Source organism: Kogia breviceps, chromosome 8 (genome assembly GCF_026419965.1).
Source record: "Kogia breviceps isolate mKogBre1 chromosome 8, mKogBre1 haplotype 1, whole genome shotgun sequence".
NCBI lineage: Eukaryota > Metazoa > Chordata > Mammalia > Artiodactyla > Physeteridae > Kogia > Kogia breviceps.
In genome coordinates, this window is record NC_081317.1 from 38,384,682 (window position 1) to 38,506,577 (window position 121,896).

The window sequence follows — 121,896 nt, forward strand, 5'->3', positions numbered from 1 at the left end:
GTTATAATGTCTGCAACTTTGCTTTTCAAATGATTCAGCACAAACTGTGTGTGTGTGTGTGTGTGTGTATGTAGATCCAGGGTTGGCAAAATATTTCTGTTAAGGGCCAGACAGTAACAGTTTTAGGCTTTATAGACCAAAAGACAAAATCAAGGATATTTTGTAGATAACTGTATAACTAGTTAAAATGCTGCTTCTTAAAAATGTTAAAAACCCTTCTTTATCAGCATTGTACAAAGACAAGTGATAAGCAAGATTTGGCCTTGGCCTTAGTTTGCCAACTCCAAATGTAGATAGACAGATACATAGATACATATAGATAGATATAGATAGGGTAAATATGAGAAAACTAACAACTGTTGAGTCTAAGTAGAGGGCATGTGGATGTTCATTGTATTAGTCTTTCAAATTTTCTGAATGTTTGAAGAATTTCATAATAAAAAGTTGGGGAAAATACAAATACATAAAAACACAATGAAAATAAATATCATCCACAATACAAGTACCTAGATAGAGATTAACATCTTGGTAAAGTAGATTTTATTTTTAGTTCTTGGAAGGTGTGTTTTTTCCAACTATAATGAGATCCTACTCCGTATAAAGTTTTGTAGCCTGCCATTTTCATTCACCATTTATTCATAAGCATTTTCACATGTCATCATCATATAATGGACATATATATTCCACTGAACAAATGTTTTAACATGTCTTAACTATTTCCCAATCATTGAACATTCAATGTGTTTCCAGTTCTTCACCCACACAAATAAGACTTTTTTAAGCTTTTTTTCCATTTTCTATTTTGAAAAATGTTAAAGCTCTGGAAAAGTTACAAGAGCAATAACCATGAATACCATATACCCTCCACCTAGGTTCACCAATTGCTAACAGTTTAACACATTTGTTTTATCTCCCCCTGTATATTTATTATTTTTATTGTTATTTTTGAGAATCTTGAGTCTATTACTCTTAAATTTCTTACTAAAATATTTTAAAACCACTGAAGAGCTGATTTCCTCAGGGTTTCCAGTTTTCACAGTAAATGTCCTCTGAGACGTAACTGATCTTGAGTGGCAGAAAAAAGACTCAGAAACATACATATATATTAACAAACCTAGTAGCTATTTTTTTTTTTTTTTTTGGCCTCTCCCGTTGCGGAGCACAGGCTCCGGACGCGCAGGCCTAGCGGTCATGGCTCTCGGGCTTAGTTGCTCCGCGGCATGTGGGATCTTCCCGGACCAGGGCACGAACCCGTGTCTCCTGCATCGGCAGGCGGATTCTCAACCACTGCGCCACCAGGGAAGCCCCCCTAGTAGCTATTTTTAAGGACAAACTCAAATTAAAATCTTCACTTTGCCAACAAAAAGTTACAATCATGTATTATTAGGAGTTAGATCTCTAATGCTTTACTTACTCTGTAAAGAGGCACAGCCCCAAACACATTTTTCCAAAATGAAAATGTGACGTGTTAGTGTCATATCACACCTCTGTTGTAATTTAATTTTCTCTTTATACAGATTTTGCTCTGTCTCCATCCTCATCCAGCTTTGTGGGAAAACTCACCAAAGCTGCTTTGAATGTTTTTCTTTGACTCCACTGCCACCTAGTGTGGAGAAAAAAGAATTCTGGGCTCCGTAAAAAAATTTGAATGTGTACTTATCAATATTTGCTTACTTATCTGGATTCAAAGCCTGTTTTATTGCAGAATAAACTCTTGGGAACTACACCCACCATGGTCTTCTTGCTTTGCATTAAGTAACAATTCTACGAAAAACAATCATACTTCAAAAATTAGACTATATTTCACGTTACTGTGAAACAAGGTAGGAGATAAGGCTTGGTTTTCCCAATGTCCCTGTGGCCCATGTGGCCCTTTCACTCCAATCACATACTCAGGTCATTAAGGTGGTATTTTCCTTCTTTCCAGTGTGATAGGTTGGAAAGAGGGTGGATAAAAGAGGAAAAGAAGGAGAAATTCAAAGGAAAGAGGAGGAGAATGAGAGAGGGTCATAGATGATGGGGAAAATAATAATAAAAACACTAAAAAGACTAAAGATGGGGTATAGATACAAGAAAGAAAATGGAGAGGGAAAGCAGTGCAATGTTAGAATAAGAGACACAGGAGCCTAGAAAGACAGGGAAATATAGGGGAAGATGCAAGGAACCAAGGCAGAAAGAGGAAAGAAAAGAAAAGGGGAAGGTGAGGGGTGCCAGGGTTAGGTGGTCGTTCATTAATCAGTCTTGGGAGGGACCACCAGGCCAGGCCCACACACCTTGGGCAGTTTAGACATCTCAGTCCCCCCTGACCCCACATCCCACCCCATTGCACACACACTTCTGCTCCCCAGTCCTGCTTCGTCCTTTCCCTGATGCCCACCGCCTCCTTTCCCACAGAACAACTGGGTCATTTGTTACACAAGCTGTCCACCAGCACAGGAACGTAAGCTCAAGAAGGGCAGAGATCTTGGCCTTTCTTTTCCTCCTGTTTTGTTCTCTGATGTATCCCAAGTGTCTAGAGCAATGTCTGGTACATTATGACATGCATTTAACAAACATTTATTGAATAAACGAAGGCATGGGGGGCACTCTAGAAATGAACAAGATGAATTTGTAACGTTTGTTTTGCTTTATGACAGTGATACCTTTTCTCCTGGGCAGATCACATTTTCATTCGCAGGTTACCAGCTGGTTTTCAACACAACCTGCTACAGACTGAATGTTTGTGTCCCCCTCAGATTTATATATTGAACCTAACGCCCAATGTGATGGATGGTATTAGGTGGGGCCTTTGGGAGGTGCTTAGGTCATAAGGGTAGTGGCCTCATTAATGGGATTAGTGCCCATATAAGAGACCCTACGCAGCTGCCTCGGGCCTTCTACCACGTGAGGACACAGGGAGAAGTCTGCGACCCAGAAGAGAGCCCTCGCCCAACCACACTGGCACCCTGATCTTGGACTTCCAGCTCCAGAACAGTGAGAAATAAACTTCTATTTTTCATAAGCCATGCAGTATTTCATTACAGCAGTCTGAGTGGACTAGGACACTTCCCTTCCGAGGAGACAAGCATTTCTTAGAAATTACTGACACTCAACTCAACAGTGGTTCTGAAAGTCAAATTCTGACATCAGAAACAGAGGTACCGACAGGAAACACATAATAGAACCAAATCACGTTTTAGAAACGACAAAGCAAACTAGAGAAGAGATAGGTCCTCACTTCAGGCTAAATCTTAGAAAGAATGCTCTAGAACAAGAAAAGCAAGTTATAAAAGGTTGTTTTGTTTCTTGCTATTTAATATGTTTAAAATTTCTCCTTTTCCTACATTTTCCTCCTTGTAAATTATACTAGATGTCTTGTATTTCCAATACCAGGCTCAAACAGATAAAATGATAACTGAATTACTGAACCTTATCAGTATAATAAAAGACTCTGAAAAGCTCATTTTAAAAATTACTTAGGAGTTAGAAGATGACATGAAAAGATAGCAAAATCTTTAAGAAGGGCTATAGAAAGGCAAAGCTTACGGAAGATGTTTTCCTATCTGAAATTTGAAAAATGTCTGTGTGACAATGGCACACTTCATTATACTAATTGGAAACATTAGTGGCAGCTGAATTCAGTACTCAAAAATAAATGAAAACGAATGTTTTCAAGTATCTCATGGATGGGTCTTCACTATATGGAGATACAAAGGCTGATTTGAAAATTTGGTGCTTGAAGCATGCGTGTAAAATGATGCTGATTCTACAAGTGCTCATACAAATAGGTCTTGCCAGCCAGACACTAACATTGCTTTCAGATCACACATCAAAATTTTCCAAGCATTGGGCTTCCCTGGTGGCGAAGTGGTTGAGAGTCCGCCTGCCGATGCAGGGAGACACGGGTTCGTGCCCCAGTCCGGGAAGATCCCACCTGCCGCAGAGCGGTTGGGCCTGTGAGCCATGGCCACTGAGCCTGCGCGTCCGGAGCCTGTGCTCTGCAATGCGAGAGGCCACAACAGTGAGAGGCCCGCGTAACGCTAATTAAAAAAAAGAAAAATTTTCCACACATTCACACACGTTATCTAATTTGGTCCTCCCAATATGTCTGTGGTATAGATGGGACCAGGTATTATCTTCAGCTGCACCGTTTTGTGGCTTTAAAGGAGGGAAGCTGGATTTACCCTATTTTCCCATCTCAGCCTCCCATGTCATGGACTTGATAGTCATGGCAGCCCCGGACCAGAGGTCTCTCCCACCTTCCACCAGATCACCGTGTGTCCTGGATCAAATATCATGGTGCTGCGCATCCTAGTGGGTGAATGCACAAGGGGTTCTACATCTCAAATGGGACTTCTAAATAGTTTGGAGGAAAGAGCTGGCACAGCTTGGTCACCGTCTGTAACCATGGGCAAGTTAAGTAAACTCTTCAGGCTTTGGATTCCTCATTTATAAAGTGATCATGTAGCTCTGTGCGGTCTTTAAGGTAGTGGATTCCAGACAATGAGTCCATGGGTGAGTTTGAAAAAAAATTTTTTTTTAATTTTAAGGATTAACATAAACTTGCCAACCCTTTATGTGCAAAATAAAATCAAGATGTCGACAACTACAACCATCTACTCACCCCACCCCTCCTCTCACCCTCACTACAATCAGTGAAGAATTGACACAGAGATCCAAACGAAGACCCAAAACAACTTTATTACAGGCTTGGTCAAGTGCCAAATGCTCCACAGAGTAATAGGGTGCCTCATAAAGCTGAATAAGTGGATGCTAGCTGGCATCTCTGGGGGAGTTGGGTTTAGCAACCACGCCTGATGCCAGTCAGATGCAGCGCAGCCTGTCAGGGAAGGTGACTCCTCTACCTAGATGAGCTGGGCCTGTGCTCCCCACACCTGTCCTGGTGGCTGCTTCTGGGGGTTGAGAAGTGGGCAGCTCAGCTACTGCCCCAGAAGACTCTGAAGCAGGTCAAAACAGAATGTTAAGATAACTTTAAGGTCATATACAGTATAGGCCAAAATTCATTGCTTTTTCTGTTTTCCATTCCAAATGATATTCCATTCAATACTCAACATCACTCACCAGAGATCTTGCAATGAACACCAGACAAAAGTCTAAAATACTCTAAATAACACAAAGCCAGCAACACATAAACGCCCAAATTTTAACCTAAACCTACATCAACGATTACATTTCCAAAGACAGGTTGAATTCCAAACATGAAATCCTTTGACCTGGGTCAATTAAAGTCTGAAGACATTAAGGTTCAACATTTTCTCTCACTCAGATTGCTGTATGGTACGAATATTCTCAAGAACACAGTCCTGACAGCAGAATTGTCTCTTTCATGAGTGTTACAGACAGAAGGTCATGGATCCCAATGGCACAAAAGGCACTTTTAGGAGCAAGCCAGAGGTTAGAGGTACCATCCACATGCAAGCTTCCAATGGGATGGATCCTGAGAGAGGAGCCATGGAAATTGTGGCACTCTCCTTGATTGCCCTATCTGTGATTCTCAGATGAGGTGAAGAATGTATCCCACATCTTCTTCCACTCCCCAGCTCTATGCTCAGGAAGATGCTAGGACTCTCTGTGCAATTTTAGGCCATTCCCAGAACTACTGGTACAACAGATACCAGCTGCCACATTGACATACTGGCTCAAGTTCCCATAGAGAACAATCAGTTATATACATACAGTGGAATTATTAGCCAAGCTTAAAAAAGAAGGAAATTCTGACACATGATACAACATGAATCAGCCTTAAAGACATTATGCTAGTGAAAGAAGCTAGTCACTAAAGGATAAGTATGATTCCTCTTATATGTGGTACTTAGAATAGTCAAATGCATAGAGACAGGAAGTAGAATGATGGTTGTCAGGATCTGGAGAGAGGAGGGAGTTACTGTTTCATTGGTACACAGTTTCAATTTGAGAAGATGAAAAAGTTCTGGAGATGAATGGTGGTCATGGTAACCCAGCAATGTGAAGGTACTTAATATCACTGAACTGTACATTTAAAAATGGTTAAGATTGCAAATTTTATATGTATTTTACTACAATTTTAAAACTTTTAATGACAAAAAATCTCTTAGCCTGCTCGTGGAACTACAAGCACCGTTGTACGATTCTCTTCCACGGTTCTCTCCAGCCCTTAGCTATGCAGTGATGCCAGAAACAATGAGACCGTCAAAGCACCGAGGCTCTTTTAGTAAATTCTATAGCCAACCCAGCCCTTCTGAACTCTCCATTTTGGTTCATAAAGGAAGGCTCTTCTTCCAACATTTCCAAGTCTAGGCCTATGCTGGGAAGAGAGCTTCCACTCCATGCTCTTGCCATCCAAAAGGAAGAGAAGCACCTAATCTGATTAATGAGCCGACTTTCACAGGGTGTAGTTCACTGGTGGGCAAGGTCTAGGTGAGAGTTCACTGCACCTGCATGTCTCTTTGTGCAGTTAAGCAGGCTAAGCCCAGCCCACTCTAGAAATCCATAATTCTATCTCTGCTCCACCTTCTCTGCCTCTGACTGGGCGTGAGTCAGATTAGCCTTGTGGAGTGGACCCGGTTAAATTTGGTTGCAAGGGAGTGAGAAGACTGCCCTTCGGACTGGATTTAGAGTGTTGCTGAGCCCTTGCCCAGCCAGGACCAAAGTGATAGTTTGATCCCCATCTGGGTCTCAGTTTCTTGAGCCTCTTCTCCTCCGACAGGTGCAAGAGAAGCACAACTTTACCTTTACCTATCTTAGGCTTTCAGCTAGGGCTCTTAACAACAAAAAAAAAATTAACAAGAGAAAAACAAAGCATGCAGCTCACATCAGTCAGGAGAAATCTAAATGAAGAATAACTCAAAGCGGTGGCTTAGAACTCTAGCTTATACGGCATCTTCAGCCAAGAACAATAGATCTCTAGAGAAATGATAGGACAAAGGAAAGCAGTTTTAGACTTCCAAGAGTAGCAAACTGTGGGGAGGTAACTATATGGGAGGACACTAGTGGAGTAAGATTTGTTTGCATTCTTCTGGTGTCTTGGGCTGATAAGAGTCTATCTCCAGTAAAAGGAGAATTTATAGGGAGTTCCCTGGTGGCCTAGTGGTTAGGATTCTGGGCTTTTACTGCTGTGGCCCAAGTTCAATCCCTGGTCAGGGAACTAAGATCCTGCATGCTGTGCAAAAAAAGTAAAAAAAATTGAAAATTTTTAAAAAAGAATTTATACCCTGCCTTTAGACAGAAAGCAGGGAGCTTTTCCTACATTTGCTGCTTCTTAATTGCTTTCAGCTCAAAACAACTTTTTCTGTCAAAGAGACATATTTTGGGGTGACATATTCTGGTTTCCTTCACAAAAAAGGGGGCAGCAAAGAAAAGGTAGAGAATGAAGGTTTCATTCCCCCCCAAGTCAGAAAATTAGAACAGATATTCTTTTTTAAAATCTCATTTTAAATTGAATACATTTTGCTTTATGCAAAAATCACTTTCTTGTTTCTTTGTTTTTCATTCTGTTCAAATGCTGAAAGTTTCCTAATTATCATCAGTCCATGAACATACATTTGAGGAACACCTGAGGAGTACTCCTCTGAAGTACACTTTGCTCTAAAATTCTGTGACACTAATACTGTTCTCTGCTTCCACCACGCCTCCCAGAATCCCAGGAAATGAAGGGGTAATAAAGTATGTGTGGAAACCAGGTTTTAATGCCTTACAAAATGCTTTATGCAGATAAATATTTGACAGATTAAAAAATAAGGTCTTTTCTCCTGTACCAGGGCAATACAGGACCTCATCTAAACAAACCATCTGTTTATCTAAATCCAGGGTCTGCTTGGACTGGGACACTCTTATGTAGATGGAAAAAAAAAATACCAGCAGTGACACAGTCCTGGGGCACACTGCATCAAAAATGATTTCAGGGCTTCCCTGGTGGCGCAGTGGTTGAGAGTCCGCCTGCAGATGCAGGGGACGCGGGTTCGTGCCCCGGTCTGGGAGGATCCCACATGCCGCAGAGCGGCTGCGCCCGTGAGCCACAACTACTGAGCCTGCGCGTCCGGAGCCTGTGCTCCGCAACGGGAGAGGCCGGAGCAGTGAGAGGCCCGCGTGCAGCAGAAAAACAAAAAAAAAAAACACACACAAAAATGATTTCAAAATAGGTACTCAGTTTATTTTTACTTCATGAGGCTGCCTGAAAATTCAGGTTTCTCTGGTTCATCTCCTTTGTGTTAGTATTTATTTATTAAAGAGAAATGATGTCTTTGTCATTTTATATACACCAGGAGTAAAGTTAAAAGTTACATTAAACTGCCTTCATTCTATGAAGTTCTCCAGGTATCTGGGTTCGTGAGGACTCATCTATTTCTCTGACAATTATTAGCTCATTCTCTCCAACACGTTCCCAGGTAGAGAGGGAGAAAGAGAACTCTCTGTCCCCACCCCCACAAAAAAAGCCATTCTCTCTTTGCAAGTAATTTTCTTTGCAGCCGATATGTCCTAGATTGTTCTAAAAAGAACAGCGGCATGAGAAAATACAAGAACAGATGATTCAAAGACTCCCTGGGAACTGCCAAGCCAGCTCCTCATTGCAAATGCAAGGGTATAGGCAAAACATCTGTATTCTGAATCACTCCATTTTTCTAGAAGGGAGGATGTCGTTGGCCCTCCCGCTGCATGAACCTCTGTGGTCTGTAAGTGGGTCCCAGAGCTGGTTCACAGTGTGCTAGATCTAACTCTAGAGACCGCAACTAAGCTCCCAACCCCCGACACACACACACAAACTCAACATATTTTGAAGTCATCTTAATTAATTGACCACCTGCCTCTGAGAGTTTTTAAGTCTGTATTTTTAATAATGAGTATGCAAAGCAACATGTGTGTGTCTGTGTGTGTTTGGGGAGGAGAAGGAAGTAAGTAATCTTAAAAACCTACACGGGGGCTTCCCTGGTGGTGCAGTGGTTCAGAATCTGCCTGCCGATGCAGGGGACACGGGTTCGTGCCCTGGTCTGGGAAGATCCCATATGCCGTGGAGCAGATAGGCCCATGAGCCATGGCCGCTGAGCCTGTGCATCCGGAGCCTGTGCTCTGCAACGTGAGAGACCTGCATACCGGGGGAAAAAAAAAAACCTCCACAAAGCTACACAGGTTTCTGACTTTGATTCTCTAATGCCTGGAATGATACAAATTCAGGGATATGGCCTTTTGTGGAAAGAGATCCTAGGAAAAAGTGAAAATGGAAGAATTTTTTCTAGAAAGCTATAGAAACAGTTATTCCAAAAGAGAGCTGGTTAAGGCTTTTTGATTAATGAATAACAAAAAGATGATGGCAAAAGAAAAGTAAGACATTGATGAGTGAAAACAAGAACAGCAGTTAAGGCAGAGTCAAGTTCACCAATGTGTTTTTAGGTGTTACTGTCTCTTCTGATGTGACTCCTATGGGGAAATTTCATTGTTTATACAGAGAGTGTAAACAAATCTGTTGACCTAACAAAACACTGGTTTTCATTCCTCACACCTTCCTCCCCCAGCCATGGTAAATAGCTTGACATTTAGGCTCATGGGCTTCGGTGTGAGTCAGAGGTTCAAATCCTGGCTCTGCTATTCATAGCTGTGTGTCTTAGGACAAGCTTACTACCCCCTCTAAGTCCCAGTTTCCACACTTACATGATGGGGATAATGGTCAGGTCTGTCTTAAAGGGCAGCTGTAAGAATATAAGGAAATAATGCAGGTAACTGCCACAGTGTAGCTCCTGGCACACAAAAAGGGCTCCAGAACTGTTGGGGTGGAGTGGGATGGCAGTTTGTTGTTGATTTATCTAGATAAAGGCTCACACTTATGAACACCTAGAACAGAATAAAACTAAAGTTCTCCAGGGTAGGCACCAAAACCTCAGACCCTAAAGTGACAACATCACGAGACATGCTTGTACAAAATAGCTCTGGGTAAGGAAATGCACCAAAACCTGAAAGAAGAACTGAGGATGGCAGAAATACCCACTTTGAGAACTCTGACAGGCTCAAGTAATTGCAAGAGGAAGATGGCACATTACGATACGGACTTCCTGAATTGGCCACGGGCACTACCTGGTGATTCCAGATATTAAAATGGTCTGTCCTCAATCTGATTTTGCCCAAATGTCCTAAGAGGAACACTTGAGAATGTAATCTTTTCTATCTGATGGAAGAAATGGGGAGATAGATGGTGGCTGGAAGTAATTGTAGGTAGGATCTGAGATAGAACAGAAGTAGGAAGAACACGCCTTAGGAAGTGTGAGAAAGTTATTCATTACCCTCGTTTCCTCTCATCCTCCCTTTCACCAATCTCTCCCCCAATGCCATGGGCTAGAGCACTGGACAGTCTTCAAACTTGACCAGAAATGATACCATTCTAATGTAACATAATGATGTAATTTTGTTATTACTTACTTTTAGTTACTAGTACTAGACTTCATCTTCCACAAGGTCTATCTTTGTTGGGAAAAGGCCTGGGTCAGTCCACTCAGAGAAGGGGAATACCTACAGGGTCACAGATGTTGGCTGGTACCATGGCTTCTGCAAAATTATCCTGCATGGGGTAAGGTGCCTGTGACACTCCTGGAGTGGAAGAGGAAGAAGAGTCAGGAGAGAAGAGGAAATTGGAAGAGAGAAGGAAGAGTCAGTGAAATGATGGGAGGCTGGGTAGCAATGGAGGAGAGAGCTCCTCAAATTCTCAAGAATACCACTAAACCCATGAAAGCTTACTGAGTTCAGAGGTTACAAAACAGAATACACATGCAGAATCAGAAGCTAGAGAAGCAATGTGATTAAAAATACATGCATGTGATTAAACATACATGCATCTACAAAATGTCATGAGCAGATATAGAAAGGTCAAAAAGACCTAGAGGGCTTCCCTGGTGGCGCAGTGGTTGAGAATCCGCCTGACGATGCAGGAGACACGGGTTCGTGCCCTGGTCCGGGAAGATCCCACATGCCGCAGAGCAACTAAGCCCGTGAGCCATGGCCGCTAGGCCTGCGCGTCCGGAGCCTGTGCTCCGCAAGGGGAGACGCCACAACAGTGAGAGGCCCGCATACCGCAAAAAAAAAAAAAAAAAAAAAAAAAAGACCTAGAGAAAATGAAAATGTATGAAAGTGGCATACCAAGCCGAGGGAACTGCCTGGGTTCATGCATACCTTCAACCATGCACACCATCACTCATGCATCAATATCGGTTGAACTCCTATTGTGTGCTGGGCACCACACTAGGCTGTGGAACACCATGGTGACAAAACCAGAGTTCTTGCTCTCCTGGTGTTTGCACACTAGTGGGAGAGACAGACATTGATCAAGTAATTGCACAAGGGACCTCCCTGGTGGTCCAGTGGTTAAGAATCCACCTTCCAATGCAGGGGATGCAGGTTCAATCCCTGGTCAGAGAACTAAGATGTCACATGCCACAGGGCAACTAAGTCCACACGCCACAACTACTAAGCCCATGCACTGCAACTACTGAGCCCATGCACCACAACTAGAGATTCTGCATGCTGAATCCACCTTCCAATGCAGGGGATGCAGGTTCAATCCCTGGTCAGGGAACTAAGATGTCACATGCCACAAGGCAACTAAGTCTGCACGCCACAACTACTAAGCTCGTGCACTGCAACTACTGAGCCCATGCACAACTAGAGATTCTGCATGCTGCAACTACAGAACCCACACGCTCTGGAGCCCGCGTGCCACAACTAGAGAGAAGCCTGTGCACCACCCACGTGCCACAGCTAGAGAGAAGCCCACGTGCCACAACAAAGATCCTGCATGCCACAACTAAGACCTGACACAGCCAAAATAAATAAATATATTTTTAAAAGACTCCTCATAACAAGCTTTTAAAAAAAATTGCACAAACATTGGTAAAATTGTGATTGTGAGGACTGCTATATAGAAGGAGCACATGATACTATGAGAGAATGTTAACAGAGAGATTGGCCCAGCCAGAGAGATCAGAGAAGCTTCCCTGAATAAGTGATCTTATTGATCTTACTGATCTGAGAATTGAGTGATGAGATGTTAACTGGATGAAGAAAGCAGGGAAAAGCAGCCCAGGAAGAAGAATATGTGTACAGGCCCTGGGGTGGCAGGTTTGAAGACTGAGAGAAGGCAAAGTGTGGCTACAGAAAAGAGACCCCGGGGAAATGGGCAGCATGACACTGGAAGGCGGGGAAGGAACAGGCTCCTCGGAGACTGCAGACCACGTGGTGGTATCAGTCTTTATCTTAAGGGCAGTAGGAAGTCATCATAGGGAAACTGACAGGAACCCCCAAGAAAGTCTGAAAATGGCAAATGAGACCCCTGTTTACACTTTACTTCCACTTTCCTCGGCATCTCTACTGACTACCAATCAATGACAGCTTGTGTAATAGCATGCCCCAAATCAGAAAAGTAAACATTTAATTAATTTTGTTAACCTAGTGATTTCATTTAAATAATTAGTATTTTAAAATGAATTTTCCATCAACATATAAGAAAAATTCTCAATTCTAAACCACCATCAAAACACAAATGCCCAATACGTAAATTCACAATTCAGTATTTAGTCTTCCGTTACTTAAAGAATACTGAATTAGGAATCAAACAGCCTGAGTTTTAATTCTGACTCTAGCACTTATTAGTCACATGGCTTTGGGTTAGTCCCCAAACCTCTCTCAGTCTCAACTTTCCTCATCTATAAAATAGGGTAATAACCCTTGCCCAACGTACCTCACAGGTTAAAGTGAGAGCCTTTTGTAACACCAAATAAAGAGATTATTATTAACCTTTCTCCAAATTGCAAAGGCAAATACACGACTTATTCAAATCAGATAACGCTTTTTTTTAACCTCACTTATCAAACTGTTTTGCAATATTGTTACAAAATTATGCTTTATCTTGAAGGTCATTGCCCTCTAATACATTACAAAACTACTTGTGTACATAAAACCACCAAAATTCTTTGAAAAGTTTTTCCCTCATAGGTTATTACAAAACACTGAGTATAGTTCCCAATGCTATATAGTAGGTCCTTGTTCGTTATTTATTTTATATATAGTAGTGTGTATATGTTAATCCCAAACTCTTGATTTATCCCTCTCCCATTTCCCCTTTGGTAACCATAAGTTTGTTTTCCATGTCTGTGAGTCTATTTCCTTTTTTTTTATAGATTTATTTATTTATTTTTGGCTGCATTGGGTCTTCGTCGCTGCGTGTGGGCTTTCTATAGTTGCAGTGAGGCGGGGGTACTCTTCGTAGAGGTGCACGGGCTTCTTGTTGCAGTGGCTACTCTTCTTGCAGAGCATGGGCTCTAGGCGCGCAGGCTTCAGTAGTTCTGGCTCACGGGCTTAGTTGCTCTGTGGCATGTGGGATCTCCCCAGACCACGGCTCAAACCCGTGTCACCTGCACTGGCAGGCAGATTCTTAACCACTGTGCCACCAGGGAAGTCCCTGTGAGTCTATTTCTGATTAATTAGTATGATGATCTCTAGGTCCATCCACATTACTGTAAATGGCATTATTTCATTTTTTTCTTCAGCTGAGTAATATTCCATTATATATATATACCACATATTCTTTTTTTTTGGCTGCATTGGGTCTTTGTTGCTACGTGTGGGCTTTCTCTAGTTGCAGCGAGCAGAGACTGCTCTTTGTTGTGGTGCACGGGCTTCTCACTGCAGTGGCTTCTCTTGTTGAGGAGCATGGGCTCTAGGCGTGCGGGCTTCAGTAGTTGTGGCACGTGGGCTCAGTAGTTGTGGTGCATAGGCTTAGTAGTTTTGGCGCATGGGTTTAGTTGCTCCGTGGCATATGGGATCTTCCCAGACCAGGGCTCAAACCTGTGTCCCCTGCGTTGGCAGGCAGATTCTTAACTACTGCACCACCAGAGAAGTCCCAATGTACCACATATCTTTACCCATTTATCTGTCGGTGGACATTTAGGCTGCTTCCATGTTTGCCTATTGTAAATAGTGCTGTATGTATCATTTATATTTACAAAAAAGCAAAAAAAAGATAAACAAGAAACAAATAAATTTGCTTATCTATGGGGGTTGGGGGAATGAAATGGAAGAGATGGAAAGGGGACAGGACCTGTCTGAATATAACTTTTATATAGTTTTGTATTTTGAACCATGTTGACATTTTACATATAAAAAAAATAAATTAAATCAACAAGAATGGGTGGGTAGGAGGCCCTGAAAGTGAAAGAAATGAATTAACTTGATTATAACCAAGTTAATAAAACAATTACAAAGAAAAAAGAATTAATCCAAAAAACATCTGAACATAATAACAAATTATTCAGACTATACACTTTCAGTGGGATATATTCTAAGGACAAAAAAAATCTTGAATTTTACTTGGTAAGCTTGTTTTGGATAATGTTAGTAAAGTAATTCTGAAACTGTTTTGTGTATGTTGTAGAAATGAGCAAATGAGTAAATATATTGATGTTTTGAGGAAGCAGGGAGTTCACTGTGGGAGAACAAAGAGACAAATATGGAATGGAGGTAGAATTGTGTACTACTGGATTGGATATCCATTAGGGTATCATTATGAACTCATGGATTTTAAAAAGTGTTTCTAGCACTGTCCATTGAGAGGACCTAAAAGCAATTTCACCCCAGAGCAATGAGCACACATGGCACCCAGGGACTGTTTTCTAAACACCATTCCCCAAATCCTTTGGGAAAACGCATAATTTCAAGGTGAGCCTAGAGCATTTTCTAAGGAAGTACTCAATACTGAGGAAGGTATGTCAAAGAGATATAAGAACCCGTTTAAGGGGATGCCACTTGCCAAATTTGGGACAATAAGAGCATCAAAGTGAATAATGACAGGAATGGATTACAACACACTGAATAAAATAGAATCCATGAGTCTACACTGATTTTTTTTTAATTTTAAAGCAATTAGGAGGAGAAAGGAAAGCCTTGCTTTATAGAAGAATAAACTAATAAACATAAAATAGATGATAGAAATAGAAAGTCACTATTTCACAACTACCGTATTAATATTTGATTTCAGTAGAGAATCATCAATGGATACTAAAACCACTGGGAGAAATATGGTGAAACAGGATCTTCACACAGTCCAAAATATCCCATCACATGTCTCTTATTAACTACAAAGGGAAAAAATGAATCTTTATAATAGAGAAATACAGTAGATAACACCTTAATCAAATAATCCAACTGATTATCAGTAAAAGGACATATTCACATCATATATCCTCTGCTGTGACACACTCAGATGTGTGATATATCACCTATTAGTATTCCTGCCAAAAATGTTTAACCTAAGTCTCACCATGAGGAAACAATCAGACATCTGCAAAAGAATGCGCTTGGACTCTTCAAAAATGTCAATATTATGAATGAAAAACAAAAAACAAAACAAAAAAAGACCGTCAACCTGTGCTACATTAAACAACAGAGACATGAAAATAAATACAACGTGATGCATGATCCTTGCTCAAATCTAGAATACCAAAAAAAAAAAAAAAAATGTTAAAGGACATTACTGGGACAATTGCAAAAACTTAAATATGGACTGCATATAAGAAAGTAGTATTATATGAATATTAAATGTCCTGAGTATGATAATTGCACTGTGGTTACAGAGGAAAATATCCTCATTTTTAAAAGATACATGCTGAGAGTTTGGGGGCCTAGGTGTCTAGATATCTGCAACTAACTCTCAAATGGTTCAGCTAAACAATACACATATGCACAAAGGGAGGAAAAGAGGGAGGGACGGAAAGGAAGAAAATGTGACAAAATGTTAAAATTGTTGAATTACGTAAATGGTATATAGATATCCATTGTATATTTCTTGCAAATTTTCTATAGGTTTGCTATTTTTCAAAATACAACGTGGTTGGGGGAGAAAGGGAGCTTTTTATGTGGTCACTGCAAGAAGACAGCACAGTTAGATATACTTAGATAACCTGAGAACCAGTAAGTATTCTTCAGTTGGGTGACTCCTTGCCAAGAATTCAAGCTCTAGCAGAAAGCCTACGGAAGATATTGGAGACAGCCAAAGTTAGCAACAACAAAATTAATTAGTTAATACAGGACACCCAGTTAAATCTGAATTTCAGATAAACGAGCAATTTTTTTTTAGTGTAAGTATGTCCCAAGCATTTTATCTGGCAGCCCCACTCAGAGAAGCACCGTCGTCTCTTCCATGCCCAGGGGATAAAGTACAACAGTTCAAGAATACTAGAACAGTTCAAGATTAGAGCCATTAATATTTTTTACTTACTATTTTTATTTAATCAAACTCTACTCCATTTTCTGTAATGAAGACTACCCTTCAACCTATATTTTCTCCTTACATATGGTTGGTACAGCCCTAATTTAGGCTTCATTTTCTCTGCATTGTGAAGTTTTCCCCCACTTCCACCACCTTTGACTTCTAAATACTACTTTCCCATCCTCTTCACTACCTTTCTCCCTTCTCAATTTCTACCTGTTTGGCTCAGGAGAGAATAGTTTCAAAGCAATAGATGATACTTAGCTGGGAGTGCTTCTGGAAATTTGAGTCACTGTGTTAACCCCACCCAGTGTCATTAGTTAAATGCCTTGACCTAGGCTGGCTGGGGATCCTCCCCTCCCAACGGAACCCCTGGATGTCGTGACATAGCATTTTTGGTACATTTGGCATAAATCAGGCCAGAGCAGCTCAGAGAAAAATTTTATATATTACACTCTCTGAAATTCTCTTTTATCAGAAATACAAATCAAAACCACAATGAGGTATCACCTCACACTGGTCAGAATGGCCATCATCAAAAAATCTACAAACAACAAATGCTGGAGAGGGTGTGGAGAAAAGGGAACCCTCTTGCACTGTTGGTGGGAATGTAAATTCGTACAGCCACTATAGAGAACAGTATGGAGGTTCCTTTAAAAACTAAACATAGAACTACCATACAACCCAGCAATCCCACTACTGGGCATATACCCTGAGAAAACCATAATTCAAAAAGAGTCATGTACCACAATGTTCATTGCAGCTCTATTTACAACAGCCAGGAGAAAGAAGCAACCTAAGTGGCCACTGATAGATGAATGGATAAAGAAGATGTGGTACATATATACAATGGTACATTACTCAGCCATAAAAAGAAACAAAACTGAGTTATTTGTAGTGAGGTGGATGGACCTAGAGTCTGTCATACAGAGTGAAGTAAGTCAGAAAGAAAAACAAATACCGTATGCTAACACATACATATGGAATCTAAAAAAAAATGGTTCTGATAAACCTAGGGGCAGGACAGGAATAAAGATGCAGACATAGAGAATGAACTTGAGGACACAAGGACAGGGAAGGGTAAACTGGGATGAAGTGAGAGAGTGGCACTGACATATATACACTACCAAATGTAAAACAGATAGCTAGTGGGAAGCTAGCGCATCGCACAGGGAGATCAGCTCGGTGCTTATATCCCACCTAGAGGGGTGGGATAGGGAGGGTGGAAGGGAGGTGCAAGAGGGAGGGGATATGGGGATATATGTATATACATATAGCTGATTCACAATGAAACTAACACAACATTGTAAAACAATTATACTCCAATAAAGATGTTAAAAAAAAATTCTCTCATCACTGAAGCTCCTCCTTTTTTGGTCTTTATCAGCTTCTCTTCTCTACAGTGTTTAATTCTGGGCATTATCTCTTCTCTCCCTTGGGTCCAGTGCTTCTCAAAGTTCAATCATATGTATATTGTCTTCATGATTTTTGACATCTCTCAATAATTATTACTAGTTTTCTTTAAACAGATATGTTTTAATTTATATTTTTTAAATTAATTTTTATTGGAGTACAGTTGCTTTACAATGTTGTGTTAGCTTCTACTGCACAGCAAAATGAATCAGCCATACATATACATATATCCCCTCCATTTAGGACAATACAGTGCATTAAGTAGAGTTCCCTGTGTTATCCTAATTTATATATTTTAAAAGAAGATTTTATACCACAACTATAAAGAGGAATTTAATATCATAAATAGAAGATAAATCTAAAAATAAAACCTCACAATACATAAAATGTAATTTTTTACTTAGATTTAAAATAATCAATAAAATAAATTATTAATATACAAATTATTAAAATGCACACTCCAAAATAAATTACTCATGAGAAGAATTGAGCTTTTAAGGATCAGTCAAGAATAGTGACTGGCTGTTTGGCATCATGTTCCTTGTCTTGGGCTTACAGTTAGAAACTGAAGATCAGGAGGGAAGGTAATTTGCTGAAGATCAAAACAAAATAGAGGCAGATCTGGATCTATAGCCTGAGACTAATGAATCGCAGTTGCAGAGAGTGGTCTCAAAAATAGAGAATTCAGAAAGGAACACTAGCTCCTGACGGTGTGAGGGCTCAGTCAGGGGACAGGAGCTTGGTACATGGTAGAGTAAAAAGAATATAAACACTGAAGGCTAAAAGGCTGTGGTCACGTTGTGAATAGGCCGGTAAAGCCATGTTACCATAAGCCTATGACTACTCTTTGAACCTCAGTTTTCTAACTAACTCACAAATTGTAGAACTGGGAGAAGACAATCAGACACAAGTACTGAGTGCTCAGCCCAGTGGTTACACAATCAGTAGAAGTTTCCTTCCTTCCTCTCCCGTCTTTGTATCACCAACACTGCCAGAGACCTACCCACCACTAGCTATATCTCCTTTTGAAGGAGATATGGAATTTTTTTCTTCTGAATAATACAGACCTGATTTCTCTCCATCACTGCCCTGTGTCCAGTGCTGGGAGAAAGGACTTCATCTGTGCTGGGCTGGTTGGCAAGGAGAGAGGCAGCAGCTTCCTGGTGTCTTTTGGAGATTGGGTCTGTGAAGATGAAGATGGCCTAGAGATGACTTCTAAAAGCCTCAGGTAACCCTCAGCTTCCGGTTGCAATGGGAGGGCTGCAGGTTTTAGGGGGTAACACATGAGCCCAGGGATATTCTCAGGTTCCTGATCCAATGAATACTCAAAGGCCTCTTGGGAAGTTCGACCCCAGGAAAGCCATGGGGGGCAGTGCTGTGGGGAACCTAAAAAAGTCTAGAGTGCAGCATTTAATGAATGTGGAGATGAGAAGCAGGCAATGGGACCTAAGAAATAGCTGGGAGTTGGGTATTCAGTTTCCATGGGAAAAGGGGCAGCTGAAACTTGGAAGTACGGAGAGGAAGGAAAGATGGGGCTGCTAGTCTCCATGGCAACAGGGAGGGGAGCAGAACTTTCCATCACTCAGAGGGCGAGATTAGTTAAGGGAAAAATTTGAAACATGTGGCCCATCCCCAGATTGGAACGTGGGGGACATAGACTACCGAAGAGAAACATGGGATGATTTCAGGAGTGTGAAAATAACAGCAGGACAGAGTCAAGCAGAGAACTGAAATTGGCACTTTCAGGCATACTTGAGATTCCTTGTGTTCTTGAACATCTGGATTCTTCTTGATGCCAAGGAAGTCAGACAGCAAAGCAGCCAGGAGATTGCCAACTGGGGGGGAAGTAGTGGACCACCCACAATGAAAACCTCCCGGGAGTTGCAGCTACATCCCAACAGGGATGCATGATGCCATCATGTGTAGGATGGGTCCAAGCTGGCAACAGCAAACCACTGGAGATGGACTAAGTTGACAGAACTAACCAGGAGTCCATGAGTCTCAGACCTCAGCATCAGATATCCAGCAACAAGGCAAAGAACAGAGCTTAGAAAGACCAAAGCAAGAGAACCCCTTCAAAGAGCCTGTGGATGTGTATCTAGGGACACTTCTTTCCAATCATATGACTCCAGATCATCACATCTCCAGATAGCATGCAAAGAAGTGGAGAAAGAAATCTGAACAATAGGGCATATATCCAAAAGAGACCAAACCATCAAAGACATGATTTAAATTAGCAAAGACTTGAGATATGTTAACTGGCAAGTTAAATTTTTTTTCCCATAGTTCCCAGAGGGAAGTAGAGCCCCAGAGTAACATTAGCTCAAATTTAGGAGGAAAAAGAGTACATTCATCTAAGCAAAGTCTTAAATTTTCAATTTCAGGACATTTTTTACCTTTACCATATTTTTCAACACTTTGAAAACAGGGACTGTGACTATTTTTCTCATGTATCAGGCACATATCAGGAATTCAACATTTGTTGAAAAAAAATGAAATGGATGAATGACACTAAATAAATGGCTGACTCTGGAAAAGCACAGTCTAGGTTTTAATTCATAGCATATACTAGCTCACTGATTTTCCTAAGGTTTGAAAACAAGCACTGGAAATAAAATTCTTTTACTTTACACAACTTCTTAGGTCATAAATATAAGGTCCTGAAATAGTTTAAACTAAGAGACTTTGCAGCAGGCAGAAATGGGAGATTCTATTAGCCCTCTGTAATTTGTTAATGACCTCTAAGGCAGACAGCCCCCATATTTCTGCTCCAAATTGTCAGAAATATGTCTGGACCATGACACAATCACCGCAAAGATTTTGAGAAAATCAGTACTCCCTCCAGTGACATCCAAAAAAGAATCAAACCAAACTTTTCAACTGGATTTTATGCACTCCACGACCAATTTAAATCCCCATTACAGTACAATACTGACAGAAAGAAGTTTCTTACCTGTCGATATCTTTTGATTAGTATTGCGTCTTGTTTTAGAGAGCCTCATTTATCCTCAAGATGAATCTTAAAAGTACATTTTGAATAGAAGTTAGGCTTTGGGAAACACATTGAAGAAAATGCAAATAAAAATATTTTAAACTCTTAAAAATATGTGTCCTCTACTGCTCCTCTAGAACTCTAGACAGTCAAGACTGGCTTTTCCTAAACTGGTTGTTCCATACAGTTACTCGGCTGGGTCTTCCATATAATAAATGTAATGATGTATCATCACACTCCCTTTGGACTCCACTGGCTTGTCATGTATTTTCAGAACCAAAGTATCTAGATAAAGCATTGTACAAAAGTTGTACCTACCTGTTTTAAATCATCTTTAGTATAGACAGTGGTTAAGAACAGACTCTGCCTCATTGGGGTTTGGATTCCAGCGGATCCATTTACTTCACCATAAACGCTATTTCGTCCATCTTTAAATGCTGTTTTCCTCGTGGGACTGTTGTGAGGATTAAATGAGTAATTATTTGCAAAGCCCTCAGAACAGTGCCTGGCAACAGCCAGTACTAATGTGTTCATTTTAAGACCATTATCCCCACAGAATTTCATGGAATTAAATTTAAATACCCTTAAAGAGAAGAAAAATCAAAACTGTTGCATTTTCTCAAAGCTCCCTAATTTTATTAGTTGCTCGAGGCTTTCCAAGCTTTTAGAACACGGCAGACAGCAAGGAAGGTAAAGTCAATGGAAAAGAGAGAGAGAAGAAAGGAACCCAGTTGTTTGCTAGTTGCATTAAAACATTCTCCGTTTGAAAATTCGAGTATGAATGCCCTCCTTGGTCATCCTTTGCGTTTACACATATTCTGCGAAACCAGATTTTGTTTTTAAGAGAAACAAATCCGTACACAATCTAAAAAAAAAAGCACAGCATTTCTTTCTCTGAGCCATACTGTGATCTGGATTCACAGCGGAGGCTTAAAAGCTAGGGTCGGCCATTAAGACCTCACTGAGACAATCACTCGAATTATCAGAAAAACAGCACGAGCGCTACGAGGACTCAGACCCAGGCTGAACTTGCCCTGGAGGTAACCAGGAGCATCCAGGGGCAAAGCGAGCCTCCGAGCCGACCCGGGCACGCGGCTACGCCCCGACCGCGGGCTTCGCTTCTCTCGCGGAGAACCAGAAGCTTCCTCCGCACGCCTCCCCGGTGCTTTTAAAGCCCAGGAGGGACAGGACCCCAGGCGAGGACAGTTCCGAGCGAACAAGAGCTGAGAACCTGCACTCCGACCCCAATCCGACGCCCGACTCCCGGAAGACGCACCCGCGCGGCGGAGGCGGCGGCGGAAACGGGAGCGGCGGGGTGGTGAGAATTTCCGGCGTGCTCGGCGGAGCGCTCTGACAGGGGCACGGCCGGCTCCCAATAGCGCACAATGAGACAGCTCTGAGCGCCGGAAGTGGGGCTGGAGGAAAACACGGAGAGGGAGCCCGGCCAGGACAGGAAGAGGCGGGGGGGGCCGCGGCGGAGGTGGTGAGTGCTCACGGGCACCGTTTCCCCCCGTGTCCCTGTCAGACTCGCGTCCGGGGAGGGTCTTAGGTGGGTTCTCCGGTCTGCAGAGTCGAGGGTGGGCCCGGCCCGGGAGATAACGTTGGCTCCATCCGCCGCCGGCCTCCTCTCGCCAGTTGCAAGGTCCAGGGAACCCCCGAGCCAGTGGGGACTGAGCTTTCGGGCTCGAGTCCGCGTCTTCACTTTGTGTCAGACCCTACGGGGGCTGGAGAAGAAGGGATCAGGGTGGACACACTCGGCCCCAGCCCCCTGTCCGGCCGGGGAGACCCCGGAACCCTATCGCGGAGGCAGGTCACTTCCTGCTTCCTGGTCCCCGCGGTGGCTTCTTGGCCAGGACTGCGGAGACGCCTCCTGTTTCTCCGCCTCCTACCCAAAGGGTGGAAACCGAGGCAGATCGCGGGTGGGGCGGTCCCATGGGGATCGAAGAGGGAGAATTGCTGTTCGTGACAAAACCAAACTTGTTTGGGGTGCGAGGATGAGGACTGGGGGGGTAAGCTTGAGTTGTCCCTTGGTCAGAAAGCCAGCCCCACTGACCAGAGCGGAGCCTTGGTCGGGAGCCCTCCGTAGCCCAAGAGATCGAAGCCTGTCGTTCTGAATAGTCGCAAGCGGAGCCGAGGTGCCAGGGTACGTAGAAGGGACTGAAAAGTGGAGTTGAGAGATGTACTGCGTTCACAAAGTTTCGGTTACTTTGTAGTAACACTTAAAAGCAATTGCCAGCTTGTTTCTAAAAGACTGGAGAGTTCTCTAAAGTATAGGCTTGGGGTGAGGTATTTGGGTTTGGGGGGGGGGGTTCTGAAGAAAAGAGCATGTGTTATATCTATATAATATCTATGAAGAATATTATAGAATTAAGCCTCCTAACTTCTAGCATAATGCACTAATTATTGGAACGTGATGGAAATTAGGAAAAGAAGGGTTTCTTACAAGCTTTTGAGCATCTGTGCCATAAATGTGTGGTACTTTGTGAACTTAGTATGATACCTTGTCTCCAAAATGCCTTTTTCCAGGTGAAGAGTAAGAAAATTGAAGTCAAAGACCATGGGAGATGCCGCAAAACCTTATTTTGTGAGGCGTACTAAAGAGCGAGGGACTACAGATGATGAGGATTTCAGAAGGGGTCACCCCCAACAAGATTATTTAATAATGGATGATTATGCTAAAGGCCATAGCAGTAAAATGGAAAAAGGCCTTCCAAAAAAAAAAGGAACACCAGGGAACTATGGGAATACCCCCAGAAAAGGACCATATGCTGTTTCTAGCAATCCATATGCATTTAAGAACCCAATTTACAGTCAACCCGCTTGGATAAATGACAACCACAAAGATCAGAGTAAAAGATGGCTATCTGATGAACTTGCTGGTAAGAGAGAATTGGAGAGAATTGGAGTTGGAGAGAATTGGAGAGAATTCAAACCTGGACCTAGAATTCCTGTTACAAACCGACCAAGAAAAGACTCTTTTCAAGAAAGTGAAGATGGGTATAGGTGGCAAGATGGAAGAGGGTGCAGAACTGTAAGACGACTATTTCATAAAGACCTGACAAGCCTCGAAACTATGTCAGAAATGGAAGCAGGAAGCCCTGGTAATGTTTCCAACTTGTCAAGTTATTTTTCATAGTTTCTGCTTATTTAATGTGATTATTTTAAGGATTGTAATCATGTTATTTGGGCAACTTCAATATGTTGCATGTATTTCCCTTTAAAAGTTCACTTTGCCACAAGGTTTATTTTACTGTAGTAAAATTATATTTCCCATTGGTACTTTTTACAGAAGAGGGTGATGATATCCCCCTGGGGATATATCATAATTTCTGAGGGTTATGTATGTGTTTTCTAAATTATGTATTGTAATTTTGTACTTGAGTAGTCAATGTATCTGTGATATAAATGACAGAATATAAAGCTTAAAAAAAAGTATTCTATGTAAAAACACGATGTAGACTGCATATATCTCCTGCTACAGAGGGATATGTGTCTTTTGTGTGGAGCATCAATCTCTAGAGAAGGATAGTGCAAGATGTTTTTTCTCAAAAGTGAACATGGTAAACAGGTTGAAAAACATTGTTTAGAAAGTCAGAAATTCAGATAAGATAAAAGCTTGTCCTTTTAGTTTCATTAAAACCAAAAGCCTTCTAAGCACCCTATGTGCTTGATAATAATTGCCCCAGAGTTATTATTTATACCTTTTTCTAAAAGGTGAATAGATTTTGTTCATGTAGCAGAAGAACAGAAGAATCAACCAGCCTCGTAAATCTTTAAGCCAAAAAGAACTTGAAGGAGTTGCAGTGCTCTGTTGTGGTGTATCAAATGTAGAATCACAATTTTATTCAATACAAAGCAGGTAGCTGTGTCTCTGGAGAGGTTAAATTTATCCAGACTTGTTTATGCAGAGTGGTAGATGAGGAAGTGGAACTGAAATCAAGTACTGTGCTGCTCTGGCCATGAACTCAGCCTGGAATCTGACAGAGGGAACTGAACACGTATTCATAATTTCTGACCTTTCGATTCTAAAAGTTTTGTGTATATTTAAGTAGTTCTTTATTACTGTGTCCAGGCGAGACATGGACATTCTAATTTAGTTACCAATTGTTGGTCTTTCAGAAAAGAAAATGTTGATCTTAAGCAACATTACCAAAAGAAAGATTTATAGGTCAAAAGTTTGCAACCAGATAGATATTAAAAGAGACTGTTTACAGAGCAAAAACTTCTTATTCTATATTCCTGCCTAATCTTAAAAGCAAAGCTTAAGTGATTTTGAATAGGACCTGCATTTTTACTGTCTTTTTGTTGAAGTCAATCCAAAACTCCTGTGTTTGCTCTATAAGAAATTACATGTGTGTGCTTTCAGTTTCCAAATGAAGGACTGTTCAGTTTCTGTCCCTTGAAAAAACTTCATAAAGAAAATATTAAGCTTTGGCATAACATTGCTTACTGTAGGGAGAAATTCAGTTTAAAGTATAAACTTTACACTATACTCAGAGGATCCTAAAAATGATCTCACTAAAGGGACTGAAATTTTCCTTAAATCAAACTTATATTTTAATAAAGAAGGGTCTTATTAAATGATGCAAGAAGATGTAATGAAAATTATCTTAGAGTTGCTTTGTTTTTTTTAATACTAACTTTCTATTCAGTTCTACTTTACTGCCCCTACTTCATTCCTCATATATCCTAGATTGCCAATTTAATATATTTGGGACAATGCCATTAATGATCTCAGTTGGAAAATATCCGCTCAAATGCACGTGTCCTTTGTGAATGGAGTAATGGACCATATGCAAATAAAATACGATAAACTTGGGAGTACTGTATATAGAGAATTCATATTACTACAAAAAGCCTGGGCTGAGCCAGGTAGTCTTCCTCTAAGTAATTATGGGAATTTTTTTAGCAATACCCAGCTTTGCCTTTCTAGATTCCCTCCAATGAGATTTTAACTTTTTACCATGCAGGCCTATGAAACTCAGTTCAAAAGTTTGTATTGCCTTGTCAGTTCCTGCCTTTTTTTTTTTTTTTTTAACAAAGTAAGGGGTAGGGAGTTCTGGTCTATTTTAGATGTGAATGGGTTTGCTACAAGAAGGGATTTTTCTTATACTGTTAGCTGGAAAGATGAATTTCAGAATTCCATCCATGCTCTAATCTCTGTTTTAAATCCCTTTATTGGATTTAGTCATGTGTCCCTGGACAAGTTACTTATTTTCTTGGACCAGCATGTTCCCTATCTGTATAATGGGGATAATATTAGCATCCATGACAGGATCACTGTAGGGATTAATCTGAGGCAGTGCACATAAAGTGCTTACATTGCACCTGTCGCATGATAAAATACTCAGTATTGGTAGCTGCAGTTATTGTCATCATCAGACGGACTTTGTGCAGCCAGCCACTTTTGTATATAAAATAAGGAGTTAACTGTGCTCTTTGGAGGGAAATTAAAGTCACTCTCTCTCTAGAAAAATGATAGCAAATATAGTGAGAAGCCTTTGTGATCAAGAGAGAGGAGATGAAAAAAGGAATTTGGTTTCATATCAGTTTTTGTTTTGTTAACTAACAATGGACTTCTCTGATGGTGTTGCACATGTTAGTGTAAACCTTTAATGAGTGTTTGCCTAAGAAACTTTGCCCTAAAAACTGAAGTCAGATGCAGTTATTTAGAGTTTGTAATGATAAGCAAATTAAATGAGAATAGACACACCTCTGAGTTAAAAGAATTGCTTATCTCAAAGGTTTGTGTGGACCAGGAGTACTGTCCTTAAAAGATTGTGACAATTTAATTGGGCATAGGGGGAGTGTTAAAAAGCAATAGACCGTTTTTGACTACTTACCTTTTAGTATTCTATTTGCCCCATTTTGATTGCTTTAAAAAAACTGTATTCTAATATTTGTTTAATTTTTTTAAATTGCTGCTGTATTTGCAGAATTTCATTATATTCATCTTAGGGTAGTTTGAGTACAGTGCTTGCTGCTTTTCTTTTAGAGCTGTTGGCAATAGCTATTTTTCAAATTAGAGGTCCTATACGTCCCTTTCCTGACATAATTTCTTTTCAGTCGATTGATTCATCATACTTGCTATACAAGTAGTGAGTTCCACTGAAAACTTGGCTGGCAGTTGCGTCATGCAGAGCATTTCAGTAGGTTTATATTTTCAGAGAGTAATTTTTGGTAAGCCATTTAAAAACTATTCAATCCACTTATCACAATTTTAATTGAGGAAATAAATGAATTTCATTTTACTCTTATGTGGTACTAGTAGCTTCATTTTCAGAACCTGATAGAAATTACCAGAGCTATTAAAAACAATTTTTTGTAGATCAGTCCCACAAGCATCTTCAGTTTTACTGAAGTTGAAAAATTATAAGTTTAAAAAAGGAATAGATTCATTTATTAGTTATAAGGACTGTAGAACTAATAGCAGGGTTTATAAACAAATGAATTAGTCTGTACTTGTAGCAAACTTTTAACTGCTAATTGTTTTTTTCTTTTGAAATGTGCTCAGTGTGCAGGCCGTTCAAAGAAGCTAAAATGAAAGTAAAGATAAAATGGGTGATAGTTATCCTCGGTAAATACAGTTTTGGCTTGGACTTCTTGATATTAATGTGGGGGAGGGCCCAATTATGTGAATGTTAAGTTCACAATTTAGTGATGGATTTTCACTCCAGATAGGAATGTAGTTGATTTCTGAGTTCTTTGGAGATAGACTGTCCGTCTTTGCTCCATTGAGACTGTTCACTTATAAAAAATGAAAACAGATGTGGATAGTTTTCATTAAAATACCAGGTATACTTACAGGTGTACTAGGAATCATTAGATACATGTACATTATATATTTAATTACATTAGAATTACAGGTGTACTTCAAAGGATAATTTTTACTATTGCTTGAGTATGCTCAGCAGTATACCAGGAAGAGATGATAAAATCAAATTTTATGGTTGAAGTAGAATTCTTTTAAGTTTTCCAAAAAGATGGTTTCTGTGGATCGGTGTATCCAAATGTGAGGAGCTTAAGAGTATTTAAGCATTTTGTCCATGGGAGAGGTATACCTTTCCTTTTGCTCTGTGTTCAGATGTCATTCAGATATCACATGATTTCATTAATCAATATGTAAGTTCTGCTTTTTACTCAGAGTGGTGTTATTCAGTATCGCCAATAATATTTTCCCCCTAACTTAAGAAAACAAGAAGCAGAGGTCCAGACCTAGGAAGCCACGGAGGACTAGAAATGAGGAAAATGAACAGGATGGAGACTTGGAAGGCCCTGTGATTGATGAGTCTGTGCTTTCAGCTAAGGAGCTACTGGGCTTACAGCAGGCTGAGGAGCGATTGAAAAGAGACTGCATCGACAGGCTGAAAAGGGTAACAGCCTTTGTTAGTTAAAATCCTTGTTTTGGTTTAATCTATTAGTAGTTGGGAACATGTGCTTTGATGAATTATATATCCTACTTTGGTATTTAAGCACTACAAGTCAAAAGTGATAGTTTGATTTAATAGAATTACTTTTATTTTTTTTATGAATTACTTTTTAAAAATGATTATTAGCATAGGGATAAAGAGTGATAGTACTATATTAACAGTTTTTTAAGTGAAAGAGAAATCATCTTCTGGCCAGTTTTTGTTTACCTGTATTTTGTCTCTGTACATCTTTCTCTCTATATGTCTCTATAAACATGTGCTTATGTGTATGCCTCTATAAATCTCTTCAAATTGTAGCGACCGAGAAACTACCCTACAGCAAAGTACACCTGCAAACTTTGTGATGTTTTAATTGAATCCATTGCATTTGCTCATAAGCATATCAAAGAGAAGAGGCACAAGAAAAACATTAAGGTAAGTTTACTATAACCCAGACAAATATGTTTACTTGTCAGTTATTACTTGTCATCTTTATGACTTTCCTTAAGATTATAGTATTAGTAATTTTGCTACTTATATTGCTGAATTTATTTTGACCAAAATACTTTATACTGGTCAGATATGTTTTCTGGGCAGTCTTGTGAATTTCCTTAGAACAGTATCAGGATGAATGAAGCCAATGGTAGGACCTAGATGTATGTCCTTAGGCCAGTAATAATAAAGTAAATAATTTGCCATTGCTGTTTCTAATGTTCTTTTTTACACTTTTTCCTTATTCCTGTCTTCCCTCTATTATCACTTTATGTGCATAAAGAAGTGTGTGCGTGTTTGATAAGATGAAGACCAAAACAGCTAAAGTGAGAAGGAGGGCTAAGAAAAATATTCCAGAATACTGTACAGGGTGTTGTCTCTGTGAATGGTAGAAGGTAAAAACTGTGTGAGTCATTTTTAATCTCAACATTGATCTCAAAAGGAGAAGCAGGAGGAAGAGTTGCTTACCACATTACCCCCGCCTACACCCTCCCAGATAAATGCGATTGATATTGCCATTGACAGAGTGGTACAGGAGTTTGGCTTACACAATGAGAACTTGGAACAGAGACTAGAAATTAAACGTATCATGGAAAATGTGTTCCAACACAAGTTACCAGGTATTTTCTAGATTTGTTTTTCTTTTTAGCTACCTAAAAGTACCCCATTCATTTTTCCTACCAGTAATAATTTTTGCCTAATAGAAATTGATTTGCCATGTCCTGAAGCTCTCAATTTTATTGTATGTTTTTGTTTCTCCTGGCTTACCCTAAGGTAACACAGACTTTTACATATGTTGTCATTAACCTGTCTTCATTGTGAGTTTCATTGTGTCTCTCCATTTACATGCCCCATATTATTAGAGCTCCATGGGACTCTTGTATATCTGTTTTATTTATTTACTTTCCATCTCTAAGTTCAGTTTCTTTTTTCTAATTGAAGTATAATTGACTTAAAATATATTAGTTTCAGGTGTACACATAGTGATACAGTATTTTTTATACATTACAAAATGATCACCACACCTTTCTACCTATTTACATTGACACAATATTTTGAATTAAAATAAAAGTATCCTGGAGTCATTTTCAGGTTATCTGTGTCCATTAAAGGTTCTATTTAACCACACTTAAAAGAATTGCACCATCTAAAATGAGCTTTCAAAACTAATTTGTAAGAGATTTTGTACCGTGTTGAATTGATTTTTCCAAGTTATGTCTGTGGAGCCATGGAAAACTATTTTTTTGAAAGCTCCACAAGTGATTCTGATCCACAGCCAGGGTTGAAATCACTGTTTGAATTTATCGCCGTACCACCCATAAAACTGTTTGTTCTACTGAAAGATCATTCATATAGTATATGATTCATATTAATATATATCTGTTAAAAAAATAAAGGGCAAGATTCTGCTCATCCCCCTGTATAGGTGTCTCATCCTTTATGTTGTAGACAAGTGCCTGAGAAGTCATTTGTAATTTTAATTTTTGCCATAAATTTTCATTGTAAAATTGAATGTGCTTTGTCATGGAAAACCTGTTAAAACCCAAAGAAGTTGTTTGACTTAACAAACCTGGGGGAAAAAAAAGTCCCCTGGTGAGAAGGGGTAATTTTTTGGCACAACAATAGTAAAACATTGGGGAAAATGCTGTAAAATAAATATAGGTGGTACACATACACACGTCTTCCTCTGAAGTGTGAATTGCTTGCTGCCTAACATTTTAAGTTATATCAGTGATATTATAATTATTTTCTAAACTTTTCCTAAAGGGATTATATTATGTTAAATTAAGCTTTTTGTTCATAATACAATGAGTATTCATATTGAAAAGTAACTTTATGCTGATTTTTGTGATTATTGTTTTACTGAAACATGATCTTTATAGTAAATTATACCTATGTATGCTTTCAAAAAGGTGAAGTGTTTGCATTAACTCTTCAGTATATACATACTATCAGGTTTATAAACATATGACAAAGTTAGGCATCCCTTTTCGACTTCCACATTTTAAAAATCATTTCAAATAGTATTTTCTGCACAAAACATGAAATAGTAAAGTAAGTTTTAACATGTTTTACAACTGATACGAAAAGAGTGGCTATTAAACTAAACTGCAGTCTTCCCTTTTAAATAAAATAAAATGAAGACAAGAGCAAAGAGTCACCCATTCTTGTCCTTTGCTTATGCCAGACTTGAACACTGTTTTTCTTTTGTGTGTAGTTCTAATTGATGGTTACACTTCTGAAATAGCAGTGTCTTGTAATAACTTTTGAGAAATTTTACTTTATTTATGACTTGTATTTATTCAATTTTTTTTGTTTTAGATTGTTCTCTGAGATTATATGGGTCATCCTGTAGCAGATTGGGTTTCAAAAATTCGGATATAAACATTGACATTCAATTTCCACCCATTGTAAGTACAAAGTGAAATGTTAGAATTTTCACAGAGTGGTACAGAAATTCTTTATTTTCCCAAATGTGAGCTATATATGGATATATTTTAAATACTTGGGGACAGTTTAAGTGTGATGTTTTTTTCCTAAAACTGCATTGTTTTTAAAAGTATAATTTTTTTTCCTAAACTTGCTGTTTTTATGTTCTTCTGCATGCCTTCAATTTTAGAGCATTTCTTTTTATTCTACAGATCTTTCATACTTTCTTCAGACACTGGTCTTCTAACCATGTGAATCTGATGGGGGTAGTTTAGGTCTGTTAACTTGAAAGGATTAAATTATCTCGATAAGTCAACTTTCCAATGGCAGGAAAGGATTTCAGATTTCAAATTGTGTATCTATATAAACATTTATGACCTGCAAGCTTAATTTGTTCCTGAGTTTCCTCTTATATACACCCCCCTTGTAAAAATAATTACGCTTTTGAAGAACTACACCTAGCCTAGATTTCTGGTTTAAAACATGGTTCAAAAAGATGTTGATGATTCAGAACTTTAAAACTGGAAGGCACTTTGGTAGATTATCCATTTACTTACTGGTGGTTCCTGCAAGCCAGTTTGCAAATGGTTTATGCCCATTTACTTGGGTTGCTACTTAAAAATATAAATGATTCCTAGTCTCCTCCCCCAGATGTTCTGTTTCACAGCTTCTCATTCCTTGCCATCCCTGACTGCTCTAGCTACCTGGTCAGCTGACCAATAGATTTTACTGTTCTTTTAACCTTAAATTCTGCTTAATAATTTACCAGCATAGCAGTTATTTTGATTTCATGTCATTCATTCATTTAGCAAATATTCAGTGAGTTTGAGTATATGTCAACCACCATACTAGGTTCTAGAGAACAAAGCAGATACATTTCCTCTCTCCTGGAATTCATACGTAGGGAAGGAGATAAGTAATTATGTATGTATAATTAATTATAATGAGAGCTATGCAGGGAAACAAGGTTCTGTGAGAGAAAATAAAAGAGTGTAGATATAGCTGTCCCGAAGGCCCCTTTGAAGGGATTACATTTAAACTGAACTCTAAAAGATGAAAATGGGTGGGGACCGTGAAAGGGTAAAAGAGTGTTTCAGCCTGAGGGCACATCATTTGCAAACAGTGAGTTTGGCCTATTCAGAGCACTAAAGGGAAGGTTGTAAGAGCTGTGGTGAAGGGACCTTGAGAAAGAATAGCTAAAGATTAGGATAGAGGAATAATCTGGGGCCCAACATACAGGGCGCCAGAATTTCATTTTGACCTAAGGGCATTAAGAAGCCAGATTGAGAGTTTTAAGTAGGGTCACAACTAGATCTAATGTATGATTTTAAGTGGTTTTGGTTCCTGTGTGGAGCAAGGATTAATAGAGAAAGGCAAGACTAAAGTGGAGACCCGGGTAAGCAATCTGTTGAAGTAGTCTCACAGTGAGAAGCAATATTGTTAACAGTTTGACAACCTCTAGCCACAACTTTGAGATTTGCTGAGAGGCTAATTACCTCAGGAATTAGTGAATCAGGAGTTAACTGTGTAGTATGTCTGTTTTTGCCCACACTCATCCTCTTTTTGCTCATCTCTCTGTGTCTGACTGATCTGTGCACACAGCACAATGATTAATTCCTTTACTCTGGTAGCAAGGTGCTTTCTAATTTGGAAAGGAATTTGGGTAATTTCAGACGACTGTGTATTATCTCAGTGAAGCAAAAGTACTTATGGATTATTTGATATATTCACTTATTTCCTAGATGTCTCAGCCAGATGTTCTCTTACTTGTCCAAGAATGTTTAAAGAACAGTGGTAAGGCCAAATTCTTTCCACATTTTGCTCTTAAATTTTTCTTTTGTCTATAATTTGAATATATCTTATTTCTCAAACTTTGAAAATAGGAAGTCATGTTTTTTGATTTACTTATATGGGTAATATCCAAACAAAAAACTAAAGCAAATGCCCATGAATTATTAGCAAGTTAATCAGAGTCTTGTTAGTTGTCCTCCTATGCAGAATAATTATTTTGTAAGTAAAGCTTTTAGCTTGGTGATAATGTCACAATTTATAAAGATTATATTAGCCCTAGGCTGAGACTAAAAAGAATCAAAATATGTAAAATTTACTCTTGAGGGTAAAACACTAAAGGATAAACTTTTTTATTCCATGGTTTAAATTAATACCTTACAAATAATAAATAGTGTGGCCCAGCCCAGATGAATGAATCAACAAATAGTTGTTCCCAGTTAGGTTTATCAGTTGTCCAGAGTAATGTCCAACTGGGGCTTGAGGGCTTATATGCTTTCCATAGGCCTCATGAAATTGTCTCATCCCTTGAATTAGTCTTTCCCATCCTTTTTGTTTTGATTGAACGAAACATTTAAACGTTTCTTCTTACTTCAGTCGGTATGTATTTTGACCCCACATATTTTAGTAGCTTTTGCAGCAATTTTTTTAAATGTCCTATTCATATTTCTGATTATGTTACCCACGTAACATTTAAATGTTCTAATTCAATAATGTAGTCATTTCTAGTCAGACATTAGTTTCTCAAAATAAGGGTTTTAAATTAATGTGATTACTTGATTCTTGAATATAATACTTTTTTCCTTTTCAAGTCACTTTTATTTCACAATCATCTCTTGAGAACCTTATTTTGTAATGGTCTTTCAAAAGGCCAAACAGCTAAATCACAACTGGTACTTGTACTTTATCTAGTTGTGCTTTTAAACAAAGGCTTAGTTAACTAACCAATCTGATATTCTTTTCTTTTTCCAGACTCTTTTATTGATGTTGACGCAGATTTCCACGCTAGGGTGCCAGTGGTGGTGTGCAGAGAAAAGCAAAGGTCTCTGCTTCTTTAAGCTGTTTATTAAGTACCAACTTGCCAAAAGCACTTGTGCTTTACCCCATCTTAATGTCCAGTTTCTAGAATTGTAAGCTCCTATGTGGTTAATTTCACAAGCTTCCTGTTAGCATTCTCCCTCTACTGTTGGTGTTTAACCCAAGAGGAAAAAGTGTTTTATTTTTAAAAGAGTAAAATTACTTAAAAAGAAAAAATATAGGAAAGAAGCATTTTGACCCATTTCAGTAAACAACTCTGTCAAATAGTTACTTGCTCTAATCACCTTTATTTGCCATCCTTTTTAGAAGCATTTTAAACAGTGCTGAGTAACAGTTCACCCGGCTCTCTCTCCATCTGGAAGCATTACCATTACCACTGTAAATGGGTAGTTTGTAGGCTGTAATGATTTGCCATTAGGCAGATTCCTCCAACTAGGGAAAACACTCTTGCCCTCATAAAGATGAATTCATACTCCCATTTGAAACATTTTACAGTATTCTCCTTGCTTGCATTTTCCCCCCAAAATAATTTTAATATATGAAAACATGAAGTTTTAGTTCTTGAAAAATAAAGTTTACTCAGAAGACAGCTGCCCTATCTTTTTTAATCCAATATTGAGATAACCCATAAAGGTTTAGTGAGTTAGAAGTATTTATTATCAGTGTAAATTAGTTGGTGGTGGTGTAAAAGACACCTGATAACCTGTATAATACTTTCTCTTTTTCCTTCCTATTCTCACCCTCTACCCCCACCAGTGGTCTTCTTTGTAAAGTGAGTGCAGGAAATGAAAATGCTTATCTGACAACAAATCATTTAACTGCCCTTGGAAAACTAGAATCAAAGCTGGTTCCTTTGGTGATTGCATTTAGGTACTGGGCAAAGGTAGGTTTGAGTTCTTTAAATGAATGCACATTCTATGTGTGCATAAGCAGTATGCTTTGATTTTTACATGGTTCATTTAATCTTAAATGTTTGGATGCATATTTATAGACATCAAGGGAGTTGGCATCTGAGTATTAGAACAGAAATTTTAATGTGTACAGAAAGAAAAACTCAGTTTCTACTTCACTATGACATATTGCTCAAAAGATCAAAATGCTTTATGATGTTTATTAAAAATTAGATTTGAAAGTCAAATCCCAGAGTTACGGCCCAAGTGTTTACATTATTTTTCTTTTCTTTGTAGTTCTGATCCCTCACCAAACAAAAGTAAAATTTTGATGGTTTAAAAAATACCTCGAAAGCTATTTCCATATATTTGTTAATGGAAGCAACCAGCTGGCATTTCAATGATGTGTCCTAAATCTAACATTACTCTCATCAGCTGGAGGCAAATTCAAAAACACATAGTTTGAATAACAACAGAAGAGAATTCCGTCAGTCCCTCTCCCATTTCCCCCTTTCTAGTGGTAGAATGGCACTGCTGTTACCCTCAGAAAAATGCAACTCTCCCAGAATCTTATTTTTTTCTACAAGTCTATCTCAAACCATAATTCTTTCCATGTTAATTGTGTAGCAGGGATTTCTATGGATTTCTCAGCTGACATCCTTGGAAGCAAGTTCACTTTACTGCATGAATTCATAAGGTTGTCTGTGCTTGATCAGCTTCACTAGCTAAAGCCCCCCATCCCTTAGTCTCAGTTTGGGGCTGGATCTTGTTCACATTGCCCTACTCAATTAAGAGAGACAAAATTATGCTGCTTAAAGATTCCTGATGTAGGTTGTCAGGAAAACCTGATAAAAACGTGTGTGGGTTAAGGCAAAAATTATGGCCATCAGTGAAAAGTCAGTTTAGAGCGCAGGACTCCCACAAGTGGGTTAAGAAATCATTTTCTGCAGATCAAGAAAATATACTCATCACAATATTCCTACCTTTGTACCATATGAATCAAATACATTGTAAATAAACCAGGTCTTTGCTGAGGAAAAAACATTGTCTAAAAGAATTTATAAATGAAGCTGCAGCTTCATAAGATGAATCTCATCCATAGTAAGTACATTACTCTCATGTGACCCACTAAGTGTTTACATTTTAACTAGTTTCCAGAAGTGATTCTCAGGCACAGGAAAGTTTGAGATGAAGCTTCTCATACCATTTCCAATAATATACCCAGAGACTCCCAAAAAATGAAAGCCACTATCTGATCTTGCTTTACATTTCTGCAGTGTTTTAAATACGGTATCCTATTGAAATGCTCAAATAAGCATGAGAGCATCTAACGTTTCCCCAAAATGTAAGGTCCCATCATGATTATAAAATTGTGATTCTGTGTAGAGAAAAGCCAAAGCTTTACTGATTAAGACATGGCAGTAACAATAAGTAGTTCCTGTTGCTTGGGTCCAGGACCCAACAGGGACAGAGGATGTCGCACTCTTAACCGGGTGAATTGATAATCACAATGTGCTATCCTTTGAAAGCAGCCTCCTACTTCATCACTAAGTAGGCCATGCTTTCTAAGTTGTTATTTCTGCTAGCGCTGATGAGTTTGCCTACCTTCTCCCCTAGTCACCTTTCTGACCAAAGCATGCATTTTCAAGGTAGTAGCTAAGGGTGAGGGAACCATTAAACTGAGCAAAGCCAATTGGCTTACAGGTGGAATTGAACCATCATTTTTTGACTTCATTAACAAGTCTTTGAACCAAGTGAATGGATTTACCATGGATATAAAAAAAATAAAACAGCAAATATTATTTTTAGGGCCCTTCACAAATGAGTTTAGTTAACAAAATGAAAAATTTGAAATTGAAACTGTCACTCAAAACCACAATATGTGGTTACCCCAAAAGTACAAGGAAGTGCTTTGTCACTGTGGAGTTTTATTTGGAGGGGTAAATCATGTGACACACAGAAATGAAGTAACGGGTTTTAGACCAGATTGCGTAAATGACAAGTTTACAAAAGAATGTACTTTTTGACAAGTACAAAAGAATGCTTATCCTCTTTTCTCTCATTTGTAGCTTTGCAGTATAGATCGCCCTGAAGAAGGAGGTTTGCCACCTTATGTGTTTGCCCTGATGGCCATTTTCTTTCTTCAACAGAGGAAAGAACCCCTTCTGCCTGTTTATCTAGGATCATGGGTATAAAACTTTTTTGGTTATATATCTGATACTGATTTTATTACAGGGCCACAATCCCTTGTGTATAATTTCAGAGTCTAAAAACTTAACCAGAGCTGACATGAATTTATTTATCCTACTGTTGTGAATATTCGTACCTTTCACTGCTGAAATATTAATGTATTTGACTCAGGATGCTGCCCTGTACTCTGCTTAGGGACACACTGTTACTTTTCTAAACTGAAAAAACTCTTGATTTATGGAACACATGATCTTGAGGTTTTCAGACAAGAGAATGTGAACCTATATTATCATTTGGTACACACTTTCTTTGGGTAGTTTTATAATTTTATACTTGAATTTATATATCACCTCCAGACAGACTGTAAGAAGCTTTTGGTTCGCTATCACTTACTTTCTATTTCTAGTCTTTTGATTCTCTTTATACCCTGTTCCCTGTGAAACGAAAGAAAATATAAGTGCTGAAATTGCTACCTATACCACAAGATGCAGAACTTAGTAGTCACCTCTTGAATAATATTTTGCTATAATCTTTAAGATGAATTAGACTTCAGTAATGTGACCGTTCTTTCTTTCTGGATAAATTAAAGTTGAGCTGATTTATTCAAATAGTAAGATTTAAGAAGAAGCCATCTCAAAGTCAAAATGAGGTTATTCTCATTCTCTTGGAAACCTCACTGTTAATCCCTAGGTGTTTATCTTGATAAAAATCTTACGTGTACACTTACTTTATAAAAAGGCTCACTGGGTGAAAGCTTACTTTGGTACATCCAGTATTTTAACTAGTCTTCTTACCATATGCAGGATTCTTGTCATTTAAGGAGGAGATGTTCTAGAGCAGTAGCCCTTAATTATGGGTCTATAAAAAAAAAAATAAGATTTTAAGGAATTTTTTCTTTATACTTAATAAGTTGAGAATTAAGCAGGGACCTTTGTCTGTCAGGCCCTGAGAATAAAGACTAAAGCAGAATAAGTCCTATATAAACTCTGTCTTGGCATTAGGGATTGCAGTCTGCTGTGCTGTGACCCAGTTGCCTAAAGGGAGCTCTCTTTGTGCTTGTGGTACTGAAATGAAAAAATTCAGGGTATCCTTGCTAGTCTGTTCTCCTGGTAGAAAAAAGGGTGAGAGAACAAAGTCAACCCTTAGTTGATAAATAACCCTTTTCATCAGACCCAAATAGGATTCTGTGAAAGTCTTTGAAGTTTTCTTTTCACTTTGATCCAAGAGAGACAGGCGTTTAAGATGGAACCAAACCAGTTGGACTCCTATGCCAAACAAAAAGCCTTAGAAGAGGTTGGATGCATTGCCATGCTTACTAATGTCTTAGTGAAATCTGCCTTTTCTTGTGTCCTCATCATCTCTAAAGTAGGCATCTGTCACTGATGTGAGGATGCAGTAAAAAAAAAAAAAAAAAAAGTGCTTCTATTCTGGTGATGGGATTCTCCTCAGGATTTGCTTAAGAGTAGCATGAATACCCTTTCATATGGCCAGTGTATTATTTCCTTGGCAGTAGCACTGGAAGTTCTCTAAGGTGACACAGAATTTGGTTTTGATTATACCATTTATTTATTTAAGATTTAATAACAAAAACAAGTATGTAGTGGCCAAATATTGATTGAATTCTTGTATCAAATACGGCAAACTCTGCTGCCTGAACCAAAGTGATCTGTAGCTTTCAGCATTTTAAACTAGTCAAGTATCAGTGTGCTGGCTTCTGCTAGGGTCTTTTAGTCAAAAACATGAAGCAAGTGAGAAAAGAAATTCAGTGCCTTGTTCATGCCAAATATTTTATTTTTTTAGGCCTCTCACTGTTGTGGCCTCTCCCATTGCGGAGCACAGGCTCCGGACGCGCAGGCTCAGCGGCCGTGGCTCATGGGCCCAGCCGCTTTGCGGCATGTGGGATCTTCCCAGACCGGGGCATGAACCCGTGTGCCCTGCATCAACAGGCGGACTCTCAACCACTGCACCACCAGGGAAGCCCCATGCCAGATACTTTATATCACTATTTCTGCAGAAAATCTATTGAGAACCTCAAAATTACGTGCATGAAAGTATCTAAACTGTTAACTCCTTCAAAAAATTTAAAACACTCTGTATGTTAGTCATTGTACTAGGCCCTGAAGGTAATACACAGATGAATAAGACTAAATTATCTGTCAGGAAGTTTAGAGTATTGTATCTCTGTGCTCAGATCTGTGTTTTCAAAAATCTTTCAGCCATTCTCTCCCAGCCTACTCAGATTTCTTCTTGTTGGAGATTATCTCTCTGACCTTTTACTCCCAATTAAAATTCCCATTTATTATCATTAGATATTGATATGTGAGTTATGAATGATGAATAGGCTTAACCCTGTGTTCTTAGCCTCTTTTATCCCCTACAACAATATTTTACTAGTCTCCTAGTAAATATTATTTGGAATCTTCCTTATTTTAGATTATGTAAACGTAACCCTTAGGAAACAGTTATTTACACTTTAAGAATGCCAGATGATATAGTAGAAAGAAGAGTAGTGTTAAAGTTTGGCAGCCCTGAGATTCACCCAGGATTTGCCACTTAAATCCTTGTGACCTTGAACAAGTTATTTAATCTCTGAACCTTGGTGAAAGACTCATCTGCAAATTTTTGAAATGAGATCAGGAATGTAGAGTTCCTGGAACTCTACAGGTAGGAGAACAGATGTAGTCCTTTCCCCCTTCAATAGAAAGGCAAGTTCCACTTACGTATGTAGGTATGAACTCCTAAAACAAGTGATCCTTCTGGAAATAACAGCTATAAATTCTGAACAAAATACATAAAAGAACAACGTGAAGGCTCTGGAGACTGAACAAATGCAAACAGACTTTGGAGAGAAGTCAAAACCTGTAGCAAGTGACCAACACAGAGTGAGTTTCTGTTTTTCAGTGGCTTTACCCCTGAAGGCAACCCTGGTAGAAAAACCAGTCCTCTTTCTGGCCAGAGGAACTAAGGCCACCAGATAATAAGGGGAAGAAAAAACAGAAAGGGAAGATATAGAGAAGTGGAACCCTTAATTCTGTGTGGGAACTCAATACATCACTGACTGACTTCTGAACCAGTCCAGCGTGCCATATAAGGAGATTGGAAGTCAATACTCTATCCTCACAAAAAGAAAAAAACTGAACATGCTGAAAATCAACAACTCTTTTTAGATCCATCAGAGAATTGAGGTCATGAGGAAAACCACTGCCCCCAAAATTGGAGAGACTGGCAAATATATAACTTGTCAGAGCAGAAGCCCAGGGAACAGAATCCTGCCTTTGGAATGGCCACCAGGGTAGGAAGACATGGACTCTGATTCTGGAGACTCAGTTTGGATAAGCTTGAAAGTGAAAAACAATAGGGGGGCCAATCTTAGGGGGCTGATTTCATGAGTTTTATCTCCAAAAATGTCCACCAGGTTCTCAGGATAAAGATCTAAGAAAAATCCCCTTTGAGGGAAAAGCTAGCCATTTTGAAATTGCCTGGAGCATTCTGCTGTTAGAAACAAAAACCTGCCCTCAAGGGAAACTGTTTTACCTGAGCCTAACCACCTTGAGTTTTATCAGGGCCTAACTGACCTGGGGAAAGGAAAAATACCAACTCCAACCCTCTGTAGTTTCCTGTCTCACCTCAGGTGGGCAGGACTGAGAAGCACTTTGTGAAGGTCACAGCCCAGGACAACAGTCTCACTAAAAGACTGAGATCTGAACATAGGACTATAGAATGCTTCCCCTCCCCTCACACCTTACTACAGCATCATTAGGCCTCCCGTGTAATAATGGGATTACAACAGACAGACCTCATATAAGAAGAAATCTCTTGGGAAACCCAAAAGCAATACAGGAGACAAAAACAAGAATACCAGCATAAGTTATAGCCCCTTGACATCTACAGCTACAACAAACAGTACATAGCCTGACTCCTAGCCAAGTAAAAAAAAAAACCTCACATCACAGGCCTATATTTTACCCAGCTTTCCACAAAAAAATAACAAGGCATACTAAAAGTCAAAAAAACAGTTTGAAGAAACAGAGCAAACATTGGAATTATCAGACCAGTAATTTAAAAAACAAGAATCTGCTAAGGCCTCTAAAGGAAAAAATGGTCAACATGCAAAAACAAATAGGTAATATAAGCTGAGAGATGAAAACTCGAGAAAAGAATCAAACGGAAATACTAAAAATCAAAACTAACAAAAGTGAAGAATGCCTTTGATGGATTCATCAGGAAGCTGGACAATGCTGGGGAAAAAAATCAGTGAGCTTTATTCAATGGAAACTTCTCAAACTGAAAAGCAAAGAGGAACAAAAGAATGAAAAAGAAATGGAACAGAATAGCTAAGAACTGTAGGATAATTACTAAGGGTTGTAATGTATGTATAATGGGAATACCTGGAGAAGAAGAAAGAGAAAGAAACAGAAGAAACAGTTGGAGTAATAATGACTGAGAATTTTTTAAATGAATGACAGACTTATAAACCATATATGTGAAGCAGACTGAAAACAGTTAAGAGGCAAGGCTTACTAAACTGAGCTGAGATTGGAGCTGCTGTCTACCAGAGATGTGACAATCTGCATTTTGTCTCAGCAAGTTAATTACCTATAAAACAAAAGTAGCTACACGTACTGGAGTAACATAAAGGATCCAGAATTTTCACAATACATTATAGTATCACAATATCCAGAATACAATTCAAAAATACTCAACAATACAAAGAGCCAAGAAAATGGAGCACACTCTCAAGGGAAAAGAAGTCAACAGATGCCAAGCCCAAGATAACATACGAAAGACTTTAAAAACAGTTATTATAACTGCTCCATGAGACAAAGGAAATACACTTGCAATAATTTGAAGAGATAAGAGAATATCAGCCAGAGAATTAGGAAGTGTGAAGAGAACCAAATGGAAATTTTAGAAGTGAAAGATACATTATTTTAAATTTAAAAAAATTACTGGATGGGCATCATAGCAGAGTGGAAGTGACATTGGAAAGAGTCAGTAGGTATGAAAATAGATAAGTAGAAACTAATCTAAAGAAGAAAAAAAAAGTTTTTTAAAAAATAAACCCTCAGGGACTTGTGGAACAATTTCAGAAAAATCTAACCTATGGGTAGTTTGAGCCCCAGAAGGAGAGGAGCAAGAGAAGGGGATAGGAAAAAATAAGTTTCACAAATTTGATAAAAAAGACAAACTTACAGTCTCAATAAGCCAATTAAACCTCAAGTAAGATAAATTCAAAGAGAAGCATGCTTAGCACATAATACACTGCTGAAAACCAAAAGTGAAGAGCAAAACTCAAAAGCAGCCCGAGAAACACCTTACATAAGGTGAGAAAGTACGTATAAGTACGTATCAAGTGGTGGTAATTCTCTGAGGAGAAATAAACCAGGGTAGGAAGGACAGAGAGTGAAAGAGGAGGAGTTATTTAGAGTCAAAGATATTTGAGCAGAGCCTGACTGTTTTCCCCACTGCATGGGTTAGCTGATTTAGGGAGAAGAGCCTTCCAAGCAGAGGGAATAGCAGGTGTGAGCTCCAAGCCAGGAGGACAGATTGAGAAAATGGGTCAGAAAAGTAGCAAAGGACCAGATTACCTAGGCCCTAGAAAAGACTGAACTTCATCCTGAGTAAGAAGGAAACTGTCATGAGCAGGGGCGTGACATGATGCCTTCTGTTTTAGAATTGCTCTGTCTGCTAAACCAAAGAAGTAGTCCATTTGATGTGGAAATACATTGGGGAACTGGGGCTACCACAGACACACCCCACACCACAATTCATTATGTACATTAACCTGTCTAAAAGGCTGTGATAAACCCCTTTGTACCTACAGTAAAGAAATCTGTTCACATTTGTTCCACATTTCTTAGACCTTTTGAGCCTAGACTTTTCTTTAGCATCTTAACAATGTCAAAAGAAACACTTTATATTTATTAAACACTTACTGTATGCCATACCCTGTATCTGAATGCTTTGTGTCCATTATTTTAATCCATAACTATCCCATGAAGGAGATTCTAGTGTTATCCCTTTTTACAGGAGCCTGAAACCTAAAGAAAATCAGGACCTTACTGAAGGCCTCACAGCTAGTACATGAGGGAGTGAGATTTGGGCCCAGGTCGTTTTATTCCAGAACCATGACCTTAGGCCTAGGCCATGTTGCCTTCTCTTAGACTATTTACTAAAGAATTATTTTCAAAAATCACCAATTCTTTTGCAAACCAAAACCTTGATTTTTCCTTTAAATTTACAGATGTCTCAAAGATACTCCTTTTATAAAAAATACCTTTTATATTTTCAGTGAACTAAAGTATGTTGCTTTTCATTTCTTCCAGGATTAATATGCTCTGATTGATATAGAATCGTTTCTGCCTTCTAATAGTATGTGTCTAATTTTTCCCAGATTGAAGGATTCTCATTAAACAAACTAGGGAATTTCAACCTTAAAGAAATTCAGAAAGACTCTGTGGTCTGGGAGTACACTGATAATGCTGCAGGGGACGCAGACTCAGCAAAAGAAGAGGCACCAAAAGGAATGCCCGTTAAAAGTGGACAGGTCTGTTCTCCCTTGTTTCTAGTTTTACCATCTACTTTTAATTTGTTGTTAATTGTGGAGTTTATGAGTTACTCAGTTCTTCCTCTCTTCTTTCCTCAACTATCTGAACTATTTCGTGGCTGTTTAATTTCCTAGTCTATTCAGTTCTTTGAAAAGACAAGTAATGAGAAAAGGTAAAATTCAAATCATTGAATCCACAGTTACTTATGTGGTTTCTTCTGTGTGCAAGGTGCTATGAAAGAGGCTGAGAATTCAAAGATAAATTCCCATCTGTCCTCTAAGAGCTTAGGTCTTAGATAGTATTATGAGGTTTAAATATATGAAAAGTTAACTAACCTCAAATTACTAAAATAACAGTGAATAAGTCTGTGGTCTCGTGTTCTTGTCTGTATCCATACCATTAGGGGTGGGCAGGAGAATTTATGCAAAAGGAAAGAATTGCCATTAGAATTTCAAACAAAAATCTGAACAATGTAATTATACTAGTAATAACAATAGGATTCTGACCCAAATTGGTAAATGGTCCTTGACTCCATGAGCTTCCCCGTAACCCTTTGGGGTAAAATGACAGTAATACCCACAAAATACTTCTGAGACCCAAATTCTAATCCTAGCTCTTCACAAACAGGTCATGTCACTCTTTTAGTCCTTATTTACTCATGCCTAAAATGAGGAGATAATGGTGAATCATACATTCTCCAGGTGTGTTTTCTGGAATCTTTGAGAATTGAGGGGAAGAGGGTGGGGGTGGCACTCTACCCCTGCTGCCGCCAGAACACGCTGCTGGTATCAGTTTTCTATTTGGGGTTCCAGGAGTGGCTAAAAGCACAGGCTGTGGAGCCAGAATATTTGAATTTACAAACAAAAATGCAGCTCTCCTACTTCCTAGCTGTGTGTCTTTGGGCAGGTGACTTAATCTTTCTGTGCCCCAGTTTCCTCACCTGTGAATGGGGATGATATTGGTACCCTCTCATAGAGTCACTGATTTATAGAATGCTTCACTCAGTGCCGAGCATGTGGTAAGCACTCAGTAAATGCTAGTTGCTAGTCTTATTTTATTTGAGAAAGAAAGTGTTCTCTACATTAAAAAAGCAGAAACAACAACAAAAAGTGTAAGTACCACTAGTCTAGATATGTCAAAGGTCTCTTAAGTTCCATGTTATGATATTATCAAGTCATTTCAGTGAGATGCTTAAAAATCCTTAGTAATGCTGAATATATGGATAAAGAGGTGAGATCAATTGAAGCTTTCCATTTCTGAGGTTTTCTTTGTGTCCTCAACTATAGTGTGTGGGACCTAAACTCCCATTTTTAATCAGTTTTGCTTTCTAAGTCCACCTAATAACTTTATCTTATTTCACAGGACCTTTGTGGTTAAGATTTAATGAATAAGTATGTGGCATTAATAAAATACCATACCACTTGTTTTGAAGCTTGATATAATAAAGTGCGATTGCAAATAAATTTGTATACCCTAGAAGGAAAAGCTATTGCTGAAAGTCCAATTAAATAATTTATCTTTTCATTTGAATGCTAATTGGAGAGATAAATCATGCTGCCACTTCTGAAATTGAGACCTCGACAGTGCTGAGATTGCATGGTGTGGTGAAAGAACACTGCACTGGGATCAGGAGACATTGTCCTCATTTTGCTCCTGACGAGCATTGGGACCTTTGACAAGTCACTCTTTGGACTTCAGTTCCTTCTCTTGTAGCATATGGGAGTTGAACTAGATTACCTCTTAAGAGCATCTTACAGTTGTGACATTGTTTCAATGGTATATCGATTTCTTGTATTTAAAAAGACTATACCTAAATGAAAAAATACAGAGAGCAACCCGTCTGCCAGATGCTTTCCCTTGTTTCTGATTTAATCCTCATAACTATCCTGTGTTATAGGTGGTATCATCCCTACTCTGCAGATAATGGTAGCGACCATTTTTTGAACATGTGTGCCAGGCACTGTGCTAAGCTCTTAACAGACACTCTCTCACTCAGTCCTCCCAACAACCCTATGAGGTGGGTACTGTGATCCCCATTGTTCAGATGAGGAAACTGAGGCTTAGACAGCTTATATACCTTCACCAGGATCAGACACAGCCAGTAAATGGCAGAGCTGGATTTGAAAGCTAAGCATGTCCCACTCCAAAGCCAGTTCTCTTAGCCTCTGTGCTATACTGCCAATCCAAGAAAGAAGAAGCTAAGTCACAGAGCAGTTAAGATCTGTGAAGTGGCAAAATTGTATTTAGACCCATTTTTTTCTTTTCTAAGTCCTTTGTACTTTCCACTACATTCCATCACAGTATGTCCCAACTTGTCATGAGACTGTGAGTGGAAAACTTAGTATTAATTTCTGATATCAAGAGTTATTTATTTGACTTTAAAATCAGTTGCTGCTGGCAGATTCAATGAACTTAATGTAGCTTCTCAGAGCAAGTGAGAGGAGTGTTTTTCCTTTTGCTCTGTGCCTCTAGCTGCCGCCGATTTCTTTGTGTAACTGTGTAAAGGCACCCTCCAGAGGCAGGAACAGGGAGAGCTCAGTGCTGAGAGTAGTAGCAATCAGGGCACAGTTCTCTCCACCTGCCCTTAAGACTTCAAAATAAGGAGTGCTGCCTGGTTACATAAAACTGCCTGTCTATTCCTATGATAATGACTAGATTTTAACATACTTTAATCCTGGGAATTCAGTGAAGGAATGCTTTTTTCCCACAATCAAAATAGAGCCTAGAATGTGGTTATCTAGATAGGCTGTCAAATTCATATCTTTGCTAAGGTTTTTCAGATTTTTTAAATTTGATGCTTGAATGATCTCTTATTTTTCAGATTGTACTGACATCTGAAATAACCTGTATGTTTTCTCTCTGCTGTTAATAGGTATCACTAATATTTGATTTAAAACACCAGCCTTCAGTACCAGTTGGGCAGCTCTGGGTGGAATTGCTTCGATTCTATGCTTTAGAATTTAATTTGGCTGATTTAGTGATAAGTATCCGTGTCAAAGAATCGGTATCTCGTGAATCAAAGGATTGGCCCAAAAAGCGCATTGCCATTGAAGGTACCTCAAAATGTTTATCTTTAATTTTCCCGCTCCACCTTTTTTTTAAGGTGTCAGTCTAACAGCATGCTTTTTATTTCAGTCTTTTTTCAGCTCTTATATGTAAGGTAGGCCTGACCCCAAAAGTGAAATAGATAGCTAGAATCTTGCATGTGTTACAGTGAATCATTCCAAGGGACCAAATTGTTCATCCTGGGTTTTTTAAGTGCTGCAATAAAATATCTTAATCACTTAAGCAACTAAAAGAATGGCTGGCTGTGTCCTTATTTTCTTTGTAAATTGCTTAACTTTAAATGCTTAAAAAGTCTTTTCCAAGTGATGTGTAAATCCTGCTTTCCTCTTTGCTGTTCTCATTTCTGGATTTTTAGATTCACTCCTTTCATGGATTGTTGTTGATGTTGTTTAGTTTTACAGAGGTTGAGGAAAATACCTTTTCTCATGAAAAGTAACATTCTTCATTGGATTCCTCTCCATAGAGAAAAAGTATAGTTGTTTTTGGAATATCTGCAATAACATTTAGAACTTATTCATAAAAATACCTTTTCTCTTAAAAAAAAAAACACTTAAACTCTTAAATGAGTTAAGGTTCATTTAACTGAAACCATTGTATAAAAGACATGCTGTTGTGCCCTGTAGATTTCATTAAGTGTACGAGATCTTCTTAGCTTTACAAAGTCAGGAGGTGGAAACCCCACTAGAAATCTTAATTCTCCTCCTTCAGATAATTTAAAGAACCTCCTAAATGGAATTCTCTTATTTTTGCTTGATTTTTTTCAAGCCTTATATTGCATAAGAGGGTTTTTTGCATTTTGCATAAATTCTGTGTGCAGTCATGGGGATCTCACATTTTTAAACCCTCCCCTGCAGTTTCTCTGGCTCAGCTCTTCTGGCCAATTGCCTAACCTGCTGGAGTTCTAGGGGAGGAGAAAAGATTGAGAGAAGTGGTGTCTCCTCCTGGTGCCTCCCTCTCGCCCCTGAATTCAGTCCAGCCAGTTCAGTGATGGGGCTTCCCAGGGCAGAAGAGTGGAGGTAAGCTCTACAAACCGCAGGGCCTGGCTGAGTGGGGAGGCTGAGCACTCAGCAGAGCCTGGCGGGAAGACCTCTCTTCCCTAGGGCACAAGAGCCACACTGATGACATCTTTTTTTTCTTTTTTTTTTTTTTTTTTTTTTTTTTTTTAACCTCCGCAGTCACAGAACAGAATAGGGAAGGGGTACTGGTTCTGAACAGAATGGGTTCTCTTCAGAGAGCAGATGTTTAAGAAAGCATTTCTTTTCATTTTTAAACTGTATCTTCTTACTCCCCATCCCCAGTTTTTTAAAAAGCATATGATACATGATAAATTTTACTGTTGCTTACTTGTTGTCTTTATCTATAGCAGGCTAATTTTTAAACATGAAATAGAAGTGTATGAAGTAGCAGATTTTTTTTTTCATTACAGATCCCTACTCTGTTAAAAGAAATGTGGCAAGGACCCTAAATAATCAACCTGTGTTTGAATATATACTTCATTGTTTAAGGACAACGTATAAATATTTTGCTCTTCCACACAAAATTACAAAATCCAGCCTTCCAAAGCCTCTGAGTACTGATACCTGTACTTCCAAACATTCTAAAGAAGTAGCAAAACGTGATCCAGATGTACAAGCGAAAGGTGATAAACTCAAAACCTCGGTTTTGGCTCAAGGTCCTGGTGCTGCCATTTTAACTGCAAGCACCTGCAAGGTACAGTCACTTACTCTTAAAGAGACTGCTGAAAGCTTTGAAAGCCCATCAACAGAGGAAATGGGAAACACACACATCAGTGTCCACCTGGATAACTCAGACTATATCAAGGCAGAGGTCACTTGTGATGAGTCTGAGGATGTTAAAGTACCTCATCAAGAAACAGGAAGTAAAGATGAGAAAGAAAAATGTGAAATGGAGGGCAAGCATCCTTTGACTGCTGATGATCAAGCTTTAAGTAGTAGCAAATGTGGAGAGCTTGTCATCTGTGGCAGCCCAGGAAATAACGAAACTGATGGCACTTTGGATTTAAAAGGCTTCGAAAATCCTACAGCTAAAGAGTGTGATGAATTTGCTACTTTAGATGACAAGGCTGATGTTGATGAAGAAAGCATTGAAGGTACAGATGAACTTGGAGATGCTCTAAGCCACTTTACCCCTTCAAGACAGGGCCAGACATCAGGAATCATTCACTCTGATGAAGAAGAGGAGGAGGAAGAGGAGGAGGATGAAGAACCCAGGCTCTCCATTTCCCAAAGGGAAGATGAGGATGACGTTGCTAATGAAGATGAGTTAGACAACACCTACACTGGATCAGGGGATGAGGATGCCCTCTCTGAAGAGGATGAGGAATTAGGTGGATCTGCTAAGGATGAAGACTTGAAAAAATGTGGAAAACACCAGGTGGATGGAAATCTACTAATGGAACTTAATAAAATCAGTCTTAAAGGAGAAAATGTATGTGAGGAAAATTCAACTGTGCATCAGTCTGATTTCTTCTATGAATTTAGTAAACTCACCTTCACCAAAGGCAAGGTAATCAGTGCCACTCCTAGACATGACATTAGGAGACTTGAAAGAGTTTTAATGCATGTACTTTTGATTTTTGTGTACTAAAACAGGGCTCTCCCCTCTTGGTAGTGGTTAACAAGTTGCTCTTTCACTCCAGTGCAACCGCTAGGTCCACTTCCCTCCTTAACCTCTTAGGAATTTGCAGAGGAGAAAAGTAATGCTGTTGGTAATAAAAAATAACTGCCTTTTTCTCCTGAGTGTACCAAAAGGGTGTCCCCATCTCAGATACTTTGGAGTGGCCACACCATTATATTTTCATTCCTTTGGAATGTGAGAAGTAGAATATGTACTCTGGAAAAAAAGAGTCAAGACCCCTTTATTTGGTAAATACAGTTTTATTTTAAATCTTTTATTATTTGCTTTGCCATCTTCCTGCAGTCTCCTACAGTAGTATGCAGTTTATGCAAACGAGAGGGTCATCTAAAGAAGGACTGTCCCGAAGACTTCAAAAAAATCCAGCTGGAACCTTTGCCACCATTAACATCCAAATTTTCAAATATCTTAGATCAAGTTTGCATTCAGTGTTATAGTAAGTTATTAACATTTCTTTTGATTTGTCAAAATATTAAATTGACATTTTCTCAAGAGTTATCTGAATCACTAACCCGTTAGCTTCATTATAGGGGCTAAGTCTGTTCCATTCTCCATTGTATTCACAGTGCTCTATGTATCCTGTTCCATTTGGAACATGCAATAAAAAATTGTTAAAGACACAGAGGGAGAATCTTTTAAGTCTTAAGACTGGAGTGGGCTTCCCTGGTGGCGCAGTGGTTGAGAGTCCGCCTGCCGATGCAGGGGACCCGGGTTCGTGTCCCGGTCTGGGAAGATCCCACATGCCGCGGAGCGGCTGGGCCTGTGAGCCATGGCCACTGAGCCTGCGCGTCCGGAGCATGTGCTCTGCAACGGGAGAGGCCACGGCCGTGAGAGGCCCATGTACCACAAAAAAAAAAAAAAAAGACTGGAGTACTATCATTTCCTAACTGGCATTCCTTGAAATGTTTTTCTAGGTGCCTGACATTAATCGTATTTCATCACAAGAAGTATTCCATAGGTCAAGTAGGGAATAACTCGATATCCTGCTCCCTCCTGTAGAGGTTTTCAGGGCACATTAGCATAATAAAGCCTTCTGAGAAATGCTATGGTAAAGAACTTATTTAACTCTTTAGTCTTATGTAACTCTTTTCCAAAATTTGAGCATAGAGTACTTTTTAATTAATGCTAATTAATAACCTTTATAACAGCCCTTTAAGAAACACCAGGTTGGGGAAGTGTTGGTACACAGAGGTATAAAGTTCTACAAGGAAAAACATTCGATGGAGAGGCATGGCAGCTGCTTAGAGTGGAAGAATGTGATACATCACATTGCTGCATCTTGAGATGTGTGTCTGTGCCAGAAGACACTTATTCTTAATCAGGGATTTCTTTTTTAAACCTCTTCAGAGTATAAGTGATGAAAGAAAATAATTGGTTCTCTTTAGAAAAAATACATATATATGCACATGCTCACAAACTATTGTGTTCACCCTCTGGGGGAGTTCTCTGAAGGCTGCCTTCATAGGGCTCTGGGTCTCTGTGAAACCCAGGAGCAGAACCCTTGTTCAGACTGGTTTACATCTCAGGAGCAGTTCTTGGTGATAGACTCTTTCAAAAGGCATCTTTATTTTACATTGCTTAATGCTGTCTTCTGAGAAGACACACAAAATTTAGAGTTTTGTTTATTTTTTTTAAGCCAGTTAGGTTTATTAAAAAATATAGTTTTTCAGAGAATGTGAACAATCTTTGTTTCTGAATGTATCTGTTTATTTTAAACAGAGGATTTTTCTCCAACTATTTTAGAAGATCAGGCACGTGAACATATTCGGCAAAACCTAGAAAGTTTCATAAGACAAGAGTTTCCAGGTAAATAATTTTTTACCTTTAAGAAAAGAACGGTAGTGTGACTTTCCTTCAGAATGAGTACATGTGTTACAACAACATTAATTTTGAGACTAAGAAAGGAGTCTTGCAGTGATGGTGGGGACAGGGCTTCTGTTGTTTTGTGATATACCTAGGGTGGTTTTTGGTCTTCCCAATCCTAGTTTGCCAATAGAAAAGACAGATGCAGTGTAGTATTTTGCTTAGCAGATACCACAAGTGAACTATATTTAGTATTAGGTTTAGAGTCAAAGTTCAGACCTGTAAAAAGTGAATTTATTTAGAAAGTAGTAAACTTACATTATTAAATGTGCTGAGATGATCCACATTTTCCTTGAAATGTCCTTGCATTTAAGAAGAAAGTGGCATTTGATAATCTTTCGTGTCTTCTATAGCTTGTATTTATTTATAGTAAATTTTGAGAGAAAATAATTTATAATAAATGACTATTTAATAAAAGAACATAATTATAATGAGATTGTTATAGGCCAGTTAACAACTGGGTATTTTTGATTCATGAGAGAGTTGTTTCGATCAGAAAATTAAATGTACTCAGGTAATTAGGTATGACTTTTCATATATCCCTAACAGGAACTAAACTGAGCTTGTTTGGCTCCTCCAAAAATGGATTTGGGTTCAAGCAGAGTGACCTTGACGTCTGTATGACAATTAATGGACTTGAAACTGCTGAGGTACAGTGACCACGTAAAACTTCCATTTGCTGTGGAGTGTGATTTGACAGTCTTGACTGACAATACAGCATGGTATTTTCCAGATTTATCAGGGTGTATCATACAGAGTATGCCATTTGGCACAATCTGGTCAGATAACTTAGAAGTTGAGAAGTGAATGTGAGGAGTAGAAAGGCTTCTGCTTGCAACTTGTAGTACAAACTAGATTTGAAAGCAACATCTGGGAATTCTAGAAAGCCAAACCAGCCTCTCCTGTGTCCCGTTGACGTAGCCGCTGGGCTGACTCAGGTACATAAATATACCAACTTAAGGTTTTCTGAGAAGTTTTTTAGTAGGCAGGCAATGTGGTACAGTGATAGGAGACTGCTAAACTGAATTCAAGACAGACTTGGTTCATCAGTCCTTAAACTTGAGGTCTTTGGTTGGTAATCTCTAATATGGAAGTGAGATCCTCTTGCCTCAGGAGATTGTGCTCATCAGCTTGGCTCATGTATGTCAGGAGTCAGCGAACTATGGCTCACTGCCTGTGTTGTAAATATCAGTTTTTATTGGCATACAGACACACCCCTTCATTTATGTATTGTCTACGTCTGCCTTCACTCTGTAACTTCAGGGTTGAGTCCTTGCAACAGGCCATATGGTCCACAAAGCAGAAAAGGTTTGCCAGCCCTCATGGATATGAAGGCATTTATAAAATGTAAAATGCTTTTGAAAAGGTGAAAAGTCTGAGAAGTACTGAATTTTTTATTTATAACAGTCCAAATGCTGTATATCCAGAGTGATGCTGCTGTTGCTCAGGATCTTCTTATGCCTTTTTTGAGTTTTAAGTTTTTATCCTTTGAGGATATATCTGATTTGGGAAAATAGTCAAAAGTTATCTAGCATGACTATGGTGAATAAGGTGGATAAGCAAGATTGGGTCCAATGTATTGAATGACCTGATTATATCGGGCTGGCCAAAAAGTTCATTCGGGTTTTCCTGTAATGTTATGGAAAAACCCAAGCGAACTTTTTGGCCAACCCAATACATCATCAAGATTGAATTTTTACATGATTAATAAACTAGTCTTGAGGGCATTTCTAAATTAAATTCCTAATATATTCTTGGAAGTATATAGCCATCAGAAGGACTTAGTGTTTCAGCCCAAATGTTTTTGAATATTTGAAATATTATTCATATTTCCTGTATGACTTTCTTTTTGTGCGTTATATTTTTTACTAGTCCTGTGGAGAAATAATCTGAGCTTAAGTACTCTCCATAGCACTTCATCAGCTCTTAATTAAAGTATAATGAAGGTCTACCTGGAATGAATAAGATGGGCCACAGAAGCTCCCTCTTATTAATTCTGTCACATAGAGAGCACTTCTGAGTGACATAATTACATAGCGGGGAAAAATGGAGATCCTCTCTGGTTCAGAGACTTTTCTGGAGACACTGATTTCAGCCTTTCTAGTGCCTCCAAGAGCAACCCAATGAGGGTTTCCATATCCTTAGGATATTCCTATGAATGAGGATTAATGCTCACCTAAAAGGGAAAAATGTATGTAGAATAATTTGAAGTTAAGTTTGTTATTTCTGGAGGAAATGGAAACTATAACCAGGTTAGGAACCTGTCTTCCATTTCTGATTCAGTAGTTTGTGCCTTTTTTTGTTTGTTTGTGCCATTTTTGTTGCAGGAGTTGGACTGTGTAAGAACTATTGAAGAATTGGCAAGAGTCCTCAAAAAACATTCAGGTACCTCTATAAGCTTTTTCTAAAAAATATTTTTGTCTTTTTTATTAGTGTTTTGCATACTTAGAATTTATGAATGCCAGTGAAACAGTGTAGTGGCTCATATAACATTTATGGTATTGGTGTCTTTTAAAAAAATCTTATGTGGTTAAGTATGAAAAACTGAGGAATTGGTTATAATATGTGTCTGCATGTTTTTGCCTCGGTCAATTTTATTTCAAGACAAAGTATATACCACGCAAGAAATTTGGGGAATCACTTTGCCTTATCAGCATTGTGTAAATCAAAATGTGGGGGCTGCTCGCAGTGATGTGAAGTGTAGGGAAAGCACCATGGATAGGGTGATGGATTGTACTTACAGCTGTTTAGCTGTGTGTGACCCTGAACAAGTATTTACAGCTGTAAAATGTACAGATTCTGTAAATTGTGCACAGAGCTGAAATGCCATTAGCATATTCTCCTGCCTCTCTTTGTCAGAGGCAGCTATGGATGCTGTTAACAGTGAGAGTCTTCTTTTAAACTGTGGTTCATCAAACTTCTGTGCTAAGAGTTGAAAATGAAAGTGAGCAGGTATTGTCATTGCCTTTGTGGAACTTAAAATCCGTGCACCATCCATGAAAAGCTTTCTTATATCTTAGTCAAGAGCAGGCTTAAATTCACAGCGTGGGCATGCACACATACATACATACATACGTATATACACATAAATATGCACCTGGAATGCCCCTTTTTGTTGCATTCTTTTTTTAAATAAATTTATTTATATTTTATTTATTTATTTTTGGCTGCATTGGGTCTTTGTAGCTGCAGGAGGGGGCTGCTCTTTGTTGCGGTGCACATGCTTCTCATTGTGGTGGCTTCTCTTGTTGCAGAGCACAGGCTTTAGGTGTGTGGGCTTCAGTAGTTGTGGCGTGCAGGCTCATTAGTTGCGGTGCATGGGCTTAGTTGCTCCACGGCATTTGGGATCTTCCCAGACCAGGGCTTGAACCCGTGTACCCTGCATTGGCAGGCGGATTCTTAACCACCAGGGAAGTCCCTGTTGCATTTTTTATTTCCAGGAGATTAAAGAGGATACTGTGTTATTTAAATAACAGGAGAAAAAAACTTAATTTTGATTTATTCCTAATGAAAACCTAGCACATCAGTATTTTTCTAATATGCTTTGATATAACTTTTTTGGTCATTGAAAGAAGCATTTTGGGAATTTTACCTCTAAAGATCATATGCTTTTTTATTTTTATTTTTGAAGATTATGCAAAGAAACTAAATTGCTGAGCTTCCGTGACTATTAGTTATTTAGTACTGACCTAGGTTTTGACTTTTGATTTTGAAATAATTTCAAAGTTAAAGGAAAGCAGGAAAAATTGTATAAAGAACTCTGTCTATCCTTCATTCAGATATACCAGTTGTTAACATTTTACCACATTTGATTGATCATTGTATCTCTTGCTTGCTCACAATTTTTTTCTGTACCATATGCGATTAAGCTGCAAACATCATGTCCCTTTCCCCTAAATACCTGTGTGTGTTTCCTAAGAATGAACCATGTTAAAAATAGGTCATTTTTAGACTAGAAATGACTTTTACATACAGATTACAATGTAATGCAGATTGCATGGAACAAAAATGGAATAATAGCTACAGGACTATGATTAAGAAAGTCTCCCCATGTATATTATTGGGTACCTGTTATGTGCTCAGCACTGTGTTGGGCACTTAGGGATGGTAGAAAAATAAGTCTATACAGGTCTTTGACAGCTTTCAGATCTCAAAGGTAAGATAATCTCACAGGCTATGTAACAATGTGTGGTAGTATTCATTTATTAAAATGAGTTGTAGAAACTACAGCAAGTATTAAATAACTTCTGAAGAGAGAGAGATTCTGGGAAAAGAGTTGGGTAGGGGAGGTTCATGGAAGAGATGGGCTTTTTCTGATCTCAGATGATAATGAACATGATTTTAAAATGATAGGAAGAGGGCTTCCCTGGTGGCGCAGTGGTTGAGAGTCCACCTGCTGATGCAGGGGACGCAGGTTCGTGCCCCGGTCCAGGAAGATCCCACATGCCATGGAGCGGCTGGGCCCGTGAACCATGGCTTCTGAGCCTGCGCGTCCGGAGCCTGTGCTCCGCAACGGGAGAGGCCACAGCAGTGAGAGGCCCGCATACCACAAAAAAAAAAAAAAAAAAGCATAGGAAGAGAAGTCATTTCTAAGATTCATGGATGTGAGTGCGAGAATCACTGTAATATATTTTTTAGGACAGTGAGAAGATTGGTACATTTTGAGAGGAATTTCAAGTGGAAACTATTAGGAGATAAGGTAAAGTCTGTAGATATTTGGAAGCCACTGAACTTTCTTCAGAGGGGAGAAACCCAATAAAAGCAAAACAAACTTTTTTAGGGAGCTGATATACTCTTAGGGAAGATAGAATCTAAGTGACAAGGCAGAAGGACCTTACCAGATGCCAGTGATCCTAAAAGGAAAAGAATATGAGAGATTCCAAAGGGAAATTTCCTAGAATTGGAACCTACAAGTAGGAAGTAAGGGTTCAGGCTGATGTCTGGGTATTTGAGAAATGGAAATGTTTGCAGAGAACACCAGCGTGCCATGAAGCTATAATCTCTAAGAGTTAACAGTACAGCATGCAGTTAGAAATATGGAGTTGTCAGTTGGATTGAAGAACAAAATGAAACAGTTTTGTATTGAAATGCTTGAAGGAAGAAAGAGAGAAGCCAAGAATAAAACAGAATTCCATGGGATCATTTGAGAGAAGTTGAGCACCAAGCTTTAATTCTTGAGTGTAGAAATTAGGGAAGGACACTGAAAAAGGAGCTATTGGAATGTTAAAATAGGAACCAGGATGATGTGCTATGAATAAATCCTAGAGAACAGGCTTAGAAGTGTTATACTGGTTAACAGGGTCAAATTCTAGAATGGGAAGGAGATTGAGAAAAAGGATATCGAAGTTAGAGCCAGTATAGCAAAGTAGTTAATGGGGCTTCTAGAATCAGACTCTCTAGGTTTAAATCTCGGGTCCCTGCTTTCTGGCTGTGTGGTCCCCAAAAGTCACTCAACTTCATTATGAGCACTCAGTTTCTCATCTATAAAGCAGGAACAACAGTAATAGCATTTAAGATTAAGAAAAGCAATACATTAAACTACAGGGCCTGACATATGCTAAGTGTTCAGTAAGTACGAGCTTCCTTGCCTCTCCTCCCTGTCAGTGTGTTAGACTTCTGTCTCCCACAGACCTTTTTTGCTGAAATTCCTTTCATCTGTATACTTTTTTGTCTAAATTCCAGACCACTAGGTATCTGCCCTCTAACTGTCACCACTTAACTCTCTCAGAAGGAGCTCAAACCCCAACATCTCAGGATGAGCTCATCTTTCTCTTTACTGCCTCCCTTCTGCCACAACCACCACTACCTGCTCGTCCTTCTGAACCCTCTTTCTTGCTTATTGACATTGGCTTCCTTGGAATCACCAAAATGAATGAAGTGATAATTAGCCTGTCCTAGACTAGGTTCAGTAGATTCAGTCATACCTAGATTTGAATCCCAGCTCCACAGTTCACCAACTGCACATTCCTGAGCACGTTCATTTCTCAGGGTCTCTGTTTCCTCATCTTTTGGGTAAGGGTGAATGGTCTTAGGAGGAATGTTTGTAAAGGAATCTAAGTACTCAGGAAATGGTCTTACTGTTACAGTCCTCCTTCTCCCTTATCACTCCTACTTCTACTTCCCCAACCCATCCAGTTATGGATGTACTAACACATGTCTTACTGCTTCTCTGCCAGGTCAGTTTTTATAATGGTCACTTAGTCTCTCTTCTGGGTGCCTCCAGTCTATCCATTGCCAGGGACCTTGTCTAAATAGATGTGGTCAGTGATTCTCCCCACTTACACCAGTTCATTGGCATTTCTTTGCCTCTAAGGATGTATATGTTCCCTATTTGGACTCTTCCCAGTTTTTACCACATCTCCTATTACTCATTATTTCTTTCCCTCAAGTCCACTCTGTAGCCTGAACAATTCCATGGAAATTCCCTGAACATGCCGTTCTGCTTCAGGCATCTACCCTTTCCCTGTGCAGTTTTCCTTGCCTGGTAAATCCCCTCAGCCTTCTCTTTTTTTGCCTGTTCTTTTTCAAAGCCTAGCTCAAGCAATGTACTTCCCTGTTGAAGTTGATTCCTTTCTTTTACTGACATAGCTTCTAGCTCCAGGATGAGTAATTTTTGTTTTGAGGATTCTGATGATTACCCCATGGGCTTTTCTCCATATTATATGTGTAGTCATATGGAGAGACTAGGTAGGGCCCACATAGTCCAGATTCTGTAGTAGTTTCCCTCTTTTGTGGTGTTTATCAGACTGACAGCTCTATAACATGATCCACTGAGTTCCTGAAGAGCAGTGGCTGCCTTGTTCATTCTTGTACTTCAAATATTGATGTGTTTAATAAATGTAAACTTTGCCAGAAGAGTCTTCCCAGATGTTTGTTAGTAACAGAGAATTCTTTGACTAGTCTTAATGACTCACATTAACATAAGAGCAACTTATATCCACTGCTGCTGTATCTAATGACACTATCTTATTTCCCAACCTAGGGCTGAGAAACATTTTGCCTATTACAACAGCAAAGGTGCCAATTGTAAAGTTCTTCCATTTGAGAAGTGGTCTGGAAGTGGACATCAGTTTGTATAATACATTGGTAAGATTTTCTTTAGACTTTTTCTTTATGGAGATTAAGGGGAGCAAGTATCTCTTTTTTTTTTTAACATCTTTATTGGAGTATAATTGCTTTACAATGGTGTGTTAGTTTCTGCTTTACAACAAAGTGAATCAGTTATACATATACATATATCCCCATATCTCCTCCCTCTTGCCTCTCCCTCCCTCCCACCCTCCTTATCCCACCCCTCTAGGTGGTCACAAACCACCGAGCTGATCTCCCTGTGCCATGCGGCTGCTTCCCACTAGCTATCCACCCTACGTTTGGTAGTGTATATATGTCCATGGTACTCTCTCACTTCATCACAGCTTACCCTTCCCCCTCCCCGTATCCTCAAGTCCATGCTCAGAATATTACTCAGCCATAAAAAGAAATGAAATTGAGTTATTTGTAGTGAGGTGGATGGACCTGGAGTCTGTCATACAGAGTGAAGTAAGTCAGAAGGAGAAAAACAAATACCGTATGCTAACACATATATTTGGAATCTAAGAAAAAATGTCATGAAGAGACTAGCGGTAGGACAGGAATAAAACACAGAGCAAGTATCTCATAATTTCCACAATCTTTCAGTAAAATTAAGCCATTCATTTCATCCAATCATTCTTTCAGTAGTTATTTATGAGTGCTTGCTAAGTGCCTGGCAGTGTTCTGAGGCTGGGGATATAACATAGAATTGAGTTAATATTAGTATTCATTTTAAATGAGGTCAGAGTGGCAAGTGCTTTTTGTTTGACTAGAACTTTGTTTTAATTTTGGAGTGTGTGTGTGTGTGTGTGTCCGTCTTTGGTCTCATACCTGGTTTGTTTCAGGGCTTTATGGGACCTCTCTGGCCCCTAAGGACATTTAATTTGAATAATGGGCGGGGAGGGGGGGTGCAGATCTTACATTGACTTAAATGGAACTGATTATTTTAATAGCCCATATTTTCTAGGAATGTTTAGACTAAGGAGGGCTGAGATCAGATATCACTTATAATTCTTATCTAGTAAGTTAATGAAGTTTGTCTTCAGGGGAAAAATATTAGTTTCAGCCTAAATGTCTTCATCCTAAAATGAATTACAGTGTAAACCTTTTCAGAATATTCCATCTTAAAACTTTTTCTTCTAACTGGTAGACTTATAGTGTAATTTCCCTTTTAACAGGCCCTTCATAACACAAGACTCTTATCTGCTTATTCAGCCATTGATCCCAGAGTGAAATATTTGTGCTATACCATGAAAGTATTTACAAAGGTGAGTATGCTTCTTCTTGTGATTTATCAGGAAATTTCATTACATCTTCAACCTTGTTGAAAGCATAAGTCTGTAACAGAAACAGACTCAGTGATATAGAAAACAAACTAGTGGTTACCAGTGGGAAGAGGAAGTGGAGCGATAGGGATATTGTGGGATTAAGAGACACAAAGTACTATGTATAAAGTAAATAAGCAACAAGGATATATTGTACAGCACAGAGAATATAGCCATTATTTTGCAAAAACTTTTTTTGGCCTCACCGCATGGCTTGTGGGATTTTAGTTCCCTGACCAGGGATTGAACCCGGGCCCTCATCAATGAGAGTGCAGAGTCCTAACCACTGGACCTCCAAGGAATTCCCTATTTTGCTATAACTTTAAACGGACTATAGTCTATAAAAATATTGTATCACTATGTTGTACACCTGAAACTACTATAATACTGTAAATCAACTATACTTCAATTAAAAAAAGAAAAGTGTGTATTTTTAAAGAACCATAGCCATGTCAAATGCTTCTTTTAACTATTTGAGAAGCCCTACTCAACAAGCTAAAATTTTGTTGCTTAAATTTTACATGGTAACCTAATATTGCTTCTGGCTGATAGTTCCACAGCTTTGTTGGGGTTTGTTATGCGTTGATTTTTATTTATTTATTTATTTTTTGGTTGGTTTTATTTGGTTTTGTTGGCATATTTTAGCATTTGAAAATGTAATTTTTATATTAGTGCCCTCTAGAAGCACTTTACTCTTAGTGACAATAGAATAGATGCAAGTGTAGCAGAAGACATTGGTGGTCTTTCCTTTGTTCCTCCTTTTCCTTCCCCCCAGATGTGCGATATTGGCGATGCTTCTAGAGGCAGCTTATCATCATATGCATACACGCTTATGGTGCTATATTTTCTCCAGCAGAGGAACCCACCAGTCATTCCTGTCCTTCAAGAGGTATTAGTAAAAGAAATTGTATTTCTCATCTGTAGAGCTGGGTGATCTTTGAGCCCTCTTCCTTCTCTAAAATTCTGTGGTTCTGTAGTTAAAATTTTTACTATTTTCCTACAAGTTTTTGTATCAATGCATTAAGTTTGTAATCCATACTAATAGTTTAAAAATTAATTTCAGATATACAAAGGTGAAAAGAAACCTGAAATATTTGTTGATGGCTGGAATATTTATTTTTTTGATCAAATAGATGAACTGGTACGTATTTTAATAGTAAAGATTTTTTACATCCTTGACTGAAAGTTACCTATACTATGCTGTAGTGTAGATGGTCAACAACTATAATATCACTTGTAATATTTACTTGTATTATGATAGTAAAAAAATATAGCGCAGATGATTCCTTTGAAGTTGAAAACATTTTTTTTTAAGCCAGGTGAGTTTCTAGGGACTATATCCAGGATTTCTTTAATGCCTAATAATTCCAAATGGTCTAGTAACTTTATTCCAAATGAACAAATATTTGCTCTGTGGTTTCCTACAGAGAGTTTGGAAAGACTCTCAGTTACAGAGATATAATAACCAGGTGTCACCAAGGCTCTTAAAATTTATTTCCAGATTCTTCCACAAACATGCATTCTGAGGTTTGGCATTTAAAACCCTGAGCTCTTTCTGTCTCCAAGTCATAGGGTAGAGATTAATAAACTCATGTAAATGATATTTTAAAGTATAAAATAAAAGTTATATAATTATATTTTTAAGATTTTAAACTCTAGTTAATTATAAATCCAGATTTACTCCCTAAGATACAAATGACTGTTGATATTAACACTTTACTATAGAGCATGATATATCTTGTTCCTTCTATTTCTAGCCCACCTATTGGCCAGAATATGGAAAAAATACAGAATCTGTTGGGCAGCTATGGTTGGGACTTCTTCGTTTCTACACAGAGGAATTTGATTTTAAAGAACATGTTATTAGCATCAGGAGAAAAAGTCTGCTTACAACTTTTAAGAAACAGTGGACCTCAAAATACATTGTTATTGAAGGTACAAATAAAATCAAACTTAAAACTGAATAGAATATAGAGATTGAACTGTGAGGGTGTTCTTCATCCTTGCAGAGCAGCCGTGATCCACTGATCGGGGTGTGCCTTGCAGCCATCCCGTTACTGTCCACATCAGGCAGACTTGTCTGTTTCCAACTTAAAGATTTATTTTTAAATGGCTGAGGCCCTCCCGTGGGGTCTCTCACAAATCCAAAAGTCTTTGTTCACCATGACAAGTCCTTTACCTATGTTTAATAGGTACTGGAGAATAAGGTTGCTATAGAGGTAAGCCAGCTTCAAAATAGTGGGACTTTTAAAACCTTCCTAAGTGAGGGTTTGAAGAGTACCACCGAAAGTCCATTTTCAAGATCCTTATTTGCTGTTTATTGATGGAGAAGTTTACCTATAAATAGTTATATATAAAATTTGCCATTTATTTTGCCCATGCCGAAGCCTTCCTTGAATGCTAAGATCCATGGGCCATTGTGTTTGTATTGATATTTGATTGTTTATTTCCACTTTGGGAGATTTTTGTTTCTATCTTTGTAGATTTTTTATTAACTATATATATATTTATATATTCACCAAACTATTTTCCATGGTGCTCAGTATTGGTTTTTTTTTATTGTTGTGTACTTGTTTTACAATATTATATTAGCTTCCTGTGTATAAAATAGTGATTCAATATTTTTATAGATTATTCTCCATTTAAAGTTATTATAAAATATTGGCTTTATTCCCTGTGCTGTACAGTATATTCTTGTTGCTTATTTATTTGATATATAGTAGTTTTTGTCTCTTAATCCCATACCCCTATCTCGCCCCTCCTCATTTCCCTTTCCCTACTGGTAACCACTAGTTTGTTCTCTATATCTGTGAGTCTGTTTCTGTTTCGTTACATTCGTTTGTTTTATTTTTTACATTCCACATATAAATGATCATTTTGGGGGATTTTTAATTTTAAAGACAAAATGGAGTTTAAATGCTTAAAAATGAATTGAGAAATGGCTTAAATATTTTGTTGATTTTGGTCTTTTTAAATTTTTTTTAACATAATCATATCACCTAAATAATGTGTTACTTTAGGTTATGCTTTTATCATTACTTCTGCTTACTGACAGTATTAAAATACTGTGAACATTTGTAAAATTAAATTCAGATGACAATGGGTTATAGATACAGTTTTAACTTTTTGGTATCTGATATGTCAAAAACATAGAACTTTGTCTTAAACCTTTCCACTGTCACAGTGGGTTCTTATGGTCTGCCAATTATTAATATTTTGTTCTTAATTTTTTGAAGCCTCATTATCTTTTGCTTTTAACTTTACATTATTTACAAACTAGCCATTAGTAATAGGCTATATTAGAAGGAAGACTTTTAACTAGTTATTCTAGAATTGAGAAATTTCAGTGGTGGTAGTTTGTAGTGTCTGTACAATAGCTAATATCATAGTATCTCTGCTACACCAAGCAAACAACCAAAAATATTTCCACATAGCACACATATAAAAATCACCAGAAGAAAGCATGACCAAACCTACTAGAAAGGTAACCACCTCATAGCAATTATTAGTATAGGGTTAAACTGAGTAAAGGGTCCTATACGCCTGTAAACTCTTAGTGAGTCTAAATCCCAAATGGTATACCCCAGTTATTATACATTAGAAGCATAACAGACAACCAGAAGGAATGCCTCTTTTTACTTCTTTACTCCTTTTGAATGTACCATATACATCCTCCATTTTCTTAATGAGATGATCCCCAAAAAAGGTTTTGGGTTTATTTTTTCCTTTGCTTTCTTGAATATGTTCTTAGACATTTATTGGAAATAATTAAATATCTACACATAATGTTTCAATTGTGAATTATTCTGTGTATATTTATTTTAAATCAAATATAAAATAGTATTTTGACTTAGAAATAGTGCTTTACCTGAATTTATTTCATGAACCAGTTTATTCAGATCTCACATACATCTTTGACATCAGCATTTTTTTCATCATTTCTACCACTTTTTGGATCATCTAACAAATAATATTTCAGATACATATGTATATATACCTATCTAAGACATTTGAGATGCAGACATTTCAGATCTTCTGGGAGGGACTTCCCTGGTGGCGCAGTGGTTAAGAATCCGCCTGCCAACGTAGGGGACAGGATTTGAGCCCTGGTCAGGGAAGATCCCACATGCCACGGAGCAACTAAGCCCGTGTGCCACAGCTACCGAAGCCCACACACCTAGAGCCTGTGCTCCACAACAAAGAGAAGCCACCACAAAGAGAAGCCCATGCACTGAAACGAAGAGTAGCCTCCGCTTGCCACAACTAGAGAAAGTCTGCGCGCAGCAACGAAGACCCAACGCAGCCAATAAATAAATAAATAAATAAAATTCTAACACAAACCATTTGATTAAAAAAAAAAAGATCATACGGGGGTTTTTTGTTTGTTTGTTTGTTTGTTTTTTAGCTGCATTGGGTCTTCGTTGCCGCGTGCAGGCTTTCTCTAGTTGTGGCAAGCGGGGGCTACTCTTCATTGCAGTGCATGGGCTTTTCATAAATAAGAGAAGCGGTGGCTTCTCTTATTGCGGAGCACAGGCTATAGGCACGTGGGCTTCAGTAGTTGTGGCTCGCGGGCTGTAGAGCACAGGCTTAGTAGTTGTGGTACATGGGCTTAGTTGCTCCTCAGCATGTGGGATCTTCCCAGACCAGGGATCGAACCCATGTCCCCTGCATTGGCAGGCAGATTCCTAACCACTGCACCACCAGGGAAGTCCCAGGAGTCTTTACATAAAGCTTTTACTGGAAATGGAGATCCAGATAGCCATTGGTATGCTACTGGGACAGGTGTGTGTGTCTGTGTATGTTTTCATTTATCTTATGTTTTATGAGCTTCATGATAAATTATTTTCTAAAATGATGTTTTAAAGCCTGTTAATTAGCAGGAGCATTCAGTACTAAAATGTTTTAAATATATTTGTGACCTCTCTATGCCTCTAAAACTAGCATGATTAGGTAATATCAGACTAATATGTCTTCTCCAAACAGTACTTTGTTGTTCAAAATGAAGCACCTTCTCATAATATGAAGGACTCTTTAAGGATTCAAATATAAAGCAATACCCTCTTTTCTGATGGATACTTTTGCGGGAAAACTTGCCTTATATTTAGGAATATATATATTACTTAGTTGTATTATAGACTTAAAACTCATTAAAAAGGCAGTCATTTAATACTTTTATTAATGATAAAGTATGTAACACTTTCTTCTTATTATATAGAGCTCACTTAAATGTATGAATACTAGTATTTCCTATTTGATTATCTTTTTTGGTTTTCATTAATTTTCTTTACTTAGATCCATTTGATTTGAATCATAATCTTGGAGCTGGATTATCAAGGAAAAGTAAGTTACTTTGTTTATAAATATTAATGCCATCTCTTTTCCTTTTAACCCCTCTAATTGAGCCTTTACTCTTTTCTTCTTAGTGACAAATTTTATAATGAAAGCATTTATAAATGGGAGAAGAGTATTTGGTATTCCAGTCAAAGGATTTCCAAAGGACTATCCCTCAAAAATGGTAAGTGTTGGAAATACAAAAAACCAATTCTGAAAGCCATTTAAGTACCTAATTTGTGTACATTACCTCAGTAATAATCTAAATACTCTGGAAGTTTGGTGAGTCTAGCCAAGATAAAAAACTTTTAATAAACATCCCTGTTTTGAAGCCATTTATCAGGAGAACAGGAAGAGATAGCCGGAAGTGGAGTTTGGGTGGGAAAATTAATAATTTTGTTGCTGCTGCTTTTCCTCGGTAACACACACTGGTGGCACTGCTGTGCCACCAAGCATTCAGCTCCATACCAGCCTCTGCAAACCCAGTTTGCACATATCTAAGGACATCCCCCACCCCCTCATATGACATCTAGATTTTTCAAGTCTGCTTGCAAAGAGTAATAAATCCCTTAATGGGACAAGAGAGAGTCGGTGCTCCCTGTGCTAAAGATCTGTCTGTTCTCATATAATCTAATAATCAGGTTTTTATGGAACCACACACATTAAAAACAAAACAAAATTGCATTATAAAAATTCACTTCAGTGAGAGAAAACGGGAAGGGGTTAGGAACTAGAGAGTTTTATGTTAAAAATAAAGGGTTTTTTTTCCTGCATTAATTTTCTTAATAAAGACTTTTTAAATGAACCTTAAGTTATTGGGTGTATAAGCATGTTCAGCATTTGATTACATCTAGTTTTTGCTAGATACTGCTGTGGTTTTCTTCTACACCAGTGCTTTTGAAACTTGTTCAAACGAATCACTTGGGGATTTTGTTAAAATGCAGGTTCTGATTCAGGAGGTCTGGGGTGGGGCCCAAGACTGTGTGTCCTACAAGCTCCCAGGTGATGCCACTTCTGCTGGTACCCACCTTAATTTTGGTGGCAAAGAGGCTAGAGTCCAGACCATTGTCTTTCCTTTCCTCTGATATTTTCCTTCAGAAGCCACAACAAAGCAACAGCACATAGCTTCTTTCTTTTTAGGTTTTAGCCTTTTCATTTTATGAGAAAATGAAGTCTTTGTACCTGGCCTCAGCTTCCCCCAAGTCCTAGGAAGCTGACTCACAGGGATGTGTAATGCTTTTGTTCAGAAGTGTGCAAGGGAACAAGCTACCTTTATGGTTAAACAGTGTTCTGCATGATGAATAGTAATAAACAAAAATGAATTTAGGTAAGCCTATCCTGAATTAGACCTCTTAATGGTTTAGATTTTGGAATTAAGCAATATAATAATAACTATTAAAATTAATATGCTGATGTTGGTATGTCAGTGAGATTCCTGATTGATATTGGTTAGTTTTTGTGTTTGGGTCTCATATTAATAGTTCAGATTTTTATGTATTTATATTCTGCTAGGAGTACTTTTTTGATCCAGAGGTCCTAACTGAAGGTGAGCTGGCCCCAAATGATAGATGTTGCCGAATTTGTGGGAAAATTGGACACTTCATGAAGGACTGTCCTATGAGGAGAAGGTAAGCAAATATTCAAAAGGGGTGGTTTTGTTTTTGTTTTCTTACTGTACCAGTTTTTAAATGAGGTTCTCTTGTAACAGAAAATAAACTTGTATTAAATCCAGCAGTTCTCAGATAAATTTGAGCTTTTTTTACCATGAAAATGAAGTGATTTAAAACATGGCTTTAAGTGCAGATGACTAGGATTAACTAGGGTGTACAGGTGACAGTCTTCCAGGCCCGGTCACCTTTCCTAATTTGGGGCACAGCCCTAATCATCACTTGAACATTTGGTTATCACACTCTCCAACAGGGACGTAAGAACAAAAGAGGAAACTGAAATTCTTCCCTTTTACAGCAGTCAGTGAAAAGTAAAATGGGGTGTTTTTTTTAGGATCTCAGTTACACTTCCATGTACAATAACTGGGGCGTACTGTGTGGGAATTTAGACTCACTAATACTTTACTACACTGTAGTACCCTTCACTTTTATGCATTTTAATTCTTAATAATTGTGACCTGCTCAACTTGGTCACCATGCTTTCTTATGATAATGATTGCAGGAGGGCAGAGGGGGAAGTAGGTTTGGTTGCTTGCTTGGGACATATTCTTGTTTTGGGGTGGTGGTGGTATTTTTAACTGGACAATAATATTCTCGTTTTAAAACATGCCACTTAAAATAAGTCACCATCTGGGATTCAAGGCTCTTATTTAGTACTTTATTTTTATTCAGATAATAGTCACTGATCATGTAGGGCAAAGAAGAAATAATTTTGACAGTTTAAGAACATAAATCTCCTTATAACCATTGTTTCCTTGTGAACTTAAAGTTTCATGTCTCAAGTTTCCAGTGCTGGTAAAGAATGCTCATGGGCCAGAAAGGTTTAAGAAATCACTCCAAGGATAATTTGAGTTTCATTGCATCAGTATCAGAGTAGGTATTAAATTAAGGAGTTCCACTAGTTGCAAAAACTGGTTTTACAGCACTAGAGTACTTGTGAAAATGAAGAAAACTACACCCTTAAGCCCTGAGGTTGCTTATTAATAGAGAAGATGAACTTAAATTGTTAAATTCTTGTTTTTCCCTCTGATGCCTTCTATATCTGGTTGTCTCCTAAACCTGAAGTGGTCTTAGGAATTTATTTAGGTTTTTGTTCAGATTTTTCCTACTAATATTAAATCTTCTACAGAGTGAGGCGACGGCGAGATCAGGAAGATACACTGAACCAAAGATACCCCGAGAACAAAGAGAAAAGAAGCAAAGAAGACAAAGAAATTCAAAACAAGTACACGGAGAGGGAGGTATCAACAAAAGAAGATAAGCCCATGCAGTGCACACTTCAGAAAGCCAAGCCAGTGAGGGCAGCTGTTGACCTGGGGAGAGAGAAAATTCTCAGGCCACCAGTGGAAAAATGGAAGAGACAAGACGACAAAGACTTAAGAGAAAAACGTTGTTTTATTTGTGGAAGAGAAGGGCATATTAAAAAGGAATGCCCACAGTTTAAAGGCTCTTCAGGTATGCACACCCATCACACCTTGGTGTTTGCACTCACATCTCAAGGGAAATCTCTTTTTTAGAGTTCTTAACTATTTTATTTATATTTATTTCTTTAACAGATCTATTTACTGGAAAAGATTTTGTTTTTAAGAAGGTGAACCCACCTCTCCTGCCTTTACTTCTGATCCTCTATATGTCTTGAACACTTAATTGCTGGTTTTTTTGAGAGGCTTATCGGAGTCATTTGGTTGACTTTTCTGATAAGATTATCAGTGAATCGAAGACCTGTTAATCCCCAGTACCTAAAAAAATGTAACCTAAGTGACCAGAAAACAAGCTACCACTTGAGCTTTGCTACTTGGTGTGTGCACTTTTGAAATGGAAGCACTGCCGGGCCATGAGGGAGTGATCTCAGGACACCATACAGTGCGTGCAGGAGCCGCTTGTATTGTTGTTTAAATACATGTGCTCACAGGCCTAGAAAGGGGACTAGAAGTAGAAGAGTTACACAGTTAATGGTGCCTCTACCTGCAGAGGATTGTCTTTGCATTTCATCATTTTAATAATTTTCTGCAGTGAGCATGATTATTCTTATGATGAGGAAAAATATATTGATACTATCAGTCCATAGTTGAAAATCATCCATAGATCTTGCCCCTTTGAGTTGTCAGATCTTAATCCACTTTTTCTATTAAATGGGTGAAGTGTCCGTTATGGGCATCTTTTTAACAGACTATTAAGAGTAAGGGTTCTTTGTTTTGGGGGGGATAAGTTATGGTTTACAAAGCAGTTTATATATACTCTCACTTTCTTTTCTCAGAACAAATGTGTGAAAGTGGATGAAATTTGATTAGCATGGAAGTGAAACCCTGAGAAATAATGTTTTTGATTAAAGTGGTAACCCTGTTCCTGTCCTCAATTGTAAATGTTTATGTGCAGCATAAAAAAATGTCAGCAGTGACAGTTTCCTTAAAATACTCACTCCAGTCCTTGTTGTTCCTGGAACACTAATACCTCTCTTCCATTTTGTGATATCATATCAGCAATATAGTATCTCTTTTTTTTAAGGTAGAAAATTTTTAGATCAGCTATCCTTATTTTTTTTAATGAGCTTTATATGAAAAGAAGTATACTTTTAAATTGTTTCCATTATTGATTTTAAAATAGGACTTAAATGTTTATGAAAGTTACAGCTTCAGCTTGTCCTACTTCTAAGGAATTCCAATTCAAACTTTTTTGCCCTAACAAGGGACGTATACCAGAATAAACTGATCTTCTTTTATAATTATAAGAGGTAAAATGTTTCAAAGAAATTAAAAGCAATAGCTAACATGCATTGAGCACTTATGATGGGTAATTTCTTCTCATTTTCACCACAGCCCCATTAAATCTGGTATTATTAATATCTCCAGTTTACAGATGAGGAAACTGTAAACAGTATAGATAACATGTAATATAGTCTCACCAAAATTCCTTTTGTAGGCTACCCTTCAGAAAACTCAGGTTTTGTGTTTACTTAGACCAGGAGCATTGCATTCCTCTTTGGTACAACAAAGTGGTGAAGGAATGCCCCTGTCCTCCCGGAGCTTGGATGGATCTCTTCTTTCTAGCTAGCAGCAAGTTTTAAGTTGCCTACTAGTGAATCTCTCAAAATAGTTAGAGCAGGGAATTCCCTGGCCATCCAGTGGTTAGGACTTGGGTCGCTTTCACTGCTGTGGGCCAATCTGTGGTCAGGGAACTTAAGATCTGACCAAAATTTTTTTTTTTTTTAAGTAGTTAGAGTGGTGATTCTGGCTGCCAAGGGGGCAGTAGCAAATCAAAGAGAGATGGGATATCCTGGGGCAGGGATGAGGTATTATCAAAGCTACGGAAAGCACTAGAATCTTGGTTTCTTCAGACTTCAGTGTTTTCACATTAAATCAAGTAGTCATAATATAAAAGTAAAATAAAAAGGGGAGGAGTGGGGCTAGAGTATGGTGAATTTCCTCCAAGAGCAATTAAAAATAATCAGCTTCTTTCTGTCTACAAATTATGTTGCTCCCACTCATTTCTTCCAATACGTTATTATTTTGTCCACACAGCATACTGAGTAGAGTTTCTGTCATATCAACAGAAAATCTTTCTGTGAAAGTTTGAAACAGGGCTACTACTTTCAATTTAAAGTAGGAACAAAAAGTGCTGATTTCTTTCTCAGGTCTGTCTAAATCTGATTGTGTATTTGGATCCCCTTCTTCACCTAGCCCTTTGAGACCAACTGGCACATTTGTTCAGGTAAACCTAGCTCAGGCCTGAGTAGGAAGCCCTCCCATCCTCTGTCTCTCCCACAAACATGTACTGAGTGCTAGCAGTTCTGTGTCAGGTGCTCGGAGGTGCTGGGCTGCCCCAGGCCCTGTCTCCATCCTCGTGGCTCCTCTGCTCTGCCCGAGGTGCAGGGTGTGGTGAGCTTGCTGTGTACCAGCTCGCAGGGTGTGCTTTAAGGGGTCCTGCAGATGTGTCTTGCTTGTTGATTAACTTGCAAAGTTCTGCCACCCACATGCCTAATTTCAGCTCTCCTTGAATTTAGTTACAGTTTTCAGGCTGTTTCAGATGCTGTTTCTTTCGACTTTGTAAACCAGTCTATTTCGTTTTTTAGGCAGTGCTTTTACATGAAGACCAAAAGAAACAAAAAACATCTATATTTTTGAGTCCCCAGTCAGGTATGTGGGTTTGAAAAAAAAAAAAAAAAAAAATGTGTGTTATTTTATTTACTGCATAGTGTACCACATGCCTTTTGAGGCACTTCCTTTAAGTAAGTGGTTTTAACAGGGATTGGACATCAGAATCACTTGGGGAACTTTTAAAAATACAGCTACCCTGCCCCCACCTTCATTTCTTAAATCACATGCTTCAGGGGCTAGGCTTAGGCCTGTGTATTTTTTAAATGTTCTAGGTGATTCTTATACCATCCTTGAGTAGGAACCATAGTCTAGTTATTTGTTCCTCTTCTATACTTTTTGTTTCTGCTTTGAAATTGCCACTGTCTTGTCAGCAGTGTATTCTCCTCATGGAGATTATTTACCATGCACCAAAGTAAGGAAAGAAAGTAATCATTGACCGGAACACTCTCTCTCTCAGCTGTGTCATTTATTCATTCCTTCAACAAATATTTATTAAGCCACACCTCCCACCCACCCGCCCCCTCTAAGTTCAGGGTGTGGGCCTAAACACTGAAGTTACAGCAGTGAACCAGCAAAGCCCCTTCTCTCATTTACTCTGCATTCTTGTCAGAAGAGAGACAAATATTTCATGTGGGACAGATGCTAAGAAATATAAAGCAGGGAAAGGGAAGGAGAATGTTGGGAGGGAGGAGGCCTCTCTGATAAAGTAACATTTAAGCAGAGAATCAAGTGAAAGAAAGAGGCAGGTCAAGAGGAAATTGGAGTTAGACTCTTACAACAGAGCTGAGAACAGTTTTGTCCTGGGTGGGTGACACTAAGTGGGATGAGGGTGAGGAGGGTTGGTTGGAGGTGAGGTCAAGGGTATACAAGGGTGGGTCATGCAGCTCCTTCAGCAATGGTAGGGATGGGATTTTTTTCTCTACATGAGATGGGCAACTGTTGGAGGGTTTTGAGCAAAGGAGTGGTATTATCTGAATTGTTTTAAAAGGTTCATTATGCCGTGAAGAGGCAAGGGTGAAAATTCAAACCAACAGGGAGGCTCCTGCTATAGTTCAGGGGAGAGTGGAGGATGGCTTAGATGTAGGTAGAAGGGGTGGAGGAAGTGAGGACTGCTAATGTTCTGGAGACTTTAAAGGTAGTGCCAACATGATCTGTTAATGGGTTAGATGATAAAGCATGACAGAAAATCATGAGATTTTGAGAATCAGAGCAGACACTGTGATTTTTGCTCTGAGCAGCTAGAAGAATGGAGGTTGAATTTCCTGTACTGGGGAACCATCAGGAAGAACAGATTATGGGGAGAAATAGAGTTCGGTTTTAGATGTGTAAGTTTTAAGAGACCTGCTAGATATTGGGTAGAGATGTTGAGTAGCCAAGTAGATATAGGAGCCTGACATTTAGAGCAAAATCCAGGCTGCAGATACGAATTTGAGGATGCTCAGTGTATACTAGATGGTAGTTAAGCCCTGGGTCTGACTGAGATCACTTAGAATAGAGAAAAAGCATGTAGAGGCTCAGGCAAAATAAACCAAGGAGACACAGGAAAAATGGTTCATGGGGAAGGAGAAGCAGCAAGTTGGGTCCTGGAGTCCAAATGGAGAAAGTGCCTCAAAGAGGGAGAATTGACTTCGTGCGAATTGCTGCTCATAGGTCTGTGCACCGAAGACTGAGAATTCAGCATTTTATTTGGCAATACGGAAGTCACTCACTGTGACTTTGAAAAGAGCCATTTCTTTGGAGTGGATGGCAGAAAAACCTGATTGTAGAGAGTTGTGGTGAGAAGTGCTGGAAGAACTGTAGGCTACTTAACTTCAGCTGTGGGTTAGTGCCAGGTGGGATTAGTGCCCCATCCCCACCCAGGCCCCTGGCCTAAGGAAAGATGCTAAAAGGGAGGGGGAAATGGGAGGCTGTGAAGGCCTTCTCTTTCTCTTTCTTTCTCTCCCTCTAATCTTCAATAAAGTAGAGTTAAAGGAGGAACATTATATAAGCAAATAGAGCATGTGTACTCTTTTTAACTTGATTGTATAGTTGATGAGAAAAGTTGTTTTTGAAATTTTAAAACTTCATTGATATAACCTGACATTTTTATATATAATGTAAAACAAGCCACATATTTTATGCTCAGCTTTTACATATTGTGTCTTATTGCTAATGTGCAAAGAATGTTTGCTTTTAGATTGGAGAGGTGCCTGTGTTAGTTACAGAGTGTGAAGAGGCTAATCTGTATCTACCATCAGGTGTCAGTTTCTGAGAGATAGCCTCTCAGAGCCTCAGCAGCCTCCAGAATCCCACCATAGAGAGAGCTCTTCCCAGCTTTCACCAAACCAGGCTGAAATAAGCCAGAGCACAGTGATCTCACCCTGGGAAAGCTGAGAGCTCCAGGTGAAGAGTATTTCGTTGTTTCTACTTTGAATGTTAACAAGAGAAAAATTAATTGAATTGTTAAATTATTTAAGTACTTCCATTTCCGTCAGTACCACAATGAATTATCTCCAGTATATAAAATGATCTACATAGAAGTAGGCATTTATTTTTGTGATATGCTAATTTTACAGTTGGGTTTTTTTTTTTTTTATAATTGGGAAAAACATTTGAAATGGCATCAGATCTCTTTACAATCAAAATTTAAAAGGCCTGAGTATTGAGGTTGGTATGCAGAGTGAGGTAGAACAACTCAAAGAGAAACAGAAATCTTCAGAGAATTGCCACCCTTACCCAAAAGGGGAATATGGTGTCCATGAAAGGTAAAGACATAGGAGACTCTGTAAGAACAGGCGAGAGCAGCTCTTTCCTGGGAAGGTCTTGTAATTGCTGTCAGTGGAATGCATGGACTTAAAAATAAGAAGGGCTTCCCTGGTGGCGCAGTGGTTGAGAATCCGCCTGCCGATGCAGGGGACACGGGTTCGTGCCCTGGTCCGGGAAGATCCCACATGCCGCGGAGCAACTAAGCCCGTGAGCCATGGCCGCTAGGCCTGCGCGTCCGGAGCCTGTGCTCTGCAACGGGAGAGGCCACAGCAGTGAGAGGCCCGCATACCGCAAAAAAATAAAATAAAATAAAATAAAAATAAGAAAAGTTCTACTAGGAAAACCCTCAAAATGAAATTGTGTGAAAAGAGAATGGTGCCTGTCGTGAGAGGATTTGATTGACAGTGGCAGTAGCCATGAAAGATGGATGAGGAGATAGACAGGCTGTCTCTGAAAGCTACTTCAACAGATGAAAGTGTTTGGGAAACAGACTCCACTGCAGTTTGTGGGATTGTTTCCCATAAATCCTCTGAGAGTTTGAGGATCACATAGTTACCAGATATAAGCAAGTCAAAAGAGTGTTGTTTTTACAAGCTTCAGCCTTGAACAGGCATTTCCAGAACATTTTACATAAGAAAATACTGATCCTTGCTTAGTTGAGATATTTGTTTTGCCAAGGATAAGGTGTTTCTGAATATTGACTTTGCCATCAGATCGCATGGTGTGATTTCTAGCTTTGTGATCTTATCCTCCACTTCCTTCAGTTTCCTCATCTGTTACAAGGGGATAATAGCACTATTATCACTTGCCTGGTATGGCTGTTGAGAAACCCTCGTAAAAGCACTTAGAACAGTAGCTTCATGCAGCGAGGGTGCACGTTGGCAGGGGGTGCTGATGGGGTTGATATTCCCACGGGGCATCTGTTGGCATTGCTTCTGCTAAAGGCTTTATACATCTTGAGAGTAAAACTTTATATTATAATTGTATAATTTTTTAAGTGGGGGAGAAATGCAGATATTAGACATATGCCTAGAAATGGCATGACCAATTGACAGTAAGTTAGGATTTCAATAAATTGTCTTCTGAGTAAAAGACTTACATATTTATAAATCTTTTGAATAACTGTAAAACTTAACTTTTTTTTTTCCTGTAGTAAGTTTATTACAATAAATAGGTTTACTTTATACCAGAAAAGAAAAGAAAACATAGGTGGTTAAAATTTATCCTTTCCAGCCCCGGTCTGGGAAGGTCCCACATGCCGCGGAGCGGCTGGGCCCGTGAGCCATGGCCGCTGAGCCTGCGCATCCGGAGCCTGTGCTCCACAGCGGGAGAGGCCACAGCAGTGAGAGGCCCACGTACCGAAAAACAAAAAAAAAAAATTTATCCTTTCCAATAAATTAAACTTCAAGTTTAATTTATTGACAACTGTTAATACTGTCAAATTTACCCATGGTAAATTTATACAAGTTATCTATGTTGTTATAGATGTGAAATATGTCTCAACTGTAAGTAGTATTAAGTTTCCGAAAAGCTTTTCCTTTTCACAGGCTTATTTATCTGTGATGCACCGGTAGTTTCCTAACAAGAGCCTGCTGGTGTGGACAGCCCCTGCTCTCACACATCAGTTGTATTGACCTTAGAAGAGATTAGCTGCTCTGAGCTCCAGATGTCACATTTATTAAATTGGCAGTAGCACCATCTGTGTCATCGGGTGCTGAGAAGATTAAAGCACCCATTCAGTAGTAAGCACTCAACCAAGTTCTCTTTTCCTCTCCTGATACCTCCCTCCATTCCTTTCCACTAGGCTACGTATAGTTCTTAACTCTCCAATGTGATAGTAGTAGATAGAAAATTCCATGAATTTCCTTGATCTTCATTGTTTCCTCCCTCCCCCACATACACACAGCCAACACAGTGCCTTAGATGTTCAGTAAGTTTGGAAGAATGATCAAGAATACGAGCGTTAAAATCAGACTTACTTGAGTTTGAAATCCAGCTCAGTCATTTACTAGCTGCATTACCTCTGTCAAGTTATCGAACCTCTCAGTGCCTCAGTTTCCTTGTCGATAAATTGGGGCTAATATCTCACAGGGCAGTTGTAGGGATTAATTTCATATATGTAAAGCCCTTAACACAGCATCTGGCACACATCACTCAATAAATTATTACTACTCTTATTACTGTGGTTAACAGAAAAGTCTCCAACCATGCTGTAATTCTCTCTAACTTCTAAGACAAATATATAATGGAAATTTTTAACAAAACAGGAGTATGTGGAGATTGGAGAACCATAGTCATAAACTGTTCAGTATGAGAATCTCAAAAAACTAATCTTAATCCTCTACTGTTTTGCAAAGAAAATTACTTTTCAAAAGAAACTACCTCTGTCTCTTCATTTATTCCATTTTAACCCCAGGATTTGAAATCTTAAAAATTGGAGATACTATAAGAGATTGGTGGATATCTTTTCTCCTTCATGATGATGTATGCTTTTTTCCTTGACCAGAATGTTAAAGCCTACTTATTAAAAACAAAAACACAGTTCTCTTTATGATAGTAAATTTAAAATAATAGAAGCACTTTTTTAAAACCATATGGGGAGATCTTAGTATCAGTGAATATAGATCATTCTTTTTCATACCCTTCTTGATATTCCTGTATATGAATATACATTATTTATTTAACCATTCCTTATTAATGAACTAGCTCTTTTCAAACATTTGTTATGTCACTGTCTTCAAAACTTTTTGCTCGCATACTCTCCCCCAAAATGTTGAACCACCAATATATCTCCTTGTGTGTGTTTAAGTTGATATCTCAGTTTTTCATCAGAATTGCAAAACATGTAATTTCTGGGGGTTTTTTGTAAATATTGGCATTTTAAAAACAAAACTTTAATTCAGCCTTATATGTATCAAATGAAATATAAATATGATTGCAGAAATTTTACATCTTTTTTTTTTTCGCCTTGAATTCTTTTGTTTCACTTCCATGGAATTTTATCTTAAGACGATACCTTTTTATCAGATATATTTCAAGCATTTTATTGACCAGCCTGTCATACTTATCTGCAATAGAAGTGTTTATATAAATTGGAATTTTTTTATAAATTGAATTTTTAAGCTTTTTATTAAATCTCAAAGTGTAAAAATTTCTTCTAAATTATTTTATAGTTATAAGAATAATATAATTAACCAAAACAAATGTTACAAATTTTGATTAAAAATTGCTTTTTATGTTTACTGACTGAAAATGACTGTCCTTTAATTAGATGGGATTTTTTTCTCCATGCATTCATTTATCTTTGGATCAGTACTACTTATTGCAGGAATGAAACAGTGAATCATTTCTATTCCTAATCTTTTTGTTTTTATACTTGGTAAACATTGAGAAACCTCATTAGTCTTCATGATAGCAAATTTAAAGTAGTAAGAAATACCTTTAGGAGTCTGGGAAGGGAAGATGTATTACAACAGTGCCACTCAGTTATTTTCATTCCTTTTTAATTAAATGACCAAAAATCACATAGTAATGCATCATCAGAAATTATTTTGATGGTCATCAGCTATCAGTGTAATTTTATGAAAGCTAAAAATTTGGGTTTTTATTAGAGGCATTCACATTTTGTCACAGATACCAGCATTTTGTGTGCCTCCCTGCCTTTTTTTTTTCACCCTGGGGCAACGTACCACATTAAGAGGTGGATGGTTAGAAGGTATGCCTCTCTGTCTTGTGAAAGGGGAAAGAAAAAGAGGTGTGATTCCTGAGAACCAGCCCAAAGCCTAGGCCACAAAGGCATTCTCAGAAAGAACTCAGAAATTGAAGCACTGTGGTCAACTCTCTGATTACCCAATATGTTAAGCACTTGTCCTGTTAAGCTATTCAGGAATACAAGTACCCAAGGTTGAAGACCACTGTTTAAACATTATAATGTATATTTACATGTTTGTCTAGTTATTTCCTCAGGATAAATACCCGATTAGGAGGACAGAGATACAATTAATGCCACGATGTGATTGTTGACAATCTCAGAGAGTTATTCACAACCTTTCCATACCCTCACTTCATTAAGGTAGTCTTTTTTGCTAGTCTGCTTGAAGTTCTACTATTACCATTGAACACTAACATTTCCCACATTTTCATTTGTATTTCTTCATGTTACATCTTTGTATTTTTGTTGAGGATTCATTTTTGTCTTTAGTTCTTTCTACTTAGAAATTCATTCATGCTTTGTCAAATGTGTTACAGTAGCCTTCGCCACCACTACCAGTTTATTATTCTTTCAGCCTCATTTATGATTTATTTTGCCATACATACATACCCAAAAGCCAGCTTTTGGGTAGTTTCAAGTCATGCTTACACAATTATAAGAATTTCATGTTTTTCCCCCAGATTACATAAAAATTCATATTTTATTTCTAGCAGTTTTATCTTTTTTTCTGGCCGCACCATGCAGTGTGTGGGTTCTTAGTTCCCAACCAGGGATTGAATATGTGCCCCCTGCACTGGAAGTATGGAGACTTAACCACTGGACTGCCAGGGAGGTCCCATAGTTTCATCTTTTTACATGTGAATTTTTTATATGAAGTTTCTTCAGGTATCATGAGATTTTATATATATATATATATATATATATATAGGATTACATGTTTAAGTGATGCAGTAATAAAACTATAAGTACTATTCTTAGAAAAGAATGGTTTCTTAACATTTTGGGGAAAAATTTTTTTAAAGATGCAAATAATATAACAACTACCCATCTACTAGAGAATTGGCGTTATTTTTTCACATTTTCTTTTCAGTCATTTGTTCATAAAAGGTTAAGATGGTGACTACCCCAGGCCCATTCTGTCTGTCATGTCCCCCTCCATCTCAGAGGATCCATTATTATGACTTCAGGTACCCGTTCTTTTTAAGCCCTTACATATGTATCCTTTAACATATGTATCCTTGGTGAATATTTAAATTTAAATGACATATCACGCTGTATAATAAGAATGTTCTACGACCTGCTCTTTTATATCTATTTAACGAAATTATTTTGAAATTTATGTTATTGTATATAGAGTTAGCTTCTTTCTTTACAGTATTGCATCATACGAATACAGAATATTTTATGTAGCCATTACCTAGTACATGAACATTTAGATTACCTCTGATTTTTTCCTATTATAAACAGTGTTGTAGTGAAAATTCTTGTGTGAGTCTTCTTGAGCATGTTTTAGAGATTCTATAGGGTTTGAGTACCTAGAAGTCAAATTGTTGGGTCACAGCGCATTTTCATATGTGCATATTTGCCTTTTCAGTTTAGTTAGATACTGTCGTATACCCTCTTATTGGTTGAAACAATTATCACTCCCATCAGCAGTGTTTATTCTTAAAAATCTGATGAGTGAAAAATACTTTGGTGGTGTTCTAATAGGTTTTTTTTTGACTCTGGTGATGCTAAGCACCTTTTTCTATGTTTACTGGCCAGTTGGAGTTCCTCGTCTATAAATGGTCTCTTCAGATCATTTGCCCATTTTCCTGTTGCATTATCATTTCCTTAATAATTTACAAGGGTTCTTCATTCTGAATACTGAGCATTTATTATTATATACTTCCTTAATATCTTCCTCCAGTATATCTTGTCTTTCACCTTGTATCTATTGCCACTTCAGTTTTTAATTTTGAGATAATCAGATGATTGGTTTTCCCTGATTAGTTTTCATGGACATGTGATTCATGATTTTAGGGTTATCTTTCATAAATTCTTCCCTAGCCTGAGGTAATAAATATATACATCTGTATTTTTTTCTAATAGCTTTAAAACCTTATTTTTCCTATTTAGATCTTTAATCCATCTGAATTGTGTGTAGACTATGAGGTGTAGTGATCTAAGTTTTTGTCCCTCAAGTGAAAAGCCTGTCCTCAATACTTTGTGCAGTTCAGAATATCAAAGATGTGTATTTTTGACCAGTAGACACTCTGTGGTATAAATATGGTATTTATACACAAGTAGAGTGCTTTGAATCTTCCTGACATAGCACTCATTTTTCACTGTGAGTTGACTATCTAGATGTCCTGCTTCAAACAGTTTGCTTTTGGGGGGCATAAGTTTATATTTGCCTACTTAATATTTTGGCTTTGGACATTTTAGAAAGTATAGTTTAAGCAAAATGAAAATAAAAGCCATTTATACTTGTCCCATTCTAGAGCATTAACTATTATTTAGGTTTTGGAGGTAAAACTTCCCATCTTTTTACATCAGTATAATGATAATAGTTAGCACTTATTGAGTACTTTCCATGTGCCAGGTACTATTCAGTTGCTTTACATGTATTAATTAATTTAATTGTCACAATAACTCCAAGGTGGTAGGTGTTATTGCCCTTATTTTACAGATAAGGAAAATGAGGCGCCAAATATCTGATTGGTAGGGTTTTTCCTTTTTCCTTTTTTAATTTTTAGTTTTAATGAAAATATTATTCATGTGGTTTTATAACCTGCTTTTTTCATGTTATTAATTATCCTTCTCTGCATACCTAATAATCCTATTGTGTTCATGATATACTTAGTCATATCACAAGTTCTGGACATTTGAGTTGTTTGCATACTTAAATTATTGAAAGGTTTGTATGAATAATCCTTTACCAAAATTTCTACCCACTTCCCTGTCCTTCTGATCTTCCTTCAAACAATTTGGTGGTTAGGAATTGGTATCTTGTTTGCATTTCCTTGATTACCCATTGATATTGAATATTTTTTTTATATTTATGTGCTGTTTTTTTCTCTTTCATATATTGCTTTTTCCTTCACCAGCTATCTATTAGTGTTCATCTTTTCTCTATTGATTTGTAACTTCTTTAGTACTAAGCATAGAAAGCCTTTTTCATAAATAAAACGTAATGTGATGTACTTAGGAAACTCTTTCCCCACCCCAAGATTGTATAAATATTCACTACTTCTTATACTTTGACTCTCATATTTAATTCTATAATTCATTTGGAATTGGGTGGGGAGGAAAAGTATGATGTGAGAGGGGAAACTTATCTAACCCTTTTCTTCCAAAATTACTTGTTTGACACAATACCAGTTATTGAACAATCCATACTTTCCCCCATTGGTTTGAAATGTATATAATCAATGTGTATAACCTTTGTTATATACTACTTTCTTACAAGTAATCACTTCAGAATTTCTCAATTTTCTTGCTTCGTTGATCTATTTGTTTAGACTACAGAACAGAATTTAACTGTTCTGTGGTATGCAGTTAATTAGCAGTCTTCATTTCTGTCCTTCACCTGTAAATATAATAAATTTCCTTTTTTTCTTTTAAATCAATGACTTATGGCTACAATATCACCATTCACAGCTTTGTGTCTTCAGAGTAATGATGCAAGATATATATTTCTGACCAAAGTATTCTTTGCAATCTATTCTGTTTGGTTGCAGATGCAGAGCAGAGCCTTTAAAAAGTTCACCTGGCCTTCTGTACCAATATGTAAATAGTGAGCATGCAAATGTATTAAAATGATGTCACTCTAGCAACTCGTCTGCATTTAGAAAGAATGTGACGAGGCTTATGTTTAATAGATAATGTTCTATATATACCTTTTTACAATATATCTAGCCAGATTACTTGATTCAAAACAAGTGACCAGTATGAAAAGTTTCTGTGAATAATTAACAATAAGAAGTAATTGTATGGCGTTTACGATAAAGTGAGGCTTGTTTCATTTATGTTGGGTTTTGTTTTTTCCCCTCCTCTAGGTAGCCTTTCCAGTAAATATATGACTCAGGGAAAAGCCTCAGCGAAGAGGACCCAGCAGGAATCATGAGGGAAGGAAAATGCCGCACTCTAAATGGCCACTCAGGCGTTCCTATTCACTTTGAAAATTAGATTCATTTCACAGGACACAGCAGCATAGATCAGGCTTCAACTTAACATTTAAGGGAAATGTCAGATTTTTTTTTTAACTTAATGAAATTGTTAATGAGGAAAAAAAATTTTAATATAGTCTTACCTACTACACATCCCTATAGATTTAAGGATTTTAATAGAAAGCCATGATGTATGTATTGAAGACAGGTTTAAAAAAAAATGTAACTATGGGCCAGTATTCAGGAATACAATTTCATGCTTTTTAATTCTTTCAAAGCACACTAAAAATGGTGTGCTGATAAACTCCAAGTAAATTAATCCTTTTTTTTCCTTATAAATCCTTTTTGTTTGTTTGTTTTGAAGAGGGGAAATTATATTTATTGTTGTTGACTGAATCCTTGTGTGAAAGTGTGTCAAATATGTGTGAACTGCCACTACTGTAATTACGATTTACAAACCTTACTTTATTGATATTTGTAGAAGAAGTGATAACGTGAACATGAGTACCTATTTATGTGAGCCTTCCGTGGGTGAGCAGTGCCGCTGAGGGGCTTTTAGTCTTTTTCCCTCTCTAATTTTAAGTAAGTTGACATATAACTACTATGATCATAAAAATGAAGTCAGGAAAACAAGAGTCCTGCTTGCTGCTAAAAACATTTTCAAAGGAAAAATGACAAAAGTAATTTTTACTTTTTATGATATTCAGAAATTAGGGTGGAGCACTTTTAAAATCCCTGATTATTAAAGAGGCTATCTCTGCCAATCATGAGTTTGATTGGTATCATTTTGGTCTGACTGGAGCCCTCCTGGAACTGTTTCTCTAATTCACAAGCCCTTCAGAAGTAGTACATGGTCTAAACTATGCCTCGGTTTATTTATCATTTTGAAATAAAAATCACATTTTCAACCCGTAACTTTATGCACATTACTTTCCACTGAGAGTCCTAAATTTCCTGAGGAAACTAGGTCAAGGATTAAGGGCAGTACAGATCTGCTCCTCTTTATCCCATGTTCCCTTTACATGTGCTCATTCGATCTGGTGTTTATTGACACCCAATGCCTGCCAAGTCCTGGGAATGTGCAGGTAAGAGGCACAGATTTAGGGGGATGAATGCATAGGAAGGGCTGCAGGGGGTGCTTGCTGGGCAAACATTCCCAGATAGAAGAGGACTTAGAAAGTAGCACACCTTGTGTGCCCTTCTTTTAAACAAATTACTTGGAGACATTTTCCAGCTAAAAAAGAATCATATCAAAATTAACTTTAGAGAGGAGTTCCCTTTGGCTTAGTGGTTAGGATTTGGGGCTTTCACTGCTGTAGCCCAGGTTCAGTCCTTGGCCAGGGAACTGAGATACTGCAAGCCATGCGGGGCAGCCAGAAAAAGAAAAAAAAAAAAAGTTAACTTTAGGGAAGTTGTGGTAGAAAGAATTAGGGATTATTCCTTACTCAGGTTTTTTTTTGGTTTTTTTTTTTTTTTTTTCCGGTACGTGGGCCTCTCACTGCTGTGGCCTCTCCCGTTGCGGGGCACAGGCTCCAGACACACAGGCTCAGCGGCCATGGTTCACGGGCCTATCCACTCCGCGGCATGTGGGATCTTCCCGGACCGGCGCACGAACCCGTGTCACCTGCATTGGCAGGTGGACTCTCAACCACTGCGCCACCAGGGAAGCTCCCTCTTACTCAGTTTTGAATGAACAGAAACTTATGAAATAACAAGTGACTTAAGCACCCTGGGCTAAAACTCCTCTACCTGACTTTCCTCTGCTGCTGCTCTTTTCTTCTCTTGCCTTCGTGCATGAAAGTCGACTGGACAGGTAATTCTTGTCACTTTCTTTGGAAAGACTGTTGATGGCATTCTGTTGTCTTCTGGCATAGTAACAAGATTGGGGCCAACCTGATTTTTGTTCCCTTATAGGTTTTATTTTTCTGCTTGGATGCTTCTGTGTTTATTTCTCCCTGTAACTTTTGTATCGGTGACATTTGTCTGAAACAAAAGTGAATCCAATGTCTCCCCACCTAAGGTTTTTTTTTTTTTAATTTGAGAGAAAATCTATATTCATAATTTTAGTTCTCAAAAACACTTTTATCTATTCTCAAATGCCTCTCTCTATCATCTCTTTCCTTTCTGGTTAGGAAAGCTTGTCCAGTTTAACCTCCACGTGACTGGCTTGATTTTTAGTGTTATTCTGCTGTTTGCTGTTTCTAACATGGTTTGTTATTGCACTTTTAACTTTCTTGAACTTACCCACCACCTTCCTTTTCCTCTCATTCTTTAGTTCTTATTATCTTCCTTTTCACAGAAACCATATTTTCATATATCCTTTTAAGAATGTTGAAAGTTTCCTACATTTTATTCTGATTTCTAAAGTAGATTCTGCCCAATATATTTGATAGCTTTCTGATTTTCGGTTTGTCACACTGAATCAGTGGGACAGTGACTAGTGTTTGCCAGCAGACCTGGATAATGTATTGCCCTTGGTTCTCTTCACTCCCTTTACTTGGATGCTGGTCACAGCCCCTTCTCAGCACCCCAGCTGGGACAGGAACATCTGCTCCATGCTGAGTCCAGTTTCCAGGGCATGGCTATCTTGCAGATGCAGCTGGTCTGTCTCTTACAAGCTCCAAAAATGCCCCACTACCAGGGTTCTCCCTTCCTCTTTCTCTCAGGAACCAACAAAAATATGAAATCCATTTTTTATACCCCCAATCTACACTTTTTAATCTCTTGTTCAGTGTGTACAGTAGCAGCAATGTGCACACTTAGAGATGTTATTAAATGTTCTCAGATAACTTCAGTTTATTTATTCAAATATATATATATCTATATTCCCCTATTGGAAAAAATCCTGGGTAGATAAGTCAATAGGGTTCAGTATTATGGCAAAAAAAAATGTTGAAAAGCAAACAGAATTTAACAAACCCCTAAAACTGCAAAGATGTGCTCGGTACTTTTTTTTTCTTTGAACACAGGCTTGTTTGGACAGCAGCAGTCAAGAATTTAGCACACTTTCCACTGAGTGGAATTCTAGGCTTAATTAGGTTCTGGCTATGCCATTTTTCCAGCTGAGAGTGTGGCAAATCCCCCTGACCTCTTAGCAGTTCATTTTCCTTGCCTATAAAATGGAAATCATACCTGCCCTTCCACAGTAGTGAGGATCAAGTGCGGTCCTACTAAGAAAACACTTTTTTTAATGTCTAGAACCCTGAAATTAAATCCTGAAGTGCAGTGTTGAACATTTCCCTATTGTAAGTTTTTAACCTATTGGTGGAAATCTAGAAGTGGTTACAGCTTGCGACCACTTCAAGAGTCCCCACACCCGCCTAACTTCAATACCACACAACAGCTGCAGCTTTGAGATAAAGGAGCACACATTTTATATACAGTCATGAAGACACTTTCTTCTAACATGCCAGTTTCTTTCAGGGATCTGCACCATTTTCAAGTAACATTAGGTATGCCTGATCCACTGACAAGTAGATTATGTGGCTGAGCACATACATGCAAAACAGCCAACAAGTTAAAAACTGAGTAGTGTGTATTAAATAGAGGAAAGAAAGCTATTAGTCATACACAGGATCCTCAATCAGAAAATTTAGGACTAGATTTTTTAAATAGTGTCTAAGGCACTATATACTAAAGGGCTTGAGTTTAAGCATCATTTATAAAATAGCCATGCCAACGCTCCTGCTCTGTGTGGCTCAAAGTAGTGAGGCTCTAATGAGATAATGTGCTCAAGGGTTCTTCTGAAACCTGAACAGTGCTACACAACTGTATAACATTTTTTCAATAATTGATAAAAATGATACATGGCATCTTTTTTTTACATTTTTATTAATGAACTTTAGTTTTTATTTATTTATTTATTTTTTTGGCGGTACGCGGGCCTCTCACTGTTGTGGCGTCTCCCGTTGCGGAGCACAGGCTCCGGACGCGCAGGCTCAGCGGCCATGGCTCACGGACCCAGCCGCTCCGCGGCACGTGGGATCTTCCCGGACCGGGGCACGAACCGGCGTCTCCTGCATCGGCAGGCAGACTCTCAACCACTGCGCCATCAGGGAAGCCCTGAACTTTATTTTTTAGAGCAGGTTTAGGTTCACAGCAAAATTGAGCAGAAAGTAGAGTTCCCTTATGGCCCCTGCAGCACACCAACCTCCACCACTGTCCACATCGAGTGGGACGTTACAATTCATGAACCTACATGGGCACATCACTGTCACCTGGAGTCCACTGTTTACGTTAAGATTCATTCTTGGTGTAGCACATTCTGTGGCTTTGGACAAATGTATAATAACATTGTATCATATGGAGTATTTTCACAATTTATGGCATCTTTGAATATTACCAATTAGCACCGTTTATGGAGTGCTGCTGTGTGCTGTGCAGGCTTCCAAGAGCTTTTCATTTAAGCTTCACCATATCTTTAGGAGACAAGGTATGAGAAGGAACGTGATCACCCACCTAGTCACAGATCACCACCTAGTCAAATCATCCACCTAGTTAAAGATGAAACCAAGAGACGATTCCACACTACCGTCCCCTAATCCCACAGTTTCTTCTGTGCACAGCGGGGCTTGGAAAACAACCATTCTCTTACTGCCAAAGCGATTGCATCTCAGTAGCAGAGAGAAAATTACTTAACGAATTCTGAACTATCCAATCCTGTAGGCTCTAGGGGATGAAAGATAAACTGGGTTCTAATAAATACTTCACACTCCGCCCGTGGTGGTGCGCGCGGCGGGGGGCGAGGGGGAGCCCTGGCCCAGCCCAGCATTTTAAAATAAAAATAAAAAATACTTCACTTATTAGTTCTTTCCACGTCAAAACACTGAGCAAGGATCCATCCTCCCCAGCAAGACTCCACAGAACCCCCTCCTTCCTTTTTCCCTTTAGCACTTAGAAATGCCGCCTTTCTTGATGTTCTCCCATCTGCTGCCCCTGCTGCACTTCTCTCCTACCAGGATCTCCAATTCTTCCTTGGACCTTCCGTTTACCAGGCTTCGTGTGTATGCCTGGGTATAGTGCTGGCTGCACAATGCCTGGGGCTCAGGAATGTTTGCCGAATTAAAGGACATAAGTCCCTGAGCAGCCACAAGATCTGACAAGCAACAGGTATTCCATCAAGCTACCGACTGGTATTCGCTATAAAATATTCCCCAAGCTGCCCAGTCAAATCATACAGTAAAGCTGGATTGCAACCTAAAGCGAACATTGCGTTAGTACCATATTTCAACATCCCAAGCAGCTTGGGCAAAGGCGGGGGAGAGAATGAGGATGTTTATTGAGACTGCGGTAAATCTACGCTCTTAAGAACTGCCTAGCTAGACCAAAAAGGAAGACGGAAACGTATATAGCTGTCCGGGCCTCGAATCCATTCTGCCCTTGAGAACGGCACCTCCCCGGCCGGTAGACTCCTCTGACTTCTTAAGCGGCGGGGCAGCACCTTGCCCGGAAGGCAGGGCGTGGAACGGCGCGCCTCCAGAGGCCACAAGTCCGAGTTCATTCCATGTGCCCCAGTCCGACGTGAGTCAGCGCGCGGGGATCTACCGCAGAGATACGACCTTGCCCTCGACACCTGTGCCCCGCATCACATGACCACGGCCCGGGCGCCAAGCCATGGTCTCCGCCTGTCACTCATACGGCCCGCCCCCCGCCCGTCACTCATACGGCCCGCCCAATGGCGATGCCGGGGGCGGGTCCACGAGGGGCGGAGCCTAGGGCGCCGTGCGCCGGAGCTGGTGGCGTCAATGCGCCCGCCGTGTCCATGGAGAGAGGTTGAGGTGGCCGAGCTCCGGCCCAAGGCATCGGGGCGCCGGAACGGCGAGAATGTCGGCTTCGTTAGTCCGGGCCACTGTCCGGGCTGTGAGCAAGAGGAAGCTGCAGCCCACCCGGGCCGCCCTCACCCTGGTGAGTGGCTGGGACGCGCGACCGGGCCCGTTATATTGGTTCACCTTCGCCCCACGAGGGGGGGCGCGGTGGCAGGGCACAGCACGGCCGGGCAGCGGGACCCCTGACCCGCTCCGCAGCCGCCGCATTGTCCCCACCCCCAACTCGCCTCTGCTGGGGAGATAAACAAGCGCGGGCGGGGCTGCTCCTCGGGAGCCGGGCGCCCGGGAACTACGTTTCCCAGCAGGCCGCGCGCCGCCGCGTGCGGAGGGGGCAGGGGCGGCTTTTCCGGAGCTTGGGGCCGCGGAGGGTCTTCGCGGGGCAGCACTGCTTGAGGTCGCGGGTTACTTAGAGGTCGAAGTGCCAGGTGCCGGGCGCAGCTGGGTGAATGAACTAGGGTTCCTACCCATGAGGCGCTTGGGGAGAGCCGAGCCTAGCCTCGCCTGGCCAGAGGACCACAGTGTGATTGCGGGAGCGCGGGTGAGAGCGCGGAGACAACAAAGCCCACCCCCTTGCGGAGATCAAGGCTGCAGTGCACAAAGGGTTACTTCCTGGTGTCTGGGGTGGAAGAGGCTTTGAAACGCACTCTGTGCCTCCAGCGGTCCTAGGCCGTGGTGGCTCTAACAAAGGACAAAGAAGGATAAATTTCCACCCTGAGTGAGTTTACAGCGATCTCTGGGTGAAAGGTCAAACACACTCAAAGGAAACGCTGCAGATACTTACAGAATTTACTGCGCATGCTGGATCCCTGACGTACTGCACAGTTTTGTTTTGTGTTTTAAATTCACATAAAATTAACCACTTGTTAAGCGTTCGATTCGGTGGCATTTAGTACATTCACAGTATTGTGCAACTGGCACTTCTATTTAGCTCCAAAACACCTGGCCCCAAAAGAAAACCCCCTGTCCATTAAGCAGTCACTATTTGCAGTTTTGAAAGATTAATTTCATAGGAAATCTTATGATCAGTTCATCATTCTTCTCACACACACCCTTGGTAAAGAAGCCTTTGTACAAACAATTCCTGAAGACTGAGGAAAACAGATTAAATTGAATCATGGATTCCGTTCAATTTAATGCCATAAGAAGGCCTGTTGCTGGAAAATTCGTTTCAGCAAAACAGGAGAAAGTCATGATCAGGTGGGAGAATATATTTTTATAATGGGTCACTGTTTTAGGTGCATAAGGAGGTTATCCTGTTTTTATGTGATACTGTATTCTACATTCCTTTTTTCTGTACCATCAAACCCATTTTCCTGTCTGAAAGATACACCGTCAAATCTTAGAATTCTCCAAGATTTGAAATCATAAGAACTAGAAGGCACTACTCATACTTTGTGTCTCCTTTCAGTCTCAGTAAAAATTATTCAGAAATCAAAAGAATTCTACCACTGGTACTGATAGAGCCAGGAAGAGTCAGAAAGTGTGAAGGCACTTTTGCCTTTTCTTTCTCCACCATTTGGCATGGTATCAATACCTTTTCTTCAAAAATTGAGTCATACCCTTTCTCTCCATTCCTACTTAGTCATCAGGCATTTAAGACCTATATTTCCCACCCTCTTGGGACACAGTCATGGGCCAGGACTTTGGCACCTATAGAAATTACAAGGAACAATAACCCAACCCACTTTCTCAGACCTGGGCTCTCAATCCTCGCTTGCTCCTTTATGCTTCATTACCTGTCCTGGCTTACCAGGCCAATTCTGCTACCAGCACTGCTTTGTCATGTCAGTTCTCATTTCACAAGGGCTCTGTGTTGCCTTTGATCAACATTTCCAATTAGCATGCAGGAGTCCATTGTCTGAATTTATCCTACTTAACTGTCTAGCGGACTTTAGTCCCTTTCCCTGTGGTCTTAGCTGGTGCCAACGCACATCCCTGTTTCTTTCCACCAAAGGTCTGTGATAGCAGGCTTGCAGTTATTTTAATCCTGGCATGTGTTCCTAGTCTTAACACACTGGCATGCATGTATTGATATCTGTGCTTAATTTTCAAGTGTTTTTGCAAACGTTTAACACCATGTTCATTTAAGTGCAAAAGCAGTGAAATCATCAAAGGACTAATGAGTGAAGACAGATGAGAGCAAATGAAATGAGATAGTTCAATGAAACGGGTAAGAAGAGATGATGAATGTTAGCTAAGTATATAAATTTTGACATCAGGAATTCAACATGTTGCAACCTTTGAGAAGTGCTGTACCTGTGCAGTCTAGTCAGTGAGAGGTTAGGAAAGGGTATTGATGAAATAAAAGCATGATTCCATGTTTTCAGAGCCAAATTACCTGTGTTAACTGATGTTAATCCAGGAGAGGATTGGTGGTTTGCTGGAGAGAAAGACTTCAAAGACTGGTCACAGGCACTTTTATGCAACCAGGGGTGGGTCCTTGATAGAATAAGGTTTCAACCCACCACATCAAAGTCAGTACCCTTCATCCAAGGAGGATGACATCCCCCTTCCCTACTTCCCTGCAATTCCCAGGAATTGCAAATGGAATTGTATGTATAGGAGCCAGAGTAAAATATGACTGAAGAACTTGAAGATTTAACACTACACTGCAGGCAGAGGCCTTTATTTCCATTGTTATACAAAACAGAATCATTGCAGCCCTAATTAGGGTTAGGGATATACCCACAACTGGACTAAAGCTCAGCCAAAGATGTGAAGATTAATGGTACATAGCCAGCATCATTCTTTTTTTTTTTTTAACATCTTTATTGGAGTATAATTGCTTTACAATGGTGTGTTAGTTTCTGCTTTACAACAAAGTGAATCAGTTATACATATACATATGTTCCCATATCTCTTCCCTCTTGATTCACAAGAGAGAAGTTAATTCATTACATACAGTGGGTGCCTTAGGGCTTAATTTCTAGCAGCTCCTGGTTGAGAAGGGTCTGGAAACAATATGATGTTAAATACATGGGGGCTCAAGGAGGTGTTTATTCATTGAAGGAGTAGCCCAGAAGTCCTTTGGAACAGTGACCAAGCTGTAAGATTGGTACATGGAGGCAATTTAAGGGGCATTACACAGGAAACAATTGGAAGTACCCTGAATGTCTAACAGTGGAAAGGCCAGTTAAATAAGCAAGAGTAAATCCTGTTGGCGAGATATGTAGTCATTGTAAGTTATGATTTTTTTTAAAGGTTTGGGGGTCATAACTCTTTAATTCTTTGACTTACTAGCCCTGTGCAAATTATTTAATCTTTAATACCTAAATTACAGAACTGAAAGAATAAAAAGATGATGCATATAAACCATCAAGCACCTAGAAAGTACTCAAGAAACAATGAATATATGTATGTTACTATGTATCAAATGAGTAGCATGTTAAACTTTCAAAAGTAGGCTACAAAATTGTGAATATATACTATGATTACCTGCATGTACAGGAATAGGCAAAGACGAAGGGGAAACAGCATCATAATGCCATAGCTGTTAAAGAATGACTCAAACAAAACATACTGAAATTTATTCATTGGCTGCCCTTTATCTACCATCTTTTAAACCTTAAAATGCCAGATTTACAATGAAACGAAAGTAGGTTGTAGTTGTTGGCTCATTTAGTATACATCATCGTGGAGTTAACTTTGGGTTTTAATCTTGTTTCCTTAAACAGCAAAAAATGAAAATTGCCTGGGGAATGACTAAGGAAATGCAGTATTGAGGATGGAAAGTTTCTGCTACAAGGAATAGAAATGCTATGGTATTGGATAAAGTAAAAGTATGTTGCTATGAAGTAGTCAAAAAATTTGTTTATCTACAGTGCCTTCTCCCATAATTTCAACCACAAAAACAGACTGGGGGCTTCCCTGGTGGCGCAGTGGTTGAGAATCCGCCTGCCGATGCAGGAGACACGGGTTCGTGCCCTGGTCCGGGAAGATCCCACATGCCGCGGAGCAACTAAGCCCGTGAGCCATGGCCGCTAGGCCTGCGCGTCCGGAGCCTGTGCTCCGCAACGGGAGAGGCCACAACAGTGAGAGGCCCGCATACCGCAAAAAAAAAAAAAAAAAAACCAGACTGGAAATCTTTTTTTTTTAAGGCCAAAATATCTTACTCAAAGATACTCTTTCACTTGAAAGAATGTCTTGTTCTGTGATACACATATGAGAGAAATCATTATATTTCATTGAGTTTCAAGGGCCTCTTGAATTTTATTTCACTGGCCAAGTCTCAGGTGAATTAGACTCATTGATTATACATAACTTTCTCGGGTGGGTGTGGGTAACTTAGTTGTTTGGGGGAGTATGTTAAATTGGAGGGCCACTAGGCTTGCAGCATGTTGTTTTGTTGAAGTTTTTATACTATTTCCCAGAATGGTCTTAAGTCCCAGATGTTCCCCTGTTGAGTCATTCTGACTTCTTCTGAAATTCAGATCCATTGCTTGGAAAGTTCTAATAACCATATCTTTACCCTGAAATGGACTCTCAGCAGGGTTATACATCGTCAGTAACACTCCTCCCAGTGGGGTATATTTGATTATTGCCTGACACTAGAAAATTAAGACATGTCTTGGTTCCTGTAATGACAGTGCCCAGGCATGCAGGTAATTTTTCTCTTAAGCCCCTTTCAGTATGAAATGTTGAACATCAACCAATTGGTGGTAAGTGGACCACTCTCGATGAATTGCTTTTGTTTGCTGTTTAAGTGTTTTCTACTATGAGTTGAGAAAAGAAGGAAATATATTGCTTTTGTAAAAACCAAGTTAGATAATTTAGAAAGTCACGTGGGACTCGGGAGTTCCCTGGTGGTCCAGTGGATAGGATTCGGCGCTTTCACTGCCATGGCCCAGGTTCAGCTCCTGGTCAGGATGAAAAGAAACACGTGGGGCAGTATAGTATGTGTGCCCTGAGCTTACACCTCCCATCTGCTGGCAATAAACCAAGGCTGCACATCAGGTTGGACTTCCAGTGAGTATTTTCCCATGGCTGTGCCTTTTTTTTTTGTAATTTACTGGAAATCTTTTGATTGTAATTTGACAGTAATTAATTTATTCAGGACTCAAATGGGAAATATCACCATGAAAATGAGGAAAGCTAGTTTTTACTGGCAATCATTTAGAAGCATAACTAAGCATTTTTTAAAAATTTTTTCCATTAATATCTCTCTAACTATTTGAGGTTAACATACTGTGATCTTAAAAATAATAATAATAATAATAAATCTCTGCAGAATTTCCTCCTTCCGCCCACCCCCCCATCCTATTCCCTGTCGTTGATCTGCTTGGTTCCTATTCTGATAGAACCGTGGGAAACGGCCTTTATAAACCACCCACTGGTAGTGATTTATTTAACTTTTTTTTTAAGTGGCACACAATAAGAAATACATACACACCGATGTTAAACTGAATCAAAGTTTCACTGTTTATCAAGTGCAGTGCACTGTTCTGTGATTTTTGTTTTTGTTTTTTGGCTGTGTTGGGTCTTCGTTGTGGTGCACGGGCTTCTCATTGTGGTGGCTTCTCTTGTTTCGGAGCACAGGCTCTAGGCGTGCGGCCTTCATTAGTTGTGGCACCCAGGCTTCAGTAGTTGTGGCACGCGGGCTTCAGTAGTTGTGGCACACGGGCTTAGTTGCTCCGTGGCATGTGAGATCTTCCCGGACCAGGGATCCAACCCATGTCCCCTGCGTTGGCAGGTGGATTCTTAACCACTGCGCCATCAGGGAAGTCCCTGTTTTTGTTTTTGTTTTTCTAATGATAGTCTCAACCTTCTACATTGGTTTCATGACTTTTCTAAATTGGGTCCAGGCTCTGCTTCAGCATCTTCATCTGGCCAAGCCCCCACCAGAGAGGGTGAAAGAGCACACTCGGGCCATCCATCAGGTCTGTACCCCCAGCACAGGCTTGAGTTCTGGCTACGATTACTACCTAGTTGTAGGTCATAATGTCCACTCTGAGATTTCACAAACCAGCAAAATGCCTGTAGAGAAAACTGGAGGACTGGCTCAGCATTGCCAGCTAGAGGAGCTAGTAAAACAAAAAGTAGGAAGGACATAATCTCTTCATGATAATATATTCTCATTGTTATAATAATAGCTGGCTTATGTTGAACTCTCTGTTCCTGGGGCTATGCTAAATGCTTTTCATGAATTCGTTCATTTAATCCTCACAAGAATCCTGAGGAGGAGGGACTTTTATCCCTGTTTAAGCCAAGTAATGGGCTGGGACACAGCTAGGAAGTGGACCAGGAATGCCCTGGGACAGGATTTCTCCCTAACAGCCTCCTCAGGAAATTGGGGTTTGTAATGCTGATCTACGCATGAAGTACATTGAGACGTTTTCTTATTTTTGAGGACAACTGGGCTTGGTTAAACAGCATTTCTCCTGAAAACTCTTCCATGTTCTTGTTTCTAATATTATTATTATTACTATTATTATTATTTTGTGGTACGCGGGCCTCTCACTGTTGTGGCCTCTCCCGTTGCGGAGCACAGGCTCCAGACACGCAGGCTCAGCGGCCATGGCTCACGGGCCCAGTCGCTCCGCGGCACGTGGGATCTTCCCGGACCGGGGTACGAACCCGTGTCCCCTGCATCAGCAAGCGGACTCTCAACCACTGCGCCACCAGGGAAGCCCTTGTTTCTATTATTGACTAGCTTAGTTCTGGTCATCTAGATGCTCAGATGCTGATGTAATAATCTCTGTGAATAGGGACTATCCTGGAGGTCCAGTGGTCAAGACTTCGTGCTTCCAATGCAAGGGGCGCAGGTTCGATCCCTGGTTGGGGAACTAAGATCCCACGTGCCGTGCAGCCGAAATCAATCAATCAATTAATCAATCTCTGTGAACATTTGGTGGGACTGGCACGAGAGGCACACACTGGGTTATTTGATTCTGGTAACACTTTTTCCTCTAGGTGTGCATTTTGTTGGATCTGAAATAGATTTGGGGTAAACAGAATGAGCAATAGAGTTAATAATGATCAATAGGAAAAATGCCTGAAGGTTGGCTTTCCCAATGTGGTGCTTGATATCATTCATTGACTGTCAAGTGCCTTCTGTGTGTCAAGCAATGTGCTTGTTGCTGGGCATAAAGTAGGAATTTGAAATAGATGCTGACTAGAAAAATTACATTTGTGATGTGAGTAGGTAGTATGACAGGGAGCTGACCTTGACTGGGGGGGTGGGGGCAGAGGATGAAGAGGATGTTGCTGGTAGATACTTTAAAAAATGCTTTTAATTGAATAGAGTTCATATGCTTGTATATGAAATCCACAAGGTACTCTGGTGAGAATGGAACATAAATTCACCAGTGAATTTGCTAAAGATAGACTTGAGTTGTCTTAAATACTAGGAAATATAAGGCTGAAGAATGCAAAGTTTGTAACTAACAAATTAATAACCTTCCCTTTTTTCAGACACCTTCAGCAGTAAACAAGATAAAACAGCTTCTTAAAGATAAGCCTGAACACGTAAGTAAAACCAATCAGACAAATATTTAGTAAAAAATTGAAGTTGTATTTTCACAATGAATTTATATTGTGATAAACAGTGTGCTTTCATTAATTAGGGGTTTTTATTTAAAAAGTAAAAAATGCTCGTGATTTTTAAATGCAAGTAACACAACAGGGTATTATGAAAAGGAAGTCACTCTCTCACCCGGCATTCTTCATTCATTCTCCCTTCCAGGAGGCAGCCTCTTCATGTCCTTGCACAGATCATCTGTGCATTTTATTACCTAGACCAAGGTTTCTCAGCCTCAGCACTGCTGATGTTTTGGACTGGATAGTCCTTGTTGGGAGTGAATTGCTGGATGTTTAGCAGAATCTCTGGCCTGTGCCAGAGTGTGACAACCAAAACTAATTCCCTGAGGGGAACCACTGGCCTAGACTTTGCTTGTTACATTTGCGTGTGTGTCTCTTTTCCTACTTAGGTGAGAACATACCACACACACTGTGGTTGCACTTTAATTTGCCGCTAATAATATAGCTTGAAGATCTTTCCATACCCTTACATAAAGATCCTTATTCTCTTCATGGCTGCATATACTAGTATATTCCGTTGAACAAGTTTATTTAGCCAGGCTCTCATATTAAAGGTCTTTTAGGTTGTTCTCATTCAGTGCTTCCACAAACATTATTCAACAAATATTTAGAATCTGTAGTGTGCCAGGCCCATTGTTCTGGACCTGTAGGCATAGCTTATTTCATCTACATAAGCTGTATTCTTAGATGTAGGATCGTTGGGCAAGTGGTGTGCATACCATCTTAATCTTAGCACATTGTTCATTGCCTAAGGGATACTGTAAATGACTTCCAAGACTATTAATATTCAATAATTAGACTACAGAGTAGTTTCTAAGTTCCATTGTACAACCTGTATTACAATGTAACAGGAGTTCGATCATCTTCCCCCTAAGAATTATTAAATCTAAGTATATCAGTGTTCCAACTCAATTCCAACTCAATTTGGGTAGACTAATGACTAGAGTATAAATTGACCAGTTGACACAATTTCACTTTTATAGAGTTGAGGGAATATTTGTTCATATTGACATGAAAAGGGTTGAGCAGACACTTCATCAGGTGTCATCTGTGGCATAAGCAATCCCTTTTCCAATCTCCAGTTACCTAAAGCTGTATTTTCACATACTCTTTAAGATGTCTCTCTATTCCTAATAGTTGGACTTCCTGCTTGTTTGAGTCTTCCTATTCGCAAAGATAAAAACTAAGTTAAACAAGTATTTATGACAGGTGCTTCAGAATTTCAGCCAGGCACTTTATTATTTATCATGTTGAATATGTGAAATTCCCTCACACATTCTCTAAGCTGTCACACTGAAGGTGAATAAAGCTATAGTTCTGTCTCCTTGTTTGAAGACAGAAGAGAATACTCTGAATGCTTCTACTCATCAAAACCACCAAACAAGGCTTCCCTGGTGGCGCAGTGGTTGAGAGTCCGCCTGCCGATGCAGGGGACACGGGTTCGTGCCCCAGTCCAGGAAGATCCCACATGCCGCGGAGCGGCTGGGCCCATGAACCATGGCCACTGAGCCTGCGCGTCCGGAGCCTGTGCTCCGCAACAGGAGAGGCCCGCATACCAAAAAAAAAAAAATAACCACCAAACAGCTTAACATCTTACTCACACTCTTCATCAGGTGTCTTCCCACTTTATGTTTGCTTTCCTGGAGCAAGCACATGTTACTGCTTTTCAGGGAATCAGGATCTGCTTGCTAAAGTGATACTTATTATGATAATGCTGTAGACGTACACGAAAAAGCAGATAGGACTCAAGAATAGAGAGAAATTGGGTAGATATTGTTAGAAAACATTGAGGTAGATATTGGTATTTTTAAAATGCTGTTTGGTCACTTTTTAAACTTCTTAGCATCTGTGTTGACTGCTGTCTTTTGCTTTCTGTTACTTGAGAATGTTTACAGAATTAAGGCCCCATGTCACATAGAGGCAATACGATTGCCAGGTGATGGCCTATGAACCTTGGTGAACCTAACCATAGGGAAATATCCTGGGAACATCTCACATGGTGAGGTGGAGCAAAAACATTTTTGAGAAAGTCCAGTTTTCTTAGGTAGTCGTCTCTGCCATCAGATATTTTTTTCCTTTTTTTTTTTTTTTTAAAAAAAAGGTGATTATTCATTTTTGGAATTAAAACTCTTCCCTTAAAAATGTTATTCCCAGACAAAATGGTTAATAGTAATGGTTAAGTAATAAACATGCTTTAGGTATAGTGGAATATTATGTAGGCATTAGTTGCAAATGATAATTACAAAAGCTAATTACATGGGAAAATGATGTTTTAAATGGGAAAAAAAACAAAGCAGAGAATAAATTTTTTATTTCTGCTCTAATACAAACTATGTTTAGGGAATTCCCTGGCAGTCCAGTGGTTAGGACTCTGAGCTTTCACGGCCAAGGGCATGGGTTCAGTCCCTGGTCAGGGAACTAAGATCCCAGAAGCCACGTGGCACGGCCAAAAAAACCCATGTTTAGATTATATATGAGACAAAGACTGAAAGAAAATAGGAAAAAACACACAAGCTCATTTTTAGGGTACTGATGACTATAGTTTTGGGGGGCAGTGTTCTCTCTATATTTCTTTCTTTGTATATAATTGGGTTTTATTCTTTTTGGATCCCTGCCAATGTTGTAATGATATTTGTACAGTAGTTAAATTTTTTAAATGCTAGTTTCCCATTCTGCTTATACCTCCTAAAGGGACTTTTTATAGCCAGAAATCTAATATTTATCTTTTAGCTTTTGAAGAAATTAATATTATCAAATAGGGCTTTTATTAATATAACTGTTTAATCTGTACTACTTTAAGACTAAGTTTATTTTTACAATGCCTTTTCAGGTTGGTGTGAAAGTTGGTGTCCGAACCAGGGGTTGTAATGGCCTTTCCTACACTCTGGAATATACAAAGACAAAAGGAGACTCTGATGAAGAAGTTGTTCAAGATGGTGAGTTTTAAGCAAACTTTTTCTGGACACTTTGTTCTCCCTAAAATGTTTAGCCTTGTGTAGCATGGAGAGTAATGATGATAATAGTAGGAATGGTGTATATAGTGCTCACTGTGAGGGAGGCACGGTTCGACAGGCTTTCATATATTAACTGATTTATACACAGCAACTAAATGAGAATGGTACTGTATTGTCCCCATTTTGCAGATGAAGAAACTGAGGCACTGAGAGATTAAATATGTTTGCCTAAGGTCACACAGCCAGTAAGTGGCCTTATGAACATTTGAACCCAATCAAGTTCACTCCAGAGTCTGTGCTCTTAGTAACTAAGTGATAGATTATTGGATAAACTTGTTTATTTGTTTCAGTTATGAAAGGTTATCATTGTGTGCAGAAAGATTTTAAGATGATAAAACTTCAGAATGAACCAGCCACTTTGGTGTGAAGTATCTATGTCAAATAAGTAATGTCATCTCCTGCTTTAGAAGAGTCTATTTCCAAATTTTATTAAAAATTGCAGTGCTTTAATTATATTTTGCCCCTCCCCCCCAGTCCCTGCCCCTACCCAATAATCTGATAAAATCTATTTAAAACAAAATAAATACTGTCACAACCTCAGGGGAGTTTCAGTGTGCATGGGTTCTGTAGCACTGGCTTTGTGTGCGCCATTAGCTAGTTTTCATGGGTTCTTGATGTGTATTCTTTTTATTGCACTTAAGTTACTGATCAATAAAGACATTTGTTAATATATTATTTTAAAAATCAATACGTAAAAGTATCTTAAACCTGAAACTTTTCATCTTAAAGAAGAGATCTAGGGCTTCCCTGGTGGCACAGTGGTTGAGAGTCCACCTGCCGATGCAGGGGGACACGGGTTCGTGCCCCGGTCCAGGAAGATCCCACATGCCGCGGAGCGGCTGGGCCCGTGAGCCATGGCTGCTGGGCCTGCGCGTCCGGAGCCTGTGCTCCGCAACAGGAGAGGCCGCAACAGTGAGAGGCCTGCGTACAGGAAAAAAAAAAAGAAGAGATCTAATAAAGATAGTTCATATTTAAGTAATGATGCAGTTTTTTATAAGGAAGAAAGCTTTCTTAATCCATTAGTATTTATGAAGGTGCCCACCTCTACCAACTAGGTAGGTAGAGATAACTAGGGAGTTATGTTATTATCAGTTTTCTGGTCCATAAGCAGAAAAACAGAACTGCTTGTACTGATTTATGATTTAGTCTTATTAAACCTAGCCCATTATATCATAGTCCTTTGTGTTTCTCTAAGCTTGGCAGTGTGTTTTGTGTACAAATGTCATTTCAGGATTTTCATTAGTCTCATTGACTCCATCTTTACAGAACTCTTACTGAGAATATACACATTTTCTTCATGTAGCAAATTGAAGTATAGCGAAGAAAGGCAAATTCTAGTTTTACACAGAATTGTCATGGAATTTGCTGTACACAACTGTCTAGCCTAATACAATTGTTTTTTACATAGATTATTGTGTAGGAATGGGGACAGAAAACTGAGCACTGCATCCCTTAAAGGAAATAATGAGACAGATTCAAAAGCCTCTTGTTTGACGTTTGTTAGTGGTTACTATTTAAAGTTCAGTTGTGCTTTGAATCAGCAGGTTCCATGGGATGGCAGGCTTTGTATGACTCATGTTTTCTTCTCCCCCAGGAGTCAGAGTGTTCATCGAGAAGAAAGCACAGCTAACACTTTTAGGAACAGAAATGGACTATGTTGAAGACAAATTATCCAGTGAGTTTGTGTTCAATAACCCAAACATCAAAGGAACGTGTGGCTGTGGAGAAAGCTTTAATATTTGACTCCTCAAGACTGCTCGGGCTGTAGGCCCCAGGAGAGCTGTGGAAGCTTTAGGGCTTATTGAAGAAGTCATAGGACTGTCGCATGCTTAAGGTTTGTAATGTATGGCTGCCTTACAAGGAAAATAAAATGATGCATTTGAAAATGAAGCCAGTGTGTTAGATTCCAGAAGAATTGATATTTGTGTCCTTTATAGGGGACAGAAAATGAGAATCTATTGCTCTCTTTGTGTCGTCTTTCTGATCTGTAAAGAAAAAAAGTTTTACCCGGCAATTAAATTCTCCTTCCTGCATCCTTTCTGTTAGAGCTAGTTTCATGGAAGTTGCCTTCCTGGGGGGATTTCAGAAAACATATTCTTAATAGGTGTAGATTGGTAGATCTTTTGAAAGGATTGAACGTACATCTCCCAACAAGATGGATGACTTTTAAAATTCAGAGGCAGGAAGTCTTGACTGCTGGTGTGGTGTGGTGGTGCATTGTTTTTCTACCCAAACTGGGCACAGCGTTTTTACATTTTTATCTAAAACTTCATTGTCAGATGCCTCATTTGCTTACCCTGCAGCACCCCCAGCCATTAAAGTATTGGACAAAGATTTCCTTGAACTGTAGTGCAAAATAGTTCTGAGTGATGGGATCAAAAGGTAAAAATACCTCACCCACCTGTTTTTTGTTTTGTTTTTTTTTTTTTCCCGGTACGCGGACCTCTCACCGTTGTGGCCTCTCCCGTTGCGGAGCACAGGCTCCGGACGCGCAGGCTCAGCGGCCATGGCTCACGGGCCCAGCCGCTCCGCGGCATGTGGGATCCTCCCAGACCGGGGCACGAACCCTCATCCCCTGCATCGGCAGGCAGACTCTCAACCACTGCGCCACCAGGGAAGCCCTCACCCACCTGTTTTTAAGTCCATTTCTTTTGCCCACCCTAAGCATCTGCTCGGATATGGGATCTCAAGCGGACTTAGATCCTTGTAGTCAGAAGGTCTCTTAAAAGCCATCTGGCCCATCCCCTCAGTTCTATACCGAGGGATGCTGAAGGGCTTTTGTCCCCCCTCACACTGCAAGCTGGGTAGGGGCACAGCGGGACCACCCACATCTCCCCCACTTGTAGGTGACACACCAGCCCTGCGCTCCGAGGCAGTCAGTGAAGGTAAACGGGTGGTCTGGCTTCTTTATCTGGTGAACATTTGGATAAGATTTCTTTGTAATTTGGAGAGCATATTTAGTTTGATTTTATTTGGGGTGAGAAGAATTTTATTTTAAAACCCATTTATGTGAATTACCATCTTGTTTCACCAAGACTGTGGAAGAGTCATTTATACTAGCAGGGAAGAAGACATTGTAGCCACCCAGAACTGTTCTTTTGGAAGGTAGTAGTAATTGTGAAGCAGAACATGGGAGTCTTTTCTTATAATTCCCAATATCGTGGGTACACTCCGCGTCCTAAGTCCAATTGCTAAAATTTTTAAGCCTAATATTTTAACCTGACATTTTATCACCAACTTTTCTTTAAAAGTGTTCCTTTTGTCATTTAGTTATTGATTTTCCTGGGTTTGACATATGAAGTGTTCTGTGAGATGACATATTTGCTTTTTTTGAAAGCCGATTCTTATGAATTGAAGTAGCTGAGTTCCTTTATGTTTGTCATATTTACTAAAGTACCAGGCACAAAATGCACCAAAACCCAGAGCAGTAGCTTTATGTAAATGCTCATGAATTTGTATTGTTAATATAACTGTCAACCCACTTATAATTTGTGCAATACTGTATATATGCAGATTGAGGTGCCAATAAAAAAAAAATGTAGCCTCTTTGTGATCATAAAATTGCCTTTTCTTTTTAGAGAGCAGGGTTTGTGAATAGCAGCCATTGTTGCTACTAATAAGTAACATTCTGTTTTCCTAACCAGTCTCGCTGCTGCCAGGATTTTCCCCACCCGATTCTGTTGCATCCTCTCTTTGAGTTGTTGGGGTCCCCTTGCAGCCCGTTGACAGGCCATTTCAGATTGCTCTGGGCTCCAGAGTCCTCATTCCCTTTCTCCTTCTGTATTGCCTTTCTCCCTTTTCCACTATAAGGGTCATTCACCTCATCCAAGCTGCTTCTACAGCCTCCCACGCAAATTGCAAATTTCATCCTTACTTTCTCACATGTTGTTATTCCTGGTAGGGAATGCTTTTTCTTTTTTTTTTTTTTTAAATTTATTTATTCATTTTATATTTATTTTTGGCTGTGTTGGGTCTTCGTTTCTGTGCGAGGGCTTTCTCCAGTTGCAGCGAGCGGGGGCCACTCATCATCGCAGTGCGTGGGCCTCTCACTGTCGCAGCCTCTCTTGTTGCGGAGCACAGGCTCCAGACACGCAGGCTCAGTAGTTGTAGCTCACGGGCCTAGCCGCTCTGCAGCATGTGGGATCTTCCCGGACCGGGGCACGAACCTGTATCCCCTGCACTGGCAGGCGGATTCTTAACCACTGTGCCACCAGGGAAGCCTGGGAATGCTTTTTCCAGCTCTGTCATCTGAGCTTTATGTTCATCTCCCTGCGGTAGTTACCTTCAGGCATATTTGTGAGCACCTGCTCTCCGCCATCCCTTAGGCTTCACAGATAACCAGAGACCGTCTCTGGAAGATCTTAGCGTTGACAAATGAGACAGACACCAATGAAAAGAATAGGGTAAGTGTTGCTAATAGCATTTATTCCATACTTGCTACATGCCAGGAACTGTTCTAATTAACAATCTTCACTACAACCCAGTGAAGTAGGTCTGATGACTGTCTTTTTCGTAGATGAGAAACTGAAATATGGCATGGACAAAATAGCTGACCTAAGGCAACGTGGTAAGTGGCCAAGTCAGGATGACACCCCACACCATCTGGCTCCAGCCCCGTGCCCCTCGCAGTTAGGCTGCACGTCACGATAAGAACCAAGATTGCAGGTGCCCTTCTAAAAAGGTATCTAAGAGGTTATGACACCCGAGCCGAGTCTTAGAAGAGATTTGGGGAAAAGGGAAGAGAATGAACAAAACTAAAGAGGGTTAGAAACACGCTAGGAAGCTAAGCACTCAACACTGTGAGGCATAGAAGGGGCAGGAGACAGGATGGAAGGCCAGGCAGGGATGGGAGGTGGGGCTCGCTCTAGGTTCTGTGGGTGCCGAGAGCCGCTGAACGTTTTCACAAGGAGGTCATCAAAACGACTGTACTTAGAAGTGTCACCCTGGCTGCGCTGTGGAGGGGAAGAAGGCTGCATGAGGAGGGCGGACAGGAGGAAGCTACTGCAAAACCCCAACTAGGACCTGAGGGAGGGGCCGGTGTGAGGAAGGCTTAGGTGAAATGAGCGGGACTCAACACAGCAACCGCGACAGGCCATTATTGTGTGGCTCTTGCCCGGTCACACTAGCAATGCTTGTACTGGTGTTTGGGTTTTGGTTTGGTTTTTTGCACAATATTGAAAGGTTCTTGAAGACAAAAGCACTATCATTTTCTCTCATATTCACTTAGCACCAGGCACACGGTAATTATTTTTGGCAAAATAAACCCCACAGCCATATGGTGTTCTGTCCATTCTGCATCCTATAAATCCAGGCTCCGCTCCATACCTCGGGCGTCCTGTGAGGTCACTTCGCAGTGCCCCTGTGTGACATGTAGGCCGTCAGCTGCTGTGGAGGGAGCTTCACGCAGAGGCAGAGTCGATGGTTGATGATGGTTAGAAGATCACGTTTAGAAGCCCGCTCTTCCACAGCAGGATGCTAATTGGGGGTGCTTGGGCCACTGTGACTGAAACACCCCTTTGAGAATTCCAGGAGCCGAGGGCATGGGGGTGCCGTGCTGCATGGCCGCAGTGCGCCTCCCTGCCCTCTGTCTCCGCACCCACAAGAACGATTTCTTTTCTCAAAGGGGAAAGGGTGGAATGGGATTGGAAAAACCCCTGGAAGATCAGATGTCCCTTAGGTTTCCAGTGCTTCCTAGATTTCATTCAGCAGGAAATATCTTTACAAATCAGCTTTTCTTATCTTGTTTTGGTGGCTGAGCGATCTGGGAAATGCAAAAGCCTGTGGTGGTAAGCTGCCTGGTAATTCTGCTGCCATCTAACCAGCTGTAAGGATCTTCACAGCCTGCAAAGCTCTTTAACTACCAGTGTCCCATTTGTGCCTCAGGGCAGACGTGCCCCGGGCCAGGGAGACAGCTTCAGTGTGGAGTAAATACAAATGCGATGCGTATGTTAGTGCGTTCATGGGAGGCTGGTGTGCAAAGGGAGAAGTTGGGGGTGAGGTGCACCTGGATTGAATCACGGGTTCTGTCGTTTTGTAGCCTTGAGACCTGGCACAGATTAGGTAACTTCTCTGAGCCTGTTTTCTCTTCTGTAGAACAAGCTCAGAATTGGGGAAAGTTGATGAGCTAACTTCATATAAACAGCATCCAGCTTAGAGTGCACACTCAGTACGTTATAGTTCTAGCCCCTTTGACCCACGGATTATCAGTCAAAGCGAGGGTTCACAGAAATGAGAGTTTCCACACCATTAGGGAGTTATTGTCCCGTATTAAAATCTGGGGGAAATTTGCTGTATATTTCTTTCAAATGACCACAGTAGCTTGTTTGAAAAGAACTAAAAATGTAATCATACAGAGAAATTGTATTCTCTTAGTAGCTGATTAGCTATAAAGAGAATTCCTGTGTAGAGAGCAACCTGCCTTAATGGAGGAGTACCAGCTGAACCCCCTGGGTCCGGGTAGGCCACACCAGCCCTTCAGAGGGAGAGCAGGGCTGGAGGTCCCCACCCTACCCTCAGCCTCTTTCGAGATGCCAGAACCCATGTAGGGGGTTAAATCACTGTGGAATGTGTGATGTCAACATCCTCCATCACTCCCACAGAATCTTTGGTAATCGCATGGAACTCAACCTTCCCGAAAGCAAGGGCTTTGTCGGGCAACAGTCCCCCAGCTAAAAACCCTCATTGTTTTGATAACTTAGTTCCTTCATGGTTTTAATTCCATGAACAAGTGGAATATTCCCAAACTGTTCACCATAGAGTACCTTTTTATTGTTCTTCGTGGAGTCCAGTCTTTAAGCAATTCTTCTCAAGCTTTAGGATTGTATGTAAGTCACCTGGGAATCCTGTCAGAATGCAGTCCTGATCCCAAAGGTCTGGGGTTCTGAACATCCAGCCAAGCAAGGCCCAAGCGGAGCCCATGCTGTTGCTCTGCAGACCACCTTTAAGCATCAAGTTTTAATATTAATTATCTCTGGAAGAACCTGGTATATTAAGTGATAATTCATGCCCATGTTTGTTTCTTCTAAACACCCACGGTAGTGTTCAGGGTTTCCAATTAGCATGAAATACCCGTGAGGTGACAGAACTCAAAGGCTAGGACAGTTCACCTGGCAGTTTTAACTCTGTAAGTGTTGACTGTGACTTCCTTAAAGTATTCTGAAACTCTAAAACTACCTCAGGGACCCCAGCCTCATTTCTTAGTAGCTTCCTTGGAAGCTGGCGTCCCCAGCTCGGCCACCACTGCCTAACCAGCAGAACTAGGTGACCGGGAGGGTCCACAAGTCATTTTTATCCTAACGCACGTGACCCAGAACCTTCTCAAATACAAAGACCAAATATGACATCTCAGGAAGACTAAAAAGAAGGGAAAAGTATGGCTCTTCTATATAAGGTGGCACAGGGCCTTGCCTTTTTTTTTTTTTTTTTTTTTAATTTGGCTGTACCAGGTCTTAGCTGCAGCACTTGGGATCTTTAGTTGCAGAGTGCGAGATCTAGTTCCCTGACCAGGGATCGAGCCCGGGCCCCCTGCATTGGAAGCACGGGCTCTTAGCCACTGGACCACCAGGGAAATCCCAGGGCCTTGCCTTTCTTAGAAGATTTGTTTTGTGGTAAGATATACATAAAATTTACCACTTTAACCATTTTTAAGTGTAAAGTGCAGTGACATTTAGTACATTCACTTTGTTGTGCAACTATCACTACTATCCATCTCCAGAACTTTCATTATCCCAGCGGAAACTGTACCCATGAATCAATAACTTTTCAACTCTTCTCTCCATGAATTTGACTAAGTACCTCGTATAAGTGGAATCAATTTGTCCTTTTGTGCCTGGTGATGTTTTTTAATCTTCTTTGTCAGCATTAGATGTGGCCTAAATATACTGACCAGTTATTACTGTTGCCCTTTAAGACACGATGATAAAGTCTTAATTATTCAGCTGTGAAATTGTCTTTTGATGGTGTGTCTATTGATGGTTATTTATGAACAATTAGGGACATTTTAAGAAAAGCATCAAAAGATTATACAGTCCACTGACCTAGTTGAAACTCTTCATGAGGACTCTGGGGCAGAAACATTATCAAATTTAACAAAATAATTTAAATATGTAGGACTTCCTTCACTCTTGTGAGGAAATTAAGTAGACTAATTTGATGCTTCAACAGATCTTTTCTTGTTCCTTATTTTCCAATATTCAATCCATTTATTTGTTCATTCTACCAAACACCAAAAACGTATTCCATACCTACACTATACTAGGACTTTTTGAGGACCTGGGAATTCCAGAGTTGACAAAACCTATATGTTCGCCGGATCTTACTCATACAGTTTACTAAAAGTAAGTAAAACGTGTTGTGGAAAAACGAGTAAAACATGGTATGTGCCCTCTAGCAGGCAGGCAGAGAAGGCTGTAACAACTGGGGGGGCTGCCACAGGGGGAGGGGCAACCCCAGGTACTCAAGTGGAGATGGATGGGCTTTCCCAGTATTTCAGAAGAGGTTTATACATGATGAAAGGGTGGGATTAGAGTTCTCCCTGCCTACCAATTTGAGAGTCTGTAATGCTGAAATTTCATGTTAAAAGGTAAGCTTCAGGGTAGAGAAAGATAGCACTTATTTGAAACAAAGCAATTTGGCATTAAGCCGATCTACAGGGGAGAAAACACAGATTATTGTAGGAAATTATGTTTTACTCTCAACATAGCAAACTTCTCTCTATATAATATATACTACAAAAATTCAGATATTTTTCCTCTTCTCAGAGGAAGACAGCAAACACAATATCAAGTTTGTATTACAAAAAATCAATAAGCTCAGGCACATAAAATCCACCTGAGTCACTGCAGAGACCACGCCTGTCTCACCACAGCTTTTCTGCGGTCACTCATGGTCATTATTAACACCACCAATACGCCACCCCTGAACTGCCACAGATAAAGCTGAGCCCGTAGCCTGGGTTGCCCTGACAGTACCTAGAACTCAGCCAGACCTGAGTTGGGTAACAGTGCAATATTATTCCGCCTTAAAGAGTAAGGAAATTCTGGGAGAAGCTTCAAGATGGCGGAAGAGTAAGACGCGGAGATCACCTTCCTCCCCACAAATACATCAGAAATACATCTACACGTGGAACAACTCCTACAGAGCACCTACTAAACGCTGGCTGAAGACCTCAGACCTCCAAAAGGTAAGAAACTCCCCCACGTACCTGGGTAGGGCAAAAGAAAAAAGAATAAACAGAGACAAAAGAATAGGGACGGGACCTGCACCAGTGGGAGGGAGCCGTGAAGGAGGAAAGGTTTCCACACACTAGAAGCCCCTTCGCGGGCGGAGACTGCAGGTGGCGGAGGGGGGAAGCTTCGGAGCCGCGGAAGAGAGCGCAGCCACAGGGGTGCAGAGGGCAAAGCAGAGAGATTCCCGCACACAGGATCGGTGCTGACCAGCACTCACCAGCCCGAGAGGCTTGTCTGCTCACCTGCTGGGATGGGCGGGGGCTGGGAGCTGAGGCTCGGGCTTCGGTCGGATCCCAGGGAGAGGACTTGGGTTGGCGGCGTGAACACAGCCTGAAGGGGCTAGTGCGCCACGGCTAGCCGGGAGGGAGTCCGGGGAAAAAGTCTGGACCTGCCAAAGAGGCAAGAGACTTTTTCTTGCCTCTTTGTTTCCTGGTGCGCGAGGAGAGGGGATTAAGAGCGCCGCTTAAAGGAGCTCCAGAGACGGGCGCGAGCCGCGGCTATCAGCGCGGACCCCAGACACAGGTGTGAAACAATAAGGCCGCTGCTGCCGCCACCAAGAAGCCTGTGTGCGAGCACAGGTCACTCTCCACACCTCCCCTACCGGGAGCCCGTGCAGCCCGCCACTGCCACAGTCCCTTGATCCAGGCACAGCTTACCCGGGAGAACGCACGGCACGCCTCAGGCTGGTGCAACATCAGGCCACCCTCTGCCGCCGCAGGCTCACTCTGCATCCGTACCCCTCCCTCCCCCTGGCCTGAGTGAGCCAGAGCCCCCAAATCTGCTCCTTTAATCCCGTCCTGAATGAGCGAAGAACAGACGCCCTCAGGCGACCTACTCGCAGAGGCAGGTCCAAATCCAAAGTTGAACCCCGGGAGCTGTGCAAACAAAGAAGAGAAAGGAAAATTTTCTGCCAGCAGCCTCAGGAGCAGCGGATTAAATCTCCACAATCAACCTCATGTACCCTGCATCTGTGGAATACCTGAATAGACAGCTATCCCTTTTTCTCTTTTTGTGAGTGTGTATGTGTATGCTTCTATGTGATTTTTGTCTGTATAGCTTTGCTTTTACAATTTGTCCTAGGGTTCTGTCTGTACGGTTTTTTTTTTTCTTTTATTACATAAAAAAATTTTAATAATTATTTTTTATTTTAATAACTTTATTTTATTTTATTTTATCTTCTTTCTTTCTTTCTTTCTTTTCTCTCTTTTATTCTGAGCCGTGTGGAAGAGAGGCTCATGGTGCTCCAACCAGGCGTCAGGGCTCTGCCACTGAGGTGGGAGAGCCAAGTTCAGAACACTGGTTCACAAGAGACCTCCCAGCTGCATGTAATATCAAACAGTGAAAATCTCCCAGAGATCTCCATCTCAACGCCAAGACCCAGCTCCACTCAACGACCAGCAAGCTATAGTGCAGGACACCCTATGCCAAACAGCTAGCAACACAGGAACACCAACCAGACGTGAACCTGCCAACCAGAAAGACAAGATTCAGCCTCATCCACCAGAACACAGGCACTAGTCCCCTCCACCAGGAAGCCTACACAACCCACTGAACCAGCCTTAGCCGCTGGGGACAGACACCAAAAACAACAGGAACTATGAACCTGCAGCCTGCAAAAAGGAGACCCCGAACACAGTAAGTTAAGCAAAATTAGAAGACAGAGAAACACACAGCAGATGAAGGAGCAAGGCAAAAACCCACCAGACCTAACAAATGGAGAGGAAATAGGCAGTCTACCTGAAAAAGAATTCAGAATAATGATAGTAAAGATGTTCCAAAATCTTAGAAATAGAATGGAGAAAATACAGGAAACGTTTAACAAGGACCTAGAAGAACTAAAGGGCACACAAACAGTGAGGAACAACACAATAAATGAAATTAAAAATTCTCTAGAAGGGATCAATAGCAGAATAACTGAGGAAGAAGAACCGATAAGTGACCTGGAAGATAAAATAGTGGAAATAACTACTGCAGAGCAGAATAAAGAAAAAAGAATGAAGAATTGAGGACAGTCTCAGAGACCTCTGGGACAACATTAAATGCACCAACATTTGAATTATAGGGGTCCCAGAAGAAGAGAAAAAGAAAGGGACTGAGAAAATATTTGAAGAGATTATAGTTGAAAACTTCCCTAATATGGGAAAAGAAATAGTTAATCAAGTCCAGGAAGCACAGAGAGTCCCATACAGGATAAATCCAAGGAGAAACACGCCAAGACACATATAAATAAAACTATCAAAAATTAAATACAGGGCTTCCCTGGTGGCGCAGTGGTTGAGAATCCGCCTGCCGAGGCAGGGGACACGGGTTCGTGCCCCGGTCCGGGAAGATCCCACATGCCGCGGAGCGGCTGGGCCCGTGATCCATGGCCGCTGAGCCTGCGCGTCTGGAGCCTGTGCTCCGCAACGGGAGAGGCCACAACAGTGAGAGGCCCGCGTACCGCAAAAAACAAAACAAAACAAAAAAAAAACCAGGACTTCTGAGTCCAAAGTTCAGTACTTTTTCTTTCTAAATCATGATGCCCCTAACTTGAGTGGAATAAAATGTGCTTTGTGGACCTTAGTAACATTTCACGTATTAATATTCTCCATCACTTATTTTACAGTAACATTGATCATTCGTCTTCATTCCTTCTTTTCTTTCTCTCTTTCATCCTTATAATCACTTTAACCCCAAAAGGATTTTAGACTGAAATGCCTACCGTGAGAGAGGCATTATAATGGGTGCTGGGAGGTGAAAGAGATCAAGTTCCCTGGCCTCAGAGGAGACAGCTGGACGGAAACAGTGCAGCCCGTGTAAATGCAGTCACTGAAGCAGGGGCCAGTGTAAATGCCGTCACTGAAGTCCCCCTGGTTTGGATGGACCAGGAGAGGCTGCCCAGAGGTGGAGAGGTTTAAGCCTCATCTCAAAAAAGTCAGTGGGTGTTTTCCAAGTATTTGGGGCACCAGGAAGGAAGGTGTTCCTAGCAGAGGCACCACAGATATAAGGAACAGGGGCAGTAAACTTCAGTCCTTACAAGGGTGTTGGCTATGCTTTTTCGACTTAAAATTTTTCTAACTTTATCAGTTATTACACCACATCTCACATTCTGCTAACTGCTTATGGTTTTCTTGATCCCCTTTCAAAAACAGTAATTGATTCAGCTCCTCCAATGTTGAATCCACTCCACTTGCCAAATTGGATATAAGATTCTAAACCCTCCGTGCATGCCGTGGTCACCAGCACTCCACCTCGTTCCACAAGCCTGTGTTGGTGACCATGTGCTCGGCACTGAGCCAGGTGCTGATGCAGAATCAAAGATGAAGGTGAGGGCACAGAGGATGCAAGGGGCTGGCCCGGTGAAGACGGGAGAGATCAGCGCTCACCCGCTAAAAAGCTCCTAAGAAAACTAATTTCAGCTGTTATTGTGTTGGTTTAATTACTCTAAATTCCTTGAAGGCAGGAATCGTATCTGACTGCACCTGGGAGTCACCCTGATGCTCCTCATGCACCCCTCCCCCATATCTATCACCAGGTCCTGCCCATCTTACCCGTAAGTATTTTTCAAATCCATTCATTTCTCTCCATCTTTATCACCACCTCTGAAACGGAGCAGGACCCTATGATCCTTCCCCCCAATGTCCTCCACCCACCTTTTATCTGTAGAAAAACTTTAGTCAAAGGTTAAATTTAATCACAGAAGTGAGAAAATGCAGAAGCAAAGGAAAACAGTCAAACGAGACCAAATCATAATTGTTTAGTCATTAAATACAGTCAAGGACTTTAATTCCTCCTCAAGGGCTACAGATAATATTCTGATAATATCCTGTGAGCTGTTTTGTAGTTACTGAAACCCCCAGCAGATGGAAGAAGTTAGCTACATGATGACCAGACTGTAGCCATGACATAAGCTGCCACAATTCTGAGAACTGGCCTCAAAGAAATGGGAACACACCGACCCTGGAAGTAAAGATTCACTGTACTCAAAACAATCAAGATGATGCTGGTCACCGCACAACCAACTTCAAGATGACTGTCAGAGCTGACCGTGCTGCTTCTGCATTGTAACCCCTCCCTCCACCTAGACACCCTTGAAACTCCCCTGCAAAAGCTCTTGCCCACTGATTGTCAGTAGGTAGTTGGCCTTTGGACATGAGTCCCCTTTTCACCCAGTTGCCGGCCTCTGGAATAAAGCAAACTTTCCTTTCCACCAAACTTGCCTCTCAAGTCTTAGCTTTTGAATGGCGAGCGGCCAGACCCCAACTTTCGTAACACTTCCATATTGCCAGTCACCATTTTTCTCTCTTCTGGATTTCTGCAATCGTTTTCCTTGCATCATTTCTAATCCTTCTATAATACCCTCTAATCTATTGTCCACATGTCAGCCAGAAGAATCTTTGCAACATGAAGCCTAATCATGTTCAATTCTCACACATGTTCAAGGTCATTCCATGCCTTCCAACTGTTCTTGGTAAAAAGACGTGGCCTGTCCCATCGCACTTCCAATGAGAGCAGAGACCTTGAATCAAGCCTTTAGAATTCTCTTTGTTCTCAGTAGTGGGGAAGGAGAAACTAATATGTCATTTGATGTCACTTAATGACTTAAACGCTTGGTCTGCCACAAATTAATACATCACATTTCACTCATTTAGCATCTAGAGACCTTTCCATATCAGCAAATACAGAGCTGTTTCTTTTTTCTTCATAACTGCATGGTATTCCATTATGTTTGCTGTTTCATAATTTCTTTAACCAGTCCCAATCCCACTTAAGATGTTCCCAATGCTGTAGGTACACATCTTATATATAGATCTTAGTTTGCTGTTCTTCATCTTCAAAATTATTTTAGCTCTTCCTATAGCATTCTTTCTCTATTCCTACATCTCCATACAAACTTTTGAATACATTTTGGAACCTCCCTGAAAAGTTCTACTGCAATCTCGCTCAGAATTGCAATAATTGTAAAGAATGAATTGTAAAGAATTGTAAATTGTAAAGAATGAAAAATGAGAACATGGAATATGATCCTGCACAGCCTAGAACCAGTGATTCTATGTGAACAATGACTTTTGCACAAGAAGCCAAAAAAAAAAAGAAATTACAAACTATAAGCATAACTCAAAAAAAGGAAAATATAGTTTTATTGAATTGGGGGGGTCCCATGACATTATTTACTTATTAGAAATATGTCTACTGAGGAAGTCTTATGTGATAGGCACTGTACCACATTGCTGGGATATAGACAATGTCTCTATATTCCAGTGTGTGGACACAACAATAGATATATAAATGTACACATACACACGTATGCGAAAATACCAGATGGTGAGACTGCTAAGGTAAAGAAATAACAGCCCTGGGTGCTGTTTTTGATTGCGTTATTAGGGAGGCTCACCTAAAAAGAAATGTTTACTCTGAGCTTTGATGACAGAAAGGATCCAGCTATGCAAAAACTGGAGGGGTGTACATTTCAGGCAGAGGGAAAAGCCAGAGCAAAGGTCCCAGGGCAAGCATGAGATTAGCACCCCGACGGAAGCGAGAGCCGGCGTGCAGCTGCCGAGGGGAAGCGTGATAAGGCGGAGACAGAGGCAGGCTATGTGAAATCAGTCAGACAGGGAAAGATGAATACCTATGATACCACTTATATGTGGGATCTAAAAACAACAACAACAAAAAAAAAACAAGCTCACAGATACAGAGAACAGATTGGTGGTTGCCAGAGGTTGGGATGGGAGTGGGGTGAAATGCGGGAAGAAGGTCAAAAGGTACAAACTTCCAGTTTATAAGATAAGTAAGTCTTGGGAATGTAATGTACGTCATGGTGACTATAGTTAATAACACTCTATTGCATATTGAAAATTGTTAAGAGAGTAGATCTTAAAAATTTTCATCACAAGAAAAAAAATTATACCTATGTGAGGTGATGGATGTTAACCAAACTTATTTTGGTGATCATTTATATATATTTTTATATATATATATATATATATATATATATATATATATAGAGAGAGAGAGAGAGAGAGAGAGAGAGAGAGAGAGAGAGACAGAGAGAGAGAGAGAGAGAGAGAGGGAGAGAGGGAGTCATGTTGTATACCTTATACTTACGCAATGCTCTCTGTCAATTATCTCTCAATAAAACGGAGTGGAAAATGATGTACCTGCAGATGCCAAAGTTCTTCTCCAAGGTCAGAGACTCTAATAAACAGGACCCTTTATATTTGACTCCCCAGGGAGGACCACAGGCTGCCCTGTGAATACAAAGATGCTTCACAACAGCCCAAGTCATCTTCGTCCTAAAGTTCATGGTTTACCCAGGGCCTTTCTCCGCAGTCCACCTTTGCAATGTCCAGGCTGAACAAAAAGCAAAAGACTGACCAGTGGAACCTCACTCAAGGAACTCCTTTGAGGATTGTGCAGAGAAAGACTAAGAAATAAGGTCTCAACTAGAAGAGAGTAGGGGATCCAATTTCCCTTCTTTCTCACCCAGTTCTCAGAAATTCAGCAATGGACATCCGAGGGAACCCATCATGGCTCTAGCCTGAAATGTGAAAAGGAATTTTCACATCCTACTCCTGGCTAGCTTCTGTTTATCCTTCTCAGGATAAAACCCAGCTCAGGCATCACCACCGCAGATGGTGTGGGTGGTTGTTCCCATTTTCCTTCCCTCTCCCACCCCAGGCTAAGGCTCTGCACCCACCCTCTTTGCCATGTGACTTTGCCCCACCTCCTGCTAGAGGGGCAGAGTATACTTCACTCTGGGGTTGCTGGGCTTGACCATGAGCTGCTCTAGCCAATGACTTCAGCCAGTGGGCGGAAGTGGTACGGAGACAGTTCCAAGTCAAGGCCTTGTATGTTTCCATCTCTCCTCTTGCGTTCCTGTCATTTGCCATGAGAGCACATCCTGGGGTAGCCACTGGCCCAAAGTGGATGAGAAACCTGGAGGAGACCCTCCTACCGACTTGCAGACCATGAGGGAAAAAAAAAATAACTACTGGCTATTGCAAGCCGAGTTTTGGGTGGTTTGTATGCTGCTTTATTGCCTCTGTGAACTCTTCGAGCCCTCACATCCATCCACACACATCACTCCCTCCTCTGCCCACTCTCCCACCTCCCACACACGTGTACGAAGGCATACATTCATCCATTGCACTGTAACAGCTGTATGCACGCCTGTCTGCTCTAAGAGTCAAGCACCTCTTACTTGTCAGCAAGAGCACAAGGTGTGGCTTAATAAGCTTCTGTTGAACTAAAGTGAATTTTTTAAAGGCTTATTGAATTTTGCATTACATTGCATTCTCCTTTTGTTCCATGTCATGTGTTTCTGGTTCCTAATAAGTATAACAGCCCTTTATGAGTTGGCTGTGTTATTGGCAATGGGCTTGCCTATCATTCCTAGATGTTTAAACCTTTATTCAGAGCACCTTCCAATCGAGCTTGAATTGGGGTCACCCTTAATTAGGATCAGATATCAGAATATTTCAATTTACTCCATAATCCCACTTTCTTCACAACCCACACAGTGTAGAACTGTTATAATACAGGGAAGCTATATTTTGACTGTCAATATTGTGTATTTACTAAGAACATGACTTGCCCTTTGCCAAATACAAGCTGTACAACCTCACCAGGCTTTTCACCTCTGAATATCTGGCTTGATACCATTTATCTTTTCTCCTTTTCCAAGTTATGATCCTTCCAAGTCCCAGTCCCAAGACATCCTCATTCTTATTCTCTTCCACATTTCTGTAGAGGAGGGAACAAATCTTTGTTCTCTTCCCACCTGAGGTTCATCGGCTGGGGCCCTGTAAACTAGACTGACAAAAGGTAGATTAACAAGAGAAAAACAAACAGAGGTTTATTAACTCATACGTCATGCATACACCCGGAAGCACTCAGTCATGAGTAACTCAAAAGACTGGTTAGAACTTGGGCTTACACAGCAGCTTAAAAGAATAATACATCTGTAGAGAAGTGACAAGACAAAGTGAAGGGACTTTGAGCTTCTAGGAGTGGCAAATTGTGGGAAGCTAAATATACGGGGAAACTAGTGGGAGATAAGGACTCTTTAGTAAGGTTTATTATCTGGGTTCCTCTGGTGCTGCTTCTGAGCTGATAAGCAACTAGAGCTGTCTCTGTATTAAGAATCATCCTGCCCTTTCTGGTAGAGGGGGGAAGGGCAGAGAGTTTCTCTTCTGTCTGCTCTTTCTTGGTTGCTTTTTCAGCACAAAATAATCCTCATGCCAGAGTGGCATATGGTGGAGTGGCCTATTCTGGACCTCATCACCTCCATCTTTATCCCTTCCCTTCTTCTGAAACTAGAAAATCCAGTCCTTTTCCGGCCCCCTCTCCCATGCACTCAACCTGCATCCTTCCCTATGGGTCATTGCCCTCTCCCCTCTTCCCCCAGCCCACACTCCAGTGCCCCCTTGCAGCTGCCTCTGCCAGTGGATGCCAGGCTTCCAGGTGTCTCCAGGAAGGGCAAAACTTAGGGGATACTGCTGCTTCTGAAGCTTGATTGTTTGGGGGCAGAGGAGGAGATGTGAAAAAGGGAAGAGAGCCACTGTGAACAGGCAGTAGAAAACAGCGGCAAAATGTTGGAAAGGAGAGCTAACCAGAGCTTCAAGAGGCTAGGCAGGAAGACGGGGGAGGCTCTTCCCTGAGGAAGTCAGGTTTAAGCTGAGAGACGAAAGACAAGGGGCAGTTTCCCAAGTAGAGAAAGGTGGGCACAGCATACCACCCAGCGAGAGGAGCAGTGCCAATGTCCTGTGGCACGTGCCGGAAAAACCAAACAGAGAGCATGACATCATGTCTGGATTTCAGGAGAAAAAGAACCAGACAAGATTCACTTTTTTAAAGTGTGTATTAGAAAAATATTTAAATAACACATTAAACTTAAACCATTACATTGAGGTTACAGGAAATAACCTCATGACAAAGATATCTATGCTTACATTATTTTTAAATATTTAATTTATAGAAAATATTAGTGTGGATGGTAAAAGAAAAAACTCATTCCTCTACTCATAACACTTCTGACACCATATGTGTGTATTTGCCACACCAGGCAATTCTCCATTTCTTGGCAGACACTGGCCGAATGTCCTACAATTTAAACCAGTTCTGACACTACCCAGTTAGTGCAGACCCCACAAGTTAAGGCTCAGTCCCACAAAACTGCTGCCACTTCAGACACCAGTTACAAGTCCATCCCTCCTGTACTTCTGATTTGCTGGCTGTAAATTGGGAGTTCCCAAGACCTAAGTTCAATAACTTGCTAGAATGTGTCACAGACCTCAGGAAACACATTTTTTATTATTGGTTTATTATAAAAAATGCAACTCAGGAAGAATTGCATGGGGCAAGGTATGGGAGGGGCTGAGGAACTTCTGTCCCCTCTCCAGGAGCCAAACCCTCCCAGTAGACCAGTGTATTCACCAATCCAGAAGCTCCCCAAACCCTGTCGCTTAGGGTTTTTTATAGAGATTCTATTAGGTAGGTATGATTTGATTGAATCATGGGTCATTGGTGATTAACTCCAGCCCCTCTCCCCTCCCTGGAGGTAGGGGGTAGGAAGAAATGGGATTGGAAGTTTCAACCTTTTGATTACATGACTGGTTCCTCTGGTGACCAGCTCACAGCTGAAGCTACCTAGGACAGCCACGCCCCAACCAAGAGTCACATAATTAGCAAAAAGACACTCATCACTTCTGAGATTCTAAGGGCCTTAGAAGCTCTGTGTCAGAAACCAGGGATTAAGACCAGATATTATAACAAAAGATGTTCCGCTCACCCCTATAATTCAGATAATTACAAGGGTTTTAGGATCTCTATGCCAGGACCTGTGGGCAGAGATCAAATATATATTTCTTATTATATTACAGATGGTATGAATACATAGCAAAAAGCAAACTCATGATTGTACCTAAATGACTGAAGTTTAGGAAACATAGTCCAATCGTTAAATATCATTTACCACAGCATTTTTAAAATAAATTTTATTTTGAAATAATTTTAGATTTATAGGAGTACAGTATTGTACAGGGCTTTCTTGCATATATCTCATCCAGTTTCATTTCCCCTGACATCATCTTACATCACTGTGGTACATTTGTCAAAACAAAAAAACTAACATTGGTATATGAATATTAACTCCACTCCACACTTTATTCACATTTCACCACTTTTTCCATTAATGTTGCAGGATCCCATACAGGCCACCACATTGTATTTAGCCATCATGTCTCCTTGGTCTCCTCTGGTCTGTGGCGGGTTCTCAGTCTTTCCTTGCTTTTCATCACCTTGACCATCTTCAGGAGCACTGGCCAGTAAATGCACCCCAGTCTGGGTTTGTCTGCTGTTTTCTCATTATTAGACTCCTCTGAGTTTTCAGAAAGAAATCACTTTTTAACACATTATCCTTCAGTAGCAAGAGAACAGTGAAAAGTCCTAACATTGCTACCACAAAGCGATTTTTTTTTTATGGCCTTTGCATTGCTGAGGATAAGAATACAGCAATCCCCAATTTTTTGTTCCACTTTGGCATAAAGATTATTTGGAGCTGAAGGTAATTGAGAAACAACAGATACAGGAGGAATTCTCTGCCTTCTCCCTTTCTGCCTAGAAGCAGCACATGGCATTTCCCTTTGTGCTGGTGTCCTTCCTCCCTTCTCTTGTGCCAGGAAGAGAAGAGGACCCTTATCACTGGAAGCAGTGCTGACTTGAGTCTGAATAAAATTTAATGCTAAATAACCCTAGCCTTCCATTAGTTTCCCCCATATATTTACCCTCCCACAATTTACTAGCCCTAGAAGCCAAAGTGTTTTCCTTTGTCTTGTCACTTTTCCACAATTTATTGCCCTTTGTTAAAATGGTATGAAAGTTCCCTGGCTTAACCCATTTTTAGGGTTTTCACTTCCTTTCTGTGAGGATCTCCACATGCATATGAAAGAAATCTTTTCTCCTGTTAATTTACCTTTTGTCAGTTTAATTTCCAAGCCCTAATTACCGAACATAAGAGGGTAAAGAAAAAGGTTTTCTCCCCTACAGAATCCAGTGCACCTTTAAGGAAAATCTTTCAGAGCTCACAGCTGATTTAATTACAACAATTGATAAAATTTGGTGACTGTCATTAATTTTCATGCTATTGTTTTGTAATTTTTCTAAACAATAAGTCACAATTGCTTGAAATAACTCAATCATATAAGAGGTCCTAAGTGTGTGATAAAAAAGTATAACTTATAAGTTCATTAGCAGCAGGCAAATTCTTACTGAACAATGACTAAAAGGAGAAAAATGTAAGTTCATTGAGGTTCATCCTTAACCTTATATCTAGGGAGCAGTACTTTACTGTTTAGAGTTTATCTTCTTTTTTTTTTTTTTTTTGCGGCACGCAGTCCTCTCGCTGTTGTGGCCTCTCCCGTTGTGGGGCACAGGCTCCGGACGCGCAGGCTCAGCGGCCATGGCTCACGGGCCTAGCCGGTCCGCGGCATGTGGGATCTTCCCAGACCCGGGCATGAACACGTGTCCCCTGCATCGGGAGGCAGACTCTCAACCACTACACCACCAGGGAAGCCCATCTTCTATTCTTTTTTTTTGTTTGTTTGTTTGTTTGTTTTGCGGTACACAGGCCTCTCACTGTTATGGCCTCTCCCGCTGCGGAGCACAGGCTCCGGACGCGCAGGCTCAGCGGCCGTGGCTCAGGAGCCCAGCCGCTCCGCGGCATGTGGGATCTTCCCAGACCGGGGCACGAACCCGTGTCCCCTGCATCGGCAGACGGATTCTCAACCACTGCGCCACCGGGGAAGCCCCCATCTTCTATTCTTAAAGAAGAAACATATTTGTTTGTAAGGGGTGGGGTCCATAAAAATTAGGGGCTTATTCTCTTTTCTTTCCATCTGAGGAGGGATAGAGAGCACGCAATATGGCCAGAGAGTAGGGAGGACCTCCATCTCCCTCCCACCCATCCCCATGCAGAACCTATAGGTCAATTATGAGAATGTTATTTTTATTCAAACTGGTAAGTATGAAGCAGTAGTTCTCAAGTTCCAGAGTGCATCAGGATCACCCGGAGTGCTTGGTAAAACACAGATTGCTGGCCCACAACCTGAGTTTCTGATCCAGTAGATCCGGAGTGAGGTCTGGGACTTTGCATTTCTAATTACAGTTGACCCTTAAACAACATGGGTTTGAAATGCATGAGTCCACCTATATGCGGATCTTTTTCACTAAGTGTGTACCATAGTACTACACCATCTGAGGTTGGTTGAATGTGTGGATGGTTGAATTCGTGGATGCAGAACTCACAATTTGGAGGGTGGACGGTAAAGTTATTTGGGGATTTTTTGACTCCTCAGGAGTCTGTGCCCCTAACTCCCACATTGTTCAAGGCTGAACTGTAGTTTCTGGTGCTGCTGAAGCTACTGGTCCCATCTGGGGACACACCTTGAGAAGCACCGGTATAGAAAAAAGGACTGTGCTAGGATGAAGCCACCTTCCTAATTAACTCTGGGGTACCCCATAGAATCTTGTGGTCTTTTCAGTCTGCTGATGTTTGGTGCCCTGGACAGGTGCAGAGAGGAAAGCTACAAGCCATATGCTCAGAGGCAAGGACCACCCTTCGTACTCCTTTGGTTCCTCCAAAAGCAAAGAATCAGGGTGAGTTTCTCTGCTCTCTTCTCAAACCACAAGCTAGCAAAAAATCTTCTCACATATACACTTGCAGAGTGCCTCAGCAGACGATAAACCGTTTTCACAATATAATCCAAGCCTAGAGGCATCTAGGACAGTTTTTCAGAAAGCCTCTTCTTCCTGAATGTTTGTCTTTATATTGTCCTCACGTACTCTGTCCCTCTGTCCTGGTGAAAGCTGTTCATACAAAAATAGAGAGCACAAAGTACAAAGACTGTCAAAGGTATTGTATTTCATCCTCCTGTCCTTGCAAATTGTCCTGTGGACTACTGATGAAGAAAAGCAAAAATATTCATGCCCTATGCTTAATAATTTCCTTCTAAAACGCTATCCCACTTAGAAACAAAGACAAGGATTTTATACTCATAATAGCAACAAAAATGAGAGACAATCTGAATAGCCAACATTTCTGGGAATATCTGCATAAATTATGTACCTACAGCCATACAATGAAATGTTATGAAGTCATAAACTGGTATATACAAAGACTTTTAATGAAGTGGTCAAATGCTTATGAAATTGACTTAAACTAAAAAGCAGAATATGAAATTGCATATACAGAGTGAGCTCAACCATGTAAAAAAAGGACCAAAGAAATACACTTATGTCAAAATGGTAACAATGGTTATTTTTTGGTGGAGAGATCATGAGGATATTCTTGTGCTTCTTTAAACCCTCTGTACTTTCTCTGGAAGAAGAGGTTTAAGTTTCACCCCCTGGAGGAATATGTACACAGAAATCATTTCTCTTTATATCCACTGATTCAAGAAATCCATTGATTCTTGGTTCCAACCTCCAAAGTTTTGGGACTCTCTGGTCACTAGCTGTACTTATGTGGTGGACACTGGTCATGTTGTATAGCATCTTTGACTCCCTTTTTCCAGGGAGGAGCTAGGTGGACCCCTGCAGCTAAGGCCTTTGATCTGGGCTCTCCAGTCAAGAGCAGAGAGTCCATTCAAAGTGAGACAGGCTGGGACCTGGGACCTGGGACCTGGGACCCTTCGCTGCAATGCTTGCACCTGGACAAACATCTCCTCAAGCAACAGAATACAAAGAAATTTCAATTTCGTTTCTTTTTATGGCTGAGTAATATTCCATTGTATATATGTGCCACATCTTCTTTATTCATTCATCTGTTAATGGACACTTAGGTTGCTTCCATGTCCTGGCTATTGTAAATAGTGCTGCAGTGAACATTTTGGTACATGACTCTTTTTTAATTATGGTTTTCTCAGGGTATATGCACAGTACTGGGATTACTGGGTCATATGGTAGTTCTATTTTTAGTTTTTTAAGGAACCTCCATACTGTTCTCCATAGTGGCTGTATCAATTTACCTTCCCACCAACAGTGCAAGAGGGTTCACTTTTCTCCAACCCTCTCCAGCATTTGTCGTTTGTAGATTTTCTGATGATGCCCATTCTAACCAGTGTGAGGTGATACCTCATTGTAGTTTTGATTTGCATTTCTCTAATAATTAGTGATGTTTAGCAGCTTTTCACATGCCTCTTGGCCATCTGTATGTCTTCTTTGGAGAAATGTCTCTTTAGGTCTTCTGCCCATTTTTTGATTGGGTTGTTTCTTTTTTTAATATTGAGCTGCATGAGCTGTTTATATGTTTTGGAAATTAATCCTTTGTCCGTTGATTTGTTTGCAAATATTTTCTCCCATTTTGAGGGTTGTCTTTTTGTCTTGTTTACAGTTTCCTTTGCTGTGGAAAACCTTTTGAGTTTAATTAGGTCCCATTTGTTTATTTTTGTTTTTATTTCCATTACTCTAGGAGGTGTGTCAGAAAAGATCTTGCTGTGATTTATGTCAAAGAGAGTTCTTCCTATGTTTGTCTCTAAGAGATTTATAGTGTCTGGTCTTACATTTAGGTCTTTAATCCATTTTGAGTTTATTTTTGTGTATGGTTCTAGGGAGTGTTCTAATTTCATCTTTTACATGTAGTGGTCCAGTTTTCCTAGCACCACTTATTGAAGAGACTGTTTTTTCTCTGTTGTATATCCTTGCATCCTTTGTCATAGATTAGTTGACCATGGGTGCATGGGTTTATCTTTGGGTTTTCTATCCTGTTCCATTGATCTATATTTCTGTTTTTGTGCCAATACCATATTGTCTTTATTACTGTAGCTTTGTAGTATAGTCTGAAGTCAGGGAGTCTGTCCTCCAGCTCTGTTTTGTTTCCTCAAGGTTGCTTTGGCTATTCATGGTCTTTTGTGTTTCTATACAAATTTTAAGATTTTTTTGTTCTAGTTCTGTAAAAAATGCCATTGGTAATTTGATAGGGATTACATTGAATCTGTAGATTGCTTTGGGTAGCATAGTCATTTTCACAATATTGATTCTTCCAATGCAAGAACATGTTTTATCTCTCCATCTGTTTGTGTTATCTTTGATTTCTTTCATCAGTGTCTTATAGGTTTCTGAGTACAGGTTTTTTACCTCTGTAGGTAGGTTTATTCCTAGGTATTTTATTCTCTTTGTTGCAATGGTGAATGGGATTGTTTCCTTAAATTCTCTTTCGGATCTTTCA

At 39.9% G+C, this 121,896-nt stretch overlaps 2 protein-coding genes and 1 long non-coding RNA gene across 13 annotated transcripts; all 3 read left to right on the plus strand.

Moving 5' to 3' along the window:
• Positions 1 to 21,822: 21,822 nt before the first annotated feature.
• On the plus strand, positions 21,823 to 82,004 carry TUT7 (terminal uridylyl transferase 7). 11 transcript variants are annotated; one of them, XM_059072430.2, is made up of 30 exons: positions 21,945 to 22,107; positions 22,660 to 22,767; positions 23,151 to 23,725; positions 27,816 to 27,997; positions 28,352 to 28,468; positions 28,968 to 29,145; positions 30,848 to 30,936; positions 32,698 to 32,749; positions 33,716 to 33,785; positions 34,538 to 34,664; positions 36,741 to 36,860; positions 43,256 to 43,408; positions 46,282 to 46,462; positions 47,902 to 49,001; positions 49,416 to 49,566; positions 50,850 to 50,936; positions 51,543 to 51,643; positions 53,321 to 53,378; positions 57,976 to 58,079; positions 59,243 to 59,332; positions 60,165 to 60,278; positions 60,453 to 60,530; positions 61,147 to 61,324; positions 64,682 to 64,729; positions 64,813 to 64,904; positions 66,233 to 66,348; positions 67,517 to 67,842; positions 70,019 to 70,095; positions 70,457 to 70,520; positions 80,979 to 82,004. In XM_059072430.2, exons 3-30 carry the CDS (start codon positions 23,182 to 23,184, stop codon positions 81,044 to 81,046), a joined length of 4,665 nt encoding a protein of 1,554 aa, XP_058928413.1. In that variant the 5' UTR covers positions 21,945 to 22,107; positions 22,660 to 22,767; positions 23,151 to 23,181; the 3' UTR covers positions 81,047 to 82,004. The 11 variants fall into 11 exon arrangements, 9 of the variants coding, with proteins under 9 accessions (XP_058928414.1, XP_058928417.1, XP_058928413.1 ...); XR_010841935.1 differs by adding an exon at positions 72,719 to 72,863 and having other exon boundaries at positions 21,959 to 22,767; XM_059072431.2 differs by lacking the exon at positions 22,660 to 22,767 and having other exon boundaries at positions 21,823 to 22,107.
• A 4,745-nt stretch (positions 82,005 to 86,749) lies between these two features.
• ISCA1 (iron-sulfur cluster assembly 1) lies at positions 86,750 to 99,354 on the plus strand. The gene is made up of 4 exons (XM_059072449.2): positions 86,750 to 86,993; positions 94,325 to 94,378; positions 97,281 to 97,386; positions 99,059 to 99,354. The coding sequence occupies exons 1-4, from the start codon at positions 86,913 to 86,915 to the stop codon at positions 99,205 to 99,207; spliced, it is 390 nt and encodes a 129-aa protein (XP_058928432.1). The 5' UTR covers positions 86,750 to 86,912; the 3' UTR covers positions 99,208 to 99,354.
• A 2,439-nt stretch (positions 99,355 to 101,793) lies between these two features.
• LOC136794660 (uncharacterized) lies at positions 101,794 to 106,724 on the plus strand. The gene is made up of 4 exons (XR_010841730.1): positions 101,794 to 101,867; positions 101,981 to 102,031; positions 105,722 to 105,800; positions 106,490 to 106,724. It is a non-coding gene; the product is annotated as an uncharacterized lncRNA (long non-coding RNA).
• The last annotated feature ends 15,172 nt before the right edge of the window (positions 106,725 to 121,896 follow it).

Coding starts and splice junctions, on each gene's coding strand:
- TUT7 (XM_059072431.2), top strand. CDS start 23,182: ATGGGAGATGCCGCAAAACCTTATTTTGTGAGGCGTACTAAAGAGCGA. Junction 30,937..32,697: donor ACATTCAATTTCCACCCATT/GTAAGTACAAAG, acceptor CTTATTTCCTAG/ATGTCTCAGCCAGATGTTCT. Junction 58,080..59,242: donor TCAGTTTGTATAATACATTG/GTAAGATTTTCT, acceptor CCCTTTTAACAG/GCCCTTCATAACACAAGACT.
- ISCA1 (XM_059072449.2), top strand. CDS start 86,913: ATGTCGGCTTCGTTAGTCCGGGCCACTGTCCGGGCTGTGAGCAAGAGG. Junction 86,994..94,324: donor CCCGGGCCGCCCTCACCCTG/GTGAGTGGCTGG, acceptor CCCTTTTTTCAG/ACACCTTCAGCAGTAAACAA. Junction 94,379..97,280: donor TTAAAGATAAGCCTGAACAC/GTAAGTAAAACC, acceptor ATGCCTTTTCAG/GTTGGTGTGAAAGTTGGTGT.